Below are 110,273 nucleotides of genomic sequence, written 5' to 3'. Positions count from 1 at the left end.
TTTTAATGAAATTAAAGGGAACAAAGTTCGAATATCACGAAGAAACAATTCATATAAACTGCTAGCTGAATGTACAGTAAAGAAATTTGATCTATAGATTACCCCGCCTTCTCCCCCAAATCCCCACCTCCAACAAAAAAAAACCACACCAACACCGCCCAAAACATACCTAAAACAAATCACCAGGTAATGCGTTAGAAAGAGTTAAAATAACAGGTATATAATACTTTCCACTAACTTGACAGTGTTACTTTTACAAAGCTTAACATAGATATACTTATCGCCTTCGTGAATAAAAGGGCACCCGGTCAAATTAGTTTCAATATCCCATTAATTACAATAACTGATACTATTGATATTGTCAATAAAATAGACACTAACGAATCATCTAGTTTAGATGGAATTCACACCGAATCTCTGAATCATTGAAAGAAGTCAGTAACTGTAGCATCACATTCTTTAAATTTACGGTTGTTCAAATATCAAATGTATTCGGATTCATAAAGGAAATTAAACGAATGACTCATCCAACTATCGACACATATTTGTTATATCGTACTTTCAAAAGTTATTGAAAAACGTGCATCGTTTCAGGTATTTTAACAAGTACCAGCTCTTCCATACATTACAACCATTTTTTTTTGTCGACATAAACATTCATGTCAAACTAGATTGACGAGACTTATAGACTAGTGGCTACTACCGACCGAATCTGGCGAACTTACTGGCGCAGTCTTGACTGATTTTAAAGAAGCATTCGATTTGGTTGATCATTCAGTACTCATTAAAAAGTATCAGCCTCTTGTAGACACAATTGCTTGGTTAGCTTCTCATCTAACAGAGTTCAAGTTATTTGGACGAGTAAGTACACTTCCGAATCAAATCACATTTTAAGTGGTTTTCCGCAATGATCTATATTATGGCCTATTCCTTTTCTATTGTTCATCAATGACTTAGCCTTGTACCTAGCGCACTCTAACACATATCTTTTTGCAGACGACTCTACACTGCATTCATCTGGTAAATGTATTGACTCTACAATATATCAGATTTGTCTCAACATAACATAAATGTATATTAATACCTATAAAACGAAATGTACGAGAATCGGAACAAGACTGCGCCTATTTACTAACTTGGATTTAGTTCTAACTCAAAAGGGCTTATACATGTCTAGTGTTAAAAAAAAACTTCTTGATGTCTACATTGATCAACATCTCAGCTGGAATATACATATGATTACATACGTGCAATTGTAGTCAAAATAATAATTCTCGTAAAATTACTGTCGAAATGTTTACCTCCCCAGTCACTTGAACTTTACTTTTCTGGATATATACTACCACTGATAGACTACGGTTATACAATGTGGTGAAACACTTCATAGTATAATCTGTCCAGAATAGATAAACTCTAGAAAAGGGCCCCCTAAATAATTCTGGAACTTCGTATTACAATTCCCTCGAACTTTTTGTTTTCACGACTACCTATACAAATTCGTATTATTTATTTAAAAGGAATACTTGCATATACGTCTTTAAAAAATCTTTCTCCATATATTTGAGAGTGTGTAAGTGGCATTTTTAAATGTGTTTTGCCATATGGCAGACGGGTCTTTCATGACCATATACGGTCATGAAAGACCCGCCTGCCATGTGGTCCTCAGTTTTTGAAACAGGCCATGTTATAAAAGATATTTTTAAAATGTCACTTACACACTCTCATATATATATATATATATATATATATATATATATATATATATATATATATATATATATATATATATATATTCCAGTGTCTCACGCCTGTAGCGTTGTCCAAGGGCATCATTTGATCTTATGTGTATATGACTGGATTGTTTTCTTCATTAGTGGTTTCATTTGTGGTTACATTTGTAATGTTACAATGTATCTTAAGTGCGATCTGCTGTCGTATATACATGCACCTTCTGTTTGTAGAATTACTAACCTGTTCATTTTAGTGTTTTATTTGACAGTTTGTCAGGATAAAAGTGATTGTTTTTGTTCAAATTATCACACTTAAAAGAGAGCGTCTTGCAAGCCCCATGTCCCCAAACCACCCTAAAAAGCATTCCCAGTCGTCAACAGAAAAGGTCGTGAAGCAGACGGAAACAAAATATTGCAAAAAGTGGCCGATATAAAGAAATTTTGGAGGTCGGCTGATTCTAATCTATTGGAATTTATCACAATTCTTTTTTGTACATCTAATACGATTTTCATGAATAGACTTCACAAAATACTTTGGATCGGTATTTCAATGGGAAAATGGCGGCTGTTATTTTGCTTGTGTCATTAGCATGAAAAATATTTTTTTTCTCTCTGCATACCGATCTACATCTGAGCTAGCCGAGGTTTCGATATGATAACCCTATCTACACTTTGGCGTATCGAGCAGATATATCTGTGCTTCAGGTCTGTGAATTTCCTTGGAGGCGGCGGCAAGCCACAGCATCCAATCAAACTTAAGTTGTTCACATTTGAACACTGTTCTTACATGATCGAGACAATGGGAGCACACAACTTGAATAAATAAGAACACAACATGGATGGACTGATAAATAAGCACCTTTTCACTGCCGATCCGTGTTTGCACAAATTCCTTTCAATCAAATACACCTGTAATGGCTCCCCTTTGGTACATAGTCATACTTTCGATGTTAAACTTACAAAGTATCCTTGTTAGGTCAATTGTCTCCACAATTTCCGGCAGATGTTCAATGTAATACGCTATTGGTTTGTTGGCATTACAAACTAAGAGAGGCAACTCATTAAATACAATAGATGTCTCTAAGACAAAGCGCCAATATACGTGTTCGATTAGCCAAGGTGTATGTAGGGTTATCACATCGGAACTTGGTCTATCGAAGATGACTGATCTAACATATTTTGCCTATTACATTCTCAAATAGTACCAGATGTTCAAAACAGAAATGTGATATATTCCTCTAGACTAGACCATGCTGAATTGTTTTGCTGTCGGCCACCTTTTGCAATATTTATTTTCTGGATGCTTTCCAACCGTCAATATGAATACCCTGAACTTCTAAAGGACACCTAATTTTGGTTCAATATACGGGAGAGAATACATATTTAGCTTTATTCTACAATCAATTTTATTATATAAAATGAAATTGATTTTAACTTCGTTTTCATAATCTTTCTAAATTGATTATGGCAATCTGTTTCTTCTAAATCAACCTATCCACGGACCTTTAGAGAAAAGCACCATTTCATGACTAAGAAGCACTTACATCATCTTCTTACATATAACTCTTTGGAAACCCCAATATTGGACTTAATAATTGTTATGATACAATAATATAATCTTCAATTTGTTGCAAGTTTGTAGATACAAGAGACTACAGTAAAAAAATAGGATCGAGTTTCTCGCAAAAAGTAGTTGATTACCAATTTGTTGTTCTGTGCTGATCACGATAACAAAGCGATTATTTACGTACGAACGACTGTCTTTGACCGATGTTTGGAACATCAAATTTCATCACTGCATATTGACACATCTTTGAATATTCAAGACCTGACTGTGCATTATAAATAACATGGTTAAGATAAAAATGTTGATCCAGAATAGGACAAAACCGGAAAAAGAAGGTGCACAAATATTATCTTAAATCCTGGGCAATTGAAGCCTATTGACCAAGTTTGATTAAAACTGCATCAGAACTAGTCTCCTGAGTGGTAACAAGCTCAACCATCCGTTAAAGGGCGAGCTATGCACAATAGACGATGCATTATGGATGCAGGGTCATACCATTAGCTCACATGGTCTTACATATTTTTGTAATCTTTGGGGAACTTTTAATCTGTTTATCAAATTTTTTATATTAGGTTGAAAAATCCAAGATACATACATTTTGACATTGGGTTTTCACACGGTATACATATTTAAAATCTTGTCATAGATTCACAATCTAGAGGTCATGATTACAATCAATGTAATATGGGTTTATGTCATTAAACGGTTGGATGAGAGCGATAAATAAAGAGATGAATGCATACGAATGACGCAACCTTGCACCGGTGTGGCGGAGCTTATTATCACTCTGGACGCCAAATTCCTGATCAGATTTTGAACATACTTTGAATGTATACTTACATCATTAAGATTTTGACCATACTTGGAATATATACTTACATCATTAAGATTTTGAACATACTTGGAATATACACTTACATCAATAAGATTTTGAACATACTTGGACTGTACACTTACATCAATAAGATTTTGAACATACTTGGAATATACACTTACATCATGAAGATTTTGAACATACTTGGAATATATACTTACATCATTAAGATTTTGACCATACTTGGAATATATACTTACATCATTAAGATTTTGATCATACTTGGAATATACACTTACATCATTAAGATTTTGAACATACTTGGAATGTATACTTACATCATGAAGATTTTGATCATACTTGGAATATATACTTACATCATGAAGATTTTGATCATACTTGGAATATACACTTACATCATGAAGATTTTGATCATACTTGGAATATACACTTACATCATGAAGATTTTGAACATACTTGGAATGTACACTTACATCATGAAGATTTTGATCATACTTGGAATATATACTTACATCATGAAGATTTTGAACATACTTGGAATGTATACTTACATCATTAAGATTTTGAACATACTTGGAATGTATACTTACATCAATAAGATTTTGAACATACTTGGAATATACACTTACATCATGAAGATTTTGAACATACTTGGAATATATACTTACATCATTAAGATTTTGAACATACTTGGAATATATACTTACATCAATAAGATTTTGAACATACTTGGAATATATACTTACATCATTAAGATTTTGAACATACTTGGAATGTATACTTACATCATTAAGATTTTGACCATACTTGGAATATATACTTACATCATTAAGATTTTGATCATACTTGGAATATATACTTACATCAATAAGATTTTGATCATACTTGGAATATATACTTACATCATTAAGATTTTGAACATACTTGGAATGTATACTTACATCAATAAGATTTTGATCATACTTGGAATATATACTTACATCATTAAGATTTTGAACATACTTGGAATGTATACTTACATCAATAAGATTTTGATCATACTTGGAATATACACTTACATCATGAAGATTTTGAACATACTTGGAATATATACTTACATCAATAAGATTTTGATGATACTTGGAATATATACTTATATCATTAAGATTTTGAAAAAATTCAATTATTATCAAGCCGTAATTAATGAAGTGATCTTGCATAAGTTTTCAGACCTTGTTGCATTGATAGCCATATTTTTCATCTGATTCTGATCATACTTGAAATGTGGATTGATGTCATAAAGACCCTTGGATGGGTTCACTAATGAGTGAGATCCATACATATTAATGAGGTAGTCTTGCATCTGATTGCCTGACCATGTTACGAATGTGGGCTGTGGACACCACATTTATGATCTTAATTAGATCATTATATGCTATCATAGTGATTATTTTTGACCGGTTTCACAATGAACATGATGCGCGAATACCAAAAAGGTAATCTTATATCTAATTAGCTGAGCTTGTTAGCACTCTTGGGGCTGTATTTCAAATTTGATTTTGATTAAGCTTGGAAAGCACGTTTATGTCATCATGATCTTATACAAGGTCGATAACGAGTGACATGCATTCACATGAATATGTTGATCTTGCAACTGAATTGCTGAGTTTGTTCCCACTTGCAAGCCATAAATCTGATTCGATTAGATCAAACGTGGAAGATAGACTAGTCTGAACTAGGTTTTGCATGAGTTTTTATAACATGCATTATTCACACATATTAATGAGATTTCGCATTTTACTGCCTGAGCTTGTTGACACTAAAGAGACTATTTTGATCCAGTTTTGATCAAATTTGGTAAATAGGCCTCAATTGCCCAAGATCTTGGACGAATAGAATTGTAAGCAAAATGAATGCTGATAGACGAGGTTCATCGGATTGGCCAAGCCTGTTAACACTTTTGTGAATCAACTTCTGATCATATTTTTTTATATAAAACATGGTAAATAGGTTAATATCATAAAGATGCACAACATGTGTTATTATGAACAGGCTGTATGCTTTAAATGAGATGGTTTTCCAGAGTTTCTTACCATCTATAAGACTGCATTTCTGATCTGATTTTAACCTAGCTACGATGTTGTAGCCTCAACTTGATTTGTTGTGGTTGAGGCTACGAACTGATCCCATATCATGTAATGGAGCAAAAAAATTCGTCACTAAAGTCAGAAAAACAAACAGTGTAGAAATCAAATACATAAGTATAATCATACTGTGGAATAAATTTGGCTTATTTTGAATTTATTAAGCCCTTATGCGATAAAATAAATTTGCATGGTTACTCTGTCCTTATCCTGTCCGTCTTGACAGATAACGCGAGACTCTCGCCGTGACCCCTTTTCTACGAAAGTCTTGCCAGACCATATTTTGGATTTTCTGCGCTATACAATTATCAATTAAGTGCGAATAATCGCTTCTTGGTGGAATTTCAAAGTTGCCGGTAAACCGTATTTACTTTTAATGCGTAGAATTTCTGACCCAAACGGCGCCAAAATTTTACTACGATTTGTTTACATTTCCAAAAAAGGCGCCAATGTCCTTATATGGCACACAAACAAACAAGGCTGAGAACGGAAGTAATCATTATTTGAAATAATATGGTGGACGATCTAAACGAAAATATCGGCTGAAAAAGGTAAACGAGATTTTACAACTATTTCTACAATGATTTTCGATACTTCCGGTATTAAATAAGAGGACTACTCAATTTATTGGCTTACATGCAAGGAATATGTTTAAAGTTTTATTATTAGGCTAAAGGAACGCCGGGTGTGAATCACACCCGGCTTGCTCCATTAACACGTATATGCTCATGTTAGTACCCTGTCCACGAGGTACGAGTAAGGGTACTAATATTAGTACTAATTTTAACCAAGTTTGGTCAATATGGCAATACTAGATGTTGAGTTATTTGTGTCATGAGTGAGATCTACGCATTTTTAGGAGGTGGTCTTGTATCTAATTAGCCGTGGCTTTATGAACCACCATAGAGACTATTTTTGATAGAGTTTTGATTAAATTTAATAAATAGGTCAGTGCCTCTGAGATCTTGATTGAGTATGGTTATTCATGCATGTAAATGACTGACCATGCATTTGATTGTTTAAACTTGTCAAACCCATGCAACTATATTTCTTATAAGATTTTGATCACACTTACTAAAAAGCTTTGTATTCTCAATATGTTATGTGATTTTGGTTATGAACAATATACATTCATACTATTGAGGTAATCTTGTATCTGACTGGCAAAAGCTTGCTACCATTCTGCACAATTACTTCTTTACAACTTGCCATAGAAGCGTCTATTATCATTGTCAATGGCAGTATCTTCAATAAGTGATTTCCTCACATATTAATGATATTCCTTGAATTTGATTGGTTGACCGTGTGACCTCTCGAGATATAGAGACTATTTTTCTCATCCATTTTCTGTAAAACCTTATAAATGGGTTTATATTGTCAGGATATCTCCTGCCATGAGTTATAAGCAAGATACTATGCATATTAAGTATGCATTTATCTTTAGAAAAACATTATCAATGTAAAATAAAGTAGCTGATGTCAAACATGATATAAAGTTTGGGAGATAGTTTACATATTTTGTTTTACAATACTACATAGCCTGTTTAGTGAAATGATACGTTAAGATATTCTTCCCCAATTCACAAATTAAAGTACTGACATATGTAAGCATCTAAAAAAATAGCATTCCATTCCCACCCAACCCTATCATGATATAAACGAATTCAGTTTTCCAGTTGTTTGGCCACTGAAACATTAAGACTGTGCTTTTGACCAGCTTATGTGATCCAGATGTTATGTTATCGGTCTTAGATTCACAAAATTGACTCTGGAGTTGGGATGCTCACTCAGATCAGGTGCAGCCATAGGGGGCACATCATCATTATAACTTATTGTGTTAGACATGTTTCTCAGCCTGATAAGAAGACTTTGCTGTGACCCACTCAGAAATATTGAGCTAAATTTGCAGCCTCATTGGACACAGTTAAGGAAAGTTACATTTAAAAAAAAATAAACGATATCTTGCATGACTATTTACTTCTTATGAAGATTTTCCCTGTTCTTAAAGTTGAATAATTTCCATGTTTTGAGAGCCTTTGTGAGAAATTTAAGAAAAAGTTATTCAAAATGTTTTATCAGTTTTGTAGAATAAAAGAAATTTCTGTAAAAGAAAATTGTGATTTTGTTGTGATCAGTACCTTGCTTAAGGCACGTGAAGACATCTAGGACATTAACATATTTGGTGATATACAGTATGCATTCAACTAAGAACAGCATTGACCATGACTTCCCATCTTAATACAAAAAGACTATCAGAGTCCATGCTATTCATTCTTCTAGTGACTTACAGCAAACAGCAGATGTCTTGATTTGTTTGTACAATATATTATGGAAGATGTGGGTCTATGCTATTTAATTTTGAGCAGACGGCAGAGTTCTTGATCTGTTGGTACAATATGTAACGGAAGATCTGGGTCAATACTAGTTGATCGTGTGACTTTGAGCAAACAGCAGAGACCTTGATGCATATTATGGGAGGTATCTATGCTATTCAGTATGATTATGACACTAATCAAACAGCAATGAACTTAGATTTGCCGTTGCAATTTGTTACACAAAAGAGCTGGGTCTGTGCTGTTTTCTTTTCTTGTGATTTTGAGCAAATATCAGATACATTGATCTGCTGATACACCATATTACAAGAGATCTGATTCTGTGTTATTGAGCCTCCTTTGATTTTGAACAAACAACAGAGATCTTGGATGGTACAATCTGTTAGGCGAATTTTGCGTCTATGCTATTTAAACTCTTCGTAATGTTGAGCAAACAAAAGAATCGTTGATTTTCCGATCTTGGGCCTAAAGAGTAGAGGTTAGATGCATGAAAAGTTTGAAAATAAATGGTTTTTGTACATTAAGTTTAGTTCAAGACCGCATACCTTGACCAAAGGTCGAGGACATTGAGTCCCCTACTGTCAATAATCCCCAAAGTCAACCATAAGTAGTAATAGGGGACTATTTAGCGTCAATGGAAATCTTAGTCAAAAAGGTTGTGGGCGTGTTTAGCGTCAATATTTTTCAGATCCCCTGGGCACGTTTAGCGTCAGGGGAAATTGAACATGGGGAAAATTGGGCCTGTATAGAGTCAAGGGAAAGTGGGGTTGTTGTATAGGGATAATAGGAATATAAAAGGTGAGGTGACGTCAGGGTACTGGAGATTGGTAACAATGTAGCAAGGGGCTGACCAGAATACCCGCTACTCTAGGTAGAGACAAATACAGTAGAGATATAGACAAAGGAACACAAACACACATATATGGCAAAGATAATAAATATCTTTTCGAGGTATATGAGTGGCCATGAAATGGGCCCCTGGGTGTTTTCTTTAACATCATTCTTTTAACACCGAGGGCATCGCATAGGTCATCTTCTCTTCCTCAAACTTCTTCTGACTTCTCTTCAGACAGCATAGGTCTTCTGCTCTTCCTCAAATTTCTTCTGTCTTCTTTTCAGACAGCCTTATCTCTCCACATTGATTTTTCTTTTCCAAATGCTCGTATTGGTGATCCGGATGATTGTCCATGATGATTTGACATACATGGGCAAGTCCGTACGGAACAGCATCGAAGATACGACTGCAGATGATTTAACGTTAGTTCACATCATGTGACGAGAACAGGTGAAGGGAATATAGTGAACCGTTATTATTTATAGTGAAAGAGCGGATAGAAACGGATTGAGGTTTTTTCATCAGCAGAGAGGGCCCATAGCGGCACCTTCAAAAACACATGAAGCTCCATCAAAGGAAGTCGTAAACAAACTTAAATAAATCGTTGTTTCATTTTTAATAGTGACTGGAACATATTTATTGTGTCGTTAAAGTTAAAACAAAAAAAAATATCAGGCTTACGATCGATACCAATGGCGGCATAAAACCCAAACTAAGGTTCCAATATTTTGAATCAATATATATCTCACCGTCGAGTTGAATGAAGGTGGAACATCTCGCAAGAAAGTTAAACTGAGTTGTCGAGGAGAGCAGACGTGTTTTGGATGTGCTCTTAACCAAATGGCACGTACCGAGCAAACATCTAGGAAATCCACCGGATAAGTAAGCATTCTTTTCAGCTCTAACACATTTATTTTTCTTTTCACATTTTTCAAATTTATTTCAATTTTTCTTTTTGTGTTTAGATAAGGATGTTTTCTCCTTTTGAATTTGGTTTTCATTTTTGACAATTTACTATTTGCATTCTTACCTAGTCTAGGATTAGGAGATACTTAAATGCTTGTGTAGTTAGTTTATTCATATATTATTCATATATTAAAAAAATCATATACATTTACAGAAGAGTGAGATCCACTCACTAATATTTCTGAGTGACGACAATTCACCACTCAGTGCAATGGCAGTAAATGAAGTAGACGCTACAGAGCGTGACCATGTGGCAATACGCCCAGCAGGCACCAAGCTTAGGGCATACTTCAATACAATGATTGAAGGTGATGTAGGATGTAAAAAAGTAATAGCCTTTCACCCAGAAGGTTGTCAGACTTTAGATTTCGGGCCGATTAAAAACTGCCCCAAGCAGGCGGAAGTTTTGACGGCATTGAAAAGTACAAGGTCTGCAAATTCAGGATATAGAGGACCTACAAAATGGGGGTAAAAGTAAATACATATTGTACCCTAAGAACAACACCACTCTAATTAAAGAAAGGGAAATAGAGATCAAAAGGTTGAAAGTAAGAATTACTGACGCAGAGCCCATCGTCAGAGAGGTCGAGGCCAAAACAATCGATGTATTCGTATCTGGCCTCCCTCTGGAAGTTGATACAAGGGAAATTATTGAAAAACTACAAGAAAAACTAAGAGTGCCTGTTAAAAGCAGTAAAATGACAACAGTGTATGGCTTCCAAACTGTTAAAACTGAAGTGAGAATAATACAAGTACCAAAGCAAGAATCCAGAAGAATTCCATCTTACTTCTATGTGATGGGCTTCTTGCTTAGAACTTGGTACAGATGTTCAGATAGAGAGAGACCTTGTAATAAATGTAAGCAAATTGGTCATGGAACAAAGGAATGTACAAGTCAGACGAGCAGCATAAGACACCAAACTTACGCTGAAAAACTGGCCTCTAGTGTACCAAGTACAACAAATCAACCTTTGGAGACTGATGGTGAAGACGAAATCGTAAGAACTATACAGCAAATAAGAAAAGAGAGTGGAGAAGGGATACCAGTCACCCTACCGGATTTCGAGCAATCAGAAATAAGGGAGACAGCGGATGAGATACAAAAGACCTCAGAATGGATGCAATTCCTCACCCCATATAAAACAATAAAAGAGACGGGCCCAATAAAGGGGCAAACCAGCACTTACAATAGGTTTGACGTGCTAAGAGAAGATGAAGGGGAATTGGAAACTGCGAAAGAGGCGACAGAGCTGAGCGGGCTGCTGCCCATTACATCAACACCTATACCCACCACAAGGAAAAAGAGAAAATTATGGAAATCTCTGTCAGTGTCGTCACCAAGTGACGATATATCGACAGAAGAAACATCGACAATAAAAGAAGTGAATGAGAATATCCCCCAAAAAATGAGAGAACAAAAATTAAAGGACATGACAGAAAACGGGAATGAACAAACAAAGGACAGAAAAAGTGACCCTGAAAATAAAAATGAGGACAAAGACGAAAGCGGAAATGACGAAAATGATAATGACGATGATGATGATGACGAAGATGAAGAACTGGAACTGGAACTAATCCAGTGCAAATTAAGTATGACGGAATCGGACAAAGAAACATATGGAAACCGAACAGGAAAATGAAACTGACCTTACAGAAAACAAAGCGACGAATATATCGGAAGCCAATGGGGGGCCAGTGCCCCAACTAACTAAACATTTTATCTTTAAACAAGCACTAATAACAAAATAAACATATAACTCATATACATAGTGTAATAATTAGAAGAAAGCGGCTACCTGGAGGAAACAAAAATGGAAGGAACAAACTTCCGAATTGCTTCAATCAATACTAATGGATTAGATAAAGATAAAGTCAATAAATTAATAAGCTTAACTGAGTATGATGTAATCCTTTTACAGGAGACTCATAATAATTTTACCAAAGAATTTATAGCCATGATAGTAGAACAAATGGATGTAATTGTAATTTTAAATAATTTTAAGCAAGATGATATACGAGCAGGGGTAGCCACAATTATTAAGAACAAAATTGGTTTCAATTGGGAAAGAATAGAAGAAGGGGAAAATTTGAAGGGAAGGGCAATACATATACCTTTAAATAAATTACATATAATCAATGTATATTGTCCAGCCACCAGATACAAGAGACATGAATTCATCCAAAATTTAAGTAAACATATCAATGACTGCACAATGGAACAATTAGTTATAGGAGGTGATTTTAACTGGGTGGGGGAGAGTGTAGACAGAACAGGGGGACTATCAACAAAAGACTACAGTTCAAGGGAAATAATGGAAAAACTTTTGAAAGACCACAGTCTAGTGGATATATACAGAAGGTTAAATTTATTAAATACAGAATACACACATGATTACAAAAACAAGGGGGCTAGTAGATTGGATAAATTTTATGTTACTAAATATGAAGAAAAAAATACACAAAAAGGCAGAAATTATTGATTTCAAAATTTCAGATCACAAATTAGTAAATTTAGAAATGAATTTAAATAATATTAAAAAATGGGGGAAAGGGATCTGGAAACTAAATAATAGAATACTAGAAGAACAGGGTTTTGTGGGAGAAGATAAAAATGAATTAATCGAAATAAAGAATGAAAAAGGGGACATTATAAGTAATATATTATCATATTGGGACGTACTAAAAGATAAAATTAAAAAAGTAGCAATTTATCACTCAAAGAAGCGTAGAAAAATACAACAAATGGAAAAAGAAGAATTAAAGCTAAGACTTAAAATTGAAACATTACTGATGAGAAAAGGAAAACATTTACGGATAGGTTGAATCAAATAGCAGAGGAAGAAAGAAAAAGTTTAGAGATAAAAGCAGGAAAGTTTAATAAAATTTATAAAAAGGCAGAAGATCTGTATCAAAGGGAGGAAATGAGGAGAGGAGGTGAGAAAACAATAGATAAATTAAAAGATAATGGACTAGAAATTAAGGATAAAAAAGAAATAATGGTGAAAATAAGAGAATACTACACTAACTTATACACGTCTCAAAACATAGATACACAGGTAATATTAGATTATATAGAAGGGGTACCATGTGAAATGATATCGTCAGAACACAGAAACCTGTGTGACGATTTCATCACAAATGAAGAAATGATATCCACCATTAAAGAACTAGCAAAAGGTAAATCTCCAGGGAGAGATGGACTCACTGCGGAATTCTACAAAAAATTCTAAAGTGAGTTAGCGCCGATTCTTGAATGTTTATATAACAAAATACTTTAAAAAAATGATACAATGTCTAAATCCATGAGGGAAGGGTTAATAACAATTATATACAAAGGGAAGGGCGACAGGGAAGAACTTAAAAATTGGAGGCCCATCTCCCTCCTAAATACAGACTATAAAATATTAAGTAGAATTTTAGCAAATAGAGTTAAAAAAGGAATGAATGAAATAATAAATATGAATCAAACTTATGGGGGGAAAGGTAGAAACATTCAAAGTAATATTTTAAATATAAGAACTATAATTGACTTTGTAAATGAAACAGGTACGAAAAGTGCTATGGTACTTTTTGACCAAGAGAAAGCTTTCGACAGATTGGAACATAACTACATACAAAAAGTATTAGAAAAATTTGGTTTTGGAACAAACTTCCTAAACTGGACCAAAATTCTGTATAACAAAATAACTGCAAGTGTACAGGTCAATGGAGCTCTAACGGAAAAATTTGACATAGAAAGATCAGTGAGGCAAGGTTGCCCACTGTCAATGCTATTATATGTAATAGCAATAGAAATTCTAAGTATTAAAATCAGAACCAACAAAAGAACAGAACGTATCAAAATTCCAAATTTAAAAGAGGAATTTAAAATGCTCCAACATGCTGATAATTGTACAAACTTTATTAAAGACTCCAATTCCTTTAAACACTTGGAAAAGCAATACGAATCTTTCGGAAGAGCGGCGGGGTCAAAAATCAATCATGACAAAACTGAGATACTAAAAATAGGGAACTGGAGGGGAAACCACCCGGGTTTACCACCACACTTAATTAAAGACAGGGTTAAAACCCTAGGAGTTTTTTTGTGGAAAAAATGAATAAGAGAAAAATTGCAAAAATGTAAAAATGAAAATAAATGAAAATATCAAAATCTGGGTACTTACGCCACTATGCATAATGGAGCGAACACAAGTTGCAAAAACTTATTTATATTCTAATTTGAATTATTTTTTAAATTCTGTAGATGTAGGGAACAATGAGCTTGACAAAATTGATAATGACATTATAAAATAAATTTGGAATTTTAAAACACATTATGTAAAAAAAAATCAACACTATATAGGGCCATGAATAGGGGAGGGCTGGCCCTACCAAGCCCAGTTTTAATTAAATGTTCCAATATTTTAAATAGATTTAAAAAGCTAAGTAACCAACCAAAAACTCCTTGGGAAGCGCTATATTATTATTGGTTTGGTTTTACCATTAGGAATAGAAGTGATATATACAAAAATAATAAGTTAGTCAAAAAACTGGAAGTACCAAGGAAATTTAGGAATATAAAAGAACTTTTATGTAAATATCGGGATGTTGATGAACTATGGGGAATTGAAACGAAGAAAACTTATAATTGGATAAGTGAAAATTTAACCCTAAGAATAAAAAATAAAGTAGAAGAAGAAAATATCTCCGTTAATTGGGATAGAGTTTGGAGGCACTGGGCCAACATCGGCTCACCCAAGATTCAAAGTATAATATTCAAGTATTTACATAACGCATGGTTAACTGGAGAAGTCACACTACGAAGAAAAATGATTAGAACAATTGTTAAATGCCCCATGTGCAAAAAAGCAAATTGTACGAAATATCATGCTTTAGCACAGTGCGAAGAAAGGAAAATTGAAAGAATTCAATTGATAATGGTAATCTATAAGAAGGAGAAATACAGAAGAAATCAAATCCTATATTTAGACGGCAACTTTGATAAAAATTTAATAAGGAAGATTACGGATTATATAACTACAACAATGATGGCATGTGGCCAAGTCATAATTAAAAAATAATAAATTATGATAACTAAATTAAGGTTCATTTAAAGATTTTTGGGGCCTATGGACTGGGGGTTAGGAGAAGGGGGCGGGAGGGGCGCTTCGGAGGGCACCCCTTATGGATGTCACCTTGAAACGGACCGGAGATCCCAATCTCGCTCCCTGACTCTGAGGCTCTCTGGGCCGTGAGGCAACTAGAATCTCTAGATGTGTTTTAAGATTAAAATAAATGTAATAATGCTAAAGATAAATAAAAAAAAATTAATTCAAACATAGACACTGTGTGTACCTTAAAACTATCTTTTAAGATTAGGGAAAGTTTTAAATTCTCTAAAAAATATAAACAGGGAGGGACAGTGATCCTTAATGGGGAAAGTACGAGATAAGGACGTCATGGGGCTATGTCACATGGCGCCACGCGAAGTGAACAGGTCTATGAAAAAGTTTTGGAAAACTACCCCAGGTAGGAAAACTTACATGCATAACATAAAAACAAAGACTCTCGTGTAATTTTCTCTTAAATTTCTTTCCTTCAACTGTACAGCTCTCGTACTGTACAGTCAATCCCCTTTGTGTGGGAAACTTAAACCCTCTTGGAACTTTGGCAATAATCCAATAAATAATTAGAGGCGGCCTAACTCGAGTTGAGAGAAATACAAATGAATAAAGGATGTGTGGACCCCAATTCGAGCACAGCCGAACTCAATCAATAAATCAATTATGCGAAGAACGACACAGATTAGCACTCACATGAAACAATAAGATTTTTTTTTTCTTCTCTTTCTTCAATCAAACTAGTATTACACCGTTACTTCGCCGAAATTCACAATTCAATCATCTGGATCGCAAGACAAATGGGGACGATTTGACAATAACTGGCTATCCCTACACAAAAACTATACATATAGCACACATACAGTATAGCATATACTCATATAGCACACACGGGATATAGGCGACCTTTAGCCAAGGTCTACTTGGAATCTAGGGAAGGGATTTCGAGTAAGGTGATACAAACCCACTCGGAAGAACAACCCTATAGGTTTAAAAAAAATACCCCATCTATAATTTGATCTAAATAAATTTTTGATCTAAATTCTATCTTAAAATAAAACAAACAACATATCTGTGGGAGTAACACTTACACATAAAACACCTTTAATTTTTTTTGGATAAGTGGGGGGGGGGGCATCTGTCTAGTGCCCCCCTCCCCCCCCAAAAAAAAAGAAAGTTAAACTTTTTAATTTATTCACGTGTTATTATTTCCCTATGAATATCCCAATCCCTTTGGTCGCTTCTTCATCGTGGAAGACGTCTCTGGCTGACCAAAATCTAGGCCAATTTAAGTACATGTACGTGTAGCATAAAAACAACTCTACAGCCACATGCTGCTACGATAATAAATATCACAGTGAATTATTTCGTGAAACATATTTATTGACAATGTAATATTGATAAAACGATGACTATTATTCTTTATAAATACGTTTAAGTTGTGTTTTCTAATGGGATTTGGCCGATTCATGTTATAATACTCGAATACATGGATTTTTCATAGACATGTATATTACTTAACACATTCTAGAGTGTACTACACATACGTCAGTTGTCAATATGCAAGTTTATTACAGACTTGTTGTCTTTATTTAATCAAAATTTCCGTTTTTTTCTCTGCAAAAATCCTAGTCACTGATGAGAGGTCATCTCTTAAAAATTTCACTTGTATGCAAAATGTCAATTGATTTTAAGCCCCCCCCCCCCCCGTAAACAACCGTTTATGTCGACAATATTACCTTGGTCCAGCGTATGTTGAGATAAATGAATATTACTGTATTATGAATATGGCGATATTTGAGTGAAAATTGGCGACAAAATATTGATGTTGGCGATTTTTAGGGAGACATATTTTTTAAAGCCAGTGCCAACGCTGGGTTGGCAACCATTGACACAAACGGAAGCTGGCTTTTCTGCACGAGTAACAGTTGGAAATTCTTATGTTCTTAAAAATCAGATGCGACACACGCAAACCATTTCTGCATTAATTTCAATTTTAATCTTAATTTTTCACCAATTTATAAGTATTTATACTTTTTTCATCTTAACTATGCAAACATTCATTTGCTGTTTTCACAGATGTAACTGTAAATGATATCCAACTATTGTGAATGGGTAGCATATAGCTGTTGAAATATGAACATTGCTTCATGTCGACAGTATCGCCAGTTGTGTAGATGCTGTAGTATTTCATATGACTGAGACCTCACATTATGACACCAAAACAGATTTATAACAATTGGAAACTGTGTCACAAATTCTGTTGGCGCTATCTGTATCATGCAATATGTTAAGCATGTACTTTTCTTGCAAGTTAAACACGGAAATTGGCATAAAGTTTAACACTTGTGACATGAATGTTTTATCCTTGCATCATGAAGAAATAGCTTGATAATAGTTTATTTATTTCATTCTGAGAATCTCTGCTTGATTTGGAATGTGCATAGTTATGCTTTCTGAATAAAAGACGTTATACTACATAGAAAGTAGATGAAATTTCATTTCTAGGATGACGATTTAAATATATGTGACGGAAAAATAAGACATTTTCCAATCTGATACTTTTGTGTACTTGACTAATGTGTTTAATTGCCAGTCTATTTAAAATTTTCTTTGATGTTTCTTTGCATGGTCTTTTTATATAATCATCCTATTAAAATTGATATGAAAGGGGACGTTGCATTTGCAAAATAATGAACCACGTCAGGTTTCACCTTGTAGGGGTTATCTCCCTTTAACTCACCATTGTATGCAATGTATTACCCTGTTTTTGGAGCTCTTCATCCGGTAGGTGTATTGTGAAAATAAAACGAGATAACCATGATATCGAGATATTTCTCCTGTTTTTGTAATTATTTTATATTTACATCCATGCATAACCATTTATATTTCAGTACTGGCTATTACTTTTATAGTAAAAAGTACAATTTAACGATAACTAACCAAAATGATCGGGTGGCCGAGTGGTCTAAAGTGCTCTCTGTTACGGATCACTGCCATCTCACCTCTGTCTGCGTGGGTTCGAGTCTCAGATTCAGCCAATGTGGGTATGTGAGAAAGCCTGCCAGTAGCTTCTCGTGGGTCGGTGGTTCTTACCGGGGTTTTTCCCTGGTTCTTCCTCCACCATTAATACTGGCTGCCATGTATAGCCTATTGTGTGTTGAAAAATGGCGTTAAACCCTACAACAACGACAACCAAAATGATCAACTTGAAATTTCATACATGTGGTTCAGTTCAGTACTATCTACACCCGTAAGTGTGGATGATGCATTTTGCCAAAAGCAATTATAATCGTTCGATATAACTAGCTACATAATGTTTGAACACTATAGTTCGCTCATGTGTCACCTCTTACTTTAGCTGCTAATATAATTAATGAAAATATGCATAAAATGTTATTTTAAGTTCATCCGAAAATAAACCTGATAAACTGTCTCATGTATTTTAGCAGGCACTATGCACTCTATGCCAGACTTTAAAAAAAAACAACAGCAGCAGATCAATATACTTCAAACAAATTATTTTTATTCTATTTTAGATGACACATTTTACCTAAATCTGCAGTTTTGCACAATTATTATACAAGTCTTCTAACAATCATCTGCAGAAACAGACGTATTAAAAAAAAATAGATTCTTGTCATGTACACTGTTTTTCAGTATACAAGACTCCCAATAACCCACTTTAGAAAGAGACATAGATATTAAACAAATAGATTCTAGTCATGTACACTGTTTTTTTCAGTATACAAGACTCATCACAACTCATTGCAGAAAGAAACGTATTAAAACAAATGATTCTTGTCATGTACACTGTTTTTCAGTATACAAGACACCCCACAAATCGCTGTAAAAAGAAACGCATTTAAAAAATAGATTCTTGTCATGTACACTATTTTTATGCATACAAGACTCCCTCCCAATAACCCACTTTAGAAAGAGATGTAGTTAAAAAAAATAGATTCTAGTCATATACAATGTTCTTCATGCATCATGTAAATAAGATTTCCTTCCTTTTCCATTTTTCTCTCTTTTTTTTCCTTCACTTTATAGTTGGTGTTCCAATGAGACAATATAATTGCTCAGAACTGCCTTCTTTGTCATTAAAATACTGTTAAAATATTTAATGTATCGCATGTATGTGTCATAGTCTTCTTGTCGATAAAACTTAAAACGAAAATATAATAACCATTGCAAATACCATCATAGTTGTTGAAAAAATGTATACATCTATTGTGCTTTTAATTGTCAAATATGCTCATTCTTGCATGTGTTTGAATGATAGTGTTTGGTATCTGCGTTCGTTGTATTTTGGTAAACAAAATGTAGACATTGTGCATGAAGAGAAGGAACTGTCACGTCTTCATTGTTGTTTGTTTGATATAAAAAAAAATCAAACATTTAACCTACTAATGTCAAAACATGTACAACAGCATGTTCTGGCAAGGAAGAAACATTTTTTCCAGCAGTTATCAAAACCCAACCTATGACACTACTTATAATTTCCGACATTACTGCTGACATTTTGCGCATCCAAAGAAGTACTTACCAACATTTCTTTTGTAATGTTGTCCAAGAAATAACCATCCTTACCACCTGATGGACAACTGCCGCCACTTATTTCTCGGAAGAAAACCTATTCAAATTTTGCTGTAGATATGACAGTTGTTATCATAGTCATTAATAGTGATGTATATAACTGCTATCTTTACTCTTTCTTTAAGCAGTAATAGACTTACGCCTGGTAGCAATTGTTCATAACATTGAAGTTCACATCCAATTCATATATCTAAAATTGCTTTCCAACTGTCTTTGATGTTCTGCTTAATGCGTTTAACTGCATTTAGTATTTTCTAACTGTTCATATGGTACAGATTGCTTTAATAGGGGTCAATATCTCTTCTTCTTATGTTTTTTCTAAAACTATCTGATCTGTTTCTAATTCTTTTCAAGATCCAATAATACGATTTCTATTTTTAGTTTGTAAATTCTACATCACGTATGTATCCCATAATTCTCTTTCCTCTTCCCCTGGAATATTCATTTCAACGCATCTGGAAGTCATCTACTTTGAACTCGTATGTGATTATCGTCAATAATAGCCCCACTTTCTTTTGTCTATCACCAAATGGCTCTTTTGTGTATATTATTTGCATCTCTTTTACATCTGGGATGTGTATTTTGTACAACAGTGAGTTCAGGAAGATATCAACTCGTTTTATCCATTCTATTTCGATTAATAGAATCCTATCGGTTTTACCTGCTATAGTTTTCTGTGCTTGCATGGAACTGTTGTTTCCTTTATTCCAAATTTAAGTTAACGTTCGAGAAGTTTTTGATAATGGAGGAGTTTGTATAGTATGCTAAGGTTGTTTTTGTACCATGTTGTGATGTAATTCCTTAATGCAATGACCCTCATTTACGTATTTGTATAGTATGTTAAGGTTGTTTTTGTACCATGTTGTGATGTAATTCCTTTATGCAATGGCCCTCATTTACGTATTTGTATAGTATGCTAAGGTTGTTTTTGTACCATGTTGTGATGTAATTCCTTTATGCAATGGAATTCATTTACGTATTTGTATAGTATGCTAAGGTTGTTTTTGTACCATGTTGTGATGTAATTCCTTAATGCAATGGTCCTCATTTACGTATTTGTATAGCATGTTAAGGTTGTTTTTGTACCATGTTGTGATGTAATTCCTTAATGCAATGGAATTCATTTACGTATTTGTATAGTATGCTAAGGTTGTTTTTCTACCATGTTGTGATGTAATTCCTTTATGCAATGTAATTCATTTACGTATTTGTATAGTATGCTAAGGTTGTTTTTGTACCATGTTGTGATGTAATTCCTTTATGCAATGTAATTCATTTACGTATTTGTATAGTATGTTAAGGTTGTTTTTGTACCATGTTGTGATGTAATTCCTTTATGCAATGTAATTCATTTACGTATTTGTATAGTATGTTAAGGTTGTTTTTGTACCATGTTGTGATGTGATTCCTTTATGCAATAGAATTCATTTACGTATTTGTATAGTATGTTAAGGTTGTTTTTCTACCATGTTGTGATGTAATTCCTTAATGCAATGGAACTCATTTACGTATTTGTATAGTATGTTAAGGTTGTTTTTGTACCATGTTGTGATGTAATTCCTTTATGCAATGTAATTCATTTACGTATTTGTATAATATGTTAAGGTTGTTTTTGTACCATGTTGTGATGTGATTCCTTTATGCAATGTAATTCATTTACGTATTTGTATAGTATGTTAAGGTTGTTTTTCTACCATGTTGTGATGTAATTCCTTTATGCAATGTAATTCATTTACGTATTTGTATAGTATGTTAAGGTTGTTTTTGTACCATGTTGTGATGTAATTCCTTTATGCAATGTAATTCATTTACGTATTTCTATAGTATGTTAAGGTTGTTTTTGTACCATGTTGTGATGTGATTCCTTTATGCAATGTAATTCATTTACGTATTTGTATAGTATGTTAAGGTTGTTTTTCTACCATGTTGTGATGTAATTCCTTAATGCAATGGAACTCATTTACGTATCCTTTTCACGGATCGAAACTTTGTCGTCAGATACCGATACTTTAATTTAGTTTTGCAAAGACCATAAAGTACCTTCGCTTGGATCAACATCTTCAAAACGTCATATATTGTACCTCAAACAGTAAATACACTAACACCAACTAACATCTGTTGCTTAACACTTGATCATTTCAGTCTTTCAACAACGTCAGCCATTGCTTCGATTACTTTAAATAGTGTCAAAATGAATACTTTTAAGGTAAGAAAGAATGTTTAATTTTGTAAAGACCATAAAGTAGGAATTAAGTATTATCACAAACGTTTGAATAGCTCAATTTCTAAAGTAATGGAAAACAAAGAGGAATTGAACATATCTATCTAAAGCGGAAGATACAGAGAGATGACGAATACTGATTGAGAAAAGAGTTTAAAAACATTAAAGATGAAAAACAAAATGAAGATGACTCGTGAATTGTTTGGAATTTTATAGATGCTTCAAATTTTCAGATCCTTGTCAGAGTTTGTGAGTTACATCGTGACATTAACAATGACATAATTTCTTTAATTCGACAACTTGCATAATTTGCAAAACAGACCTCTGATGGAATTCAGATTTTTCCCCTTCATTTAAGCAATGAATACCTTCATTTCTGCGGCGCGTTATTGTCTATGTCCAAATGAAACGTGCCCACTAACTAGTTGAAGAAGTTAATAAAGCAATTAAGCAAGATAAATCTGTGAACCTGCATGTCTTGAGACAATTCAATTAAGAGAATCATGGAAAACGACTATGCCTCCAAGTTGTGCAAACTGCAAAGTCCGCAAGACACGAACGACGTGGAATTCCACCAACCGAATCTACACAGGCGCGAGAAGAGTATATTATCTCAATTAGTTTTAATTAAAGCGTTTTCTGAACGCTCTTTGGAGCAAATTTAGTACGATCTCTAGGTCTCTCACTCAATAAGAAACCTAAGATGAACGTGAACCACTCTCTTTATCTGCTGACAAATTATCCTGTATCTTTGACGGTTAGGTTGATGTGCAAAATATTACACTTTGTTTGCCGCTACCCAATTGAATTTTCCTTATTTACCCGGGTCAGTCCTTAATTTCAGGAAATAAAACAGGATGGCTGTAAGAAATGGAGGTTTAGACTTTCAACAGTCATTGTTTTTTATTTCCGAATATCACATCTTTTACAGGCAAATATATGATTTTGTTTCCTGACGGCGTTTGACTTTAACAATGAGGTGGTTCATTTTGCTTATGATGGAGGCATTTCTCTTTTTAAAACTGAAATATATAATATGTTTTATGAAAAAGGAAGTTGTTTGATTACCTTAACCCCAACCTTCAACTTCGCCCATATTTGTTTTTATAGGTTCGCCACATTATTCACAAACACTGAGTATACGGTACTACGGACCAGATACTTTCGTTATAATTATGTAACGTTGTTGTTGTTGAGTTTAACGCCATTTTTCAGCACACGATAGGCTATGCATGGCGGCCAGTATTAATGGCGGAGGAAGAACCCTGGAAAACCCCGGGAAGAACCACCGACCCACGAGAAATTATGTAACGTAAATTACATCATAAAAGTGTCCACGGCTTTGCTTCGTAAGGAATGTACGGAAATTTATGAAGAATCTTTCTACGACTTTAAGAATGGTGACACCGTGTGTTCATTGTTCATGACAAAATAGTTTTAAAAAATTCTCCTCTTTACAAAAATGTTGTATTTGTCACAAATTAAATTTGAATATTACAAATACAATTATATTTATGATCCTTCAATTACATGTTTCACACGTATCACGTATGCCAACGCGCTGGCCAAATGGATAATTATGAAATATATTGGGGCCAAAATCCAACGTTCGAAAACATTTCGGTCAAAAAGACCTACATATCATGTTTTAATAATTACTAGTTTATGTGTTAAGCGAAATTAGTGAACTTGATTTCTCGCTGAACTTTTTGTGTAATTTCTCAAGTCCACTAATTATGTTTACGTTTGTTCAATGAGTGTGTTTTATGTTTACTCGCCCTCTTTGATAAATATCTTCCCCAGGCGTTGACATCCCAATCAGTGTTTCCCTGACTATCATTTCAATAGTGTCGCTAGAAAATTGTAGGCTTTTGTATCAACACTTCCTATTTTTATCTATGGGCTTTCCAAAATTAGCACAGTGTCTTTCAGAGTATAAGCTATAGTGCACGCTTAATCGTCCCACTTTTTAGTTAAAGCTTTTATATTACAACATACAGAACAATTAGCATACACATAGCATATTAATCTAGTATAAGGTATTGCCCATTCCATGGGGGGGGGGGGGCGGGGAAGCGGGGCTGTAAGTTTCTTTTTAGCTGAAATATTTTCTTTTCTTTTAGTCTCTAGATAATTCATATTTTTCCCAAGTAGTATCATAGATATATATGTTATTTTGCTATAAATCAAAAGGCAATATATTTTGCCCCCTATTGACCGAAGGAAATTAAACAAAGTGTCAGGCCCCTGCCCCAGTACATTAAATTGTTGTTCCATAATATAATTGCGGTATAGCGTCGTACCTATCGCGGTACGTTCCAAAATACCGCGGTACAAAATTGTTAGTGTTACCCAGCTCTTTCATAGACACATGTCTGTCTGCATAAATGAGCCCATATGCATATAAAGTTTTTGACTTACATGTACATTGATCTTTTAAATATGCAAAGGAATCTTTAATGCAACAAAACTAGGAAAGGCTATAAAGGTCAAAACCCGAGACGAGAAAGAAACTCTAACTGCATTCTCAGGGATTAGACTAAGGTGTCATATGTAAAATCTAAAACCTTAGGAGAAAGGGAACTCAGCCAGTCTACCGACACGTCCAAAAGTGCAGGGCTCAACGAATCAGAGAGCTCTATATATACTACTGCTGCATAAAATTCACCAAAGAAAAAATGAGAAATAGTGTCGATATAGGTTCGAATTGCCCACCAAGAGGTTTTTAAGCGTACCCATTACACACACACGCGAGCGAGCACGCACACACAAATAATATTCGAACGATTAATCTTTCGGAGAAATTGATAAAGGCCATTTTATCTGAGTAAAAAATAATTGAAAATTTAGGTTCAGATTTGGATATTTTAACCTTTTTACCATGACATGACCCCATTGTCTCGGACCTTTAAGATCTCTTAGAAAATGGCGTTACTTTAGTCCTTCACAGTTAGACGAGGTTTTATCACGTGGTTTCTACAAACATAATTATAGGGACATATAGATTAGACTCTATCAACAATACATAAAATACAAATCAAAGCATAAAAACTTTCATTGAAATTTTTTCTTAAGAAAAAAAAAATAGACTCCTCTAAACTGTATACTCGCTTTCGTTATCTGACGCTCGCTACTAAAAAAGTTAATCATTTCGGTCATAAGCAAATTAGATCGGTTATGTAAGTAATTTTTCACCAATTGTAACACGTTCGTACCACTGGATCGATCAAAGGTAACCAAGTCAACTCAATTCCACCTTTTGACCTTACTACAGGCATCAATGATCTAGTTATATCAGTCTCAACTGGGACCTACACAGCCATGATATCCCAAAGTTCATCATTGAGATATTGATGTGTCCACCTATGATCATTTGATACCTGTTTCGCGTTCTTGTCCTACTTTAGTACACTTTGCATTCGTCGTTATATAAACTTTTATACTTGTATAACAGTGACTTTAGGTATATAATGTAGGCTATGCATGAAGAGAATACTTTTAAATGCACATTCAGTTAATAGTAGTATAACTATTGGGATTCGAGAGACTTTAACGGACAGTGAATTAATCTCTCTCTCTCTCTCTCTCTCTCCGACAACGGGTGTGGGTGTTGAAAAATAGTGAGGTTCAACAGGTGCACATGGAAAACGATAGAGAGTATTGATGTTTCCTTTCATGTGACATGTAAGCAAACACTTTAAATACCTCACACCGAGTGCGGTAAGGGTCTTACATAACGATTCTTCAGTTTAATAATGCAGTACCATAAACCATATGGATTCCAGTTTTTGGCTCGGTTTTGTGGGATTTAACGGGATTTTATAACACATGCTAGATTAGCGATAGCGGCCGGTGTAGTTTTATGTAGGGAAACTTCGAAAGGAACCACCGACCTACGGGAGGCTACTGATACTAATATTCGTATGCCTACTTTGTGTACTTAGCTAGGAAGCTACTGACAGGTTTGCATAGTATGCTAAGACTGTTTTGTACCATGTTATGATATAATTCATTTATGCAATGTTGTTGTTATAGGGTTTAACGCCATTTTTAGCACACGATAGGCTATACATGGCGGCCAGTATTAATGGTGGAGGAAGAACCCGGGAAAACCCCGGAAAGAACCAACGACCCACGAGAAGCTATCGGCAAGCTTTCTCACATACCAACACTGGCTTAGCTCGAGACTCGAATCCACACAGACAGAGTTGACATGTCAGTGATCCGTAACGGAGAGCGCTTTAGACCACTCGGTCACTCTGGGCCACTCATTTTTGCAATGACCCTCATTTACGTATCATTTTCACAGATCAGACCTTTGACGTCAAAAACCGGTACTAGTACCTTCGCTTGGAGCAACATCTTCAAATCGTCATATACTGTGCCTTGATGTGATAAACCTCTAGCAATAGATAGTAAGACCAATTAGCATTTGATGTCTAACACTTGATCATTTAAGTCTTTCGCCAACCTTAGCAATTGTTTCGATTATTTAAATAGTGGCGAAATGAAATTTTAATTTTGTAAAGACCAAAAAGTAGGAATTAAGTATTATCACCAAAGATGGATAGCCCCATTTCTACAGGACACAGAAGAATTGCATAGCTATCTCAAGTGGAACAGACATAAATGACTAGTCAATTATTGATATTTAAAAATAGTTTGAAAACATTAAAGATATCAACAACAAAAAATAATCAAGAAGAGTCATGAATTACCCAGGCCAGCTCAAAATTCCAGGAAATAAAACATAATGGTTGAAATAAATGGAGGTTTTGACTTTCGACAGTCAATGGTCGTTGTTATTGTTTCCGAATATCACTTCTCTCACTGGCAGATATGATTTGTTTCCTAACGGGGTAAGACTTTAACAATGAGGTGGCTCATTTTTCTTATAATGGAGACATTTCTCTTTTTAAAAACTGAAATGCATAATATGTTTTATGGAAAAGGAATGTGCTTGGTCACCTTAACCTCAAACCCCAACTTCGCCCATGTTTGTTATTATAGGTTCGCCACATTATTAACAAACACTGATGATACGGTACTACGGACCAGATACTTTCGTTATAATTATGTAATGTAAATTACATCAAGAAAGTGAGTGACCGTGACTTGGCTTCGCCATCTGAGTCATGGCGTCGTAATGACTTACGACCGTTAGTTTATCGTGGATTTAACTGTCGTAAAGATAAGTTGCGAAGGAGAAACCACATCTAAGTCACGTGTATGTTATAGTTTTTATGTGCATACATCTGTCAATACAAACGCAGAAAGAAAAACATCATAGATTAGATGTGAGTGTTCTTACCTGTACACAAGATTGCAGTGATATTTTTTTCCGATAGTACGTACCACTGTACTTGTTATTAAACCGGTAAGTCGGTAGTTTCCGTCAATAACGAAAGTACGAAAATTTCCAAGGAATCTTTGTACGACTTTATTGATATTAACACCGTCATTTTATTATTCATGACAAAATAGTCTTAAAAAGTATCCCTCTTTACAACAAATGTTTGTATTTGTCACAAATGAATGTTGAACATCCAAATATGATTATATTTATGATATATTGATCACATGTGTCATGTATGCATACGCAGTGGCCATATGGATTATTGTGAAACATATTTGGGCCAAAGCTAAATTTTCTAAACAAATTCGGAAAGTGTGTATACCTTTGTAAGACTGCGAATCAACAAACAATTTGAAATTAGTGCACTTGATTTCTCTCTAAACTTTACGTATATTCTCAAGTCCACTAATCATGTTCTCTTTTGTTAAATGATAGTGTTTTATGTTTACTCGCCATCTTTGATAATTATGTTCCCCGGGCATTGACATCCCACTCAGTTTACCCTGACTATTATTTAAATAGTGTGGCTAGAAAAATGTAGATGTTTGTATCAACACTTCCTATTTTTTAAACAGGCTCTCTAATCTCAGCACATTGTCTTTCAGAGCATCAGCTATAGTGCAAGCTTAATCATCCCACTTCAGTTACAGCTTTGATGTTACAACGTACATAACAATTAACATACACATAGCAAATTCATATAGTATAAGGGATTGTCCATTTAATTGGTGGGAGAGGGGGCTGGGATTTTCATTTGAGCTGAATTTTTTTTTTTACTTTTTGTCTCCAGATAATTCATATTTTTCCCAAATAGTAATGGGATAGAATATGTTATTTTGTTATAAATTTCCCGTTATTGACAGCTAGAAACTAAACCGAAGAAAGAAAGAAAGAAAAAGAGTCTGGCCCTTGCCCTTGGACAATAAATTGCTGACCTATATTATAATTGCGGTATACCTTGGTAGGTATCTCGGTTCGTTCCTGGGGGCCCCGAGTGGCCGAGTGGTCTAAAGTGCTGTCCTTTACGGATTACCGTCATCTCACCTCTGTCTGCGTGGGTTCGAGTCTCGGATTCAGCCAATGTGCCAGTAAATTCTCGTGGGTCGGTGGTTCTTTCCGGAATTTTCCCGGGTTCTTCCTCCACCATTAATACTGGCCGCCATGTATAGCCTATCGTGTGCTGAAAAATGGCGTTAAACCCTACAACAACAACAACGGTTCGTTCCGAAATAACGTGGTATACCACGATACAAAATAGTTCGTGCTACGCTTCTCTATCATATAAATATATCTGTCAGCATAAGTGAGTACGTATGTATATAAAGTTTATGACTTATACAGACATCGAGCTTTTATGCATGCATAGGAAGCTATTGAGAAAACAAAACTGGGCAAAACAATAAAGGTCAAAACTTAAGATGAAGAAGGAACTCTTAACTGCAATCTCAAGAATTAAAATAAGGTTACATATGTAGAACCTAAAACGTTAAGAGTAAGACAACTCAACCAGTCTACCAACAGGTTCAGAATGTGCAGGGCTCAACGAATCAGAGCTATATTTGTACTAATCATCGGTTATAATTTGCTGCTAAAACTTCACCAAAGCAAGAATGAGAAATAGTGTCAGTGTAGGTCCAAAATGGTTTGGTATGCTTACCCTTAACACACACGCGCACACATATTTAATATTAGTGATAGGGGGCTTATTTGCGTCAATGTAAATCTCAGTCAAAAATGTTCTGGGCACGTTAAGCGTCAAGACTTTTACTGACGCCCAGGTGACGGTCCTCTTAGACATTTTAGCAAAGTTAAGGAGTCTGAAACAAATGTATCAGACTTTTGTTAATTTGACCCAAGAGAAAAAGACCTTCCCAAGCCAAACAGCCCATTCCTGTTGCTACGCCTGAGATACACACCCAAGTGATTTCTACCAAATCATAGAGAGAAGCAAGTCCAGAAGTAGACTTTGGCCGTGGCAAAGGCTTAATGCAGTTAAAGCTGATTACTTCCCGTTCCTGAAATTTAAAATAAACAAACAAGCATTCAACGGTCGTTTTCAGGGCCACCTACCTCTCTCGAAAAGAGATAGTATTCATTTTGCAAAATGAATTAAATCTCAAAATTCCTTGTTGGCCCCATGATGTACGTGTCCGAAAGCGAGCGTATAGGTTCTTATTCTAAAAAGTTCAAGCCAAGAGATATTTACGTTTTCTGTCTGGTCTATTCTGGTACAAATTTTACAATCCAATTCACAACACAACACTTTAAAAAGTTCATATGCTTCTGTGTCTTTGTTCACGCTCTCTTTTTTTGTTGTGTTGAATTTCTTAACTTTCAGTTTTTTCCTCTTCTTCCTCACTTTCTCCTCTTCTTTTCTTCTCTTTTGTTTTCTTTCTGGACGAGTCTGGGTTCTTCCTTTTGGGAGGGTACCTCCTCTTCTTCTTCCTGTTCGCAACCCCTATCTTCTTCTTGATCTTCTTGTTTCTTAGTGCAGTCTGAAGACCAATGTCCTTTCCCTTGCCAATGATAACAGGTATCTTGCCTTTTGTCTTATCTGACTGCTGTGTTCCTTTTTTGACGGTCTGGACATTCTGTAGCCTAATGCCCTTTCTACTTACAGATATAGCAAGCATCTTGACTTTTATCTCGAAAGGAGGGGAGTAGTCCGTCGGCTTTTTTTAAGAAAACTTTCGTATGACACCTCGCAAAACTCTGATCAGAAGTTCGATCTGTGTGGGTTCTTCCATAGTTCTGGTCGGTTTGAGAGTGAAATGAAAACTGGGAGGGAAAACACTGACCCTTTATATAGGAATGACACTAGTATGACATTGATATAGGGACCCGTAATGTTTAAAATGTAGTCATTTGACTTTTTGCAGTGCAGATGAAACGATCGCATCCTTTCGTGTAGAAAGGAGAAGAAAGTAAGAAGCATAAACGCGATTTATCGCCTCGCACAGTAGCTAAAGTCTTGGCTCAAATTCATGACAGAGAGTGAAAAAAGTAACTTTTAAATCTGTGTTAGTGACAGTGCCAAAGGAACAACCCGACACCGATGAAAATCACTCTTCAGGAAATGACTCTCATGGACATACCCGAAAGACCATTCCGGGAGGACGCCTGTGTGACTGTACCCAATGTAAAGACTTAAGAACATTACACACTGTACCTAGGACACCTTTGTTATTAAAATATGTTTTACACTGACTAGTTTATATTCCAATTTGATCGTTGTGGTATGTGTTTTATCGCTGTACGTAACCATTTGGCTTTTATGTATTTTTGTCGTTAGTCGTGTTCCTTTTGATTTTGCAATAAACGTGTCATGAAAAAAGTATAAAAATTCTTGTATTGTCTGTCTTCGTGACAAAAGTGACATTCTCTGCACTTTTTTTATACCTCTGCTGTCTCTGCTCCCTATTCCGCCACTTTCAAAGTCATCGACAAACATTTAGATTGTGCCAGTTGGGAGGCGTTGTATCTTCGCCATCTCTTTAACATGTTAGTTGCCGGATCTAGTTATTCAGGCAAAACTGAATTTGTCAAACGTTTGATCGAACATATTCATCATTTGATCGATCGTCCATCTCAACGGATCGTGTAGTTTTACAAAGAGTGGCAATCGGCGTACAGCCTCTTGCGAGAAAGTTAAGGAGATTTCATCGTGTTTGTGAAAGGCATTTCTGGCGAAGATGACGAGATCATGTCTGACCCCAGTCAAACCCATCTGGTCATTTTCGACGGCATGTTAGGAAAAAACGAAGACATCAAACTGTGGTTTACGTGCAAAGAGCATCATTATAATGCCAGTTAATTTATATCACCCGAAATTTGTTTCAACTAAGTATAGCCCATCGCACCATCATTCTCAATGCCCATTACGTGGTCTTGTTTAAAAACCATATAGGTAAATCACAGGTGCAAGACTTAGCCAAACAGTTAGGAACGCTTTGGCTGACTCGTGCGTACGACGACGCCACTGAAACCTAGCACACCTATTTTCTCGTGGATACCAAGCCCATCACCCCCGATTTTTTGTGATTTCGTATCCATCTTTTTCACTACTGGTGCCAAGCCGGAGGGTTATCGTGTACACGTCCCGTCGTCGAATTAACAATAACAACTACAAAAATCTATAAAAGCTTCAAACACTTTGGGACTGTCTCACACAGCGTCAACATGACGTCTCTTCAGTCTTATCTTCCCGTCAAATTAATTCGTGCCTTGCACGGAATCAGTCGCGAAAAAATCAACAAATACATGCTCTTGTCTTACAAGCCAGTCTCAATGAAGTCTTACGATGGTTTACCGCGACAGCACGTCAGTTACTGCAAGGCTTCATTCACATTCCTCATCAAACCAAACGCTTTTTTGAGAGAAACAAAGTAGTCCTGACGCAATTGGACGATCCCCGCATCGGCCCTCAAACCAAAAAGCAAATAATTTTGAAACCTGGAGGTATCGGTTATCTAGGACGTGTCATCATTTGCTCTCTTTGAACGGGACCCCAATGCCCCAAAGTCCTCCCCAAGAAAAAAGTCACTCCCAGAGAGCCAAACGGACCCAGAAGAAGAAAAAGAGAGCAACGGCCTCAAGACCATGTCACAGCCTCAGAACGAAAGAAAAGTCCCCAGAAAAGCCCACAGAAAACAAATTCTACCTGCAAGTGAGATACTTAGGCCAGGACGCAACGTTATATTCGCAAACTTTGACCTGCTACGACGATGACCGCGTCGCCAGTAGCCTCAGGTTCTTCCACTTCTCCGTTCCTGGTGATACCTGCCAAACTCAATTTGACCTCATGATAATGCCCCTGTATGAGTTCAAGACTGAGGTGAGGACACCTCCACGGCCGGTATGAGTACCATCACCACAGCCACTACCAGTACCGCAGCCTCTACCATCACCACAGCCACTACCAGTACCGCAGCCTCTACCATCACCACAGCCAGTACCAGTACAACTGCATGCGCAGGAGATAAGGAGGTCACAATATCTACGAGCGTGGAATAGGAGAAGACAGAGGGAAGTCTTCAGTATCCTTGAAAGTGAAGACTGGGAGAGTGAAGCCATTCAACCCCCTCCTATTTACCACCCATAACCTTCAATTTGGAGCAGGACTGGAGCGGGCGATGTGTCTGTGGTGCCAAACCTGGAAGATGTCTCAGTATCCATGTCTATTTGGAGTTCAAAACACAGCCCATTTCAGGGCTAACCAAATCTCTAGATAAGAGACCATTCAAGTTGCCAATTCGTGTGAATGTGGAGTAGTATGACTATAAAAACTCACTCATTTTCTAATGTGATTGTGTGTGTGTATGTGTGTGTGCTTGTATGCGTACGCGTACGTTGCATGGATAGTACATTTTTTTTTTCTCCTTCTCATGTGTGGATAGTAGGGTATGTGTTTGTATGCGGTCGCGTTCGTTTGTGTGGATAGTAAAATTTTAGTTTTTTCCTCTTTCCGTGTGGATAGTAGAGTGTGTGTTGGTATGAGTTGGCGTAAATTGTGTGGATATTTCATTTGGGGTTTGTTTTTTCTCCTTCTTCTTCCCGTGTGTGGATAGTATAGTGTGTGTTTGTGTGCGCTGGAGTACGTTGTATGGATAGTATAGTTTAGGTGTTTTTCCTCTTCCCGTGTGTAGATAGTATATTTGGGGTTGGTAGATAGTATATAATAGTTTTTCTTCCGTTTTGTGTGGATAGTAGATAAAATGTGAAGTCAGTGTAAGGAATGTTTCCTTCACGTCCATGCTTTACAAATATAAAATCAAGCGCTTGTTCTTCGTGCTATGCAACATTAAATAAACCAAGAAGATGGCTTCTAACACAATGGATATAATAAAGACGGTGCAGGAAGTCGTGGAAAATTTGGGGATGATAGAAGAGATGCTAATAAAACTGGGTGAATATTTTTTATTACAGTCCCCATAAAGTCAAGATGGAAATCAATAATGTAAGAAAATCAAAGGAAATATGGAAGCTGATGAAGCAAGAAAAGGAGGAGAAGGAGGACGAAGAAGATGGAATAAGAAAGAGAGCCTGAAACAAAAGAATAGAAAAAGAAGAGAAGAATGAGAAGAGGAAAAATTGAGGATTAAAAGGAGAAACAGGAGGAAAAATGAGAAAAAGAATAGAACAAATGTAATGCGAAAATTGAGATGCTTTTGGAGAAAAATAAGGAATTAGAAGAATAGAAAAAGAACAAAGGCCATTTTCAGGTCCACTCCATTGCCTCGAAAAGATGTGCTTTCTTGCATAAAAACAGTACTATGACATCACCCACCTGTTCCGTTCATATTGTCCATATACAGGCCCAACAAATTTTTGTCCCTCCTATAGTTCCACCCATGTTAAAATCCCCATGTTAAATTTCCTTTGACGCTAAACGCGCCCAGGCGGCCAGTAACAGTTTTGACGCTAACCGTGCCCACGACCGTTTTGACTGGGATTTACATTGACGCTAAACAACCCAATATTCCCCATGTTAAATTCCCCATGACGCTCTTTTTGACTGAGATTTCCGTTGACGCTAAGCAGCCCCCTATCACTACTAATAATGTATTCGAATGATTAATCAAACTTGGAAATTGATAATGTCGATTTTATCCGAGAACAAAATAACTGATAAGTTTGGCTGAGATCTGGATATTTGAACCTTTTTACATGACATGACCCCATTGTCTCGGACTTTTAATATCTCTCAGAAAATGTCTTCGACTTTTAAGATCTCTCAGAAAATATCGCCACTTTAGTCCATCACAGTTAGATGCAATCTTATCATTTGGTTTCTACAAACATAATTACGAGGACATTTTGTGCCGACTATATCATTAATACTCAAAATACTTACAAATCAAATCATAAAATCATTCATTGAAATTAGTTCGTTATTTTCTTTAAATCTCGACTCTACTAAACTATTTACTCGCTTTCCTTACTTGACGCTCGCTACTAAATAAAGCTAACCATTACGGTCATAAGCAAATGCGATCGGTCATGTATGCATTTTTTCACCAATAGTATCACGTTCGTACCTGAATCACTTAATCAGTCATAGGTAACCAGCTCAGCTCAGTCCCACCTTGTGACCTTACTACTGGTGTCAATGATCTACTTATATCTGTCTCTTCTGGGACTTACACCGGCATGATAGCCCAAAGTTCATCATTAAGATAGTGTTCTGTCCACCTATGATCATTTGATACCTGTCTCACGTTCTTGTCTTACTATATAGTACACTGTACATTAGTCATTATATAAACTTGTATATTTGTATAACAGTGACCTTAGGTATATAATGTAGGCTATGACACGAAGAGGATCTTTTCAAATGCACGACCACTTAATGGCAGTACAACTATTGGGATTCGAGAGACTCTAACAGGTAGTGAATTAATCTCTCTCTCTCTCTCTCTCTCTCTCTCTCTCTCTCTCTCTCTCGTATTTACACTTAACAGGTATCAATGCCAGTCACGGTGACTTGTAATAATTTACTTTTAGTAAATATGAGTACAGATACAATATGTGTGCTACCAGTCTAAAAGAAGCCATAAAGCTATCAAGGCACGAATATAAAAAATACTTTGATTTTGTAACGTTGTTTCCTAGTGTATTTTTGCTAATATGGTAGGAGGAAAAACACTTTAACATTTTTAAATAGATGCATATACAGCTCCGGGCCCCCAGTCAGCAATGCCGACGGTCTAGGTGGATAATACACATAAAATAAAATGTGAGAAATAACAATTTAATAGCAGATCTAAATATTCAAACAACATAAGTAAATTTCCACAATTTTTCCACTCGGTCGACCTATTTAATCTGCCAATTTCATCATCTGATGTTTGACGTGAGAGTGTTTTCACCTGTCCCTGCTACTTTACTCATGTGTTATATTTCCTTTTCCTTGACTGGTACTCCATCACCCCCTTCAGTCCCTCGGCTACGACTTTCTGCACTGCTGTTATCCGGCATGCCTTCAAACGTATGCCTCCGTTATTCTATCCGGTTCTGTGACCTCTATAACCACTTCTCCATACCTCGTCACCTTTGGGTGGTACTCGGTCCAACCCGAACAACTCAGAACCGCACCGAAAGCTTTTCTGTAAAGAATAAGAGACGTATAGTTTAGTCTCCCTTTCGATGAAGACAATCTCACACCCTCAGGCAACCTTTCATCAGCATAAAGGCTATTAAAGGCGTTAGGTCACGTAAACACTCACATCGAAAAATTCCATACACGCTAGTGCGATAAAATAAGGGTAATAATACAATAACGGTATTAACGACTCCTGATGCATACATCAACAACTTCCGTGACATGAGTACACATTTTTAATTCTCGATATAGTAACTACCAACATCACACAATTATATGGATTCCTTACCTTGCCAATCATAGGAGGTACACACATAATTCGAATACAAATATGCAAATACTTCACAATATATTCACAACTATATATTCAAATTCAAAATTAAAACAATTATAAGTTCTTACATAACACATTAATAAATGCAATAATTCAAAACAATGCACAGAGTTGCAAATTACACAATTAATTCCGATTACAGGCTAACAATCCAGTCTTGTATACTACTAATTTCTCTACAGGACGTTACGATAGGTAAATAACTCAAATAAGTAGGCAATGTGGGTATTTGAGAAAGCTTGCCAGTAGCTTCTCGTGGGTCGGTGGTTCTTCCCGGGGTTTTACTGGGTTCTTCCTCCACCATTAATACTGGCCGCCCTGCATAGCCTATCGTGTGCTGAAAAATGGCGTTAAACCCCACAACAACAACAACAACAACAAATATGTAGGTGATATTAACTCTGTAAGGTCACTTGTACATTCTAACATAATTTTAGTAATCAGTTTTTACATACTACATATAAACGTACAACTCTCAGTTAGAATCAGCTTCGGACAGGTGCCCCGCCGATATTTCACTAATTCAGCCCTGATTTGATACTGGTGTCTCTTTGAACTGTAGTCTGCCTAGTTTCTCACGCACATATCAAATTACTTTCTTCCGCGGCTAGGCCACGGCTTGTGTGTGAATAAACAATCTCTTCTGGTTTTACCAGTTACTTCGTCTCTTTGAAGCTAGCCGCCGCTTTGTTCACTCCAGTACCGATTCAAGCCTCAGTCTTGCGCAACAAAGGTTAGTCGCCAAGATCGTGGCGACATTCTCCACCCCAGGTAAGTTGTATACATGAAGGCTGTCTTCACAACGTGACATATTTCCTCAGATGAAACAATGGTTTATTGACTGCTTACTGTTATCAACGTTTGCTGATTATAAGCACATGCTTGTGGTAAACCAAATAAAAGCTTAGTGCAAAAATAACGTCTTTAATCATGAGCGGATGAAAAACTGACTATTTTTTAAATTATTAATTTGTCTGATAAATCGATTAGATACGACAGGAAACGTACAAATGATCGAGTGCCCTATAGTTATCGCTTTACGCATACAGTGATTATCGGCACATCATTGGTCATAGTTATAATAAACAGATAAATGAACCGGATCCACGATCAGCGTTCCGCCCCGACAAGTAGTGGGTGTGTTGAAAAATATTGAGGTTTGGCAAATGCACAGGTAAATCGATAGAGAGTATTGATCGCTTATTTTCACGTGACAGGTAAACAAGCACTTTAAAGATCACGCGACGAGTGCAGTAAGGGACTTGCATAACGATTCTTCTGTTCGATAATGCAGTACCAAAAACGATATGGGCTTCAGCTTTTGGTTTGGTTTTGTGGGATTTACAACCCTTGACTTGGGAATGGCGGAGGATAAGTGATTTATAAAGGGAATGGATCTCAATTTAAACCAGAAATGATTAAAATACTTCTTTGGCTGTATCTATGAATATATCTTCAACTAGGTTTGTCAGTACTTTTTAGACAAAACAATGAATGATGCAATTTAAAGCTGGTATTGCGTCATACATGATATGAATTGCATCATGTTATTCCCAGAAGTCATGGATGATGCAATCATAACTAAGCTTACTTGATCGTTTCTATCGTCTTTGGATATTTCATCATGGGATTTTGTTTCACTTTTGTTTTCGTTACATTGCACATGATTTTCACGGGCGACTCCAATTTATCTTCGGCAAACAAAGGTCCTTAAGTGCCACTAATCCCTAAAATGACATCAGATCGCTCCGCCAATCTCATTTGCATATGCAATTTTGTACTTTAAGATTTTTTTCAATTTGAATACACTTTGAGGTTCAATCAATTTAAGAAAAATCATCGATTTTGATTTAATTTGGACTAATAACTTACAAGATATTTAGCTGTAAAGTTGCCGTTTTGGGGACCAAAAACACTATATAACACAATTTTTGTTCCTGGATAGTAAGTGTTATTTTGTAATTGTTTATGCCTCAAAAGAATAGAAAATAGCTATCATTCCCCATAAACTTTGCTTTTGTGAACAGGACAGTGATATTTTGAAATTTACCTCTTTCCAGTGAGAAAACGGGCCAATTAATGGTATTTCGTTCAAATAAAGTCAGGAGAAAACAATGTATGAATAAAAATTACCACGTATTTATACTAAAGTAATAGAAAAATGATCATACAAGATTTAGAAGTGAGTAGTTTTTCGAGATTTACGATTATCTGTAAATCACTTTCACAAATCATCCTCCAAACGTAGAGTCCCACCATGTTGTCGTTATACTGCCCTTGGTAGCGGCGTTTAAAGTCCAGTATATCCTGGTGGAAGCGCTCGCTTTGCCTCTCCGAGTACGCACCCATGTTCTCCTTGAATTTATCAAGATAAGTATTAAGGATATGGACTTGAGGGGCATCATGCAGTCCATCGTGCCATAGTTCTTCACCAGAGTCTTAACCAGCTCCAGATAGTTTTCGGCCTTGTGATTGCCCAGGAAGCCCCGAACTACTGCGACAAAGCTGTTCCAAGCTGCTTTCTCATTACTAGTGAGCTTCTTGGAAAATTCAATGCACTCCAAGATCTTCTTTATCTGTGGTCCAAGGAATACACCGGCTTTGACCTTTGCCTCATAAAGCTTAGGGAAGAAGTATTGAAGGTACTTACTTGAAGGCTGTCGACTCCTTATCTAGAGATCTGACAAATTGTCTCATAAGGCCCAGTCTAATGTGCAGTGGTGGCAGCAGCACCTTCCGGGGGTCCACCAGTGATTCTCACTTGACGTTGTTCCTTCCCACAGAGAACTCGGTCCGTTGTGGCTAGTCCCGCCTGTGGTAGTGCGCCTTGGTGTCCCTGCTGTCCCAAAGGCAAAGATAGCAGGGAAGCTTGGTAAAACCGCATTGGAGACCCACCAGGAATGCCACCATTGTGAAGTCTCCGATGACCTCCCAGCCGTACTCATCATACTTCAAGGCGTCCAGGAAGATCTTGATGCTGGTGTGCACCGATTGGGCCAGTGGAAGAGACGGGTACTTGTTCCCATATGGAGCAGCACAGCTTTGAGGCTCATGGATGAGCTGTCAATGAAGAGGGGCCACTCCTTGTTACAGGTGATTCTGATTATCTCGAACAGACTGGTAACAGTGTGGCAGAAGCAAAGCCTATCTTGACGGATGAAGAAGCTGGGGGAAAAAAAGCTTGGTGACGCTTTCTCTGATTGGCGACTTGCACACTTTCATCCAACACGTTCCACTGATTGAGCCTGGACGTCAAATGCTCGGCATTGGACTTGGTAAGACCAAGACCTCTGATCAAGTCGTTGAGGTCTTTTTTGGTTGGGGTAGTATGGAGTTTTCTCCTTAACTCCACATCTGAAATTGTCATCTGGATCTACAACGTCTTCCTCTTTCTCTAACTTGCTGCTGTCTTCTAAAGATGGCTGCTCTCTCTCTCCGGATGAGTTGGTACGGCAAGCTCGGGGCAGTGTGGCACCGGGGCGATGGATGAAGGAAGGTCCTGATATGTGATATCAGATGCATTCTTGCCAGTCTGACCTTTGGAAGGGTCCACCATGCAGAAGTAGCAGTTGCTTTTGTGGTCAGTGGGTTCCCGCCAAATTCTTGGGATAGCGAACTTCATGACTCTTTTCCCCTCTGTACCATCCTACAAATAATACATTTATTTCCCCATGACTAATTTGCAAGAAATTCTCCCAATATTTTGCAGACATGATACATGTTGTCAATAACATTGAAAATTGTAAAACATTTTAAAATTAAGGTTTACAATTTTTAAAATCTTAACAAATTTTATAACATAACATTCCAATCAATAATTGTCCATTTTACCTTCTAGAGTTTGTTTTTGCAAGTGCTCGCAGGTGAAATGAGGTGCCCATTGTTTGTCTTGATCCCCGACAGGCATGCCGAAATGTGCCGTGTAGTCCTCAAACATCTTAACAGATACTTCCACGGAGTACCTTTTCGCTCTTGTCTTGATAAATTGTCCGCAGACATAGCAAAATGCGTCTGCCGGATGCTTGCATCCTCTTGATGCCATCTCAGAAAACGCATATATATATATATATATATATATATATATATATATATATATATATATATATATATATATATATATATATATATATCCACTTAGGCAGCTGAAACTAAACTGAACTGGTGGGCTTAAGGCCCCTGTATTTATGCTACTATTTATACTGCTGCAAAGTTCTAGAAGTTACTCCAAGTTTACTCAGCACTGAATTTATCTGGAATGTTCTGGAAAATAAGATTAATGTCAAAATATCACCTAAGTAATGTTTTTTGGGGAATAGTAGCCATTTTCTCTACTTTTTGAGGCGTAAGCAATTAGGAAATAACACTTACTACAAATGAACAAAAAAAAAATTGTTACACGGTGAAACCATTGAAATGCCCCAACTCATCTTCGCTAGCCAAGGTTCCGATAACCCTATCTACACCTTGGCGGATCGAACAGCTATATCGGTGTTTTATCCTAGCGACATCTATTGGATTTCATGTGTTGCCAATTAGTCAATAGCGTGGTGCATTGTACCTCGGCCAAAAAAAAGGTCGTAGCAATTGACCTGAAAAGGATACTTTGTAAGTTTAACATCGAAAATATGATTATGTGCCAAAGGAAAGCCATTACAGGTCTATTTCGGTGATAGGTATTTGTGCAAACACGGACCAGCACTAGAAAGGTGCTTATTTATCAGTCCATTCCAATAGTGTGCTCCCATTGTCTCGATCATATAGGAACAGTGTTCAAATTTAAACAACTTAATTTTGGTTGGATACGGTGGCTTGCCGCCGCATCCAATGAACTTCACAGACACGATATGCTGAGGTGTAGATCGGGTTATCGGAACATTGGCTAGCAAAGATGTCCCCAACTCTGCTACATAGAAAATTTTATATAGCGTCTTCAATCCATGTGTATAATAATAGCTATGTAAATATTTTTTTATGAAACTAAAAAGAGGAAGATTTATTTTCAAAATAAGATCGGCATATAATTACAACCCTTGAATGGAACCACTAACATGCGTGTGTGTGGATGTCGGTGTGGTCCCATGAATGGTTTTGTCATAACGCATGATTCAGGAATAAAATAAATACAATGGTCAATATACGTGAAGAAGAAGTATTATATCTTTCAGTTGATGCCACTAAAACAATCGTATGTTCATTAGTACTTTCAAGACTGGACTATTGTAACTCAATTCTGTCTGGTTCGTCTCAATATCTACTCCAAAAACTTCAAAAATTTCAAAACACAGCTGCTCGGATCAAACTTAGAGTACCACGATCAGAGCCCACATCCCCGCTGCTCTGTACCATACACTGGCTATCCATTCGATCCAGAATCAATCACAAAATGTGTTCTCTGTGCTACGTTTCACTGACAGACTCTAGTCCAACATACCTATCCGACCCCAGCGATGTGTACACACCAGCAAGAAACTTACGCTCCTCTTCTGACAATCGTATATTCATTATTCCCACTATGAAAACAAATTCATATGGACAGCGTTCTTTTGCATACCAGGGACCAGCAACATGGAATGAATTGCCCACTGAACTTAGACATAAAGACACAGTGATCATATTCAAGAGTGCTCTAAAAACTCACTTATTTCGACTGCAAGAACAAACTTAAAGACCTCATAATGTTTCCTACCTTAAATAATCTCAGCATGATTTTTTGTTTTCTAATTTCATGGTGTTTGTAATCATATCATTATATGTTTTTTTTTTATCTTATAGGTGTTGTCTAATATTGTAAAGCGCTTAGAGGTTCTTAAGATTAGGCGCTATACAAATTCCTCCTCCTCCTCCTCATTATTATTATTATTATTATTATTATTATTATATACCGATCATGGACTAATTTTATTTTTGTGTATCACCATCTCGTATGGGATAAAAGAACATTAAAATTTCAGATTAAATAATCACACATTCAGTCCGACTAAAGAATATTTTTTCACAAATTTAAAACAAATAAATAAATAAATAGATCACTCATAATGTTCGTTATTAAATCCCGCATGGATACGAGGACACTAAACATTAAAGTTAAAAATGACTAGACTATTCAGACTGTGAATACATTGAGAAAAGAGAACATGAAATAATAATGGTATCTTTTAGATTGTAAATAATGGCACAAAGTTACACTGTCTTGAATATACAGTTTCAGAATTATTTGTCATGGGTCATACCCCATTCAGTTCCAAGCCTTTTCATGAATTGTAACGATACAACCACTTTGCATCGATAGCATTATACTTAGAGAATTACATGTCATATCGCTCCTGTTGAGTCTAAGGTTTTGATTAGGCGGTTGTTATCAGTGGATATTGTAATAAATCTTTATACATTCACGATAAACTATTATTATCGCACTTTTTATTAGATTAAATTCAAGACTTTTATTCTCTTGAATCATGAATTTGCCTGTCGCTTGCATCGAAATCATTATACTTTAGTGGAGTTATAGCCCTTGACAGTTGGACCCTATCCATTTTCATGTCTGTACAATAACACCTTTAATATAAATTTGGATTTCAAGCCAAAATTGGTAGATTGCTTGATGCTATATAGACTGCTGGTGGTTTCTATTGCATGTATAAATACATACACAGTCTGTGTTGTGTTTCAGCGGAGGTATATCACATGGTTGCCTGACTCGGTCGCCTTTTTCTGCATAATAGCTTATCACGTAATTGTTATTGGATTTCAACCAAATTTGGTGAAGCTTGATGTTCATGAACATTTGCTGAATTTGATTAACATTTTTCATGATCACTTTGCACTTTATGTCCCTGATTGTTTATTTTAAAGCCTATAATTCCTTAATATGTTTACTGGTGGATTTATAAAATTCATTAGGATGTTGAAAGAGGGGTCGGATTGTCAGGATTGCTCGTTTAATACCACGTGATCACCGCGCAGTCACTACCTCTGTTCTCGGGGGGGGGGGGGGGGGCATAATTCGTAAACTTAAATTGTTACGAGCTGATTTTCGTTTTCAACAAGTTACTGCACATTTCACATGAGTTTAATGGAATAGTGGTATAACAAGGTTTGGATTTAAAATTTAATAAAATTATTCATTCATTTCTGATCTAGATCTCTCTCCTTCCATCTATCAGTCAGTTTATATTTGTAATGATTGGCAAGCAAATAAACCCATAAGAAAGCACTGAAAACCCATTATAACGACACAATTTATGCCTGTGGACAAATATAGGTGATATAACAAGTGTAGACCTACATGTACAAAATGCACTAGATTAGTGTAAATGTATTATAAATTAAGTTCATCTACAGGTTACATGAGATTTACTGGCTTGATATCAAACCTTGACCACTAAGTGTATTGATTATCAATGAAAGCAAGATAACATCCATCCATTGAATGTACCTATACGTATATATCCCCTTTCCAGGTAACTATTACTAACTTGTTGCAGGGTGTCAATATGAGGTAGTAGTCACATTGTTTCTAAAAGGCACGGAATGTATCAGAATTATAATTTAATAATTCACCTTTTGAACACCATTTTATACTAGGTGAGTGCTCTTTTTGTTTCTATCTCAACATACAGTATTGCGTTTTTTCTTTCTGTATTATATGCGATACAAATATCTTCACTCTCTGAAAATGTGTCGGAGGTAATCTTGGTGATGCTTTCAAAATGTAAAGTTTCGGATGGCAGTACATACGAATGTGAATGCGAAAAATACATCCAAATAAAATATTAGGTGTTGAAAATAACAATTAATGCACTATCAGTTATCAATGAAATAATGTAATTTTAAGACTGATTTTATTCTTACAACTTTTTAATGAACAAATTTAGGAAATCATCCATTTTCAATAGCTTCACGCTATTACCAACTCTTCTATAATAACGACACTTAATCGAGTCGCCGTGATATAAATAAAGTCATGATAACATAATACTAACTTCGGGCTTGAGAGAAGTTCAAAATAGGCAATACGGAAAAGACAGCGGACGTTCCGAGATGGATGGCGTTATGGGTTAAGGCAGAAAATTAGTCTCTTTATTTTCTCGTGTTTTATAAGAACAGTAGCAGTTTAAACTATTTTTTTTTAGGTCTGTCTTCTTAACTATTTAAGAATTAGTATATGACTATACGGCTACATAATGATAACTGACTAATCATGGGATAGTCAGATATATATATATATATATATATATATATATATATATATATATATATATATATATATATATATATATATATATATATAAGTATAGCATCAATAATAAAATACTAAACGGTAATATAGATGTAAACAGAAAAAAAATGAAACAGATACATGCATGTAAACTGTATACTGTGACAAACGAAATTCATGAAAATTGGTGTTCTATGAACAATTATGAATTGACAATATCTATTGACAGTTGTTTTCTCGATATTGCAGTGTGGAGTTCTTGTGAGATACTGACTTGGTATAGATACCGTAACAATAACGTATCATTATGGATGAGGAAAAGCCATTATTGTCCAAAAACTTTGCTGCAGTTCGTGTAGATTTAGAACCACCAACTCCGTATGGAAGCATTGCTGGAAATCATTCATCTGTATTGACACAAAATGAAGTGGCAAGCCAGTTTAGGCAGAAGGGATCTTCAAGTCTGCTAGATGGTCATGAAGCGGTAACCTTGACGTGGCAGAATATTAATGTACATTTAAATCCACCTTCTCGCGGATATTGTCGAGGTCCAGATCCTTATGCAAGACCTAAGCCAATTCTGCGGAATGGTAAGACAAAAAAACTAAGTGTATTTTATCATTTATGCAGTTTTAGAAGAAGAGGTGCGGACTATGTGATCCTGCAATGCGTCTATCGTGTTTCATGCATGTGCGCATGCGTAATCTCACGCGATTATTCATATCGTTAAAGAGATTAGAAACCGTTAGATATGATAGGTGGAGGTCGATAAACATGCAGTGGATTTGGTAGGTAGTTGACGGTAGATGTGTACCGTGGCAAGATTAGTACCAGTTAGTATATGTGTTCAGTGGGCATGATTAGTAGTGGTCAGTAGATGAGTACAGTGGGTATGATTTGTAGTGGTCGGTAGATGTGTACCGTGGGCAAAATTAATAGTGGTCGGTAGATGTGTACCGTGGGTATGATTAGTAGTGGTCGGTACATGTGTACAATGGGCGTGATTAGTATGGTTGGTAGATTTGTAGAGCGGGCATGAATAGTAGTGGTCGGAACATGTGGACAGTGGGCATGATTAGTGGTGGTCAGTAGATGTGCACTGTGGATATGATTGATTGTTGTCTTTAGATATCCACAGTGGATACGAATGATCATAATCTGTAGATATGTATAGTGGATATAATTGATAGTAGTGTGTGTGTGCGTGTATGTTTGTGATTTGGATTTTTAACATAGCTTTAACATTTTTTCAGTCATATCGCTACTATGTCTGCAGTGTGGCAGTTTATAGTGATGTCTAGCACTCAGGCGTCATGCCGCAGACATTATCCCGACTTCACTTTATCCCGTCACCAGACCAAGCAGTACTAACACTAACCTCTTAAAGCTGAGAGCCTCGCGAGGCAGCTGTTAGTACCATTTTTGTAAGGTTCTAGTATGACTCGGCCGGGGTTCGGACCCGCGACCTCGTGCATCCGAGGCGGACGCTCTAATCACTAGGTGATAGTAGTTTGTAGATATGTACAGTGGATATATTTTGTAGTGGTCGGTAGATATGCACATTGGATATAATTGGTAATTGTCAGAATATGTGTACAGAAGGTTATATTGGCAGTGATCGGTAGATGTGCACTTTTGGAATATATTTGTTATTCATTCTTAGTGGCAGAGGAACTTAACAGAACTGGGAAAAACAAGCAAATTTATATTTCACAGAGACATGATTCTAGTTTTTGATTGCAATATCCACACCTACATAAAAGTTTGAATTCTCTTCAAAAAGGATTTAGCTGTTGATGAAGCCGTTTGTGCCAACATAATCCAATTATGTGAATGGGATATGCTTGTAAATTAACAACTATCATACAATGAGGTAAAGTCATTAAAACACTTTGTTTTCTAAGAGACCTGACAGACTGCCATGGAAAAGCATAACTATATAAATATGTTCAATATATAAATCTGTATTTTGAATTCTTAAGTTTCTCCGGGTCCCAGTGGAAACCCCTTGAAATAAATAGGATCCAAGCTGGCACGTGCAAAATAAAAATCAACCTAATGCCAATTAACTCATGGTTTTCTTTATTGGGTGGTGGTTGGAGGTTGTATAGGTGGAGTGTTAAATGAATACCAAATTAGATCCATCTGTACTTACATCTTTCGTCTCTTTGTCTTTCCATTTATAACATCTACTTTTGTTTCTGCTCCATAAATCATTTAATTAACATTTTGTACATTGCAAATGGTATATTACATTTTATATTGATGAGTCCTTTGCCAGGTTAGATAGTCAGTATTCATTGTCTTTGTTTAGTGGAGCTATAGACCTGAATGACATTCCCATCCACCTTATTTTCAGTATAATATTGGTTTTTGACCAAATTCATTATACTGCTTGACATTGACGGAACCCTCGATAAGTACGATTTTCAGCACTCTTTGCCATTTTTAGCGGAGTTATTATCCCAAGTTATCAGACCAGCAGGCTTTCCTTTCCCTCACAACAACTCCCTTAATTATTGCTGCGTTTAACAAAATGTGGGATGCAGATTGATACTGACGAGACTTTCTAAGCATGCTGTATTATCGTTTAGGGAAGCTATGCCCCTTGTAGCTACGATGTCGCAGCCTCAACTTGATTTGTATACCCCTTGATTATCAGACGCACTAAATTTAATTTCTGCACAATTACTTCATGGGGAGTGTAATATTTCTGAGCCATCGTCTGTTTTATTTTTCTGCATCATTTAATGGAATTATATCCTATGGCTGCTGTACCAACAAACTTTCATTTCCACATACCAACTCCATTAGTTTTTCATTGGATTGCAAACAAATTTGGTAGGTAGCTTGATGATAAGGCCATTACAGAAGTTTCTATGTTATTATTGAGCAGAAGATAGCCAGTAGTTGTCGGACACATTCACTTTAATTTCTTCACAATAACTCAAGTAATTATGATTGTTTTTGAACTAAAGTTTGTATTCAGCTTAATGTTAAATGACCTTAGTTAAATTCAACTGTCAGCTTTCCCCATTATTCAGCAGAGTTACGACCCCTGATTGTAAAACTAACTTTCATTTCTGAACAAGAACTCCAGATTTTAAAATGTAATATACAGCTTGATATCGACATGACCCTGGCTGAGTTTGGGTTTCAGTGTCGCTGAGCTAACCGTTCAGCATGCAGCGTTTTTAGCGGAGCATTGGCCCATGTTTTTTTAATTTTATTTTACTCTTCCTCTTTTCTTTCCGTACATTAACTCCAATGCCTCTTATTGGATTTCAACATTGTTTTCATTGCAGCCTTGTTTCGATGATTCCTTGGCTCAGTTTGTTTCTTAAATTAAATGTTTGATCTGCATCACTTAGCTGAAATGTGGCCCCTGATTCTTGAACACACCCAGTTTTGTTTCCACACAAAAGTTTCCCTCATTACGATCTGGATTTCAAGAAATATGTACATACAACTCTATAGTGATGTGACTTAGGCAAACTTTGGTTGTCAGCTTTCTCTACTTATGGTTGCTGAATGATGGAGGGACATGACTTTTGTTACAGTACAATAAGTTTCGTAATCATGTTTTTAGTGGTAGCAAATGTTAAGTGTAGCTTTTTATTGATGAGACCTAACTTGGGCTCGATTCGTAGTGTTTGGCGTCTTTGATAAGTGACTTTCTTCAGGTTCGGTTCCATTCTCTGTTTCTGCATCATTCATAAGTGACTTCTTTTAATTTACTAATATAACTTAACTCAGAGGTGGGCAAACTTTCCAGTGCAAGTGCCGCATACACAATTTACACCTTGTCGCGGGCCGCATAATTCATTAAGTAAAATAATTAATATTTGAAATAGCAAAAACAAAAGGTTTTTCTAAATAACATCATAATTAATTTTCAGTTGTTAATATGTTGTTAATGTTTGAAAACTGAAACTTAAACTTCAAAAGAAGTACATTTATTTGATAAACAGAGTAACATAAACAGAGTCAGTGCGAATGATGACTTGTTCCTAGGCCGCATGAAAACCCTTGGCGGGCCGCATGAAAGCCCTTGGCGGGCCCTCGGGCCGTAGTTTGCCCACCCCTGACATAACTATAATTTACTACCTCATCATCATTACATAGCCCGTTCCTCTTCGAACTACCCTTCTTATTTCCACCGTAAAAGCATGTGATATCAGTTTCTGGAATATGTTCATCAACATTGAAACTTCAAAACCATATACTTTAATTAAGCACCTGTCTTAACTTGTTGTTGGAATAATTCCCCATTTTATCACACTTCTAATTACGTTTTTGTAAATGTGTACAAAAATATCAACAAAAAAAACGCAAGCTTATAAAGGAAATGAGTTTCCATTGCGAAAACTTGTTTGATTATAAAGATGCTGGCAATTAAGATTTAAAGAAATTTAAGTTCTCTGTACAATACGTCACCATTACATGTATCATTATGAACAGTGTTTGATCTTGAGCGTGTTTATTGTGTATTTACTGAATGATTGGTCATTACTGTGACCAATATCAGTCTCTATAATTTCGCTCGTGATCTTAAGTGTGTTTTAGGTAATGTAGTGTCGTTTGTAAACAAAGCGCTTTATTTGCACTCTAATTATTTACCGCTAATGCGCTTCCGTGAAAAGGTCATAAGTTTACCGTGCAATATAATTTGATTGTCAGCTTCTCTGAGTTATTTCACTTGTTAAAAATTTGCTTCGAACATTTTGCTATAGTTATTACATCAAAACCAAATAAGCAGTATTGATTGACTAATTTTCTTCATTTTGAAGGAAAATATAACTTAAGCAAAGGTGAATTAGGCCTACTAAATGTTTTTCATATACTTGAAAAAATCTCTACTGATGATTTTTTTAAAACTCTCTCCGTTTCTGTCTCCTATCATCCGTCAGTTAAATCACTGTGCGCACAGGGGCTCGTTACAAAGAGAATTTGAAGTATCCGGCCTTGAATCGAGGGATGGGGGTTCTAACCTGTAACAATATATACCCACAAAAACCGATGTCATCCAATTGAAAATAAGCTATTTTCATATAAGCCTGTATAAAATGATTGGAAATTGAATTCTGAATAAAATAAACCAACTTGTCTGTTTTTCTTAAAGTATTTCATACATTTTCAGACTTAAGACTTCGCATTGTTAGATACCAACGTCTTACTCGTGTGCAAACATTCACAAAATCACATTTACACTGACATTAAATGCAAAGAAATAAGTTTCTGTCATTAAAATCCATTGCATGGCAAAACATTTGCTTAATGTGATGCAGTGTTGCTGCTCTCAGCAATGGATTCAAAGGTAATGCAAGTGTCATTAGAAATCATCTATGCACTCGCTAGAGACTATAGATGGTAGTATTGTTCAAACTTCGCTGCTGGATTCAGTGAGCGAATCCCAGTCAGAACTGAATATTTCAGGATGACTATAATGTTAGCACTGTCAGAACTGTATCTGATGCAGAAATGGGGTCAACAGTGTTGTGATAGCGTTTTGGACTTCACACAGTGGTCGAGTGTTTTTCTTTGATGATTATGACTGGATGTAATTGCCAAGATCATAACTTGGTCAGCATCGGCTAAATATAGATTTTGTGGATTAACACAGAAAAATTAACTTTGAACAAAATTGGGTACTAGACAAAGACTGAAAAATCGTTTGACAGTACATGTATCAATTCCTTTGTAAACAAGGCATTTCATTGACTTGACAAAAGTTTTGTCTGCATAATTAAGTTGCATTACTGAACAATTAGCGACATAAAGAATAATTTATTACAAAACTTTAACATGTCATCACATAAAAGATGAATTAATACTTTTGAAAACGAAGTAAAAGTTATCTGACCTATAAACAATAGGGAGAGTTCAAGAGTTCTTCCTAAGAATTGTAGGGAAGACTCGAATATACAACATCATAACAGATAAGGAGAATAATTCTACGGCATTGGAAAAATGGAGTAAATGGAAAGAGATTCATTTTAAATGACAAACGATACCAATATTTAATTCATGTTTATAAATGGTTTTGCTATGCACATGTCAAAAATACCCTTCTTACATTTCACGCTTAAGAATAAGAGCTATTAATGTATGTTAACTTGAAAATAAGTCATTTCTTAAGACATGAAGAACTTTTTAATTCTTACAGTTACTTTTAAATGAAAATACTAAAGCTTTGAAGTTAATTGTAGCTTTCTTACTACATACACATTCTTGTCACAAATATAGTACCCCAATGGAAAGGTCACCTGTCTTATACAGCCTCTTCCCAGTGCAGAAGAGGTGGTCTTGTAAGGGGGATAGGGCAGCTGTATTGTTAATCATCATAAGGCAGTGATAGACACTGTAACATTTAGTCTCTCACATGACTGGTCTTAACATAATGCATTGAGAATCTGGTCACTTAAGATAGATAGTCATTCACAACAGTGGTCTTTTTCAAACAGGTTGAACTGCTTTATTATGACCATGTGTCTGAGTTTCAGCAGTCTCTTATATTTATTGGTGTATGAAATTTTTTGAGAATTATATGTTTTTAAATAAACGTCTTACAAAAATTAAGTGAATTGACTTTGATGAGGACTCTGATAAAATTCTGATAAGACCTTGCACATAACCACCAGTTTATTTAGTCCAGACTGGGCTTCTGATTGTTTTACCTGCAACAGCTTGTGTGATTCAGAGCTCTTTGTACCTTTTAAGGTAACCAGTTCTTAGGCATGTAGTTCATTTCATTATCATTTTGCTAGAATCAGTTATATTTCTCTTAAAAGGCATTCAGAAAAAAGATGTGCCCAAAGTTAAAGTAATTGAAATTAATTACTGTCTATTTGCATAATTACAGCAACTTTGAGGGGACAAATATTGACAGACATTACTTTAGGGATATTAAACTTTATATTTTTATTATTATTTTCAGTCCATGGTACGGTCAAACCAGGTACATTGCTGGCCATTCTTGGGGCAAGGTTAGTGTCATTCAGAAATATTTTTAAATCCAGGATTCACAGTCTGGTATAAAGTGCATACACTTTTATTTTTTCACTCTTTCCTTTTTGGTAGGCAGGCGGGGATCACATTATATACATTTATGCTTCAAGCACTGAAGACTAAGGTTTGCATGGTTAGTTGAAATGCATATGAGATGCATGAATCAAGCTTGGCGTTGTAACATTATTTACAAAGTTCTAAATGTACTAGTGTGAGATGTCATGACTAAAATCTTTAGAAAGCTTTCTTATATACCCACATTGGCCAAGCCTGAGACTTGAATACATAAGACAGAGGTATGATGGCAGTAATTGGTGAAGGAGAGCGCCCTAGTCCACTCAGCCACCTATGGCCCCGAGTCATAATCAGTCAGGTCAAATTATTCCTCATCTTTCATAAATATATCCAGATATATATTTCTCAGCATAATAAATACTGTTGGTAATAAAACTAAAAACTGAGTAATGCTGGAATTGGTTGCCTAGGTTGCTCATAAAAAGAATGAAAAATTGGTACCCCATGAATAGTAATAAATTCACTTTCTATTATATTTTCTGTTGTTTACATACTGTAGATTACAATTGTTACGAGCATAACATATTTTAAAAATGTCCTTGACATTTATATTTGGGGAAAAGTTTCTTGTGCTATAGCATAACAAATACATATAACACACTTTTTCAGATATAAAATGACAAAAATTAATTGTTCTAAATATTCTACATTTAATGACTTCATAAATGAATTTGCTTTATGAAATTTTATGATTTATTGTATAAAGAAATTTTGTTTTGTAGTGGCTCAGGAAAAACCACACTTCTGAACTCCCTGACCTCTCGTTTCCATCCGATGTTAGATTTTACCGGAGAGGTTTTAGTGAATGGGGTGGACTTTGGACGTGGTATTAGGAACATCTCAGCATACGTACAGCAGGATGACTTATTCATAGCTACCATGACAGTTAGGGAACACCTGATGTTTAGGGTATGTATCGTTACACTTTCAGATTTAGGACAGTCCTTTATTTTATTGCAAGGTGATCTTTGTGGTGGTTGAAAGCATTCATTTTATAGCTGATCTGGCTCCAGGTTCTCTGACATAAGTCCTTAAGTTATGCTAGATTTATGACATTTGATTGGTCAAGATTTCAGCCACTATGATTGCTGGATTTTGGACTTGAGTAAGGTCAGGGCTGAAGTTCTCTTGGAGAATTCTAGGACTTAAGTTCTCTTGGTGAATTCTAGCCTAGGTTCTCTTATTCATCCAGTCTCAACACTTTTAATTGATATGATAACAGAAAGTGGATGCCTTTCTTAAATTTTGCATGTTGTCTAATTAACATCACCATCATGTTTTAATGTCTTTTCACCTGAATTTCTTTTGTATTTTTAATTATTCAGTAAATTTGAGAAATAAACTCTCTGAATATATGGTCCTTTGAGCATGCTGATGAACCAACATTATATATATATATATATATATAAATTGGTTATTTCATTTAGTTTTATATATGCAGAGTTCATAATCATTTGGATCAGCCCATGTGTATTGTATTTCAGGCACTGCTTAGAATGGACAAGAACATCTCTAAAGAGAGGAGAATAAGGAGGGTTGAGGAAGTAATTAATGAGGTAATTACTGCATTTCAATTTCTAGTAATTTTTTTCGAATGTTTGTTCCTGCATTATTTCTTCCATGGTAGGGTAGGGAAATAAACTTATAGTATAAAAGTACAATGTAGTCTTTTTACTCAGCATACGGTAAAACTTTAATAGTTACCACCACACTAACTAAACAAATTAGCTGTTAATGCATCCTATTATAGCTTTAAAATAATTGTAATTATTTGCTATGTGATCTTTTTTACCCTGATATTCTGACATGTAAAAGCTTTAACTTGCATTCTGTAAAAGGCAAGTCGAGTTCAACACTATACAGAAAATACAATATTTACTGACTTCATCTTCTTGACTTTTGTGCAGATGAGATTCTGTTTGTTTGTTATGAATAGATCAATTGTTCTAAAACTTTCATTCATTTCATTCAGATTGAATAATTTCCAAAACATAAATGCAACATAACCTACCTGCTAACACATGTCATAAAATGTTACATTATAAAATGTTAACATTTCAAGTACCATCTGTTACTCTGACTGTACAGATGCAACTGTTTGATTGGTCAGAATATTTTTTCTAGTAAGATTTTGATTGGTCAGAATGTTCTTCTTGCAAGATTTTCATTTGAGTAAATTTTTATGATTGGGGGATGTTTTGTTAAGCCTTCTGTTATTTATGACCTTGGAAACTGAGACAAACTAAAAAAGCAAAGTTTCAGTAAGTAAAAATCAAGGACTTAAACGCTTAGTATCACTCAGATATCTTTCTCAGACTCAGTTAAACTCTCTGTTGCCTGTAACATCCACATTTTTAAAACAGCTGAACATCTAAAGAGCATTGAGTTTTCAAAATCTTTACATGCAAGAAAAGTAAAGACAATATTTACTGTAATTCATATAGATGTATAGATAATTAATATATGTGATTGAAAATAAAAGATGATTGTAAGTCTGTATGGTTTGCTGATTCCAGTGAATGGTCAGTAACTTGTAAATTTTCCTTTCAGCTTGGACTAACAAAATGTTCTAATAACATTATAGGAGCACCAGGAAGGATGAAGGGGATTTCTGGAGGAGAAATGAGACGGCTGTCATTTGCCTCTGAGGTGAATGCATCATTTCTCAAATCTTTTGATGCCCCTACCAAATCAGTGGAGGGGAAATATAATATTACTGCCGATGGCAAACCATTCCATCTGTGGAGTGTTTAATTTGTCAACTCAGTAACTTTAAAAGGACTTTATATAGATTGAAACCATCATTATAAGGGTTTACAACAAGAAGCCCTAGGTTAAATTCAGCTTACGTCATTTTCCATCAGAATTTAATGGAGTTAAGGCCTCTATTTGACTTAGCACTTTGCCCTTTATCTGTATTATGCTAGCAGGGCATTGTTGATGTGTACAGAAAATTATAGTTACATTTGCAGTAAATTATTTTTTTTTTCTTATTGATTGCAAAATGAATTCCAACTACTTATATGAGGATCCCCTTGGTAGTCTGTGGGATGGCCCAATGGAGAAAATACTAAACATGGAATAGTGGCCAGAAATCCTTGTATGTACTGGTATTATGGTTAAACCTAGGATCCTAGCAGAAGTAAGTTGCTACTGTGCAATCCAGACATCTTTCCCAGCACCAAATTTAAAAACTATTCCAAAGCCCCCAAAATTTGACATTCTTAAACTACCATAAAAGAAAGAGTTGTTTGGAATTTTCATAAGATTGTGTTTTCTCCTGCCTTGCCTTTTTGTAGTTAAATAGTATCTCTTGCACCAAGTCCCCTTTTCAGTATAATTGTATTTTTCCTTTAAATTTGGCTCATGAAGCTCTTGCGGTTAGTACTTCCATTAACATTAGCAATGACAGCTGAAAAGCTCCATTCAGCTGTTATTAAAGAAGCATTTTAAGTACATTAAGGGCATAAATTCAATTGCTAGAAAATTTAATGGGACAAAAAATAATGAAAAAAGGGGACTTACTGCAAATTTAATGGGGCAAACATTTATGGAAAAAGGGGACTTGCTGCAAATGATTTCATGGAAGGCTGTTATTGATGATTACATTTTTTTAAAGCCATTATGAGGAAATATTTTTCTTCCTGTAGAGTATTTATCAAATCATTTCTGACTTGTTTAAGTTTGCTTTTAGCTTACCTGTCTATTAGGCCAAATAAGCTTATTATGACCCTTTAGGTGTCATCTGCCAATTAACATTTGCTTCTTTACTAATCTGGCATTGTTTTGACAGAATTTTGATCAGCCATAAACTATAGGTTTGTATCATCAATATCTCTGACAAATTCATTTGTGAGTGAGATTCATGCATATTAGTTAAAAAATCTTGCACCTGATTGGCTGAGCTTGTCACCACACTGGAGTCTAAATTTCAGATTTAATTTTCAATCAAATTTTGAATATAAGCTCATGTAAGCAACATCTCAGACAAGTTTGATTTGAGATAGCATGCATATTAAAAAGGTAACCTTGGATCTGATTGGTTAAACCAATAAATTGTTTCAGTTTTGATATACTATTATAATCATGCGTTGAGGATGAGGAGATAGCAACTCAGGAAACATTTTATTAGATACATTATTGTTAACAGATAATGTACAATTGCATCCTAATATAAACTAGGTGCAGTGTTGGAATTATATATATATATATATATATATATATATATATATATATATATATATATATATATATATATATATATATATGTGTGTGTGTGTGTGTGTGTGTGTGTGTGTGTGTTTGAATTTAGTTTTTTTCTAATACTAGTGAAATAAAATATTTATTGTAAATCCATGACTAAAATTCATAAATTAATTTGCAAAGAATTATTTCTAAAGAGTACCACCTTTATAAGTTTGAAATATGTGCAAGTAAGTTTTATATGTTTTTATATCTTTTTGAAATAGAGTTTGATAGTTGCAAATATTGCCATGCTAAAATGTTTCAAACATTTGTCATTTTATATGTTGTTGTATATATATTGTGCATTATTTTATGATATTGAATTGGTTCAGTCTCTTTACTTAAACATTATTTGTGCTTTATATTTTGTATTTTTAACTTTTACTTTTTTAAACCTCTTGATGTTTTCTTCCTGAAGCACTTCAAAATTTAATTAGAGTTAAGAAAACCATGGCTTTAATAAAAAAAAGGAAACAATCTTTGCATTATACCATATTTACTGTATATGTTGGGACACCATATTTGTTAGGACACCATATGTTAATTATGAAAGGAATTTTGTGTGCACTGTATGCTTTGGGACACATCATTTTTTCAAGTTGTAAGTTGTGGGTCACCTTTTAAATCATTAGAGGCAACACATATCCTGAAGCGGAAACTGCAAGGACTAAAGTCAGATTTTTTCAGATCTGCACCAGTTGTGCTAACTCTCACACTTTTGGCTGCCATCGTATTGTCAGTCCATCCAGGAATGAAATCAAAGGACACTAGAATTTCATCCATGTTAATGATCATATTGTCAGCAAAATCATCTGCTTCTCCTCTGACCTTCAGGAATTCATCACATGATTTTATTTTCTCAAAATCTTCTGGGCGATGCAAGATCATCAGTGTCCATGCATGAAGCACAGTATTGTGTCACTTTAAAATTTGTTCCATTGTTTCAATTTATTTTCAAAATTTCCATGACTGCTGGTGAGAAGGAACCAAAGTTAGCTTCCATATCTCAGACATCTTTGTATGTACCAAAAAACAAATCAAAATGAAAAAAAATAAAAAAATTGGCACACTTAGAAGAATCCAAAGTCAGCTTCCAAGTCGGCTTGCGATGCAATAAATTAACCTTTTCATTGCTATCCTTTATAAAAGAAAAACTGGCTTCAAAGTATCCAAAAGTTGACTTCCGAGGTTAGTTTGCTTTGTAAAAAAAATAACCTTTATTTTGATGTCATATCGATAAGTTCAAAGACTGAGTTTACTGCTGGCTGCCAGTTGTGTTTATTCACCACCCAGGCTTCATTGTGCTAATGTCTGAAGGTAAATAGTATACACAGCAATAACTTGTTTTAATGATACTTTTGTAACCTGTGCTAGTGAAAAGATTGTCACTTGCACTCAGGTGTATTTTCAAATAAAGATTTTTATTTGCGAGATTCTGTCATACAGTTGATGTGGATATAATTCAGTCCTGGTTATTTTGCACCTAACACCATGTCATGCGTAAATGGCAGTTGTTTTCAAGATATGAGTTGATTTTTTTCCTCTCATTTGCAAAATCATCTGCTTCTCTTCTGGCCTTCACAAATTCATCAAATGATTTTATTTTCTCCAAATCTTCTGGGCAACACTGGGTCATCATTGTCCATGCATGGAGCTCTATATTGTGTCATTTTAAAATTTGTTCCAGTGGTTTACTGTTTTTCAAAATTGGCACACTTAAAAGAATCTAAAGTCAGCTTCCAAGATTGGCTTGCTTCATAATAAAATAATCTTTCTATTGATATCTTATAATAAAAAACCCAGCTTCAAAGTATCCAGAAGTCAGCTTCTTAGGTGGGCTTGCTTTGTAATAAAAATAACCTAAAATAGTTTATCTTTGATGTCTTGTTGGTAAGTTCAAAGAATGAGTTTACTGCTTGCTGCCAGTTGTGTTTATTCACCACCTGGGCTTCTATGTGCTTGCCAGCTGTGATTGTAATTAATTCAGACAGGCATCAATGTCTGTGGGTAAATAGTACACACTGCAGTAACCTGCTTTAATGATACTTTTGCAACCCATTCTAATGAAAAAGATTGTCACTTGCACTCATTTGAATATATTTTCAAATAATGATTTTTATTTACGATATACTGTCATATAGCTGACATGGATATAATTTAATTGTGGTTATGTTGCACCTAACATCATGTCATGCATGAATGACAGTTGTCTTCAAGATATCGGTTGACTATTTCTCTCTCATGTGCAATTTTGTTGGATCCAGATTTAAGCCGGAAAACATATTTAAACCTTTGAGCACAACCAAACATGATTTGTTTCTCAATGTTCATGTCAATTAACAATGTGTCGTGTGTTATTGGAGAAAAGCAATTAAAATACGCTATAGTATGGAAGCTTATGCTACATATACAGTGTTTGTGGATATAATATATTCTTAAATGCTTATGATGAAAAAATGAATAAATGACAACAATACAAGGTTAGTTTCTTTCTTTTTATTATCAAACAAGTGTTTTTATTGCATGCATGGGGGGGTCACAGATTCAGTATAAATTTATTTTGTTTCTTGTGTCTTGGGTCATCTGACCTGGGTGAAAAAAGTTTTACCTTAAGTTTTGGGACATGAAAAAGTAATTATTTTATGTTGTCCCAATACATACAGTAAATACAGTAATTAAAATTCTTGTGAAAGCCACGTGACTCCATAGAACGCAGATTAAAGCTTCAACTGTAAACATAGCCATTAAAGTAATTGGATGATTTCAGTTATGAGCAGCTGGCTTAGTAAATTAATTATGTCAACCTTCAGAAATAGTTTTTATCAGGTGACAGCATAATACATAAAATCTACATGATACAAAGTGTGGAAGATAACTTACATATGTTTTCTTCTTAGTACTACATAAGTCTGCTGAGTGATATAATCAGCTGACAAGCTATGTAATCCAGGTGAGTGATATCAGGCTCACTTGAGACTCTTTAACAGTTCATTTTATTTTTTTTGTATATAGGTTATGACCAATCCCCCGTTGTTGTTTTGCGATGAAGCCACCAGTGGTTTAGACTCCTTCATGGCTGAAAACATAGTGCAGACTCTCAAAGCAATGGCCAGTCGTGGAAAGACCATATTGTGCACAATTCATCAGCCTTCCTCAGAAGTATATGCACTTTTTGACCAGTAAGTATTCAGTGCATATACATTTTATGCATCCAGTTTGCTTTTGAAGGTGGCATATAAAGTTACCATTCATCCCAATCTTTTCTATTCCTACCAGTCATCACTGTCAAGAATGTTTTTCAGCTCACAAACTTTATAAGGATTACTTGAGTCAAAACAAATTTGGTATGAGGTCTTACATTGAGCAGACCCAGGTCAAGTTCAGTTTTCATCATATTCCAACAACATTTAATGGAGTCATTAACCTTTTTTACTGAGAACTTTACCCTTTTAAATTCTTCATAATTTTCATTTCATTCACAGACTGTTGAAGGCTTTAAATGGCTTAAATCAGGACCTAGGTCAAGTTTGGTTTTCATAGTGATGGGCCCTGCTTTTGACTTCTGAAATTATTTTGAACTTGTTTCACTTCAAATTTTTGGCATTGGTTACATCATATCATACATTTATAACCCCTTTTATAATCACACATTAGATGTATAATAATTATATTGCTGTTGTAATACAGTACACACTCATTAACATACCGTATATCGGAGCAATAGAGTATACCACCATGTAGTGATACTTTGTTTTAGTGAAGTAACAATAGTGTAATATATAACCCCATTTGTTAGACATAATTGAGCTTCTTCTTTGTGTGTCTTTGTCTGCTTGTGTAACAGTCTTCCCAGTAGTCAAGATGATTCTGCATTCTTGATAACTGATTCACCTTTCTAATAAGGTACATGTTGATGATCTTTTAATTACTCATCCTGGTAATTAATTAATGCTTGTTAGTCTTTATATTGTCTAATTACAATATTTGCTCTCTTATATAGATTAATTAGTGTTATACTATTGACTTTGGTTGCTTAAGTAATAATATGACTTTACTGTTTTTCAAGATAGTCTTTACATTGTTTAAATGAAGTGGTTGCTCAGGATTTTAGATGCAATGGTTTCAGAACTATGCCACACATCATACATTAGCAGTAACAATTATTAGCTACAATTTTGGGTACATTTGTTGACGCTATTTTGTTATCAATTATTTAAGAAAGCCTCAACTTTATTTCAGACAAGCTGCTGAACAGAATTTGACCAATGTGGAGAAACTACAAATATAGACACTCCTTCCAACAGTTGTTTTCTTAACATATTTGATCAACAGCATTAATACAGATTTGTTCAGAAAGCACCCTACCCAGGTTTCTTGGCCAACTGCTCTTGCATTTTGGGTATTGGACACATGTTAGCCAGGGTAGTGACCTTGACCTCATGCACACTTGGGAGTCTTTTTTTTGTTTTTTCTAAGATGTTTATAAATTAAAAATTATTTAAATGGATTAGGAAAGACAATTGCATATTAGGTTTAATCAAGGTAAGCTTACATTTGATATAGCATGCATCACAGAAATGTTGATTCACCTTTTTTTGGCAATTTTAGGGTCCTGGTAATGGCTGAAGGCAGGGTTGCATATATGGGATCCTCCCCAGATGCTTTAGAATTCTTTAAGCAGTAAGTATCAGAGAGATAACTAGCCCTGCGGGTGATCATGTTGACAGAAGCCAGTGGAATAAGTAGATGGGCACTATACAGAGTAATCATAAATTAACCTTATAACTCCATGATAAGAAGAATTAAAAAGTTTCAAGGTTTAAATAGAAATGAAAATCATAATATCAAGAAAGCAAAGATCATTCTTTTGAGAGAAGATTTATCAATTTAATCATCAAAGCTCACACAGTAAGCACAAATTATTTTCTTACTTTAATGAACTTGTAAGTTGATCCAGGTACAGTATTTATGTATTAAGAGTAGTAACTCACCCTAAAGGTGCTAATTGGGAACTTTCTGTACACACCTCTCCCTTGATAACTCGCAACAGGGTCCAAAAGTACAGACTACAGTGTTAGTGGCGGCATGAGTTACTGACAGACCTCTGAAATTTAATAGAGGAGGTTTCAGTTTATCAATAAAAAAGGATTTGTTCTAATAAAATATTTTATGTATAAGTTAAATTTATTTTCAGTATAACCAACCTTTGAAAGATCATTAAATACATTACTTCATGATGTTGTTGTTGTTGTGGGGTTTAACGCCATTTTGCAGCACATGATAGGCTATACATGGCGGCCAGTATTAATGGTGGAGGAAGAACCAAAGAAAACCCCGGAAAGAACCACCGACCCACGAGAAGCTACTGGCAAGCTTTCTCACATACCCCCATTGGCTGAATCTTAGACTCGAACCGCCGCAGACAGAGGTGAGATGGCAGTGATCCGCAACGAAGAGCGCTTTAGACCACTTGGCCACTCATTACTTCATGAGATTTCAATAAACATTGTGTGTTCATCCCAAAAAAATCGTATGTTACATCATTGCTTTGTGCATATGAATATGGATATATTCAAGTGTTCTTATTCATTCATAACAAATTAAGATTTCTTTTTGAAGAGCACAGGACATTTAATTTGGGAAACTACAACCATTAGTGCCAAAACTCAATTTCTGTTTTTATATTGTTCTGCTGGTAAAATATTGATGCCATAATTTCATTGCAATTGATTTAGAAATTTCTGCTATCTTGAGCAAACTTCAGAGTGCTAATTCAGGAATCATAGTTCATTATAAACTTTAAGGTTACTTCTTCATAATGAACCATATCTGTGAAGCTTTTTATGTACTGGATACTCCTCTAGCTTGCTTCTCTTGCTGTATTTTGTATTTTATTCATCTGCTTTTTCATTAAAGAAGCACAGTTTTAAGCAGTAGTTCTATTCCTCAAACACTTTTAAATATGAAAAACCATCTTAGGTAAATGCATTTTCTTTTCTTTTGCAAATGAGTAAAAAACAACAAGGAAAAATTTCATATAAGTGATAAATACAGTCTTAATACATTTTTGAAACAATAAACATATATTGCTTAGGTGATGGAAAAGAATGCATATTAAATGATTTATTATGAATTTTAGACGTAAATGAAATGCAAGCAAACTGCAGAATTTAAAAAATATATACGTTTCATGCTTTGTAAAATCAAAAACATTTATATAAACTATATAAAAGCAAGAAGCATCTTTAGAGATATTGATGTTTATATTTTAAAACCAAAATACATTGAAGCATAGATTGTAATGATATACTTCCAAATGAACTCATTGTTTGATTGTTTCAAGTCTTGTTTAAAGGAATTAAGCAAGGTGAAAAGTTCACAAGAGATGTTAGATTTGAAGCCAGTGGTTTGAAGATTTTTTAAAAAGTATTTAATCTTATTACATGCTCATTTTTTTATCCATTAACTTTGCATTGTCAGAATCGTTTAGTATTTTACGATACTGAACTCATCTGCAACTTCATATTGCACTCATAAAGGAACTAGTTTCTATTGTAAACAAACAATGGATGCAGATGGTCAGCACTTTTTGTAAACAAATCATGTACACTCACATAGTAGGCAGTTTATGTTTTGGTTAATTACATTTGTTTCTGAATGAACTAAAGCAGATGTTTCATGGACTGCCTCATACCAGCTGCTTTGTTATAATCCATGTTAACTTTTTTGATACAATATTTCAGATTTAGGCAGGAGATGCCAGATTTCATAAAATTGCTGGTTACCTACAAATAACATGCAAGTGACAAGGAATAAACTGACTTCTTTAGCTGGTAATAAGAATGGCAAACAATATACTTACAGTTTTACATCCTGAATTTTCTTTCTTAATTCTGCAAATCCAAATTACACAAGCCATGTCATGGGTTCTCAAGCTTGATTATACATTTCAAAATTTTACTGTAATTTTGACTATGTTCCAAGTGCAATTACATCCTCCTTACTGCACTCAAAATAAAATAAAAATTAAATTCCAAAGCATTTTTTTGATAATTGCAATTGAAAGACTTCTTATTATAATTTCAAATATTCAATGGCAGAACAGAAACACACTTGCAGATGTCAAATGCTTCTCCCTCGCTATTTCAATCTGATGTATTTCATGTAGAATTTGCACAGATGAATCAAGTCCATAATCACGAAATTTCCTAGAATCAGCAAAAATACAAAAATCTATTCATTCCAGATCAAATGGAAAAGTTGTTAAATGCGCATTCATTCACAATATGAATCTAAATTTAAATTTTGAGTAGAGCAAAGTGCCATTTTCTTTCAAAAATTATTTCTAGCGCACGACTAAGTTCAAATTTATCGGGGCGGAGTTATGTACGCATTAATGTTGTGTAATGATGAATCTGCTTTTGTGTATTTAGTTTGGAATACGGCATACATTCAGTTACTTTGTTTCTTGTAGTGTCTTTTATATATAATTAAGTCTTAGGTAGAGCATATAATAAAAAGATTACTGCATTTGTATGGGAAAATATGAACTCATTTTGTCGGATTGGTATACTTCACTCCCATGGCCATGCAGTATTCCATCCAAAAAACTCCCAAGTGGCAACAAATATTTAATGAGTGGCAAGCTTGTATGGGACATGACTTGGAAACCATTGAATGAAGGCATGCTTGTATGGGGCATGGTACAGGACTTGGAAACTATTGAAAGAAGGCATGCTTGTATGAGGCATGGGACATGACTTGGAAACTACTGAATGAGGGAATACTTGTATGGGGTATGGGACATGACTTGGAAACTATTGAATGAAGGCATGCTTGTATGGGGCATGGGACATGATTTGGAAACTAGTGAATGAGGGAATGCTTGTATGGGGCATGGGACATGACTTGGAAACTATTGAATGAGGGCATGCTTGTATGGGGCATGCGACATGACTTGGAAACTATTGAATAAGGGAATGCTTGTATGGGGCATGGGACATGACTTGGAAACTATTGAATGAGGGCATGCTTGTATGGGGCATGCGACATGACTTGGAAACTATTGAATAAGGGAATGCTTGTATGGGGCATGGGCATGACATGGAAACTATTGAATGAGGGCATGCTTGTATGGGGCATGCGACATGACTTGGAAACTATTGAATAAGGGAATGCTTGTATGGGGCATGGGACATGACTTCGAAACTATTGAATGAGGGCATGCTTGTATGGGGCATGCGACATGACTTGGAAACTATTGAATAAGGGAATGCTTGTATGGGGCATGGGTATGACATGGAAGCTATTGAAAGAGAAGCATGCTTGTATGGGACATGACTTGGAAACTATTGAATGAGGGCATGCTTGTATAGGGCATGGGACATGACTTGGAAACTATTGAATGAGGGCATGCTTGTATGGTGCATGGGCATGACATGGAAGCTATTGAAAGAGAAGCATGCTTGTATGGGGCATGCGACATGACTTGGAAACTATTGAATGAGGGCATGCTTGTATGGTGCATGGGACATGACTTCGAAACTATTGAATGAGGACATGCTTGTATGGGGCATGCGACATGACTTGGAAACTATTGAATAAGGGAATGCTTGTATGGGGCATGGGCATGACATGGAAACTATTGAATGAGGGCATGCTTGTATGGGGCATGGGCATGACATGGAAGCTATTGAAAGAGAAGCATGCTTGTATGGGACATGGGACATGACTTGGAAACTATTGAATGAGGGCATGCTTGTATGGGGCATGGGACATGACTTGGAAACTACTGAATGAGGGCATGCTTGCATGGTGCATGGGCATGACATGGAAGCTATTGAAAGAGAAGCAGGCTTGTATGGGACATGACTTGGAAACTATTCAATGAGGGCATGCTTGTATGGGGCATGGGACATGACTTGGAAACTACTGAATGAGGGCATGCTTGTATGGGGCATGGGACATGACTTGGAAACTATTGAATAAGGGAATGCTTGTATGGGGCATGGGACATGACTTGGAAACTACTGAATGAGGGCATGCTTGTATGGGGCATGGGACATGACTTGGAAACTACTGAATGAGGGCATGCTTGTATGGTGCATAGGCATGACATGGAAGCTACTGAAAGAGAAGCATGCTTGTATGGGATATGACATGGAAAATGTTGAATGATTGGCATGCATGTATAGGTCCTGGGTCATGACAATTATTGGAAATTGTTTAATATTGGCATTCTTGTGTTGTTCCTGGGTCCTGACATGGAAACTATTGAAATCTCTATACAATAGACATACATACATTTGCTGGAAATGAAAAGACAAATGTATAGGTACAGTTAGCATCAGCCCTTGGTTCCATCCATACCCTCTGTGACCTGGCCACTTAGTGTCTCTGACTTGGTGCATGGTCAAGACATTTGAACATGAGGATATGTGTTTTACAAACACAGAACTCTAGAGTAAAAATGAAGTGTTTTGCTAATTTTCATTTAATAATTAAGTTTCTGAATGTGTTTTTGTATGCAAGTTTTCTTTTTACATTTAGGAAATATTTTTTTTTACAGCAGTATTAACCCTTTACATTATAGAGCATAGTTACAAAGTGCAGTGCACTATAAATAGAACACCTGTTACCTACTCGACTCCATATGCATAGGCCTGCCTGTTAACTGTTAAGCAGTGTAGTGTATGTTACATTTAACAGCAATTCCAACCATTTTACATTTTTGTTACACATCTATTATGTGTGGAAATATTTAAGAGTAAAGTCCGATTGTTATAGCTGTGTAATTATTTTTCACGGAAGAATTTTTTGTGTGCTTTAAAATCTTGAGAGAACTCATTCACCATCAAGTCAGTGAGGCCTGCTTGACCAACTGTAGCTGCCATTTCTCATACTCGAAATTTACAAGTTTTTTGTCTGCGTCTACATCACTAAGTCATCTGAATTTGATAATTTATAAAAACTAATTGTTGCCTACATCAATATCAGAGCCTTTACCTAAGTTACTGAATCTTTCATAGTTGTGATTCTAATCATGAAAACTTCATAAGTACTGAATTAAATCTGTGACCTCCATTTTGGAGAGTGGAGATTACGAACCAATTACTTTGAATAGCAGATATTGACCAGAGCATAAACAGTGACCACGTGATCTGACGTAATTGTCATTTGCAGAAATAAATGTAGTATCTAATATAGGGTTTTCCCCAAAGGTGGCGCTTCAAAAACCGGCTTAAAATGGCTGATGTTTACAGCAGGCGTCGAAAGACGCTTCCATGCGAATGGAGTAGAGGCGTCAAAATGCGCTTCCATGCGAATGGAGTAGAGGCGTCCAAGGATGCTTGCATGCATGAGGTAAAGCGTTAAAATTGTCACGATGATAATTAAATCACAAGAACTTTATCACAAAATATGCTTAACTTACTAAATTCATGCTTATGTTTTTACATCAGTTTAGTTAATTTCCATTGAAACATATATGGTACCAGAGAAGATTTTTTAAAAATATGACTAAATTCATGTTTATGTTTTTACATCAAATTAGTTCATTTCCATTGAAACTTATATTGTAACCATAGAATTTTTTTTTAAAAATATATGCCAAGGTACTCAGATTACTCAGAGATCTCTTCTTAAAAGGATTCAAATTATTTTTAAATTGCATCTATGGGTGTCTACTCCAGATTGAAAGTGTCTTACCAGAGGACCAGGCATGTTTGACTTAACAGCCCTTTTATTTAATTATGGTTGTTTTTAAATACTGTGGAACTTATCTGTAAAGGACACTCAGGTGACTACAAATGTTTAACCTAATTGTTCTTTGTATAGAGGCTGTTATTTAGATGAAATGGAACAACTGGAATGTGATAAATTCTTTTCTTTATAGACTGGGTCTGAAGATGATTCATAAGTTAATACAGCATGCGTTTGAGCTTGAGTTTTACCATTAGCCCTTGCATCTTGGATTATTAGTCTGATGCTCTAGTGACTGAGCTGCTTTGACAGGCTGGTAGAGGGACCTGAGTTGAGAAAAATCTAAATCTAATATGCTTTTAGCTTTATTCTAACTAAAGTTATACACAGTCCAAATTTTGGGACTTTGAGCTTGAGCTTAAGTCCCTTATTCAAATGTTTGGAAGATGTGGGAGATGCTGTCTATAACATGGAGATGTCGTACTTATCAAGTGACTATTGCATTATTTAGGTTAAAATGCCGATATCATAATTTTGCTGCATGTATCACAGTCAGTCACAAACACCATATGATGTCACAGATGATATCATGATGTCCACATAAAACACACGGTGACCAAGGGTTCCAAATGTATTTTAAACTGATTTTGTTAATGCATTTGGCAGTTTCATCCAGTAAAATCAGCATTTTCTGTCTTGTGATAAATATAATCTTACACATGTATTGACTGCAAATGAAAGTTTTGAAAATTGTCAGGTAATTTCCATTTTTATTCTCATCAATGATCACAAAGATTTGGCTTATTTGTTTTATTAATTTAAAATGAAATGAGCACAAATGTTAGACTGCTCAGGTTATTGTTCTTATTCCTATTTTTTCAGACAGGGACTCTCCTATCCAGGAAGATTTGTTAGTGTATTATTATAATTATTTTTATTTTTATTATTATTATTATTATTATTATTATGCTTTTTGGACAGGGATTCTTCTGTCCAGTGTATTAGTATTATTGCTATTTTTTCAGACAGGACTATTCCTGTCCACTGTATTATTATTGTTATTATTGCTGTTTATTTTCAGACAGGGATACTCCTGTCCACTATATGATTATCATTGTTGTTTTTTGTTTTCTCAGATAGGGATGCTCCTATCCACTGTATGATTATCATCGTTGTTTTTTGTTTCTCAGATAGGAATGCTCCTATCCACTGTATTATTATTGTGTTTTTTTTTTTTTTTTCAGACAGGGACAATCCTGTCTACTGTTATTATCATTGCTGTTTTTTTCAGACAGGGATACTCCTGTCCACTATATTACTATCATTGTTGTTTTTTTCAGACAGGGATACTCCTGTCCAATGTATTATTATCATTGCTGTTTTTTTTTTTTTTTCAGACAGGGATACCTCTGTCCAGTAAATTACAATCCAGCTGACTACTACATCATGACTTTAGCTGTGGTCCCCGGACGTGAGTCAGAGTGCAGAGACAGAGTGGAGGTCTGTAAAAACTTGTATTACAATACTTGAATACTACTTTTAACACATTAACCCCTAGCAACGACTTAACAGGGCAGGAGGCACAGCCTACTGCCGAGCTCTGTAGTGTCATGGTCGTGCATGATACACTAAAGTGGGTGGTATTTATTGTAGAAAGTTAGACAGATGTAGCTTTACAATGATACCAAATAATCTGGAATATCTAGTTGCACTACAAAATACAGATAAAAAAAACCTCATTTTTTGGACCCGACTTTTTTCTACCCAAAATTCGCCCGTGGTCGGAATCCGATTTTGTGTCTGGATTTTAGACTTTTTGGTCTCAGATCTAAGGCAAACCAGTATGAACTGCAAACAAACAAATGAGCCTTAGCAAAAAGTAGGATAAGATGGACATTTGGAATAAAGAGTGGTCTCGATACAAAAATAATGGCAAATTTTGGCAAAAAAAAAGAAAAAAAGAAAAAGAACTCCAACTTTTACCCTTCAGCTCATGTGCGAGTCAAAAAGCCAATGAAAAACAATGTTTCTAACACAGCTAGGCAGTATGTTATTGAAAGATCACTGTGGATTTGGTGTTTTCGGATCTATTCAAAAATAGCTTTCAAAATGTGTTTCCTACTCGATTTTCAGGTGAAAATGACAAAAACCTGCAGGGGTTAATGTGTCAGTAAGCCTGTATATGTCACAGCCTTCAAGATTCCTGAGGTCTCTGATCAGGAGAGCAGGGCTCTTTGTAATGTTTTAATACATGTTCCTTAGTTTAAGTCCTTGCACAGCAAATGGTATTTAGCATTGCATTTTGTATATGTCCAGGCACAAGTTCAGAATCCTCAGTTTAAGTCTTTGCGGAGGAAGTGTTAGATAGCATTGGCCTTTGTAACTGCCTCAACACAAGTTTCTCAGTTTAAGTTTTTTCAAGAGTAAATGGTACTTAAAATTGTACTTTGTAAATGTCCCAAGACAGGTTTCTCAGTTTAAGTTCTTTCAAAAGCAAATGGTACTTAAAATTGGCCTTTGTAACTGTCCCAACATAAGTTTCTCAGTTTAAGTCCTTCAAGAGCAAATGGTACTTAAAATTGGCCTTTGTAAATTTCCCAACACAAGTTTCTTGGTTTAAGTCCTTCAAGAGCAAATGGTACTTAAAATTGGCCTTTGTAAATTTCCCAACACAAGTTTCTCAGTTTAAGTCCTTCAAGAGCAAATGGTACTTAAAATTGGCCTTTGTAACTGTCCCAACACAAGTTTCTCAGTTTAAGTCCTTCAAGAGCATTAAATGGTACTTAAAATTGGCCTTTGTAACTGTCCCAACACAAATTTCTCAATTTAAGCCTTTCAAGAGCAAATGGTACTGAAAATTGTACTTTGTAAATGTCCCAACACAAGTTTCTCAGTTTAAGTCCTTCAAGAGCAAATGGTACTGAAAATTGTACTTTGTAAATGTCCCAACACAAGTTTCTCAGTTTAAGTCCTTCAAGAGCAAATGGTACTTAAAATTGGCCTTTGTAATTGTCCCAACACAAGTTTCTCAGCTCAAGTCCTTCAAGAGCAAATGGTACTTAATAATGTCCAAGGACAGGTTCCTTAGCTTAAGACCATGCAGAGCAAATGGTAGTCAGCACTGAGCAGGGTCCTTTTTAATGCACACTTAAATGCTTGTTTTAATTTTTTTACAACAGACTTGAATGCGACATAAGTGGGATAGTTGAGTAAGAGGATACATTATGTACCAACCTCCCTGACAGTGTTAAGCGGCTTTTGAGATTTGTGTTTTCAGGTCTCAAAGGGGAGGGAGAGGAAGGTTGGTGCATGTAGCTCCAAAAAGGTGAAATTCTGCAGTTGAGAATCAGTTACATCCCAATTAAAAAAATGACTGGAAATTAAAATTTGAATAGAAGAAAATAATATATCTGTTTCTTATAAAGCATTTATTACACTTACCCAATACAATAGCAGACTTATAATGATTTAACATCATTGTCATACACACAATCACCTCCACACAGACATTAAATAAAATTAAATGGTCAGTCCCTTAGTGACTGATTGGCACTGTTATTTAGACATCCACAAAGATCTACTTGCATTTTTCTCAGAATGGAAACATCTTTCTACATCTGTGCTGCTGTGGGTAAGTATCAAACATGCAATGGCCACCCAAGCATATCAGATCTTAGTTTTCCTGAAGGTAGATGATGTTGTTGTTGTGGGGTTTAACGCCATTTTTCAGCACACGATAGGCTATGTATGGCAGCCAGTAATAATGGTGGAGGAAGAACCCGGGAAGAACCACCGACCCACGAGAAGCTACTGGCAAGCTTTCTCACATACCCACATTGGTCGAATTCTAGACTTGAACCAACGCAGACAGAGGTGAGATGGCAGTGATCAGTAACAGAGAGCGCTTTAGACCACTCAGCCACTCGGGGCCCCCTGAAAGTAGACAACTGTTGCCCATTTCTGCCCAGTCACCCTATGTACTCACTTAAAATTCAGGTCCAACTGCAAACAACACACACCCTGATCTGCCATTGCATTTTGCACAGTCAGGACAGGTTCCTTGTTCTACTGAATACTCTTAACAGACTGCATAGACCTGGATCTGCTCACACATTATGCAATAACAGATCTGGGTCCATGCAGTTTGCAGTTGGATTTATCTTATAAATGAGTATATCTGGCACTTGAAGATTTAGCTGCTGATCACAAACTAGGCAATATTTAATAAAGATGGTTTCAAGATTATCATGCAATTCAGCCATGTGTAATAAATGATTGTTCATCAACACACATCTCTTTGATTTACCTAGCTTCAAATGAGTTGGGTTATTGAACTTTGCATACTTGACCTATGCAGATTAGCCTAATGGACTGTCCCACAGCAGTGTTCAAAGGATTTGACACCTTAGATATTGTCAGCAAATTAAGTAACCTGTGATGTTGTTGTTGTTGTAGGGTTTAACACCATTTTTCAGCACACGATAGGCTATACATGGCGGCCAGTATTAATGGTGGAGGAAAAACCCAGGAAAACCCCGTAAAGAACCACTGACCCTCGAGAAGCTACTGGCAAGCTTTCTCACATACCCATGTTAGCCAAATTCGAGATTTGAACCCACGCAGACAGAGGTGAGATGGCAGTGATCCGTAACGGAGAGCGCTTTAGACCACTCAGCCACTCGGGGCCCTGGTAACCTGTGAAGGTCATTGTTTATTCTGACCACATTATATTTTAATTGCCTCACTAATAATCAACTTTTTAAACTACCACCGGACTATTTATTGCTTATACAGGCTACAGGTGATAGGCATATATCATTCTATACCACTGAGGTCTCTTGTTTCTTGTTTTTTCTGCTAAGATTACATGACACCTCATGACATGGCACATATGACGATATAGCAACTAAAAGCATCTTAAAATTCAAAGTGAAATTTACATTTTTTTTAAAAATATCATAGAACCAGACTTACATTTTGCAAGAATAGCAGAATGGAAAATAAAGCATTTTCACCTGTGGTTTTGTATGGATAATTTGAATAATTTTATAAAATGTGTTTTGCTGTCAATATTTACTTAGTTACTCAGCTGTATAATTTGCATACCTTGTTGGCATGGAAACCTACCATATATACTCGCATATAAGACAAGTACGACTGCAAATTGCACAGACCCAGATCTGCTGTTGCATAAAGTGCCAGCAGATCTTGGTCTGTGCAGTTGTTAGGAGTATTCAGTAAAACAAACAATACAGACCCTAATCTGCAGGTGCATTATGCTATAGCATATCTGGATCTTTGTTGTATGCAGTTTGACTCAACAGATAAATGTGTATATAAGATAATGCTATTCCGCACATGAAGGATCAACTGCTCCGATGGCCTAGTGGTTAGAGCATCCACCTTGGATATGGGAGGTCTTGGGTTTGGACCCCAGCCAAGTCATACCAAAGACTTAAAAAAAATGGTACTAACAGCTGCCTCACTAGGTAATGACCATTGTTAAATTCTTGTTCCAACGATGATGAATAAGTTTTTTTACTTAAAATTTGAAATTTTTGTGGTAGTTTTAAATTTTCAAAAGAACAGTTCCTGTAATTATCAAATAGTTGCCATAATGCCAGTGTAAAAGAACCTATTTAGAGTAGAATATACTGTATATATGAATTCCTTGTGATGTTGACATAAATCTTGGCTTTTAATTTATTTACCATATGTATTGAATTTGCAGAAAATTTGTGATGGATTCAGGCAATCAAATTTTGACCAGAAGATCGAGGAGGAATCTGCTGCTATCAAGTCATCGGGGTCATATGATGTATTTGCTATAGTAAGACAATATTTTGCTTTTCAGTCAGTGCCACTGAAAGTGTTGTTGAAAATTCTTTGCATGAAAAACATATGATGGGATACCTTTATAAAGAATATAAATCAGTGGGTAATAGAAAAACATATGATGGGATATCTTTATAAAAAACAGAAATCAGTGGGTAATAGAAAAACATATGATGGGATATCTTTATAAGAACAGAAATCAGTGGGTAATAGAAAAACATATGATGGGATATCTTTATAAAGAACAGAAATCAGTGGTTAATGGAAAAACAATATGTCAATTTTAGATCAAAAATTTTAGAGGATGTAAAGAATATTTGTTGGACCTAGCAACTCTTAATGTTTTTATTGAGACAAGCTTTGTTTTCAGTATTTACCAGCACATCAGCACATTCAGAGCTTTATTACATCCACATATAATCTTATATGGTTGATCTGGTGTTACATTCAGGGTTTTATTATGTATCTACATACTCTTATATTGTTGACCTGATTTTACATTCTGGGCTTTATTACACTCCCATATAGTCCTAAATGGTTGACCTGGTGTTAGAAGCAGACTTTAATCTGTATCTCGATATTGCGCATACAAATTGGTTTTGTTTATTTGTTTTCTTAGGTGGCTACATGTTGAAATTGTCAAACTGTCAAAAGTCTCGATTGATTTTGAATCTCATTCACACAGTAAGGCTAAAAATATTAAAAATTGTAAAGGAGGGTTTATGGAATAAATACAAAACCACATTCATGTTTTGTTCCAAATGGGGTAAAGAACTGGTTTGACATGGCATATGAATATGTGATGGGCTTGACATGTCCTGTCCCATTCCAGACTCATGCTTGACATGTCCCTGTCCCATGCCAGACTCATGCTTGACACATCCCTGTCCCATGTGAGACTCATGCTTGACACGTCCCATTGCCATGCCAGACTCATGTTTTCCACTGGTGAATATAATCTACTGAGGAAACATTAAAATGAAGAGGCCAGACACTTACCACAGCAACCATCTGCTGATCTGGGTAGGATTTGAACCTTGAACCATTGAATTGCAAGTCCATCACACTCACCACTGAGCCTCCATGTCTTCCAGTTATATGGATTAGAAAAATACCGTATCTGAAATGATATTTACGTTGGGGCAATATATAAAATTGAATTCAGATAAATTATATCATTCTGTTATGGTTATGTTGAGTCATTGACAGGGTTTTATATCACAAGTAGCTTTGATAAGAATCAGATTTATGTCTTTAGTTCTTTAACATAAGAGTATAGTGGTCCACATTTTCCAAACTCTCAAATATACTGCTGGCCCAGCTTAGTTAGGCATGGTCATATATGCCATTTAGTTCACTTAATTCATTCTTACAATTGCTGCTTGGTTTATAATAATACATTTTGCTTCCTGCTTGATTAGAATAAATCATCATGTGACATATTATTTGTGAATTGTTATCCAACATACCTACCGGTATGAATCTATCTTGCTTGTAACAGACCTCCACGATTGTCTCCCTTGTGATGCAATACACTTTCATGACTCCTATTAATTGCATTACATTGAAGGAGTTCTGTAAAAAATAATATCCAGTCCCATTTTCTTTTGTCACTACCATACATACTCACATGTAAGTCAAGTCAAGCTGCAAACAGCATAGACTTGATCTGCCATCTCATAATGTACTTGCAGATTGAGGGACTGTATTGTTTGTTCTGATCATTACTCCTAACAAAACTCATAGACTCAGTTCTGATGGCATATAATGTGACAGCAAATCTGGTTCTGTGCAGCTTGCCATTTGACTCTACTTATAGTCTAATATATATGGTGATTCAGAATTTGATATTTTGATATTTAGAGCAGCATTATCAGAAAATAAAAGGGAAATATGTACGTGTTTCTAATACAGTCAAACCCACTTATCTCGACCTCGGTTATCTCGACAACCCGCTTATGTCGAGCGTTTTGGTCCGGTCCCGAAAAAATTCTTCTTTGTTATGCTATTTTTTACCCGCTTATCTCGACCTCTGTTAAGTCGATAACCCGGTTATGTCGGGCATAAGTTTCGGTCCGAAGTAACATGTGGACCCGCTTAATTCGACGAAATGCAACTTTTTAACGTCAATCTCACAGAAATTGTACAAGAATTAGTTTACTGCTCGCTACCGGATGTGTTTATTCACCACCCGCGCATCTATTTATTTGCCATCTGGAATCATAATTGATACAAACTCGCATTGATGCCTGCGGGGTAAGTAGTCTACTCAACATTAACTTGCTTTAATAAATACTCTTTGTAACCCATGCTAGCGAAAGGAGTGTCATTTGCACTCACAGTCAATGTACATGTACATGTACATGTATTTTCAAAAACATTTATTGATCTTTATCTGCGAGATACTGTCATATATTAACCTGGATATAATACAATCTTGGTTATTTTGCACCTAACACCGCGTTATGCGTGAATGGCGGGTGCCTGAAAGCAATCGGTGGATGTTTCTCTCTCCCTCTCTCATTTGTGATTTTCTTTGATCCATTTTTCAATCTGATAACATATTCAAACCTCTGAGTACAACCAAACATGATTTGTTTTTCAATATTCACATCAATTATAAAAATGCGTCGTGTGTTATCTGACATAAGTGATGCACACTACAGTAATGGATGCATACGCTACATGTGATATAAGGAGTTCATAGATATATTTTTTCTTTAATAAACTACTTATGATGATAAAAAAGGAATAAATGATAACAACACCAGGTTAGTTCATTTCATTTTATTATCAATTAAGCGTTTTGTTTATTTTATTGTAACATGCAGTGGGAGGGGATTCCAGTAAACACCAGCAAGAGACAGGGGTAATGCTTAAGGACATTTTTAAAATTACCGGTTTTTATGAACCCGGATATCTCGGGACCCGGTTATGTCGACGATTTTTTTACACCCCTGACGTAATCGAGATAACCGGGTTTGACTGTAGTCTATATGTAAAGTGGAAACCAGCTGTACCTTTTTCCTGCTTACATGTACATGAATATAAAATTACATAAATCAATATAAATTAAAAAAACTGTTCCCTGACCCGTGTAAACATTGTACTTGCATTTCTGATTTCTGAATCAGATCAATTCATTTATGGCTCTAAATTTAAGATTGAAGGTTATATCTCCTGAATATATAAATTTGTATCATAATGTTTGTTTAAATTTATTACCTTTACAATTTTAGAACTTACCTTTTAATTGGCGCCACATAGCCAGTATTGTACTGGCATCCCATTAAACTATATACATGCATACAAGTTTGTATGATAGTAATTTAAATTAAACAGTACTTTTTCTGATTAAAAAATTTTACCAAACAAAGGCTGTGCTGTTTTTGCCTTGTTTGGACTTTTTGCCCCTCCTTACAGAATACAGTACTGTATTATGTTATTGAATGTGCACCAAATTCCATTTATTCTATTGCATAGGCCAAGGTTGCCATTCAAAGTCATGTAAAGGTTTCACATCTTTCTCCTATTTTTGATACACACCACTCTTTAAGATCTTGTTTTCTTCTTTGCAGTCTGACAAGGCATTCAGCAACACATCAAGGTAGGGAGTGAAATTTTCTTTGATGTCAATGAAAACAATTCAATATATACAATGTATTTTTGATGACTTGTATGTTGTGATTTTAAATTCACAAATGTGCTTGACATTTTCCCCATAGCCTGACACATGATGGTAACATGCAATGTGAAATGCCGTGTACTCAGAATGATCCCATGCATGAGATGGTAATAATGTGAAATGCTATGTGTACTCAGAATTATCCCATACACACGATGGTAATAATGTGAAATGCTGTGTCTCAGAATGATCCCATACACATGATGTAATAATGTGAAATGCTGTGTACTTAGAATGATCCCATGCACACAATGGTAATAATGTGAAATGCTGTGTACTCAGAATGATCCCATACAAAATATGGTAATAATGTCAAATGTTAAGTGTACTTAGAATGATCCCATACATGAGATGGTAATAATGTTAAAGATTGTGTACTTAGAATGATCCCATACATGAGATGATAATAATGTGAAATGCTATGTGTACTCAGAATGATCCCATACATGAGAAGGTAATAATGTTAAAGACTGTGTACTTAGAATGATCCCATACATGAGATGGTAATAATGCGAAATGCTGTGTACACAGAATGATCCCATACATGAGATGGTAATAATGTGAAATGCTATGTGTACTCAAAATGATCCCATACAAAATATGGTAATAATGTCAAATGTTAAGTGTACATGGAATGATCCCATATTCTAGATTGAAATTTGATCATAATCCTTGTGAGAAGTTGAAGCAACATGTAGTGAGAAACAAATTGGGAATGGATTGAAAGAGAGAGAAAGAGGAGATAGAAAGAGAAGATGAATTACCCTTTAGTCTCAAAGTTTCATCACACACATTGAAATTCTCTTACAGATATGAATCATCTTGGGTTAGACAAATGGCCTGTTTACTCAAACGGTGTTGGTTGACAAACTTAAGAGAACCAATGGTCATAAGAGTCCGATTTGCCCAGACTGTTGTAAGTATGTCTAAACAAGTTACTATATTCATGAATATATAAGCACATTATTGTATGAATATGTCTAAATAAGCTACCAGTTTTATGAATGTATAGTGCACATCATTGTAACCGCTCTGGTGGCCTAGTGGCTAGAGCATCCACCTCGGATGCAAGAGGTCGTGGCTTTGATCCCTGGCTGAGTCATACCAAAGACTTACAAAAATGGTACTAACAGCTGCCTCGCTTGGCTCGCAGCATTAAGAGTTTAGTGTTAGGACTGGTTGGTCTGGTGTCAGGATAATGTGACTGGGTGGGACATCATATTATAAATCTGTCGCATTATGCCCCAGTGCTAGACATCACTATAAACTGCCACACTGCAGACATTGTAGCGATATGATTGAAAAATAGTTAAAGCTATGTTTAAAAAAAATCCAAATCCAAATCTAAATAAGTAAACATTATCATGCAATTTTCATAGTTTCATGGATAATGGGGCATATCAATGTATGAAAATGTCTAAATAAGCTACCATCTCCATGGATGTATAGTCCATTTCAATCTGTAATCTAAAGAAGTTACTGTTCTCATAGTTTTATTAATTTATATTGCACATCAATCAGTCAGTGTGTCTAAATAAGCTATCATATTGAATTTCATGGATGTATAGCCCACTTTCAGGTCATGAGTATGTCTAAATAAGCTACCATATTGAATTTCATGGATGTATAGCCCACTTTCAGGTCATGAGTATGTCTAAATAAGCTACTATATTGAATTTCATGGATGTATAGCCCACTTTCAGGTCATGAGTATGTCTAAATAAGCTACCATGTTGAATTTCATGGATGTATAGCCCACTTTCAGGTCATGAGTATGTCTAAATAAGCTACCATATTGAATTTCATGGATGTATAGCCCACTTTCAGGTCATGAGTATGTCTAAATAAGCTACCATATCCATGGATGTATAGTCTACTTCAGTCTGTGAATATGCCTAAATAAACTAGTCCACATCAGTCTGTGGGCATGCAAAGAGCTACAATATTGATAGGTGTACAACTTCAAGAGTATTGACTTAATCTGTACTTCATAATCGATATTTGTTGTCAGTCAGTGTTATGTCACCATGGCAAAGATCAAGCAGATCTTCAAACATTGGGATCTACAATGTTTAGATTACATAATGCAAGATCAAGTCTGATTTTCACTCATTTGTGGCAGCATTCTTTGGAATTGTTGCTCATTTGACTTAGAAATTTACTCTTTAGTATCTGCTTAGAGGAAATGGATATAAAACCTTGTACTTAGAAACCTAGTTCAGGTTTTGACTTTTAAAATTTTATGGCAAAATTTGGCAAAGTTTTGTTTCCAGTTTTTGACTTAGAATTTGCTCTTAATCTGCATCAAATTGGTTGGGGCATCCATTTAAAATGGACATGGATAATATGGACAGCCATGTTATATGGACATCCATGTAATATGGACACATTTCTAATCTGTCTCATAATTCATCATCACATAGATTTTTATTGTGCCAGTGGCAGTGTAATATTTATTGCAGAGAGAACTTTGTTGAAATTGCTGAACAGTGGTATGAAAGTATACGGCAAGTTAAATTTGTTTTACTTAAAATTAGGCATGCTTAAATTTTTTAACACTCTGAAAGGCACACATGTCACAGTTAATAGTTTGTAAGCCCGCAAGAAAGTGAAAACATTATTTTTGACATGAACTAAAACTTTTATAAAGCGAAAAAAATTACATATTTTTCTTCATTATTGCTTTTACATTGTTTGGAAAGGAACATGAAACTCTTTGTAATAAAAGAGAACCCTCTCAAGACCAAAGACTTAATTTGAGCATCTTCCCTTTTAAACAGTTTAAGGGTGTGCTGAGGACAGTAAAATACAGAAACTACTATAGATGCAATCAGATCATAATTATCCAAGATAATTAAAAAATTTAAATTATAAAAATTGACTAGATGTTTATATTTAGATATTTATGTGTACTTGTCTGGTAGAGATGAAAAAAGAAAATCTTAGAAACCCCCAAAATTTAAATTCATTCCAAGGATCTTCCAGACATCAGGTTTTACTTTAGTATCGTAATTTTGTATGTTTTTATTGGCTGCTGGACAGCGGCATTTTATTTTGGTTGTTTATCATATGAAGAAATTGGAAACCAGGTTCTTCCACCAGAATTTTACTCAGTATTTCAAGTAATAAATGTTAATAGAAAATTTTACTCAGCTGTACAAATGCAGTCTTTTGATTTGTCATAATTATATTTGAGTGAAAATTTGAGGTAAAAAAGTTTTATGACTGAGGAGCCTGAGAAAGATCACTTGGTACGGTTAGGCACTCAATCACCATGGAAAGTGCCTTTTATAGCTAGTCACTTCAATGAAAGTGCCATTTATAGCGAGTCACTGCAATGAAAGTGCCATTTATAGCCAATCATTGCAATGAAAGTGCCATTTTTAGCCAGTCACTGCAATAAAGTGCTATTTATAGCTAGTCACTGCAATGAAAGTGCTATTTATAGCTAGTCACTTCAATGAAAGTGCCATTTATAGCTAGTCACTGCAATGAAAGTGCCATTTATAGCTAGTCACTGCAATGAAAGTGCCATTTATAGCCAGTCACTGCAATGAAAGTGCCATTTATAGCCAGTCACTGCAATGAAAGTGCCATTTATATCCAGTCACTGGAATGAAAGTGCCATTTATAGCCAATCACTGCAATGAAAGTGCCATTTATAGCTAGTCACTGGAATGAAAGTGTCATTTATAGCCAGTCACTGCAATAAAAGTGCCATTTATAGCCAGTCACTGCAATGAAAGTGCCATTTATAGCCAGTCACTGCAATGAAAGTGTCATTTATAGCTAGTCACTGCAATGAGAGTGCTATTTATAGCTAGTCACTGCAATGAAAGTGACATTTACAGCCAGTCACTGCAATAAAAGTGCCATTTATAGCTAATCACTGCAATAAAAGTGCCATTTACAGCCAGTCACTGCAATAAAAGTGCCATTTATAGCCAGTCACTGCAATGAAAGTGCCATTTATAGCCAGTCACTGCAATGAAAGTGTCATTTATAGCTAGTCACTGCAGTGAAAGTGCCATTTATATCCAGTCACTGGAATGAAAGTGCCATTTATAGCCAGTCACTGCAATGAAAGTGCCATTTATAGCTAGTCACTGGAATGAAAGTGTCATTTATAGCCAGTCACTGCAATTAAAGTGCCATTTATAGCCAGTCACTGCAATGAAAGTGTCATTCATAGCTAGTCACTCCAGTGAAAGTGTCATTCATAGCTAGTCACTGCAGTGAAAGTGCCATTTATATCCAGTCACTGCAATGAAAGTGCCATTTATAGCTAGTCACTGCAATGAAAGTGCCATTTATAGCTAGTCACTGGAATGAAAGTGCCATTTATAGCCAGTCACTGCAATGAAAGTGCCATTTATAGCCAGTCACTGCAATGAAAGTGTCATTTATAGCTAGTCACTGCAGTGAAAGTGCCATTTATATCCAGTCACTGCAATGAAAGTGCCATTTATAGCCAGTCGCTGCAATGAAAGTGCCATTTATAGCTAGTCACTGGAATGAAAGTGTCATTTATAGCCAGTCACTGCAATTAAAGTGCCATTTATAGCCAGTCACTGCAATGAAAGTGTCATTCATAGCTAGTCACTGCAATGAAAGTGCCATTTATATCCAGTCACTGCAATGAAAGTGCCATTTATAGCTAGTCACTGCAATGAAAGTGCCATTTATAGCTAGTCACTGGAATGAAAGTGCCATTTATAGCCAGTCACTGCAATGAAAGTGCTATTTATAGTTAATCACTGCAATGAAAGTGCCATTTTTTGCCAGTCACTGCAATGAAAATGCTGTTTATAGCCAGTCACTTCAAAGGAAGTGCTAATTATAGCTAGGGATGCAATGAAAGTGCCATTTATAGCCAGTCACTGCAATTAAAGCTATTTATAGTTAGTCACTGCAGTGAAAGTGCTATTTATAGCTGGAGATGCAATAAAAGTGCTGTATATAGCCAGCAATGAAATGATAGTGCTGTTTATTGCCAATAATGCTATGAAAGTGCTGTTTATAGCCAGTAATGCTATGAATGTGCCATATATAGCCAGTAATACTATGAAAGTTCCGTATATAGCCAGTAATACTATGAAAGTTTCGTATATAGCCAGTAATGCTATGAATGTGAAATATATAGCCATTAATGCTATGAAAGTTCTGTATATAGCCAGTAATGCAATGAATGTGCCATATATAGCCATTAATGCTATGAATGTGCTGTATATAGCCATTAATGTTATGAATGTGCCGTATATAGCCAGTAATGCTATGAATGTGCCATATATAGCCATTAATGCTATGAAAGTTCCGTATATAGCCAGTAATGCAAGGAATGTGCCATATATAGCCAGTAATGCTATGAAAGTTCGGTATAAAACCAGTTATGCTATGAAAGTGCTGTTTATAACCAGAAATGAAAGAGCTGTTTGAAATCAAGCAAGCAAGCATGGAAATGTAAACTTTATGTCTTTTTTGTTCATTTCACAGATGATAGGAGTGATCCTGGGTCTGATATATCTGAGATTGGATGTAGATCAGAAAGGCGTACAGAACATAAATGGTGTGCTCTTCCTGCTTATCACCAACCTAACCTTCACTAATGTGTTTGCTGTTGTGAATGTAAGATTTAATTATTATTTAGTAATAATTGATTAGTTGATTTGCAATTATTACAAATATAAGAAAATACTTTTGATCCAGAAAGTGAAAATCAAGTCCGAGCTAGCTGAATTTTGTCACTTTATAGAGACACTTTTGCTTTGTTTAGGACTTTGTGTTTTATTAATTACATGGTGTGTCAGTGACTCAATACAGAAGCTTACCTTGCAAGACTCTTTTGCTTGCAATACGAAAGTAGGTTTTCCATTGACTCAGATATTTCATTCTGCATTGGGTTGCTAACAAACCATGCAACTAATTTAGCCCACTGTTGACTGTAACTACTGTGAATTCACAATTTTTGTCAACCCTGCTTTGGCAGAAGGTTGACAGCAGTCACTTTGACATCTGAATGTGTGTCCTTATTTCTGTGCTTCTGTCAATCGTTATCATAGATTAAGATGGATGTTCAAGCATTTTTAGAGTCCGTTGTTCATTTGTGGATTTTGTCATCATAAATAGGATTCATCTCTGGAAACAGTAGGACTCCTTCCTCAATGCATGAATTTAAGTATTGATAATAACATCATTTTTCACAAAACCACAAAAATTGATACCTACAAAAAATTAGTGAATTTGCATTATCTCTTTCCATATTAGTACCTTCATATTTTCCTGTGGAAGTATGGCTGAGGACCATTGTGGACCATCTGAACAAAATGTCATACCTGCTATCACGTCACAGTGACTTACTATTTCTGAGATGTGGTAGGATTTCAATCCCATTTTGCCCATGGCATAATGTTCATTCGTATTTACCAAAATGTAGCTTGTTTTACTAATAAAAGTAACAAACTTCATAGTCTTACTGAAATCAGTAGCAAAGTATAGATCTAATGGTCTTGCCTGTTCACTGTGTATGTCAAGTGAAACAACTCATATTTAGGTAAATGCCTGTACAGAATTTCTCAGGGATTCCGTATGGAATACTTCAGGAATCCATATGGAAGATATATGGACTGAAAAAATTATGAAATCAGACAATTTATTCCATATCAGTTCCATAAGTACTTCAGAGCAAGTGAAAATTCCATATGGAATAAAGTTGCAACTTTGATCCATAAACACTTTTTCCCATCTTGAAAGCAGGCTCATGTGTTAACGCATCATGGAAAATGAATAACCTAGACTATCTGATTCAAATAGAAATATTGGTGGGAGTTAGAGTACATGTAGATGTCAGTGTAACTGATGTGGAAGGATGAATATATACTCATAATCAAAATCACAGTAAACATTTTTTGACATTCACTCAAATGTCCTTGTTTTCACTAAAGCTATGGTATATTAGATTTTACCAAAATTTCTAAAAATATCAGTGAAATTTTGTGATTGAAATTTCACTGACTCTGCCAACATTTCTGAAAATGTCAGTGGGAATTTGTGATTGCAATTTCATTGAGAGTTTGTCAAAAATTCAGAAAATATAGTGATATTTTGTGATTGTAATATCACTAACATTTCAATAAAAAAATATCAGTAAGATATAATAAAAATTGTTTTTTGTTTTTTGTACAATTTGAATGATTTTCAGCAGCATTTATACTTCCTGTTTCTGATAGCTGTAATTTTATTGTTTATTTTGGGCACAATAACTTCTTTCTACATCTTTCCTTGTTATATTTTTCTTTCAAATTTTTTGTTGTTGTTGCTGTATTTTTGTTTAACTTCAGATGCATTTAACTGCCCTCAAACAAGTTTTCTTCTTGTTTTCCATTTTAAAACAGAATTTTGCTTTTCTCCTGACCTGAATCTTGATTGACCTCAATGTGGACTCTTTTTTTTAATATAGTCTCTGAAACTTTTTTAAAATAATATCACTCTATCTGGTCCCATTCCACATCGAGCTTTCTAATAAGTATTTGTTCCGTTTATTATTTAACAGATGATTGCTGTAACGAGCTTTCTGATTGGTCAAAATTTTGTACTTGCCCAATGAATCATTGCATAACTTAAATTGACGGGAATGAATATGCTTGCTAAACATGGTGATTCAAATTTCGAGCGGGATACGAGATTGAATAACTATTTAAAAAATTTGTGGCAATGAGAATAGCTTGAATGCAAAGTCGATGGGAACGTAATTGGTCAATCTGTATGAAAACTGAATGCCATGACTAGCATTTTGCTTTTTGTGCCATAAAGAGCTTTACAGTAGCGGCTAAAATGCTAAATAGGAAAAGGAATTGAACCAGATGATTTTGAAGTTATATATAACTCCAGACTGATTAACTTCCAGAATTTAAGGAGGGACAGTGTATAGGTCACTTGTGGGAATTGTTGCCAGATACCCATGTCTATCAAAGATAGTCATATCTTTGTGAAAAAATTTCATGGCCCACAAGTAGAATCATCTTTCAATATCGTGAGGCATTATTGTGTATATTGTCAAAATATTCTAGGTGTGTTAGAATTCGGTGTTAAAAAAAAGAGTAATTATATCATGATAAACATTTGTCATGGCTGCTTATGGAACAAGGACTAATTCAAGAGACCACAACAGCATCATAGTTTGTACATTAATCAAAAATCAAGTCTGCAGTACATGTGACATAAGACAGGCTTCTCGCATTTCTTCTTTTCATAATCAATGTCTTATATGGATGCTTTTCTGTAATTTTGCAGTATTTTCACATTTGAATTTTTCACTGCAGATTAATATTTTATATTTTATATATGTGTATGTGTTTACAGATGCCTGTGCATATGTTCCAGGCTTGAGACTTTGATTTTTAAAATCACTTAATTATTTAGTGTCAAGCCAGATTCTTCACATCATGTTGTATATAATGTATATACTGTACATAACAGATAGTCAGCCTCTAGTTAGATTAGTTCTGTAACTAATTGACTTACCATCTCTGAATAAAGTCTTTATTATTATTATTATTATTATTATTATTATTATTAACTTTTGCCTTGGATGTCATATAATTACAACATCTGTATGGTTTTTTTTTCATGCACACTTAAATATCACCTTGGTTAATAAAGTTCTGTTTAATTCATATCCATTATTTATTTGAAACCTTCTGAAATGCCTGAAAAACTACTGAAACTTCAGTGAAGTACTATATAATGATCAGAATTATAGTGAAATCTCGCAAAAGTTTTAGTTAAATTGAAACCTCAAAAATATTTCAGTGAAATTTTAGCGAGATCTCACCACAGTTGCAATGAAAGTTTTGGTTGAAATATTTGTGCAATCTCACCAGACTTTTCATTGAAATGAAAAAGACTTAAGTGATGCCATCATGGATTAGGTTTTGAATGCAAGAAAGAAAATGAGGACAAGAAACACCTAAATCTTATTTGTTAATGTCTGTCAAAATACAATTTATGATCCATTTTGAAAATTATTGTGAATATTTATCATTGATTTCCAAAAATGTCTGAGAATCATTAGGCAGTTTAATAGAAATCTGAAGCAGATTTTTTATTGTTTAGGCAGAAAGCACTTTAAAAATCTGTCTGAAATCTGCCTTAAGTAGGCCTGGAAAATTTTGTACGGGATGGACTATTACCAAATTCCATATGAACTATTTACAAATTTCATATGGACCATTTACAAATTCCATATGGTATATTTCCCAATTCAGTGTGGACTATTCACAAATTCCATATGGACTAATGCCAAATTCCACATAGATTATTGCCAAATTCCATATGGATTATTGCCAAATTCCATATCGAATTTTAATTTTATTCCATATGGACAACCTACAGATATGGACTAATTTGCATATTCTATGGGATTTTCCATAAGGAATCCATAATATTTCCACACTGATACACAGAAATCCATAAGATTGGTTCAGCTATAGAATAAAAATGTCCATATGGATATTCCTGTCAAAGTCTGTATGGATTCCATATCCAGTCCATATGGAAAATTTTGAATGGGTGGTTCAATCCAATGGATGATATATCCCCAGGTAATACTTGAAACAATTGTAGGAAATGGTTTTAAAAAAAAATCACAATCTTTTCTTAAATCTTTTGTGACATAGAAAGAAAATAAAATATAGAAAAATATTATATAAGATTATTTTGTAGCTATGTTGGCAGTAGTAATATGGGTCATGAACAGCAAATCTCTGGAGTCAAATTATTCCAATTAATCTTTTGTAAATAAGCATAATTTTGACTCTCCAAGCCATTAGTGTTTTCAGTACTTTGATTCCTACTGACAGGGTCTTCATTTGCTTGGGCTGATTTTTTTTAAGCACAGCAACACAAGTAGGTTAATTGACAGAGTATGGTCATGTGACTCATTTTGACCAGTGATGAAAAGACAAGTTAGGGGTGGAAGAACATCAGCCATGTGGTGTAAATAAACTTAAAGTTATGGAATAACTTTATCATTATATTAGGTGCTTTTTGGATAAGAATTCAGTCTCAGTTAAACTGATACAGTCTCATTTTGCAATATTCTTAAGTTGTTATTGTGTATGTATAAATTATTCACAATTATTAAGTAATTCAAGAGATTAAGCTATCATGGAGGTTCTGTATATTTAAGATTCTGCAAAAGATACCAGTGGTTCCTTAAGAATGGGATTAATGAAAATCATGTGTTTTTGGCAAATGTGTACAAATATTTTATCTAAACTTTGCAGGCTTTTCCCATAGAGTTGCCCATCTTTCTCAGAGAGTATGGCATTGGACTCTATCGAGTGGATAGTTATTTTCTATCAAAAATGCTGGCAGAGGTAAGCATCCATTTCAAATAATGTATTATAAATCTGACCAGAATCGTAGGAGATTCTACCTTTGTATACCATACAGCTTAAGGATAAATAATTCCTGAAGGTTAATGACAATGAAATACAATGCATTCAAATTGCATGTAAATTTTCTGCAAAATTCTCTTCTTAGGAACACTTTTTTTTGATAACTGTCTCTGCTCCTGAAAAGTTATCTCCCTTTGCATGGCTGTTGAGTGTTGCATGTGTGTGAAAGGACCATGACTGAATGTCTCTTTTCACACCTGCTGGTATTAATGGTTTGTCTCAGTGGTATACTTTTTAATGAACATATTGTAAACTGGAGATATATGACATGAAATTTCTGACTTTTAGTTTTTCTGTTTTTAATGTTTCTGAATAATTGGTGTTTATGATGCATACAGAGGTATGCATTTTAGTTAGAGTCTGTTAGATTTATGAATGGTTACTCTAAAGGCCTTGCATAGAAAAGAAATTTCTGCTAATTTGATTGCACTGAAACAAGAATGGTACTCGTCCTTTTTGGTGATGATTGTTGTTTTGTGGCTAGTTTTTTGTTTAATTATAACAGGTCATTGAAAGTTCTACCTTCCATTACCTAAGGCACCTCCAGACTTTTTGGAGAATAGATATCATGAAAGAAGCCATTTTAGTCAAATTGAAATTGAATGCCCTAAACACATTATATTTGAAGTTTGTTTTCCAGATTGATGCTGAAAATGGTATTGAAATGTGTTTTCTAATTAGATTTATTTCTCATTTTTCTTTTTAGCTACCAACATTCATCATAATTCCTTTCATTCTTGTTTGTATTGACTACTGGATGGTTGGTAAGTGCATTGTCCTGTTACTTGTTCAAAAAAATAAAATGGGTTGTATTTCTATCATTATGATTATCAAATATTTGTCAAGCCTTAGTTTGGATGGAAAATTTTGTGGGACTTATCCGCAGATATTCCCAGTAGCTCGTATCTCCAAAACTATGTTGTTTTCTACCTTACAGTGTTCAAAATTGAATGGATGGTGATATAGTACTACCCATTTATGCCCTCATGTCCCATACTGCAAATTTAATTTCTGCTCAGTAACTTCTGAATGATGGCAGGGAATGAAAACAAATTTGGCATGAAGTTTTAAACATTAGGAAGTACTACATGTAGTATAAATTTGATTTTCATTATTATTTGGCACATTTGATAGACTTAACACCACTCAATGATCTGGGCAGTTAGAGCATCTGCCTCGGATGCTGGAGGTCATGGGTTTGAACCCAGGCTGAATCATATCAAAGACTTTTAAAAATGGCACTAGCAGCTGCCTCATTTGGCATCCAGCATTAAGAGGTTACTGTTAGGACTCAGGTCAGCCTGGTGTCAGGATAATGTGACTAGGTGGGACATCATGCTACATGTCTGCGGCATGATGTCCCAGTGCTAGACATCACTATATACTGCCACACTGCAGACATTAAAGTGATATCACTCAAATTGTTATGGTTACTTTAAAACTAAAAATCACACACACTGATAGAATAATGGCCACTGAACCTTCCCCTTCATTTTCTCTCAATAACGTTTGGTATAAAGCATTACATTCAAGAAATGTTAGATTAATTTTTATTCTGAGCCAAATTTTAAGGAATTATGGCCTATGTTTTACTTAGAACTTGGACCTTCAATTTTCAAGATGCTTTACATTAGAAATACTTAAGGTCCATTTCAGCATTTGTTCAGGTTTAGTTTGGCTTTTTCACAGCCAATAGCTTTGGAGTTATGACCCTTTATTAAGTTAAAATTTTGCTCTTTAATTTCAGCTCAGTAATGTTTGAAAGACTTGATGAATTCAAACCTAATTTGGTATAAAGCTTTATATAAAGAAGATCTAGATCAGGTTTCATTTTAAATATTTTCTGGGAAAATCTAATGATGCTACTGTCCTTACTGGACTCTCAGAACTTTTCTCTTTAGTTGCATTGTATTGGGAGGGTATCTTTGTCAGAATGGACACATTTCTTGTTATGATGGTTAATTTCTCTGCCTTAGAAAATTCGATAATTTACTGTTTATATAATGAAAAAATGTTCTGAAATTAAATTCTCTGAATTTATTTGTATAAGTATAATTTTTTTTGTTTATTAGAAAATGATATTATTTGTATTTAAATGTTCAGTGAAGGAAATGGGTCTTATTGTCTTGCTAGATGGATAATTGTTCATTAGGTCTCTCTAACTTATTAATGAAGAAAAGGGGTCTTGTGTTGAAACAGGGATAATTGTTCATTTAATTTTAAATTATGAATGAAGAAAACGGGTGCTGTTGTCTTAATAGAAGAATGTTTGTTTATTAAGTATTTAAATTACTAAAGAAGAAAAGGGACCCTTGTCATGGTAAAGGGATAATTGTTTATTTAATTTTTAAATTACTAAAGAAGAAAAGGACCTTTGTCATGTTAGAGGGATAATTGTTTATTGAGTTTATAAATTACTAAAGAAAAAAAGGGCCCCTGTCATGATGGATAATTGTTTATTGACCTTTTAAATTACTAAAGAAGAAAAGGACCTTTGTCATGATAGAGGGAAAATTGTTTATTGAGTTTTTAAATTACTAAAGTAAAGGAGCATTTGTTATGATAGAGGGATACTTGTTTATTGAGTTTTTAAATTACTAAAGTAAAGGGGCTTTTGTCATGATAGAGGGATAATTGTTTATTGAATTTTTAAATTACTAAAGTAAAGGGGCTTTTGTCATGATAGAGGGATAATTGTTTATTGAATTTTTAAATTACTAAAGAAGAAAAAGTCCCCTATCATGCTAGAGGGATAATTGTTTTTTTATAAAGTTTTTAAATTACTAAAGTAAAGAGGCCTTTGTCATGGTAGAGGGATAAATGTTTATTGAGCTTTTAAATTATTAAAGTAAAGGGCTTTTGTCATGACAGAAGGATAATTGTTTATTGAGTTTTTAAATTACTAAAGTAAAGGGGCTTTTGTCATGATAGAGGGATAATTGTTTATTGAGTTTTTAAATTACTAAAGTAAAGGGGCTTTTGTCATGATAGAGGGATAATTGTTTATTGAGTTTTTAAATTACTAAAGAAGAAAAAGTCCCCTATCATGGTAGAGGGATAATTGTTTATTGAGTTTTTAAATTACCAAAGAAGAAAAAGGACCTTTGCTATGTTAGAGTGATAATTACTCATGGGTTGAAGTATACATGAAATCTATCCCAAACATTTACTCTCTGAAATGAAAGGAATATCCAATACATGTCAATACTTTCAAAATTTTAAATGTACTGTTCTCTTTAATGTTACATTTCTCTATTTTCTGATCTGCAATGTATTTATAGGTCTCTACGACTCGGCTGAAGCATTTTTGATTTGTGCAGGGATACTGTTATTGGTGGCCAATATTTGTGTTTCTTTTGGTAAGTTTATACTACTGTATATTAAGCTCATGTTGTCTAACATTGCCAGACATTGAGTGGATTCATAGAACATGGCATTTTCCAGGTAGTACTTTTTGTCCCTTGCCATAGAAAAGATTGGTTTTCATCCATCAGTCAAAGCTCTCGCATACATTTTTCATTTTATTTCAATATGCTGTTAAATTTCATCTAAACAATATTTCAGAAGAATTCTGTGAAAGCTGATTTGGCTATCATAAAGAGTTATTACCCTTGTTTGACTTGTACAGTAATTGGATGCCAAGTTATTTGTGAACACTCTCGTATCCACATTTTCATTTGATTTGCTATCAGTTCTAATCTCTACAAGTGCTTGGATGTGTTCAATGCTGATTATATTTAACTTGTATCTTTAGCTGTACTTGGAGCTCTAGGAATCCAGGTGGCTGAGTGGTCTAAGGCACTTGCCTTTACTGATCAGTCACATCTCACCTTTGTCCACATTGGTTTGAGTCTTAACTCGTCCTTTATGGGTATGTGAGAAAGCTTGTTTTCATTTTATTGCTGCCACTGCATCAGTAATACTAGATATAATGAGAGGGATTTAATGAGACCAGATTTATGTTGTGGCACCTGCAGGGGAATTTTGCTAAAAGATGAGCAGTGCCTTATATAATTTTTATCATTTAAAAGTTTGTTTTAGGTTAGACTATTTCTAGCATGAGTTGTGTGTCTAACCATAAAGTATAGTAAATAGACTAAATATTAATGTTGCAGTCAGTGGGAATTGAAGTATAGCTGCTTGTGTCCTATATTAATAGATGCACTCAGTGGAAAAGAACCCATATAAAAAAAAGTCCAAGCCCTATTCCATCATTTTATCAGCCAGTTTGGCTGAATTTGTTTGTAATTTAAAGAAAAAAGAAATTTATTCAACAACGATTAATATTAAAATAATAATAAAGACCTTGTTTGCAACTTTAGCCTTATACAAAAACCTCTGATGCAATAAGATGACCAGCTATAAATAAGGATGAGGGTCATTTTTTTTTACTTCTAGAAGCTTCCATGGTCAAAAGACCATGTAAGTAAGCATATTTACAAATATTATTTTAAAGAACAACTCACAATCATGAACAAAAGTTAGCAATTTAATATGTTCTTAATAAATTACCCTTACAATCTGCAATATATGACAAAAGTTAAACACCCACATTATAGATATACATAAAAAAAAGATTATAAGAGGGGTCAGAGATCTTCAACCATTGTAAATTTTAGTGAATTTTTATATTCATTCAGATACATTTTAATGGACAGTTAGTAACAGGGCATTTGTTTCTTATAGTTTTCTTACTTGATGATAGATATTCAGCTTAGAGAATTGCAAGAAGATCACACCATCCCATATGAAGTGAGTTTGGATTGCATGGATGCTGAGCTAAAAACAAAACCGTATTTTTTTCAAAAAGTCACATACTCCAGCATTGCACAAGATCCTTACATGTTGTTCACATTTCACTGTAATAATAATCATGATATTATGTTTTTATTTTCATGCCTGTTTTTCAGGGTACCTTATATCTACAATAGCAAACTCTGTTAATATGGCCCTAGCTATTGGCCCTCCACTGATGGTGCCCCTTCTTATGTTTGGAGGATTCTTTCTGAATGCAGGGTATGTAGTGTATATTTTATTTCAATAAAATGTTTTATTTTCTTGCTTAACAAGGTGAATATATAGAATATGGCTCAAGTTCAAGTATCACAGGATAAGAATCCTTTTGTTCCTTAATTCTTTGCAGATCCGCTATCCATTTTCCAACTAGAACTGAAAGATAGAGTTATACCAGAGGGGGGGGGGAGGATATCACAGTCAAGCACCACCTCACAACACCTTGCGTGTTGTACTGGTTCATAAAGATAATACAAAAAAAAGCATACAAATAATTTTCATCTTTTATTTTTTTTGTATAAAATAATTTCAATTTTTACCATGGTACAAATTATGAACATGAACTTGGCCACATTTTGTGTATGTATACTTTGGTGTATTATAAGTAGCAATGGAAAGTGCCATTCTTGACCTTCATGTTATGTTGAGCAATGGTAAATAACAAAAACTATAGATAACATCTTAATTAGCTAGTAAGAATGATCAAATTTCTGATCTTGGTATGTGATTGTTTTTCTTTAATATTAAGTATTTATAAAACTTGAAATCATACTATGGAGAATTCTGGATTTAACTTTCTTAAACATTAATGTCAGTATACAATTTTGGCATATGGCTTAACTATACAACATTGGCATACAGCTTAACTATACATTGGCATACAGCTTAACTATACAACATTGGTATACAGATTCATTATATATCTTCAGCATACAACATCTACAACATCTTTATACAACATCTCTCTCTCTCTCTCTCTCTCTCTCTCTCTCTCTATATATATATATATATATATATATATATATATATATATATATATATATCAGTATATAGCTTTGGTAAACAACTTTGGTGTACAACTTTGGCATACAACATTGGTAATATACAACTTCAGTGTACAACTTTGGCTTACAACATAAGTATACAACTTCAGTGCTTCAGTGTACAACTTTGGCTTACAACATAAGTATACAACTTCAGTGTACAACTTTGGCTTACAACATAAGTATACACCTTCATTGTACAACATTGGTATACAACATAAGTATACACCTTCATTGTAAACTTTGGTATACAACTTCAGTATACAACTTTTGCATGCAACCTCAGTATACAACTCTAGTATACAACATCAGTATACAACTTTGGCATGCAACTTTAACATACACCAAAATTAAATAATGGATTTGTTTATTATTTGAAACATTTTGTCACCATAACATGCATTCCTAAAAAAAGTACTCACTTTTACTGATTTCATGATTTCATGAACCTCCTTTTCTGGCTAGTAAGTTCTTAAATATTTCATCTGTGGGCATGTTATTGGAATCGGCATGTACTCCCTCCAGTGGTAAAAATGGTAAGCGAAAAAGACATCTAAATGCATTTCTTATTGACTATATTTTACCAATGAGCACTTTGAAAGGGAACGGTACTATACCGTATTAAATATAGCTAGTGGGAACACTGACTATTAAAACGTAGTGAACCAGTCCCAAATGATCAGTAAGAATGGTTATCAAATTTAAGTGGAAAAAGCATAAACTGTTAAGTGAATCAGTCATAGAGATAATGACTACTCTATGCTATTTAACCCTTTACTTCATGCAAGCACCTTTGGACGCCTCTACTCCATTCACATGGAAGCAGCTTTTGACACCTGCTGTAAACATCTTCCATTTTTAGCAGGTTTTCTTAGTGCCACCTTTGGGGAAAATCCCATATTAGATACCTCATTCATTACCGTGAATGACCATTACATCAGATCACAGTCACTGTTTATGCTCCGATCAAAATCTGCTATTTAAAGTAACTGGGACGTATTCTCCAATCTCCATAATGGAGGTTACAGATTTCGTTCAGTACTTTTCATACTTAGAATCACAACTATGAAGGGGGCCCTGAGTGACTGAGTGGTCTAATGCGCTCACCGTTACGGATCATTGTCATCTCACCTCTGTCTTCGTGGGTTCAAGTCTCGGGCTCAGCCAATGTAGGTATGTGAGATAACTTGCCAGTAGCTTCTCGTGGGTCGGTGATTCTTCCTGGGGTTTTCCCTGGTTCTTCCTCCACCATTTATTTTGGCCTCCATGTATAGCCTATCTTGTACTGAAAATGGCTTTAAACTCTACAACAACAGTAACAACTATGAAAGCTTCAATAACTTAGGTAAAGGCTCTGATATTGATGTAGGTTGCAGTTTTTATAAATTATCAAATTCAGATGACTTTGTGATGTAGACGCAAAGAACTTGTAAATTTCAAGTATGAGAAATGGCAGATACGGTTGGTCATGCGGCTTCACTGACTAGACGGTGAATGAGTTCTCTCTAGATTTTAAAGCACATACAAATTCTTCTGTGAAAAATATTACACAGCTACAATGATTGGTCTTTACTCTTAAACATACACTCCACTACTTAACAATTAACAGGCAGGCCTGTGTATGGAGTCAAATAGGTAACAGTTGTTCTATTTATAGTTAACTTTGCTACATGTGTATTGAAGGGCTCAAAAGCCATACACTCTGAGGTAAAGGGTTAAGTTTTGAGGAGGACTTGTATATGAATTTATATATTTTATTTGAAGATATGTACTGTTAGTCACTAACAGATGGCAAGTGAAAGGTCAAGTAGTAAAATCTACTTACTAGATTCATTAAGATGTACAGTCATTTAATTCATTTTTTGTGTGAAGGTAAACTGATTAAATACAACACTGCTTGATTTTAATCACTTGTTATTTCCATGCATTAACAATGGATACTGTGATATCTTGTATAAGTCAGTCTGTTCATGTGTCTGATTGACCAGATTCTAACTGCCTGAAAGAGGGCTGTCAAACATCCCTGTGGTCACTGAGAGGGGGTCAGAGGTCAGCTCTGCAAAAATCTCAAATGCAATTAGAATTTTAAAAAATTCTGACCAAATTGCACTTTAAATATTCAGTCATAACATGATGGCACATGCATTTGTGTGTGTGTGTATATATATATATATATATATATATATATAGTCATTGTAGTTCTAGTTTCTCTTGTGATTGCTTTCAAAGCAGTGAATATAAGCTGAATAAGAAACAATGGTAGAATGCACTTTAAACATATAGTTTTCTTTTTATATATGACATAGCCAATTGAATTTTAGTGAAAATTTTTTTTTTACAAATGATTTTGATAAAATGTCTTTATCATCTCTGATGTATTTCATTTGGTTTCTTGTAGCTCTGTTCCAAAATACTTCATTTGGCTGGAGTACTTGTCATGGTTTAAGTATTCAAATGAGTTACTGGCCATCAACCAATGGAAACATATTGATCATATAGGTGAGATACTCATGCCAATTTTAATATTACTACTGCTAATCTTTTTTAGCACTACTGGTCATAGACCAGATGAACCTATGGGATGATTTTCTTTCTTTCTGTCATCTGTCTATCCATGAGCACATGTGTGTTATCACTATTTCTCTTAAATATCATGGAGGATTGCCATACAACTACACACACACACACACACACACACACACACACACACACACACATTAATTTTTGGTGTAGTTTGGTCTAAAGGAAAATGGTGCTACTCTGACATCACACTATGGCCACTACAGCAGCCATCTTGAAAATATTGTAATCACTGCTTTGCCAGATTGGATGGTCATATGACAAATGATGTTTTTACTTAAAGACTTCTTTTAAAGTCTAGTTGTACCAAAATGAAAATGGTGCTGATCTGATGTACAATATGGCTACCAGGACCGCCATCTGTAAAATCTTATTTTTCCTTCTCTAGACAGTTTTGATCAGAAGACTTTTTATGGCATCTAGTTGGTCCTAAATGCAAATGATGCCACTTTAATTACATCCAATAAGACCAACACTCTGGTCATGTTAAAAATGAACTCCTTCTGAATGGATGGGCATATTGACATGGGGTTTGTACTAAAATACTTGTTTTGATTTCTAGTTGGTGCTAAATGAAAATAGTGCTGATATTATTCCTATATTACCAAGATGTCATCAATCTTAAAAATCATGTTATTGCTAATTTTGAACTGAAAGTCATATTGACATAGGGTTTTCATGATAATGCTTCCAATGGTGTCTAGTTGCTCATGAATAAAAACGGTTCTGAAGGCATATCCAATATGACTGCCACTGCTGCCATCTTTGGACTTGTTATCGCTATTCCACCTGAATGGTTGGGTGCATTAGCATGTTTTGTTTTACTAATAGACTTCTAAAGATGTTTAGTTTGTCCTAAATAAAAATGGTACCACTCAGTCTGAGATCCAATTTGGCCACCACAGTGATTGTCTTCAAATAATGTTCTTATGCTTCACCTGAATTGTATGATCATATCAGTAAGAGGTTGTCATTGAAAGACTTCTAGTGTCTTCCATATTTTTTTATGTATATAATGTACACTGATGTATAACTTGCATTATGATTATTCGGCCCAGAATGAGGGGGAAAACTTAGTTCTACCATATAATGCGATTGAGATATAACACATTTTAAAATCTTGATAATTTTACCTCATTTTTGAAGTGTGACAACAATCAGCTATTTTAGATAGTGCTCAATAGATCATAATTTGTAACAGGACATTTGAACCAATCTCAGTAAATGAGTGCTTGGCTGTGTCTCAGGTCTCTCCTATTAGTGTGGAACTCAGTTACAACCAATATTTTTTTTACAGCTATCATAAAAGAAAGAATGAGAAAAGTGGCAATATTGAAAGTACATTTTTCAGATTTTATAGCAGGTGTTTTAAGCTTGGCCTTGATTATGTAGTTCAGTCTATAACATCAGATTCTTTAAATTCCTATTCGTCATCACTTTTGAAAAGTTGTTGCATGTCCATTTCTGTCATATTCCTAGTGCTGCTGCATAATAGCTCTCACCTTCAACCTGTCTTCACTCTTTTGGCACATGCTTGCTTACTATCATTATCCCATCCTTCAGACTTTCTTTCATTCTTCTCCACTCCCTTAACAGAAGACTTTTTCTGCATTGAACTCTCTCCCATTGGCATTGTTACCTTGTGCTAATAATGCACATGCAATAATGTTAAACTTGTCTTTTGCAAAATATGAGTTTCTTACATGGCCCATGGCATTATTTGGACAATATTTGTTCAGGTTTATGATTGAACACAAGATTAATAAATAGATTGCAAATTTACCTAACCGCTCTGGTGGCCTAGTGGTTAGAGCATCCGCCTCGGATGCGGGAGGTCGTGGGTTCGATCCCCGGCCGAGTCATACCAAAGACTTACAAAAATGGTACTAACAGCTGCTTTGCTTGGCGCTCAGCATTAAGAGGTTAGTGTTAGGACTGGTCGGCCCGGTGTCAGGATAATTTGACTGGGTGGGACATCATGCTACATGTCTGTGGCATGATGCCCCAGTGCTAGACATCACTATAAACTGTCACATTGCAGACATCATAGCGATATGACTGGAAAATTGTTAAAGCTACGTTAAAAATCAAACTCACATCACAACACAAATTTACCTGGACAAAGCATTAAATATTTTTAGCACGTGAAAGCTTTAACTGGGACTGATACCATGAAGCGTTTATCATTGTAAAATCACAAAGAAATATTGAATACGGATATTTAATATGCAAAATAAAACAAAAAAAACCCAATTTGTTTTACAAAAGAATTTGCCAAATTTCATAGATTGATTTATTATTTTGTTCATGATGTGTCATTGTTACAGTAACAGACAAACCTTATTCTCGAAATGATGTCACCTAAATGTGCCTTTGATGGGAACATTAAATATGGGTTGAATTCTAAATATTATATTTAAATTCAGCCAAGAATAAATGAAGAAAAAAAGTAATAGGTACACAGAAATTGAATATTGAATTGGCACAGTCATCTGATTACCTTGAAAGCACCACACTGAGTCAGTGAAGTATTGATTGCTGCATAATTGCAAAGAAATGCCAATTGCTGTGATTTAAGATGAGAAATAAAACTAAAAGCAAAGTTTATTTTCTAAAGGAATTTTTTTCTTCTTATTTCAAACATTATTTTGTTTTATGATAGGTGAAACAGTTACCATAACAGACAAAACCGTACTTGCAAAACAGATGCTCTTTTAATGTGCATTGGATGTGCATTAACAGTGCTTGAATTATGTTTTAAAAAATTTCATTTGTTCATAAATAAATGACAAAAATACATTGGATACACTGTTATCAAATTCTGGACATTTATGGTATAAGTACGTTAATCAATGCAGTACTTTGCACCACTTTAGAACAGCAAGTTATCAGTTGTTATGTACAGGTATTTCTGGTTGAATTCACAGAAGAAAATGCTACACAATGAAGGGAAATGAAACATATTTATTAACATATTAATTAAAGAACAGAACTATAAAGTTGGTAAGCATTATTTATTTCTTTAAAAGGCTAGTAAATGGCAAACAATATAGTTACAGTGCTGTGTGCAATGAATTCATTATTTCACAAATGATCTAGGAAAAACCTTTGTTTAGTTGTTCTATTTAAAAAAAGATACACTCCCTCCTGAAAATTAGAAAGTTAGGTTCAAAAAGTGTGTATTATCCACAGTAAAATACAGTAGATGGTCATATATGAAAATGAAGCCCATCTGATGGCCATTTGTATTGCCATTTTGCCTAAATAGTATTGTGCTTTCACCAGAAAACGTCATATGATATCCAGCTGGCTCTAAATGGAAAGAGTGTGCATCTGCATCGCTGATGACACCCAAATATACAAGTCTAGCCACGCAACTGAAGTTGATGCTACCATCCAAGGTGTAGAGAGGTGCATCTCTGATGTGAAATCATGGATGACATGGAACAAGCTGCAGATGAATGAGGCCATTCTGATCACAACACAAAGGCTTTCTCATTCACATCCTTTACCTCAAACAATAAATATCAGCAACACCAACATTAAATTCACACAATCAGTACGAAACCTAGGTGTTACTCTGAACAGTACTCTCACATTGCACCAACATGTCATGAACATATGCAAGGCTGCATATCTTGAGCTGAGACGCATCAGCTCAATTCGCAAATATCTTTCAGTTGATGCTACTAAAACACTTGTGTGTTCATTAGTACTTTCAAGACTGGACTATTGTAACTCAATTCTGTCTGGTTCATCTCAATATCTACTCCAAAAACTTCAAAAAGTTCAAAACACAGCTGCTCGGATCATACTTAGAATACCACAGTCAGAGCACACCTCCTTGCTACTCTGTACCCTACACTGGCTATCCATTCAATCCAGAATCAAACACAAAATTTGTTCTCTGTGCTACGTTTCACTGTCGGACTCTAGTCCAACATACCTATCCGATCTTACCCATGTGTACACACCAGCAAGATACTTACGCTCCTCTTCTGACAATCATATGCTCATTATTCCCACTATGAAAACAAAGTCATATGGACAGCATTCTTTTGCATACCAGGGCCCAGCAACATGGAATAAATTGCCCACAGAACTTAGACACAAAGATGCAATGATCACATTCAAGAGGGCTCTAAATCTCACTTATTTCGACTGCAAGAACAAACTTAAGGACCTAATAATGTTTCCTACCTGAAATATTCTCAGCATGTTTTTTATTTTTTAATGTTTTTCTAATTTCATGGTGTTTGTTTTTGTAATAATATTATTATATGTGTTTTTATCTTGTAGGTGTTGTCTAATGTTGTAAAGCACTTACAGCTTCTCAAGATTAGGTGATATACAAAGTAGTCATTATTATTATTATTATATCCAATAGGGACACCATGGCAGCCATCTTGTAAATCTTGGTTTTGACGCTCCTCCTAAATGGAAGGTCATATCAACATGAGGTTTTAACCAAATTACTTCTTATTATTTCTCCTTGGCAATCATACATTTGATATGACTGTCCTGAAAAGCTTGTTGATTGGGTTCTCACCAGAAGACATGGAATGATGTCTACTTGGTCCGTAATAAAAATGGTGCCAATCTGACATCCAGTATGTCTGCTGCAGCAGCTAATTTTTAAAATCTTGTTACTGATGAAGAATATCGGAAATGTTTCAACTGTAAGCTATTAAAAGAAAAAAATGTTCCAGACACTCTTTTCTCCCAGTATGCATTAGTCCCCATCAAGAGAATTTTGTTCTAAACTTTATACAAATAAATAAAAATTCAAATGGTTAGTTAAATTTTATTAGAAGTATAAATGAAATCCAGTTTATAATTTATGAGACAGGACAGTGCCATTGATAAATCTTAAATTTTAATCGTGCAGAAAATTTCCTTGTGCATTATTTCTTTATAAATATCCTTCAGCGTATGATTTAGCCAGAAATTCTGACATTCTAATGGCTCCTTTGGGACATTTGTCCTCAAAAATCAATGTGGTGTCCATGTTATTCTGAAATTTAATACTGATACATTCAAATGAAGTATAACAAGTTGTAACAAGAAAGTTTTGATAATGCATAAATAATATATCTATCAGAAAATGTGTCAGTTTTGGTTCTGGATTTGTGGCTGATTTATTATTGGAATTACCAGAATACCCTTCCATGATTAACAGGACTCCTTTGAAAATAGTTAAACATATTTTCTTTCAGAAAACTATATTATGGAATTTTACCCAATTTTATTCCATGGTATGGCTTTTTAAAATTAATTATTAATTGACAGTAACCTCATGTACTACAGCAAAAATACATAACACTGAACTAAAGGCCATTTTGGTAAGGTCAGAGGGTGAATTTGTGTTTGATAAAGTTACCAAAATTTTCACAGAGGATGTTTATAAAATAGAGTTATTGTTTCTAATTTATTAATTTGGTCCATGGATTAACATATTTTGTTGTAAAGCTAACATACCCTGTCACAGCTTGACACAGACCCCAAAGTGAGAGGGACTGATGTAATGTCTGTACTGTGTTACTGACCTTGTGTCAATCATTCAGTTATAGGGTTTTTGATGTGCTCAGGAGATTTTAAAGCTTTCTATTCAGTTTTAAGGCTTTTGATATACCCAGGAAAAAAAGCTTTCCATTTAATTATAGGGCTTTTGATACATGCAGGAGTTAAGCTTTCATACCTTTTTTGTTTATGGCTATGGAGTGTTTTGACAGTTGGAAAACATAATGATCTAGCTTGATTAGTGGGCAACACAGTTGATGATTTTCTGAATAAGGAAAAATGTAGTCACCTTTGAATTTAGCTTAATTGCCAACATCTTCATTCATCGTTTCACAAATTATGGACTTATAGAACATTGACAAATATACAAATTTGTGATCATTGCAGTCGTGTCCAGATGTTGGCTTGATCATGCTTGGTCCAGGTCTAGCTTTTCATATTATGTTCAGTGGAGTTGATCAGGGAACCAGACTACCTTAATCTACCAAAACTATTTATGCAAAAGGACTATGTGATCATTATTTCTCTTTAACATTAGCTAACATAATCTAGAAATGTCATCCAGCAAACAAAAATGCAGTGAAGGCAATGGTGACAGCATAATGAAAAGTACAACAAATAGTATAAAAGTATTAAAAATAGAATATTCAGTTACTTGAAAATCCTTGTTAAAAAAAGAGCACAAATGGTGACACTTGTGTTTGTTGCCCATTATTTCGTGTCAGTTTGTGCACTACTCATGGTATGATAGGTGACTGCCAGCACTACTTGAATTACGACAATAAAGTATAAAGATTATGTCGAGTTATGTGTAAGCATGAAGTCATTGACCTTCCATGTCATTGGAAAAACTTAACTAGAAATCAATAATGCCAAAGCATACTGCATGAATATTTTAGGTAAAAATGTTGCCTTTATCACATTAGATCACATTTCTAAATGTTTTCTGAGTAAAATAACACAATAAATGATGCTTTAATATACCTTACTTAAATTGATCTAACAAATCAAAAACTATCATCCTTCAGGTCTTTTTTAGAGTTTGCAGGGTTATGCAGATTACTCCATTCATTTCAACATTGGTTTCTATCATCTGTCATACTGAGGTATTTTTAAGGATTTCAGGATTATACAAAATACACGATGCATTTCAACATTTGTTTCTATCATCTGTCATATTGGAGGGGACTGCTGCAGTGGCCTAGTGGTTAGAGTGTCCGCCTTGGATGCAGGAGGTCATGGGTTCGATCCACGGCTGAGTCATACCAAAGACTTGCAAAAATGGTACTAACAGCTGCCTCGCTTGGTGCTCAGCATTAAGAGGGTAGTGTTAGGACTGGTTGGCCTGGTATCAGGATAATCTGACTTGGTGGAACATCATGCTACATGTCTGCGGCATGATACCCAAGTGCTATACATCACTATAAACTGCCACACTGCAGACATTGTAGCAATATGACTGATTTTTGTTTTAAAGCTACGTTAAAAATCCAAATCACATCACATATTGAGGGCCTTATAGGGTTTGCAATGTTACACATAGTACATCATTCATTTCAACATTGATTTCTATCATCTGTCATATTGAGGTCTTTATTAGGTTTGTAGGGTTATGCAGAACACACTGTTTATTTCCATAATAACGTTTACTGAAACATTAGCTTTTTTAATGTCAACTTTCATAGAAAGAAAACAATTACATCAAATTGAGCTTGAGCAAAAACACCAGCCACATGGTATCCAAGATGTTTAATTACTTTGACAGTAGCTTGGACAATGGTCAGATGATCTATCAAGATTTTTCGGACAAGAAATGAAGAAAATTGTCAAATTTGTTTTCAGCTTGTCCAGCTGACAGTAAAAATGACAGTGTTACATCAAATCCAAATAGAGCGGATGGCTGTCAATACAGGAATGGTGAACAAGTACTGAAGTATTTTAGTTTTGATGAGGTAGGTAGCTCTCTGTAGGGGTGAAATAGTATGTCTTTTCCAATGTATATCATATTATTACCTACTTAATATGATACAAACTTATGCACATATCAACTCGAAGGTAGAATTAAAGTAATGTATTTAAGTTCCTCGACTGAATGTAAGGTTATGAATAATATTTTCAAGTCAAATTATTTGTTTTAAATGTACACCTTGTTGTATGTCTGATTCATCTAGTAGTGCATTGAGAAGTACATCCTGTATAACCTAAAAATCAGCAGGAATTATAAATAATTGGATTCTTTGTGCAATTCATTTTGACATTTTTCAAACATCTGCCTTTTGTTGGCACCATACAAGCACATTGTACTGAGATGCTATAAATCAGTGCTGCAGACAAACAATTTATTCATTCCATTCTTATTTCAGGACAACTGGTACTTGGACTTTGCTCTCCTTGCAACATTGCTGGTTGCATTCCGTGTCCTGGCATTTATCATTCTGTTCATTAAGGCTCGTAGATCAACAGCCTAGAATTTGGCTTAATGCTTGAAAGAACCTTCTAAGTTGTATCACATAACTTGTATATAGTGTGTGAATAGAGCTGGCGTGAAGAAAATTAATATAGTACTCTAATTTATGTGAGGCCCTTCTCAAAAAATGAGTATCCTTCATTGGAGGCAATAACATTTTGTATCTTAAACTAAGAACATTTTATCTTCATTGTAAACATATATATTCATGTGTATATAGATGTAGCTTCTGCTAAAGAATCTATTAAATGCTTTGTTTCATATTTTTTTTTTCTTTTGTCAGACATAATTTGAAATAGAAGGTAGATTTATGGATAGAAGGGACAAGGTAGATTTGTTGATAGAAGGGGCACGTTATAAACTTTTTTGATAAAGATAAGGTGATAGCCTGCTATTATTTTAATTATCACAGACACACAAGTAGAGATGTGAGGGTTGAGGCCCTAGTTTTGACACTGGTATCACTATATAAATAATTACATCAAGAGATAGAGAGAATGCACTCTCTGGATTAATATGAAAATACATGTATAATTATTCCCACTACCCCTGTAACATTATGGTCAAGGTCCACAAAATGCCACCATGTTATATAACATATATTCCAATATTGAGATCAGTCAGATGACTGAAGAAAATATTGTATCTCTATTCTGTTGACCCTACAGGACATAGGGGTGGGTGGGGAGAACAAATCGATGGGTTTCATTGTTGCATCAACTTAAACTGATGTTCATCATTAACTACCTACAACAGTAATTACATATACATGTTTAACCATTTTTCAAAGAACTGTGCATTGGTACAACATATATACAAGATTAAGAAACTTGGCAACTGAAGTGTCTTATGGTACAAGTTTAGGCTCTAATAAACAATAAGAAAAAAAGATTGAAAACAACAAGCTTTGAAAATTTTTACAAATAATTTATTTCCCTGGAAAAACACTGTAAAAATGAAATAATAAGAACTTACGGTTTTAAGAATCAAATCCAGTAATAATCCAAGAATAATCCACGAATTAAATTTTAGAAGTCCTAGTAATGAAAAGTTCTAATGAGTTCAAGTTTGAGCCCCAATGAAAATCCCAAAATGAAAGGCGATGATGTATGCTGTAGCCTTTATTGTACAGATGTGTCTACGGTTCTTTTTAAATTCCACAGACAATAATATTTCAGTGTTTGAATTTCCAAATAAAATTTAAATAAAAGTCTTTGTCCAAGAATTATGTACGAGCACTCAAGTATTTCCAGGAAAAAGAATTAATCTTTTAAAATCCAAATAATTTGAATACAAATTATAACTCCAAACTGTCGCAACAAAATGAACATCTTTACGTCCCACTGTTTGGAAGCTAAACTGAGATCTCTCTTTTTCTAAGCATCACTACTAAAACTAACTAATGCCCAATTTCGGAAAGGCCAGAATTGCAAAATGGAGGCTGTTTACATATAAAAAATCACATAGCCCCAGTATGACCTTGATAAAAACCAATCCATTTACTCCAAGAATCAAAAAAAAAGTTGTTTACTTCCCTCACTGATTTCTAAATCAAGTTGGGAACTAGGTCAGCTTTAGATGTTTACAACTGGAGAGTCAAGGTCAAACTATTTTCTGAAAAAATATCAAGGTCCTAGTAAAGAAAACTATATTATTTTGATATGTAATGAAATTAAAAATAAAAAGATTTCAAAACTTACAAACAATTAAATTAAATCAAATATAAATTAAATCAAATGTACATAACAAGTGTAATTAGTACTGTATTTACCGCATATGTTGGGACACGATAAAATAATTTTTTTTTCCTGTCCCAGAACTTATGGTGAAACATTTTTTCACTTTGGTCATATATTCTAAGACTTAAGAAACGAAACAAATTTGTATTGCATTTGTGCTTTCCTCCCCACTGCATGTTGCAATAAAACAGATAAATAAAACACTTAATTGATAATAAAAAGAAAGAAACTAATCTTGTGTTGTTATCATTTATTCCTTTTTTCAACATCAATTCTCCTTTGTAACCACATATGCCAAGCATATAGAAGCCCTGGTGGTGAATAAACACGACTGGCAGCAAGCGGTTAACTTCTTTTTTTAACCTAACAACAGGACATCAAAGACAAAAGGTTATTTTTATTACAAAGCAAGCCGATTTCAGAAGCCGACTTTGGTTATTTTTTTTTTGTAAAAGATAACAATACAAAGGTTATTTTATTGCAAATCAAGCCAACATCGGAAGCTGACTATGGATTCTGTGAAGTGAGCTGATTTCTTTTTTTTTTTTTTGAATATACAAAGATGGCCGAGATATGGAAGTAAACTTGGGTTCATTTTCAAATGTGTTCACGATTTTGAAAATAAATTGAAACAATGGAACAAATTTTAAAGTGACACAATATAGTGCTTTGTGCATAGATGTCTATGAGCCAGCAATATTTGGAGAAAATAAAATCATGTGATGAATTCGTGAAGGCCAGAATTGAAGCAAACGATTTTGAAAACGAGGGGGAAATAATCAACCAATATATTGAAGAACTGCCATTCACACATGGCACAGTGTTATGTGCAAAATAGCCAAGATTAATTTATATCCAGGTCTATTGTATGACAGTATCTCGCAAATAAAAATCATTATTTGAAAACACATTCACTTGAGTGCAAGTGACAATCTTTTCGCCAGTGCGGGTTACAAAATTATCATTACTATTTACTAGCAGACATCAGTGCACCTTTGTATTAATTATTACTACAGATGCCAAGCACACAGAAGCCCTGGTGGTAAATAAACACAACTGGCAGCTAGCAGTAAACTTCTTTGAACTTACCTACAGGACATCAAAGACAAAGGTTATCTTTAGTACGGAAGCCTATTTTTTTTTTAAGGATATCAATACAAATGTTATTTTATTGCAAAGCAAGCTGACCTCGGAAGGTGACTGGATTCTTTTAAGTGTGCTGATTTTTTATATTTTAGCTTTGAATAAACAAAGACGGCCGAGACATGGAAGCTAACTTTGGTTCCTTTTCAGCACTAATTCAAGAAAATTTGAAAATAAAGTGAAACAACAGAACAGTTTTTAAAGTTACACAATATAGTGCTTTGGGCGCGAAAATTGATGACCCAGCATCATCCAAAAGATTTGGAGAAAATAAAATCACGTGATGAATTCGTGAAGGCCAGAAGAGAAACAGATCATTTCGCTGACAATGTGATCATTAACATGGATGAAACTCGTGTACTTTGATCACATTCCTGGATGGACTGACAGTAAAATGGGCCTCAAAAGTGTGAGAATTAGCAAGACTATTGCAGATTTGAAAAAATGTGACTTTTGGCCTTGCAGTTTCCGCTTCAGTTGGTGTGGTGCCTCTAACAATTTTTTACGGTATGAGAAAGCTAAAAAAAAATTAATGTAACAAAAGAATAGATCGTACGTGTCGAGGAGAAGGGTTGTGTTGATGAGATGATGCTGCAGTGGATTAAAGAGTTTTATCTCAAGTACACAGTTTTATATTTTTTAAAATAAAATTTCAGCTGGAGTGCAATTTCTGACATGTGATTTTCGAATGATTTAAAAGGTATCCCACAACTTACAACTCGAAAAAAATGATGTGTCCCAGAACATACAGTGCACAAAAAATTACTTTTAAAATTAATTTATGGTGTCCCAACAAATATGGTGTCCCAACATATACGGTAAATACGGTACTTGCAGGTCTATTCCCCAACCAGTCTTATTGTATCTGTGATAGTAAATCCATAGAAAATTTAAAATGAGAAACATAATTTATAGAATTTCTCTTGTAAATTTGATTCAAATCCAAATACTTAATTTCTTGCTAATACACATACTAATTTAAGAGACACAGTATTTTTGGAAACCTACATATATTATGGATATATCTTTTAAGGAATTGGAGAGTAAAATGCCCAAATTGGACATTGGAAGATTCTAATAAAAAATGTATGTTTAGGCTTCAAAAATACTGAAACTTGTGGATGTGAGTAAATGATTTGATTTCATGGGTCGAGACTGATTAACAAAAGACACAAAATGGTTAAGTCATTCTTTTAACGACAGAAGAAAGATTAAAAAATAATAATCCCAATATTGATTGAAACATTTGTTGATTACTACAAAATTGCAATACTGGAGCACAGAAACAGGGAGTACTATGTTTGATTATAACATTAAATCACTCCACCTCTTCATTTTAAATGGCTGTGTTCCAGTCAGAAGTACTTGTAACATTAGCTTTGCAATATCTGAGTGACTGGAACCTGATGTCTGCATTTATAACTGCACTTTAAGAAAATAATAAGGGATTGAATTGAAATTTTAGCCTATAGGTAAAGCTATATAATGACTTTGAAACTTATATTACTTCTAAAAAAATGAGGAAAGAGATAAATAGTGATAAATGTAATGCAGAATTTTGATTAATTTTCATTTGATTTCTCATTCTGTATGGGTTACTACTTAATATTAAATGTGCCTTCCATGTATCCCATGTATGTTTTTCTGGAGCAGCCCTAAGAATGTAAAAAAATATTTTGTGCTTAAAGAAAATTGGCATTTAGTTCTTCTTTAAAAGTATTTGTTTGACATAAAATGTTGTTTCTTACAAAGAATTAAAACTCATAAGGCAGTTAATATTTTTCAGTTGAATCATAAATTATGATAAAAAGTTATTAAATGGTACATATACTGTTAAGTCAAAGAAAATATTAAAATTTGATAATGTATTTTTTACCCTTTTTAAGTTGGCAGTAAATTTTGTATTAATGTATGACTGTATGTATATATATATATATATATATATATATATATATATATATATATATATATATATATATATATATATATATATTATCATTCAGGTTAGAGAATTTTAATTCATACTCAACCGAGATACATACTGGGTCCACAGGTAAATGACAGCCATCTCTTGCCTGTAAGCACCAACCCCTATACCATCTCGACCATGCATATATCACCAAAATAGGATGTTTCAAAATATATCACCAAAATAGGATGTTACAGATTTAGTGGTATAGTCTCCATGTACAGCAGACACACCCATATGTTGACCTAGTGATTATTTCTATACAGACCTGGCTTCAAATCACCATAAAGTACAAATTAAAATTCACTAACCTGTATGAAAATTTATAATTGTATGTATTCATATGTATAAAAAATTCTGTTAGTATTATCAAGCATTCTCTTGTAGAATCTAGAAAGAGTACTTTCTGTTCTGTTTAGTGCAGGGGTGGGCAAACTACAGCCTGCCAAGGGTTTTCATGTGGCTTAGGAACAAGTCATCATTCGCACTGACTCTATTTATGTTACTCTCTTTTGAAGTTTAAGTTTTCAAATATTAACAACATATTAACAACTGAAAATTAATTAGATGTTATTTAGAAAAACCTTTTGTTTTTGCTATTTCAAATATTAATTATTTTACTTACATATATATATATATATATATATATATATATATATATATATATATATATATATATATATATATATATATATATATTATTTATCAATATAATATTTTCATTCTTCAATAGACTGCCCACCAAGGTCTAAATATTATTAGTTTCTTTTTAGTAATATTATTGGTGGATCCTATTTTTACATTTCATATGGGTTGTTTATATTTAATATTCAAGATATTTTTTTCTTCAGATTTAGTTAAAGGTTTAATGGGTATTGGTGACCGATGCTTTAAACAGAATATGAGTGGCATATAATACTTAGTAAATACAGAAAAGTTTTTACAAAGCAGTATTACATTTATACCTGACAATTTTTAATATTTGAGTCTATATTTTTTAATATAATTGTGATCAGCAATTTTATCAGAATATTGTATGATCATAGATGTTTTTATCAAACTATTACATTTCTTAATAATAATAATAATAATAATAATGATGATGATGGTAATGATGATGGTAATATATCACATTAATTATGGAGGATGAATTATTTAGTCAGAGACTTATCTCCCTTGAGGTCATACATGTGTAAACTTTACATATAGAATTTCACACAACAGCAGTATTTTATACAATTCTACTGGTTTTGAGAAATGAATTATTTATAAAAAGTTGACTTACTACTTGGAAAATCCATGCCATCCTCCCAGGCAGAGTTGGTGGGTTTGGTGACACTTATAAAGTGTATTCAGTCCCATGGTGAGTCAGTGTGCATGACCCAAAAAAATGTTTTACAATTGAGAATACCGGTAACTGATCTACTTATATTAATCTTGTAAAAATTACTGAAAAATTCAATTTTGATTGAAAGAATATAAAATATGTTCTATTTGAAGCACTGAATACACTTTTGAAACAGTTAATGGTACACTAAGCATTGTCAAATATCATCATTACACACACTCAATACATAAGTATGCATATTTACATAAAGACAACAAATCAGATATTAATAAAAAAAAATACATCAAGTTCTATATTTAAAATCCACTGGACAGTGGAATACAGTCTACTAAATTATTTCCAGTCATTGCTGCTTTTGCAACTGCAAAATGGCAGATAGTACCATGCAAGAAATAATTGCAGGAAATTACTTCAGCTTTTTGTGATAGGATCCTTTGATGATTGTTTTTTTCATGTTTGGTAACCTTGAGATTAAGTTCTGCAGTCATGCATTGTCTCAGTGCTTCGTAGTGTTGCTGTGTTAATATCACACGCTCCAGAACAACTAAGTATTGATATGGCATTCGCACTATGTGCAAAACTTAAAAGCTCCACCTTCATGAAGTCAGAGTCATTCAACCAGGAGTTTTTAAATTGTGTTTTGCTGGGCATTGGTTGCCTCACAGATGGTTCAACCTTCACTGAATCACAGCTGTGCTTTGACATTTTGATGCCATACATGCATTTAGCAGTTAAATGGATACACAAATCAAAGACAAATTGATATAATGATATTTAAGAGCTCCCATGACTAATGTATGGTTGTTTAGAGTAAATGCTCTGATCTACTTGACATGTCTAGCAAAAAAAGGGACTTCAGAAACTTGGGCATGGAAGAGTAAATGCTAGTCAAATCCTCTGATCTACTTGACATGTCTAGCAAATAAAGGGACTTCAAAATCTAGGGTATGTGTCTATGCATGACATATTCCAAAATAATAAATTAAAAAAGGACACTTGACATGTGTTTAGTGTTAGGTATTGGTCCTCTAAATTATTAGATATTTCCTTGCTCAATGTATCTTTTCTTAAAAATGTTGAAATTTTCTGACAATTTTCACATGATTCCTGTTCTTACATAAAAATAATGGAAAATCTTTGAAATGTTAAGATAAAATTAGGAGTTTCCCTTGTCCATATGCTGATCCATTGTCTTTACTTAATTCCATTGTAAAGGGTGGCATGTGATCTCAATCAGATGATTTAACTTGTTTGATGTACATAAGCCTATCACACAATAGGGCCAACTGTGTAGAGTGTTTAAAAATCACCCCACCCCACCCCAAGCATATCATTCCAGGTACAATC

At 34.8% G+C, this 110,273-nt stretch overlaps 1 protein-coding gene across 6 annotated transcripts; it reads left to right on the top strand.

Moving 5' to 3' along the window:
- Positions 1 to 26,074: 26,074 nt before the first annotated feature.
- On the top strand, positions 26,075 to 104,699 carry LOC149776393 (protein white-like). Of its 6 annotated transcripts, none has more exons than XM_089940756.1 (20): positions 26,075 to 26,270; positions 44,567 to 44,907; positions 51,255 to 51,303; positions 52,123 to 52,309; positions 52,885 to 52,956; positions 53,951 to 54,049; positions 58,658 to 58,824; positions 60,254 to 60,325; positions 67,744 to 67,846; positions 72,078 to 72,176; positions 75,760 to 75,788; positions 76,677 to 76,782; positions 81,360 to 81,491; positions 86,150 to 86,242; positions 87,030 to 87,087; positions 89,605 to 89,682; positions 91,234 to 91,339; positions 94,559 to 94,659; positions 102,103 to 102,212; positions 102,624 to 104,699. In XM_089940756.1, the coding sequence occupies exons 2-20, from the start codon at positions 44,625 to 44,627 to the stop codon at positions 102,726 to 102,728; spliced, it is 2,049 nt and encodes a 682-aa protein (XP_089796882.1). In that variant the 5' UTR covers positions 26,075 to 26,270; positions 44,567 to 44,624; the 3' UTR covers positions 102,729 to 104,699. The 6 variants fall into 6 exon arrangements, with proteins under 6 accessions (XP_089796882.1, XP_089796880.1, XP_089796883.1 ...); XM_089940754.1 differs by lacking the exon at positions 26,075 to 26,270 and adding an exon at positions 34,845 to 35,051; XM_089940757.1 differs by lacking the exon at positions 26,075 to 26,270 and adding an exon at positions 36,850 to 36,870.
- The last annotated feature ends 5,574 nt before the right edge of the window (positions 104,700 to 110,273 follow it).

This window comes from Sinohyriopsis cumingii, chromosome 18 (assembly GCF_028554795.1).
Source record: "Sinohyriopsis cumingii isolate HCF-2022 chromosome 18, ASM2855479v2, whole genome shotgun sequence".
Classification (NCBI taxonomy): domain Eukaryota; kingdom Metazoa; phylum Mollusca; class Bivalvia; order Unionida; family Unionidae; genus Sinohyriopsis; species Sinohyriopsis cumingii.
The sequence above is the reverse complement of the archived record's forward strand: the minus strand, read 5'-3'. Positions and strand labels throughout refer to the sequence as shown.

Bases quoted from the DNA above. Each gene is read 5' to 3' on its own strand.
- LOC149776393 (XM_089940756.1), top strand. From the start codon at position 44,625: ATGGATGAGGAAAAGCCATTATTGTCCAAAAACTTTGCTGCAGTTCGT. The intron at 58,825-60,253 runs GTAAGTATTCAG...TGGCAATTTTAG, and splicing joins GTATATGCACTTTTTGACCA to GGTCCTGGTAATGGCTGAAG. The intron at 72,177-75,759 runs GTAAGACAATAT...TCTTCTTTGCAG, and splicing joins CATATGATGTATTTGCTATA to TCTGACAAGGCATTCAGCAA.